Source organism: Vitis riparia, chromosome 8 (assembly GCF_004353265.1).
Source record: "Vitis riparia cultivar Riparia Gloire de Montpellier isolate 1030 chromosome 8, EGFV_Vit.rip_1.0, whole genome shotgun sequence".
NCBI lineage: Eukaryota > Viridiplantae > Streptophyta > Magnoliopsida > Vitales > Vitaceae > Vitis > Vitis riparia.
Window position 1 is genome coordinate 13,642,205 of NC_048438.1, and position 122,840 is coordinate 13,765,044.

The 122,840-nt window shown below is 35.1% G+C and overlaps 9 protein-coding genes and 2 long non-coding RNA genes across 25 annotated transcripts; 7 read left to right on the forward strand and 4 right to left on the reverse strand.

Annotated features, from left to right (window-relative positions):
• Positions 1 to 457: 457 nt before the first annotated feature.
• Positions 458 to 9,238, forward strand: LOC117921144 (diaminopimelate epimerase, chloroplastic). Its single transcript, XM_034838946.1, has 9 exons — positions 458 to 822; positions 1,032 to 1,199; positions 1,438 to 1,508; positions 6,356 to 6,413; positions 6,831 to 7,010; positions 7,670 to 7,754; positions 8,434 to 8,493; positions 8,633 to 8,706; positions 8,966 to 9,238. Exons 1-9 carry the CDS (start codon positions 523 to 525, stop codon positions 9,080 to 9,082), a joined length of 1,113 nt encoding a protein of 370 aa, XP_034694837.1. The 5' UTR covers positions 458 to 522; the 3' UTR covers positions 9,083 to 9,238.
• Positions 9,239 to 11,642: 2,404 nt separating this feature from the next.
• Positions 11,643 to 13,488, forward strand: LOC117919714. Its single transcript, XR_004652126.1, has 3 exons — positions 11,643 to 11,752; positions 12,098 to 12,259; positions 12,359 to 13,488. It is a non-coding gene; the product is annotated as an uncharacterized LOC117919714 (long non-coding RNA).
• An 18,562-nt stretch (positions 13,489 to 32,050) lies between these two features.
• LOC117919715 lies at positions 32,051 to 45,100 on the forward strand. 2 transcript variants are annotated; one of them, XR_004652128.1, is made up of 5 exons: positions 32,051 to 32,304; positions 32,445 to 32,529; positions 32,611 to 32,675; positions 44,534 to 44,652; positions 44,841 to 45,100. It is a non-coding gene; the product is annotated as an uncharacterized LOC117919715 (long non-coding RNA). The 2 variants fall into 2 exon arrangements; XR_004652127.1 differs by having other exon boundaries at positions 32,051 to 32,529.
• A 2,343-nt stretch (positions 45,101 to 47,443) lies between these two features.
• LOC117921330 (kinesin-like protein KIN-5B) lies at positions 47,444 to 58,011 on the forward strand. 3 transcript variants are annotated; one of them, XM_034839198.1, is made up of 25 exons: positions 47,444 to 47,655; positions 47,936 to 48,131; positions 48,895 to 49,027; positions 49,119 to 49,274; positions 49,373 to 49,710; positions 49,790 to 49,928; positions 51,461 to 51,558; positions 51,669 to 51,825; positions 51,914 to 51,983; positions 52,063 to 52,139; positions 52,514 to 52,567; positions 52,631 to 52,711; positions 52,786 to 52,897; positions 52,983 to 53,069; positions 53,803 to 53,978; positions 54,140 to 54,301; positions 54,393 to 54,500; positions 54,658 to 54,816; positions 54,907 to 54,990; positions 55,080 to 55,285; positions 55,719 to 55,820; positions 55,917 to 56,026; positions 56,115 to 56,266; positions 57,058 to 57,712; positions 57,830 to 58,011. In XM_034839198.1, exons 2-24 carry the CDS (start codon positions 47,953 to 47,955, stop codon positions 57,265 to 57,267), a joined length of 3,150 nt encoding a protein of 1,049 aa, XP_034695089.1. In that variant the 5' UTR covers positions 47,444 to 47,655; positions 47,936 to 47,952; the 3' UTR covers positions 57,268 to 57,712; positions 57,830 to 58,011. The 3 variants fall into 3 exon arrangements, with proteins under 3 accessions (XP_034695089.1, XP_034695090.1, XP_034695091.1); XM_034839199.1 differs by having other exon boundaries at positions 47,444 to 47,654; positions 47,934 to 48,131; positions 57,058 to 57,699; XM_034839200.1 differs by having other exon boundaries at positions 47,444 to 47,590; positions 57,058 to 57,699.
• A 1,706-nt stretch (positions 58,012 to 59,717) lies between these two features.
• Positions 59,718 to 61,860, reverse strand: LOC117920017 (F-box protein At2g39490-like). Of its 2 annotated transcripts, XM_034837360.1 has the most exons (4): positions 61,386 to 61,860; positions 60,905 to 61,193; positions 60,655 to 60,813; positions 59,718 to 60,558 (listed from the first exon to the last, which is right to left on the reverse strand). In XM_034837360.1, exons 1-4 carry the CDS (start codon positions 61,772 to 61,774, stop codon positions 60,166 to 60,168), a joined length of 1,230 nt encoding a protein of 409 aa, XP_034693251.1. In that variant the 5' UTR covers positions 61,775 to 61,860; the 3' UTR covers positions 59,718 to 60,165. The 2 variants fall into 2 exon arrangements, with proteins under 2 accessions (XP_034693251.1, XP_034693249.1); XM_034837358.1 differs by having other exon boundaries at positions 60,905 to 61,860.
• A 3,581-nt stretch (positions 61,861 to 65,441) lies between these two features.
• On the reverse strand, positions 65,442 to 67,621 carry LOC117920047 (F-box protein At2g39490-like). Of its 2 annotated transcripts, none has more exons than XR_004652182.1 (4): positions 67,236 to 67,621; positions 66,307 to 67,101; positions 66,001 to 66,166; positions 65,442 to 65,924 (listed from the first exon to the last, which is right to left on the reverse strand). XR_004652182.1 is itself a non-coding variant. In XM_034837398.1 (4 exons), the coding sequence occupies exons 1-3, from the start codon at positions 67,280 to 67,282 to the stop codon at positions 66,002 to 66,004; spliced, it is 1,047 nt and encodes a 348-aa protein (XP_034693289.1). In that variant the 5' UTR covers positions 67,283 to 67,621; the 3' UTR covers positions 65,442 to 65,924; position 66,001. The 2 variants fall into 2 exon arrangements, 1 of the variants encoding a protein (XP_034693289.1); XM_034837398.1 differs by having other exon boundaries at positions 66,267 to 67,101.
• A 3,859-nt stretch (positions 67,622 to 71,480) lies between these two features.
• LOC117919930 (pentatricopeptide repeat-containing protein At5g42450, mitochondrial) lies at positions 71,481 to 76,258 on the forward strand. 3 transcript variants are annotated; one of them, XM_034837241.1, is made up of 3 exons: positions 71,481 to 72,125; positions 73,103 to 73,339; positions 73,509 to 76,258. In XM_034837241.1, the coding sequence occupies exon 3, from the start codon at positions 74,541 to 74,543 to the stop codon at positions 76,209 to 76,211; it is 1,671 nt and encodes a 556-aa protein (XP_034693132.1). In that variant the 5' UTR covers positions 71,481 to 72,125; positions 73,103 to 73,339; positions 73,509 to 74,540; the 3' UTR covers positions 76,212 to 76,258. The 3 variants fall into 3 exon arrangements, with proteins under 3 accessions (XP_034693132.1, XP_034693130.1, XP_034693131.1); XM_034837239.1 differs by having other exon boundaries at positions 71,481 to 71,874; positions 71,971 to 72,125; positions 73,103 to 76,258; XM_034837240.1 differs by lacking the exon at positions 71,481 to 72,125 and adding an exon at positions 72,569 to 72,992 and having other exon boundaries at positions 73,103 to 76,258.
• Positions 76,259 to 77,222: 964 nt separating this feature from the next.
• On the reverse strand, positions 77,223 to 80,380 carry LOC117919631 (60S ribosomal protein L23a-like). The gene is made up of 4 exons (XM_034836838.1): positions 80,335 to 80,380; positions 80,178 to 80,230; positions 78,220 to 78,586; positions 77,223 to 77,453 (listed from the first exon to the last, which is right to left on the reverse strand). The coding sequence occupies exons 2-4, from the start codon at positions 80,191 to 80,193 to the stop codon at positions 77,369 to 77,371; spliced, it is 468 nt and encodes a 155-aa protein (XP_034692729.1). The 5' UTR covers positions 80,194 to 80,230; positions 80,335 to 80,380; the 3' UTR covers positions 77,223 to 77,368.
• A 3,356-nt stretch (positions 80,381 to 83,736) lies between these two features.
• On the forward strand, positions 83,737 to 90,348 carry LOC117920431 (serine/threonine-protein kinase AFC1). Of its 8 annotated transcripts, XR_004652245.1 has the most exons (14): positions 83,737 to 84,046; positions 84,192 to 84,393; positions 84,966 to 84,992; positions 85,108 to 85,261; positions 85,348 to 85,396; positions 85,513 to 85,627; positions 85,853 to 85,944; positions 86,229 to 86,385; positions 86,471 to 86,535; positions 86,839 to 86,936; positions 87,031 to 87,136; positions 89,527 to 89,731; positions 89,959 to 90,096; positions 90,186 to 90,348. XR_004652245.1 is itself a non-coding variant. In XM_034837954.1 (13 exons), exons 1-12 carry the CDS (start codon positions 83,939 to 83,941, stop codon positions 89,683 to 89,685), a joined length of 1,332 nt encoding a protein of 443 aa, XP_034693845.1. In that variant the 5' UTR covers positions 83,737 to 83,938; the 3' UTR covers positions 89,686 to 89,731; positions 89,959 to 90,348. The 8 variants fall into 8 exon arrangements, 7 of the variants coding, with proteins under 7 accessions (XP_034693845.1, XP_034693848.1, XP_034693844.1 ...); XM_034837954.1 differs by having other exon boundaries at positions 89,959 to 90,348; XM_034837957.1 differs by lacking the exons at positions 89,959 to 90,096; positions 90,186 to 90,348 and adding an exon at positions 89,118 to 89,225 and having other exon boundaries at positions 89,527 to 89,616.
• A 19,590-nt stretch (positions 90,349 to 109,938) lies between these two features.
• On the forward strand, positions 109,939 to 111,046 carry LOC117920035. Its single transcript, XM_034837381.1, has 3 exons — positions 109,939 to 110,171; positions 110,276 to 110,381; positions 110,485 to 111,046. Exons 1-3 carry the CDS (start codon positions 110,139 to 110,141, stop codon positions 110,628 to 110,630), a joined length of 285 nt encoding a protein of 94 aa, XP_034693272.1. The 5' UTR covers positions 109,939 to 110,138; the 3' UTR covers positions 110,631 to 111,046.
• Positions 111,047 to 115,399: 4,353 nt separating this feature from the next.
• On the reverse strand, positions 115,400 to 115,915 carry LOC117921021 (low temperature-induced protein lt101.2). The gene is made up of 2 exons (XM_034838764.1): positions 115,723 to 115,915; positions 115,400 to 115,651 (listed from the first exon to the last, which is right to left on the reverse strand). The coding sequence occupies exons 1-2, from the start codon at positions 115,801 to 115,803 to the stop codon at positions 115,565 to 115,567; spliced, it is 168 nt and encodes a 55-aa protein (XP_034694655.1). The 5' UTR covers positions 115,804 to 115,915; the 3' UTR covers positions 115,400 to 115,564.
• Positions 115,916 to 122,840: the final 6,925 nt, after the last annotated feature.

The following is a 122,840-nucleotide window of genomic DNA, read 5'->3' on the forward strand; positions in this document are numbered from 1 at the left end:
CCTTTTCGCTCATATTCAAATATTTTTGCATGACAATGCTTACAAATACAATACTTTTGCTAATGCATTAGGCCCAATACTTATATTTTCTAAATTATATTTTATTCCTTTTAATTTTCCATAATAAGTATATGAAATATATGAAAGTTAAATAAGAAATTCAAGCATATATATTTTTTTTATGATTTGTTTTAGCATATGTTTCTTTTATTTTCTCGGCATATTTCTTTATTTTCTTCTTCATATAACATTCAATACCAACTTTAATCTTCTTCTACTTTGTATTTCTTTCTTTCTTTGAATAATTTGGATTCATATTCGTTGATAATAAACAAATCATAAAATAATATAATAACCAAAATAAACATCATCAAACTATTTTATTATAAAAAAATAATTAATTGTGCCTTGGACCAAGGTCCAGCCCAACCCATTACTCTGCTTTGGTATGAACCTTTTTCACCCACCACCATTGTCGCTTTGACTAGGCAGAGGTAGACGCAGAGAGAGAAGCGCAGAGCCATGGCCATAGCAGCCACCATTTCCCTCCGTCTCACTTCCCCCACACGCCACTCCGTCACTCGCCGCTCTCTCACCTCTCTCAACGTCTCCCCCTCTTCTTCTTCGTCTTCTTCTTCTGTTCAACCAAGTTTTCTCACATTAAAGACCGTCGCTTTTCGAAACCCTAAATTTCGCGTTTCCGCTACTTCCATGAGTATCGAAGCCCTTGAGAAGGGCTCTCAGACTTCTTTTCTGGACCGCAAAGAAAGTGGATTTCTGCATTTCGTCAAGTACCATGGCCTCGGCAATGACTTCATCTTGGTAATTCTTTATTATCTTCATTTGTTTGGTTGCTCGGGAAAATGCAGTAAAAGAATCATAATTTGAGACCTAGGAAGATATTTGGTTTTTGGTGATTTTCACTCTTCCAAAAATGACAACTATATGGTTTTAGGGCTTTTTTTTTTTTTTGTTCTGAGCCTAAATTAGTTTGAAATAGATGTTTGTTTTTGTGACTTGAATTTAAATAGGTAGATAATAGGGATTCTTCTGAGCCTAAATTAACTCCGGAGCAAGCAGTGAAGCTATGTGATCGGAACTTTGGGATTGGTGCTGACGGTGTGATCTTCGCCATGCCGGGGATCAATGGCACTGATTATACAATGAGGATTTTCAATTCTGATGGCAGTGAACCTGAGGTAATTAACAATTTCCACGTACATGTTTTCTATTGAGTGGATCTTCAGTCTGTTTATTGAGTAGCCCTGAAAATTTGAGCTAAAAACGTGGAAAGTAATTCTGTAAGTCTCATAGATTCCAATGTTGTTTTGCTTTCCATTTTGATTAATTTCCACTCACCCGGAGGGAGCTTTTGTACCATGCATAAATTGGGCGTGTGGTTTTATTTTTTGTTTCAATTTTATTTTCTATGTGTAGATGTGTGGTAATGGAGTACGATGCTTTGCCAGATTCATCGCAGAGCTTGAAAATTTGCATGGGAAGCAAAGGTATTGTTTTTATATAATTCCATGTTATTAATTGCTTTTGCTAACAGTTCTTGTTTGAAAACCACCTGCAGGATATTGAGTTATACCTTTATATGTTCTGCTTATGCCATCTTTATTCTTTGTCAATGCCTAAAAATTTGCTTTGAAGTCCAAGTTTTCTATCTCGTTGCGTTTTGGGTTCTTAATTCTTGTGGCTGATGGAATTTTAAGTTAAATTTTTTCCCAAAATTGCTTTTGCCAATTTGGGCTTCTTTTAAGTTATTTAATTGTTCAAACCAGTCTTTTCAATCCCTGTGTGTGTTATATAGGAATTCTTTTTGTGTTAATATCTAGTTTCTTGTAGGGAGGGGTTGAGTGTTGATTCTCAATGTCAGTGGATTCTCCTGGTGGTAAATGCTGGTTCAGTGTTGATTCAAAAACCTTTGAGATTTCAATTGAGAAGGTCAAAGAGAAGGTGCTTGGGAAAATTTGTGAGAGGGCTCCAAACTTTTCTTCGTGGATTAGGTTTGGTGGAAAGGGCCTGGCTTTGCTGGTGGAAGGGGTTGAGACTTGTTGCGTTATCAAGGATGGGGAACCCTTCAGAAAGGTTTGGGTGGAAGGGGGTAGACATTATTTGTTAGAGTTATGCAGCAATAGAGCAGGCTGGTTTTTGTTTTGCTCGGTGTGGTCTGTGGAAGAAAAACGGTTTTCTTTGGCGTTTCATGAAGGAGGAGGTTTTCTGAGGGGATGGAAGATTTTGTTCAGCAAGCTGAGAAGTCTTGGTGTTTCCTCAACCCTACGGAGAGAAGAGGACCCTTTTGCTTATTCCAGGAAGGTATTGGCCCCAAGTGAAGATGACGAAAGGAAAAAAGGTTTGGTAGCAGAGGCAAGGTCATGTAGTTTTGCTGAGCATTGTAATGTCGTTTGGATTGAAGTGGAATAGGAGGTGCTAGACAAAAATGAGGAATTTCTTAAAAGAAGCCTTGTAGGAGGATGGAGAGGGCCGTCTGATCAGCCCCTGGACCTTTGTGTCTTGAGAAATTGGGCACAGTCTAGTTGAAGTTGACAGGTAAGCTCCATTTGGCTTTGTTGGGAGGGCCCATCATCCTTTTTGAGTTTGAAGGTGTTGGTGAAGTTGAGAGGGTGATTCACTCGGGTATGAAATGGTTCAATGGTAAAGTTTGTTCTTGGAGTGGTGGAACCCTTCGGTTAGGTGTCACAAGGAGGGTTGGGATGAAAGTGAAGCTTTGGTGAGAATCATGGGTCTCCCCTTGTATCTTTGGGGAAAAGCATTTTTTTAAAAGACTAGGAGAAGTTTGTGCGAGTTTTGTGGCTGTTGATGAAGACACAACAAAATGAAGAAACCTGCAATGGGCCAGAGTTCTAGTTGGGATTAGAGGGTGGAAGATTCCAAGTTCATTGCAGATGGTGGTGGGTACCTCTGTTTTGCGATTCAGTTGTGGTGGGAGATTTCTCCAAGGTGGAGCCTTCTTTGAGTTATAGTGGATGGGGGATTGGAGAAGAATGTGAAGTTGGGTCATGTGCCATAGAGAGAGTAGGAGGAAGGTCCTTTGAAAAGGCAACTTTCGAGGAGTCATTGGAAGACTTGAGGAACCTTGCAGAGGGTGGGAAAGTTTATGCAGTTAAAAGGATGGAGGCTGACATCTCTGTAGCGTCCCTTCCCAAGGTTGATAGGATGGGTACTGTGGTAGGTACTGGGCCTAATGGGGAGACCGTTGAGGCTATGGCCCTTTCAAATGGGCCGCGTCTTATTTTGGGCCCTTTGTAGGAAAGGGGGACTAGAAGGCTAGCTTTTGTTGGTGTGGTCCATGGGTCCTCTTCAGGTAGGACCAAAGCCCCTATTTTATTGTCTAAAGGAAGCCAGGTTAGGCCTTTTAAGTTTGGGCTATTAGTGCCCTAGCCCCTTGTCTTTAAATTCCCTATGCCTAAGGAGTTTAAGGCCAAAATAATACTTTGAATGAAAAAAATAGTGAGAATAATGCCCCTCCCAAAATATTTACCAAAATAGTCTTTTTTAACCACGTAATCATCCATGTGGGTTAATAATTTTTTTTTTTTGAGTGTATAAAACCATTGTTGGTGACTGTGGTTTTAAAATCCTAATAACCATAAAACCATAGTTAGTAATTGTGGTTTCAAAAATATCCTTAAAATCACAGTCATGGACTGTGGTTTTAAAAATATTTTCACAATTTTCTTTAAAACTACAATTAGTAACTATGATTTCAAAAATATCTTTTAAATCACATCCTGTTACAATTTTCAATAGTTGGTATTATAATTTAAAAATTATTTTTAAAATCTTTTTTAGCACCACGGTTAGTAACTATGGTTTTAATATATATATATATATATATATATATATATATATATATATATCCTATCAATATATATATATATATATATATATTTTAAATTTAAAACCACAATTTGTAATTGTGGTTTCAAAAATATCCTTAAAATCGTAGTTACTGACTTTTCTTTAAAACCACAGTTAGTAACTCTAGTTTCTTTTATGACCTAAATGAAAGAAATTTTAACTAAACAAATGGTTACAACCATAACCAATTTTTCTTTTATATAATTAAAAAATTATACATTTTAACCAAGATATAAGTTCAAATCACACTTAATAAGGAAAAACCTAAAATCATAATCATTGATTTTAATTTTCATATGAAAATATAAAATTTTAAAATAATATAAACAATAAAATAATATGAAAAAATAGTTTGCTTTAATTCATATGTGATAAAATTCATAAAATAAATAAATATTTTATTTACCATATATATATATATATATATAAAATTTTATGGGAATGCATGTAGATAAAATTATTTTCTCAAAATTTCAAGGAAAATTTGAAAAAAAAAATAAAAAGAATAATTTTGAAATAGTAGTCATTGTAAAGAAAAATTTTGTTAAGGATAATTTTAAAACCACAGTTAGTAACTATGGTTTTAAAAAAAAATTTAAAAATAAAAAAATACAAATGTAACCATTTGTAACCATAAAAGAAAAGTTGGTGACTGTGGTTTTAAGGATATTTTTGAAGCCATAGTTACTACCTGTGGTTTTAAAGTAAAATTTGAAAATATTTTTAAATTACAATACCAACCATGGATATTTTTGAAACCACAGTTACTAATTGTGGTTTTAAAGGAAATTTTGAAAAATATTTTTAAAACCATAGTTACTAACTGTGGTTCTAAAGAAGATTTTAAAAATAATTTTAAAATCACAATACCAACTCTGGAAAATTGTAACAGGTGTGGTTTAAGGATATTTTTGAAACCACAGTTATTAACTGTGGTTTTATGGTTATTAGGATTTTAAAACCACAGTCACCAACGGTGGTTTTTATACTTAAAAAAAAAAAAAAATAACTCACGTGGATGATCATGTGGTTAGGAAAGACTACTTTGACAAATATTTTGGGGGGACACTATTCTCACTATTTTTTTCTTCCAAAGTATTATTTTTGCCTTAAACTTGTGTCTAAGTGCATGGGAAAGGAGGCAGAGGAGCCCTAGGGCTACTGCTACCTCTTTGGAGCTTTTCGATGACCCTCTCCTAAAGACAGAGGTTCAGGATCCAGTGGAGTGGATCTTAGGGGTGAATGAAGCCATTTTAAACAAAGCGACTGGCTTTCAAGGTAATTACTCCTCTGGGCTCTCTTCTTCTCCAATTGGGCTTTCAATTCTAGGTGATGGGGCGGTTGGACTGACAAGGGCGGATTGTCCCTTGTGGTCTCCTTCGGGTTTTCGGCTGCTGCAATTTTTGCTCCAAGATGGAAGGTTGCTAGATCTCATGGGGAATGATGAGATGGGGTCTTTGGGGAAGCAAGTGGTGGGTAGAGTTGAGGAGATGGAGTGGGAGGAGGTAAATAAGGCTTTGGAGGAAATCACTGCTCTGTTGAAGAAAATGAAGGTGAGAAAAGGTCATGGAGTTAAGGTTTTAAGGGGTAGTAGGAAATCTGGAAGCTTGAATGCTCTGTGCATCACAATGGCACCCCTATCACAGCTAGGGGAAAGGGGGGAGGGGGAGTAGTGGGGGTCCAGTTTGCTCACTCTGAGGGCGCGGTCTTGTTTTAGTTGTTGGTCTATGGCTTCAGATGGGCTTTCGGGGGACTTATTGTCTTGCTTAGGGTTGTGCTAGTTTGTTAGGGGTTTGGGTTTGTTTGTTGTATGGGTGGTTTGTATTTTCTTTTCCCCTTCCTTCTCTTACTAGCCTTTAGGCCTTTTTTGTATACTCCGTGTGTACTTGGCTGCGCCTTTTGCTAGCGCTCTTTAATCTATTCTCTTATTTACCTATCAAAAAAAAAAAATTGTCTAGTTTCTTGTAGCCTATTAGTTGATTGGGTAGTCTATACTTTATAAATCCACAAGATCAAGGACCCAAGAATGGGCGCTGAATAAGGATCAAGGAACAACTGCTAAATTTGACACATGAAAAAGAATATCGTTTTTATAAATAAAATCCCAGATTGCATGAAGTATTAAGCAAACTCTGGTGTGGAATTTTTAGCTATACTGAACTGGGAATTTGAATATTCTGGAATTATCTTCCACATATAGGAACTTTGTTTTGATGGACGTGAAGTTTTTGAATGCAGAAACGATAATGTTTGTTAAGTTTTATTGTTTTACTTCGTGGGGAATAGACAGGCACCAGAAATGTGCCAATATTAATAATAAACTAGGAAAGTGTAGTCATATAGAGGATTAAAACTCCTAGAACTTGTTCACTCTGAACATATTTTTGTTAGTTTTTTTAAACTCTAGACAACCTCCTTAAATTCTGTGACAATAATATTTTTTCTTATTTTTTTCCCCTAATTTCAGTTTTACTCTGCACACTGGTGCTGGTCTAATTGTTCCTGAAATCCAAGATGATGGGAAGGTAATTCTTAACTCATGAATAATTCAGATGTTACATTGTTATACATCAAAATATTTGAGTAATTGCATTCGTTTTTTTTTTCCCTTTTTTTCTCTTTAATTTATAAGTGTGAATTTAAAATTATAGTTTTCCAGAACAGGTGATAATCATTCATGAATTTACTTATAAGTTTCATAAGGTCACTATTATCTGCCATGCAGTTTACTTATCGATTAATGCTTGCTGAGGGTTTTCTCTTAGGTCTTTTTTACTTTGTGTGCTTTCATTTATGATGCTTCTGCTGCTGTTTTTGCACCTCAAACCTTTTGTACAATCATGTTTTACACAAAGGTTTCCATGTAAAATTAATAATGATCTATTTTTATGGTATTAGGGACTTTTTATAACCTGATGGTGCATTGCTTACTGCAATTTCAGGTTAAAGTTGACATGGGCGAACCCATACTTAAAGCATTGGATGTACCTACAAAATTACCTGCAAACAAGGATCAATCTGTTGTTAAATCAGAACTAAATGTAGATGGTGTATCCTGGAATGTGACTTGTGTTAGTATGGGAAATCCTCACTGTGTAACTTTTGGAACAAAAGGAGGCCAGGTATGAATTTTGGACATGATGGAACAATTAGTGATTGTTGTATTCATGTAGATCCATTCTGTTGTACTTTGTTTAAAGTATATGTTTTTATCCATTTGACTCTTGATCTAGTCATAGGTAACACACACCCCACTCACGCATTCTCCAGAAGAAAAGACATTTTTCTATAACCTTTTTTTGTCAATGTGTCAATACTGAGCATCAAGCGGATCACATGCATTTTTACAACTAGATAATATACCATAGCCAACTGTTCCAGAAACTTCTCAGTTTCAAATATGCATGTTGCTTTAATGCTAGAACAAACTAAACGTCTAGGTTTTGCAGCCTCCTGATGAAGCAGGGAAAAAAAAAATTGGAACTGTTTAGGGATCTCAATTTACTTGTATGTGTTGTAATTTGGTGATATATTTGAAGCTTGTTTGATTGTTGTTGTCCATTGAATCATGTCCTTATCATGCTCTGCCTTTTGGCTGTTTCTTGCATGATATAGGGTTTATTCTTTAACTATTGAGATAAAAGTTTGCAGTATCACATGCAAACATGAATAATTGTCTAAAAACATGGATTATTCTATTATATGTACATAATATATTATTTTTCTTGTTCATCTGACTGTCACTGATTTTTTCTCTATTCCTTTATGTGCAATTGATCAGAATTTGCAGGTTGATGAATTAAATTTAGCTGACATTGGTCCAAAATTTGAGCATCATGCTATGTTTCCTGCTCGAACTAATACAGGTTTGTTTTTACCTCTCTGTGGAGATGATTTTGCGTTTGACATTAGTTCCAGATGATAATTTTTTTAGTCAGCTCAAATTCTTCACTAAAAAGAATTGATACTCTTGGAGAGAATGTTCAGTTTTTCCCTTTTACAATAGTAGAAGTTTCTAATACAAATTAATATGACCTCTACAACTTCGGATATCCAATATCTTTGACTTTTAGTGAACAATTCAAAATTTAGTTCCTTTTTAGTTCTTAATTTCAGCATTTTATGATGGTCTCCCACCATATAAATAATTCTAATATGTTTCCATGTTTGCATGATTGTGAGTTCTATAATTTGAATTTTTTAAAAATTAGCATTATTCAAGCTATATGCATCATCGTCCTTTTATTCAGTTGGCAAGGGTAGAACCAAAATGCCACATTTGAAATCAAGTAGCACAGAGTGAATTGAGAGTTTAATTATATTTCACAAGATAATTGTGTTGTTAAAATTGGCAACCAGTTTGCTGACAGCTTATTTCTAATGTGGTTCTCTTGCTTGGTTAGCAGGCAAGTAGCCTGAAGTTTTATGATCACACTGAAGACACCTGTGTTATTTTAATGGCAATAAAACATACTGTGGTTGATCCCCTATTGCCCTAATGCATTCACTTGTGAATCATGAATCTATTTCATTTTGATTTTGCAGAATTTGTGCAAGTCATCTCTCGTTCACACCTGAAAATGCGTGTTTGGGAGCGTGGAGCAGGTTAGTTCTTACTACCTGAAAATTGTGCAGTCACTGTAATTTATATTGCCTATGTAAATCGTGCAGTCACTGTAATAGGAGCAATGGGCCCGTTTTGGTTGTTTATTTCGGAAGCTTAATCCTATCATTCTGAGTGCAGGAGCAACTCTAGCCTGTGGAACTGGAGCTTGTGCAGTGGTTGTTGCAGCAGTTCTTGAGGGTCATGCTGGGAGGGTAAGTTTCCCGATGTTTAAAAATATTGAGGAATTCACTTGGTTCTTTAGTTATCACTGAGGACAGAAAACAGAGCAGATTTTTTAGATATCAAATGATTGGCGATAGCTCTGTTTCTCATTAGCAGCTTTCATAATCATTGAAGATTAAAGTCATCTAAACTAAAATCAATACGGAATGTTGTGATTTCCTTCTTGTTTCATGGTCCTGATACTTGTTTTTGAATGTTTCTTCCTCGTACTTTTTGCCTGTGAAATAGAGTTGCACCGTGGATCTGCCTGGAGGGCCACTGGATATTGAGTGGAGGGAGGAAGACAATCATGTGTATATGACTGGCCCAGCTGAGATCGTGTTTTACGGTTCAGTGCCCCTCTGAGACGTGCATGCTAAATTATTTACATTAGAAGGATTGATTATCTGACCTCACTTGAATTTTTGTAGAAGTGTATGTTAAAAGATTAACCTGAAGTTTGAGAATTGTATGCTGCCTTTTTTATTTGTAAAATTTAACTCTTCTTCTTTACTGTTCTTACCACAGTTAGAATCATATGTCAAGGTTCCATTTGGATCTCAAAAATTGAGAATTAGGAAAAAGAAATTTAAAACCTTCCCGAGCGTGGACAATCAAATTTTCTAAACTTCCCCGTTTTCTTTGGAGCTTGGACTATAGAATTTGGATTGATTTCTTAAAGCAAAGATGAGATTTTGAAAGAAAGTATAGTAATTTAAAAAAAATATTTAAAATATGATAATTCAAAAAATACTTTTAAATCTACCATTGTGATAGGAATGAAAGTTATTCTTTGAATAAATAATTTTAATTTAATCTTGTCATAATTTAATAAATACTTAAGAAAACGATCGGGATCTGAAAGAAATATTGCCACCGTTGAGGTTACCTTTCATCTGTGCATGGTAAGAGCATTTGGACTCGACGTTTATTTTCTGTGCGCTTAAGACAAGTTTGGGTTGAAACCACCCTTATGGCTATTAAAATATACGTTATAGGACATTTTTTAAATAAATGTTCAAAATCACTTGTTCTCTTAGCACCTTTGTACCATGTAACTAGTCTTTTAATTTTTCTTAAAAAGGAATTTATTATAAATTGCATCTTAAAATTGTGATTTTAGTTCAAATTTTGAAATTTCATTTTAAAATCGCAGCTTTGTTACATATTTATAAACCATGTTTTGAATGTGATATTTATGGACTTTGAGACAGTGTATCCCCTTGAGTGATCTTAATGACGTGTAATCATAAAATCTATGAGCCTATAATAACTCATTTAATGGAATTTGATATATGTTCTTAGTGAGTTAAAATATGTCATTTGATTACATAATAGGAAAATCTGTAACTTAATGATAGTGGAGGTAGTCTTGAAAGACTAATAACTTTCATCTTGTTAAACTATAAATGACTAATTTATAAGGAGATTATATACAATGGATGGTAGGTAAAAACCTGAGCACTTGGTGTTTCGTTGTAATATACATACGGTACTAGAGTGCAGTTAACTCTTTGTAGTGAGATGTTGAGTCAACTTCAAAATTAAATTTTAAGAGAGACAGTATTGTTTTATGAAGCCCTCGTTCAAGCTCATATTCCTTAATGACATAGTTTATGAGGGGCGGATGAGTTTGTAGTTCATTTATGCATATATAGACGTTTTGGTATTTACGCAAGGTTGCACAATGGTAAGTGAGTCATATTTCTAGACTTGACTAATTGATTAATTGGATCCTTGTTAGGTTAATTAATCAATTAGCAACCTTTTTATACTAGATTAAGTGACATAAATTCATGGTAAACTCAAGTCACTTAAACTCGATAAGAAGCTTATAAATACCTTTTTTTTTTTTAATAATTAGGTTTTCTAGTTTGGTCTTGTCATTCTTTCTTTAAAATCTAGAGAAAAAACCCTAACCTCCGACCCTAAGATCTCCATCATCTTAGTACCTAAACTTAAGGAGGAGTCATCGAGTAGAAGATCCCTTATATATACTAGATTTGCTATGACTTTGGAGTATTCTACAATGACAGGATTTGATTCGGGACATTCGAATCCTAGGTATGACACTAATCTCTAAATCAATGATATGTTTTTGGTTTTGAAAGTTATATTTTTCCATTGCAATAGTTCTAGAAAAGCTTAGGATATGATTTCATGCACCCTAATGATTCAGGGCTTGAGAACGGAGCAATTTCCCAATATACTGATCCTAAGGAAAACTTTTAGACATATTTAATTTTCTTTCCTACTTTTATAATAAAATAAAAATAAAAAGTAGAAAGAAGAAAAGTAGAAAAAAAAAAAAGTTAATAAATAATTTTTATATATTATTTCAAAACCACCTTCATTATTCTAAATATTATATATAAAAATTAAATAATTTGAAAATACATGAATTTATAATTAATTTTAATTATATTTAATTTTTCTTTTATGTTTTTTCTAATAAAATCAAATATAAAAAAATTATTTTTCTTAATATTTTTCAGAATCAAACATATTCAAATTATGAAATTAAAAAAAAATCAACAGGATTTTATTTTCATTTATTCACTTTTTAAATAAATAATAGGAAGTTTTAAGAAATATAAATTTCTAAATATTTTGTGCTTCTTTTCATTATATATATATATATATATATATATATATATATATATATATATATATATTATATCACAATCAGACAATTTCTTCATAGGTTTTAATATATAATAAATACTTTGATGATTGAAAAATAAATAAATAAATAAATAAAATTGTGGAGTAGGCTTAACGCGCTTTCATTTGAATTTTCAAGAAGGGCCCACTCTTTCGTAAGGGGAAACCAAACGGCTATTTTCTATATCTGCTTCAAAAGGTGCCGTTAGAGACTTCGAAAATTGAAACACATTTTCAGTAATATTTCTAAAAAAAGAGGTCCAGAAAGAGAAAGAAAACTCCGATCGAAAGCTCTCCTCCTTTGCCTTTTCTCCAAGCTATTTCTTTCAATCTAGGGTTTCATCATACTCTTCTTCTCCACCAAGAATTCAGGTAAATTCAAGTACCTCTCTGTTTATTAGCTGAGAGAATTGAGGGAAAAAAGAGGAAAAAAAACAGATGATTCTAAAAAGTTTTTATGCTTTCTGTCACTGTTTTGGTTTCTAAAGGATTTGAGACTCTGATCAACCGATAGTCCTAAGGCAAGTTAAACGAGTTTACTTGTTCTTCGGTTCACCTACGATGATTAATCCAAAATTCATAGCTTCAGTTTTTTTTTTTTTTTGCCTTCATCTATATTTTCTCGGAACCAAACGAGGAAATAGGGTTTCTAGGGAATTCCTTTTCTTGAAAGATCTAGTAATTTTGTGGTTCTGATCCATGTTTGTGTTCATGTAGGTTTTGGAAAATTGAAAATGATGTCCCTCACCCCAGATCATTTCAGAAAAGCTGGATTGGGGGTTATGGCACCTCTGATTTTCTTTAATATTTTTCTTAAACAAACATTTTCTATTGGAGTCATTCCAAGATCGTATGTTGGAGGGCGGAATGAGAACTAAGGTATGGCAGAATGACCATGAAATTTATTCTCACTTTTTCAATAACAGTAATCACATATTTCTAGAGTCAATGTAATGATCGTATTTTGTTTCTTATAAGGCGGTCAATTGCCCGCCGAGGCTGGAGTCATTCCAAGAGCAGTTCGCCAAATCTTTGATTCATTGCAGAGCTCGAAAATTTGCATGGGAAGCGAAGGTATTGTTTTTATTTAATTCCACCTTATTAATTGCTTTTGCTAACAGTTCTTATTTGAAAACCACCTGCAGGAGATTGAGTTATACCTTTATATGATCTGCTCATGCCATCTTTTATTATTTGTCAATGCCTAAAAATTTTCCTTAGAAGTCCAAGTTTTTTATCTCGTTGCCTCCTGGGTTCTTAATTCTTGTGGCTGATGGAATTGTAAGTTAAATTTTTTCCCAAAAATACTTTTGCCAATTAGGGCTTCTTTTGAGTTGTTTAATTGTTCAAACCAGCTTTTTGTATCCCTGTGTGTGTTGTGTGGGAATTCTTTTTGTGTTAATGTTTAGTTTCTTGTAGCCTAGTAGTTGATTGGGTAGTCTATAAAAGTATAGACTACCCAAGGACCCAAGAATGGGCGCTGAATAAAAATCAAGGAATAACTGCTAAATTTGACTCATGAAAAAGAATATCGTTTTTATCAATAAAATCCCAGATTGCATGAAGTATTAAGCGAACTCTGGTGTGGAATTTTTAGCTATACTGAACTGGGAATTTGAATATTCTGGAATTATCTTCCACATAAGGGAATTTTGTTTTGATGGACGTGAAGTTTTTGAATATAGAAACGATAATGTTTGTTAAGTTTTATTGTTTTACTTCAGGGGGAATAGACAGGCACCAGAAATGTGCCAATATCAATAAACTAGGAGAATGTGGTCATATAGAGGATTAAAACTCCTAGAACTACATGTTTTTGTTAGTTTTTTTAAACTCTAGACAACCTCCTTAAATTCTATGTGACAATAATATTTTTTCTTTTCATTTTTCCCTAATTTCAATTTTACTGTGCACACTGGTGCTTGTAATGACCGGGTATTTTATGACACGTTAGCATTTTTAGTTGTGTTTGGAGAACACGTGTCAATTTCAGATTGGTGAATTTCATTTTATTGTGTCGGTCAATTAGATGAGTTGAAATTTTATGTTATGTCAGCCTTAGGGTAGAAAATTTCTTAAGATTTTAGAAATTGAAAACTTCAGGAAACGAAAAACGAAAACGAAAAAAAAAAAATAATTAGAATTAATTAAGAAAAAATTAAATTAAATTGATGAATAATAAAATTGAGAAAATTTGTTTTGGATTGGTGTTAATAAATAAATTTGTGTGTTAAAAAAAGAAAAAAGAATTGGAAATCAAATAAAACAAATAGAATAAATAAAAGAAAAGTAAAATAAAAGAAAAGAAATGAAAATATTCAATGAGCTATTAAACTTGGGCCATGTAAAGGTAGTATGAATTGTTAAAATGAAATAAAATGAAATTGGGCCTTTGGTTTTGGGCTTAAGTGGCTGGTGAAATTTTAGTAAAAAAAAAAAAAAAGGGAAACGGGGAGAATTAGAAATTGGCAGCACGCGGGGAGAGAGAGAAGGACACTGTGCAGAAATTTGGTCACTCGCCGGATCTTTGACCGACCGTTTGGACGGCCAAACAACCTCCGCTTCAGCCCAAATTCAGAGGAAGTGCTCTATTTGACTAGAGGAACAAGTCTACGGTGGCTGATTTCATTTTTAACGGTCAACTTCTCAAATTTGTGGTAGGGGAAAACTAACCCTAAAACTCAAATTTAATGTATTTTTCATTGGAAAAAAATTTATAAATCTGATAATTATGAGTTAAGTAGATAATTTTGATATTGTATGAATTTTCTGGAATGATTTGGGATTTTCTGGATTTTTTTTGTAATTTTCAGAATTCTTTGTAATTGATAATTAATTGATAATTCTTTGTAATTTATAATCAATTACAAAGAATTCCGGAAATTACAAAAAATCTAGAAAATCCCAAATCATTCCAGAAAATTCACACAACATCAAAATTATCTACTTAACTCATAATTATCAGATTTATAAATTTTTTTCCAATGAAAAATACATTAAATTTGAGTTTTAGGGTTAGTTTTCCCCCTACCACAAATCTGAGAAGTTGACCGTTAAAAATGAAATCAGCCACTGTAGACTTGTTCCTCTAGTCGAATAGAGCACTTTTTCTGAATTTGGGCTGAAGCGGAGGTCGTTTGGCCGTCCAAACGGCCGGTCAAAGATTCGACGAGTGACCAAATTTCTGCACAGTGCCCTTCTCTCTCTCTCCCCGCGTGCTGCCAGTTTCTAATTCTCCCCATTTTCCTTTTTTTTTTTTTACTAAAATTTCTCACTAGCCACTTAAGCCCAAAACCAAAGGCCCAATTCCATTTCATTTCATTTTAACAATCCATACTACCTTTACATGACCTAAGTTTAATAGTCCATTGAATATTTTCATTTCATTTCTTTTATTTTACTTTTCTTTTGTTTATTCTATTTGTTTTATTTGATTTTCAATTCTTTTTTTTTAACACACAAATTTATTTATTTTAATCAATCCAAAACTAATTTTCTCAATTTTATTATTCATCAATTTAATTTAATTTTTTCTTAATTAATTCTAATTAATTCTTTTTTCTTTTTTTTTTTCCTTTTCGTTTTTCGTTTCCGGAAGTTTTCAATTTATAAAATCTTAAGAAATTTTCTACCCTAAGGCTGATATGGCATAAAATTTCAACTCGTTTAATTGACCGACACAATAAAATGAAATTCACCAATCTGAAATTGAAATGTGTTCTCCAAACACTTTTCTTTTTGACTTTTCAACCATCATACAAAATAAGACTTTTCAAACTAAAAATGCTAACGTGTCATAAAATACCCGGTCATTACATCCTACCCCCCTAAAAGAAATTTTGTCCCGAAATTTAAACTAGCTTACCTTAAAATTTGTAGAAGAGTTGCGGATAGTGTCGTCTCATTTCTTCCTCAGGTTCCCAAGTGGCTTCTTCTATCCCATGGTGTTGCCACCACACTTTGACTGCAGGAATCACCTTGTTCCTGAACCTATGCTCTCCAACTTCCAGAATTCGTAAAGGTTCCTCCACATAAGAAGTATCTTCACTAATCTGAACATCTTGCAAGTCCACTACCCAAGTTGGATCTAGAGTACACTTCCTTAGCATCGACACATGGAAAACATCATGCACAAGGGAACCCAAGTTGGATCTAGAGTACACTTCCTTAGCATCGACACATGGAAAACATCATGCACAAGGGACAGCTGCTGAGGCAAAATTAACTTGTATGCCACTGGGCCAACGCTCTTATCAATCTGAAATGGGCCCACAAACCTAGGGATTAACTTCCCCTTCTTCCCAAATCGAAATATGCCTCTTCGAGGGGACACTTTTACAAACACCCAAACCCCTTCCTCAAACTCCAAGGGCCTTCTCCTTTTGTCTGCATAACTTTTCTGTCTATCTTGGGCAGTCTTAAGTTTTTCCTTGATGAGTTGTATCTTCTCTATAGTCTCTTGGACAATCTCAGGTCCCAACAAATGACTCTCACCCATCTCTATCCAACACAAGGGCGATCTACAAGGTCTCCCATAGAGTGCTTCATAAGGTGCCATGCCAATGCTAGATTGGTAACTGTTGTTATAAGCAAACTCTGCCAAAGGTAAGTAATCTGCCCAATTTCCTCCAAAATCCAAAACACAAGCCCTTAACATGTCTTCTAAGATTTGGATCACTATCTTTGATTGACCATCTGTCTGAGGGTGAAAAACGGTGCTAAAATTCAGTTGGGTGCCCAAAGCCCTTTGTAAACTCTGCCAAAACTGAGAAGTAAACTTAGGGTCCCTGTCAGACACTATAGAAACAGGTATCCCATGTAATCTCACAATCTCCTGTATATACAACTTAGCCAAAGAGTTCATGGAATCAGTAGTTTTCATGGCTAGAAAATGAGCTGACTTAGTAAGACGATCCACAATCACCCAAACTCCATTTTTCTTGCTTCTAGTTCTTGGCAACCCTATCACAAAGTCCATAGTGATATTATCCCACTTCCACTCAGGTATAGGTAAAGGTTGCAACAACCCTGTAGGCCTCTGGTGTTCAACCTTCACTTGCTGACAAATCTGACAATTGGCTACAAACTGAGCAATATCTCTCTTCATCCCACTCCACCAAAACTGTCTCTTTAAGTCTTGATACATTTTGGTATTCCCAGGGTGGATGGTATACTTTGCCCTATGAGCATCTGCTAGAAGTTCATTTCTCAACTTCACATCTTTTGGCACACACAATCTCCCTTTGAACCTCACACTCCCATCTTCATACATAGACCAATTTTCATCTATTTCACCTGCTACCAACTGGGCTTTAACCTTTTCTAAAAGCTCATCATGAACTTGGGCCTCCACTATTCTCTGGATAACCATTGGTCTAGCTGATATACTGTACAAGCATGGACCATGCCCTTCCAAACCAAGACATAATTCAAAATCCTCAATAACTCCATGCATCTCAAACTCTCTCAACTCCAAGCTAGACAATTGGCCAAAACTCTTCCTACTCAAGGCATCTACTACAACATTCGCCTTTCCTAGATGATAATGAAGAGCAAAATCGTAATATTCCAATGTCTCCATCCATCTCCTTTGCCTAGAGTTCAGATCCTTTTGAGTGAAAATGTATTTCAAACTCTTGTGATCAGAGTACACCTCAAACTTCTCTCTATACAAATAGTGTCTCCAAGTCTTAAGGGCAAACACCACTGCTGCAAGCTCCAAATCATGTGTTGGATAATTCCGCTCATGCTGCTTTAACTGTCTTGAGACATAAGCTACCACCTTGCCTTGTTGCATTAGCACACACTCTAGCCCCACTGTGGAAGCATCACAATAAATTGTAAACAACTCTCCACTAATAGGAGCAGTTAACAGTGGAGCAGTGGTCAATTTTTGCTTCGACTCTTGGAAAGCATTCTCACACTCCTCATTCCAATCAAACTTCACCCATTTTCTAGTCAATCGAGTCATTGGTGCTGCAATTCTAGAGAAGTTTTCTACAAACCTCCTATAATATCCAGCCAACCCCAAGAAACTTCTAACCTCAAATACATTAGTAGGCCTTTGCCACTCCTGTACAGCTTCCACCTTGGAATGGTCTACTGCTATTCCTGCCTCAGAAACCACATGGCCTAAGAAATTCACTTCAGTAAGCCAAAACTCACTTTTGTCCAACTTCCCATACAACTGATGCCTTCTCAAAGTTTTAAGGGTGGTCACCAAATGCTGCTTATGCTCCTCCAAACTCCTGGAGTAGATCAAGATGTCATCCACAAACACAATCACAAACTGATCCAAGTAAGCATGAAATACTCTGTTCATTAAATCCATGAAAGCAATGGGGACATTAGTTAACCCAAAAGGCATGACTAAGAACTCATAATGCCCATATCTCGTTCTAAAAGCGGTTTTAGGAACATCTTCTTCCTTAGCCCTCAATTGATGATACCCAGTTCTCAAGTCAATCTTACTAAAGTACTTTGTACCCTTCAATTGATCAAACAAGTCATCTATCCTTGGAAGAGGATACTTGTTCTTCATAGTAACTCTATTCAACTTCCTATAGTCAATACATAACCTTAGTGTGCCATCCTTCTTCTTCACAAACAACACCGGGGCTCCCCATGGCGACGTACTTGGACGAATAAAACCCTTACCCAACAATTCATCTAACTAAATTTTCAATTCCTTCAACTCAAGAGGGGCCATCCTATAAGGGGATACTGAAATAGGATCAGTTCCTGGGTATACTTCAATAGAGAAATCAAACTCTCTATGTGGTGGTGATTACTACCGAAAATTGCTATTTTGTAGACCTAATTATAAGGGTTTTAAGCACCTTTGAGTAGTAATCATATTCATTTAACCTAATTAATTCATTAAGCTCCTTAGTAATTAGTTCTAACCATTTTTAGTGGCAAGTTTACATGTTTTTCATCAGCTTATGAACCAATTCAAGCATGCCAATTGATGGAGGAGCTACTTGGGCGAGTTAAGCAAGGATTTTGGGCGTTTATAGGCTTGAATTTCAAGTGGAAACGCGAGCACAAGCAATGGGAACACCATTTCGCAAGGGGAGGCAATTCACTTGCCAAATTTCGCAAGGGGATTTTCCTCATGGTGTGAAATTCACCTTGCGAAATTGGTCATTTGGCAAGGGAATTGCCTCCCCTTGCGAAATGGTGTTCCCATTGCTTGTGCTCACATTTCCACTTGAAATTCAAGCTTGTAAACGCCCAAAATCCTTGCTTAACTCGCCCAAGTAGCTCCTCCATCAATTGGCATGCTTGAATTGGTTCATAAGCTGATGAAAAACATGTAAACTTGCCACTACTCAAAGGTGCTTAAAACCCTTATAATTAGGTCTACAAAATAGCACTTTTCGGTAGTAATCACACTCCCCTACCGACTCATTGCTAGTCCCTTAGCAATGGAGGAGATAAAAACTAAGCAAACATAATAATATACATAAAAGAGGTCATGCAAATCACTCCAAAAAATAATTGAGTGGCATGACTGATATCAAAACACATCTCACATGGTGAACTAAAGATATGAAGATTCAAAATGCAATAAGAGTTGTCAAATCTAAAACTTAAACAAAAATTCAAAGAGTGGAGATTAGGCAATTAAGTATCAAAATAATCTCTACTCTCAAGGTTCCGGATCAAACTCTTCCATAATGAGCTAAGTGTTAATGAGATTAGCTTCCGAATATAGTATGTACAACTATCCTCTCCCCCCAACCTAAGCTTTTCTCGAACTTTGGCAAAATTAACCAACTCTTAATAGGTTAGGAACACACCTTCTCATTCACAATTCTTTTTACTCACTAAACTTAACCAATTCACCTATGTAGCAAGCAGAGGATCAATGACTCCCAACCAATCAAGGTTTAGGGCATCGGGTTTTAAAGGCTTTCGCCACCCCTTCGGATCATGCTTAGGTTTCAAGGAAAGAATAGAAGCTTATTTTTATTTTTTATTTTTTATTTTTTATTTTTATTTTTATTTTTTTTAAGACTCATCGGTCTTTTTGAGGTGTCCCAACACTATTAAAAAGAGGTTAAGTAATGAACCAAGTCAAAATTTTCCTAAGTTTAGAGGGTGAGAAAGTGAGAAAGTTTTACATCATATATCCGGGATCTAATGTGCACGGTGTGTGTAAAGCTTGAAATGGAAGAAATAAGTTCGAAATCAAAGAGGGCTTCAATAGATTATCAACTTTGAAAGCATAAAACAAACTCTAAGACTTAAGTAATTAAGTTAAAACTCGACTTATCTTATTTTATTTTGAGAAATTATCTTTAACAACCATAGAGAATGAAACAAAATTTTTTGAAAAAGGTCAAAAACTACTAAATCAACAAAATAACTAACTAAAATAGGAAATACTTACTTCCTCAACTCTCCCCCCAACCGAGATGAACATTGTCCCCAATGTTTATATCGAAAAAGACAAGGAAGGAATGATATACCTTATGGTGATGTGGTATTCAAGGCGTGTGAGTGCATTCACATGATTCAAAAACCATAAGAAACGTGAGAGAGGAAATAAGATACAAAAAATGATGCTTATATAAACTGAGAGAGTTGAGTACAAGATATAAGCATGAGGTACATACAATCTCATAATATAAAACATGTACAAAATGGAGATAGAAATATCCAATCATGGATGTGGCTCTTGAGGTGGAGGAGGTGATATGCCCAGGTGATGGTGGATCTGAGAGAGCATGGCGGAGTGCTGGTCTAGGATAGCTGTATGCTGAGCCTGATGTGTCTGTATGGTATCCATCTGTCGTCTGATGGCCTGCATCTCACGGACTAAGGTGGCCTGAGAGGCGCTCAATGAGTGAAAGGACGACATGAGAGCTCTGAACTCTGTAGCGGAGACAGTGATGGATGGCCCGGCTGAAGACTCAGCATAGGCTGGAGCAGGAGTGACTGGTGGTGCGGGAGTATCAATAGTGCAAGTCACTGGAGCAGGTACTGAAGAAGAAGGCTCTGTGGTATGTGGGTCCTGCTTTGGTGATGTCTGTACTGTAGGTGCTGAGGCTACTGGAGAATCTGGAGGCGCGAGAGCTAATGGTCTAGGGATACCCTGGTCCATGGGTGAGCGGTCTAAGAAATGGGTCCAAGTCTCACTGGTAAAGAGCTCTCGACAATGATGACGACGCTCTAGGTGGGGTTGAGAAGGGTATCCCATATCCTCTAAGACCTGAGAGATCAACCTCGAAAATAAGAGTGGAATAGTACTAGCTTTGCGTAGGCGCTTCCTATGCACCTTCTCCTCAAAATAGGTAAGAGCAGCCATGACTAGATGGTGGGGTCCAAAGTAGAATCCCTCAGAGATGCGGTAAAGTGCATCTAGGATAACACCTCTCCTCTGGACGACATGCTGGAGTGGAAAAAGATTGGTGCGGAGCACCAAATCTATAAGTAACATCCATGGAGGAAGCTCCCTCCTCAAAATGGTCCTACCAGTGACTCTACCTCCTGATAAGGTAGACACCATGTCGGGCTTTGAATACTGAGACCAATGCCGGAAGGAACCAAGGTCCTCAGGGATAGGCGGAAAATGCATAGGGGGCGGCTATATCTTGGGCCTCTAAAATACCATGCTGGCCATCAATAAAAAAATGAATGGCTATGAGGTCCTGGACGCCTCTAGTAGTCATAATCTGGTAGAAATCTAAGATTACCCTAGGGTAATAGAAGGACCTAGGAGTCATAAATGGCTCGATGTGGTACCTCTGCAGAAGGCGGTATGACTCCTCTAGCTCTAGTAATAGGCGGAGAGTCTCATGCTCCATACAGATCTCATCGTGAAATGGCCTATCTCTAATATCTGTGTTGCCTGGGAGGGGTGGCCCTGCTATCATAGGCCGCTTGAGGACCTCTACTAGGTGTGAAGAGTCTGGGATAGTAGATGCTGGAGGTGATGGAGGGGCTTTGGAGGACTCGCCTGGTCCTGAAATCCTAGTCCTCTTAGGTGGAGGACTGCTCACAGGGGGTGGCACTGGTGCCCTGGAAGACCCAGATGATCGTCTGGTCCCGTACCCGTGCTGAGTAGAGGGAACTGGGGTCTGGGCAGGCTGAGATGGTGTAGAACGACCACCTCTCTGTGAGTGGGCCCCACGCTGACTAGCTGAAGAGGATGCCCCCCGTGTCTGTGCCATGGTATAAATATTGAAATAAGACTGAAAAACACGAAAAATAGAGCATCCCAGGGGTAAAGTGTCAAAAAGACAGTTGAAATGGTAACCAGTGCAAAATTTGCAAGGCATTTTTCACCTTGCGAAATTGTTTTCAAAGCAAATATCAAAATGCAACCTCTCGGGATTGGTTTTTAAGGGGAGTAGCCAGTGCGAAAATTTGGCAAGGTGAATTTTCACCTTGCGAAATTTTTTCTTCATGCTTACCAAGGATTTGATTCTTTTTAAATTCATTTTCAAACTTCAATTTTGTAGTTTTATCACTCCTCAGTTCATCCCCGTACTTAGACAAAATTTCAAAATTTTTTTTTCATGGCCAAAAACCCTTTTTAAACCCTTCTCAACTTCATTTTTCATGCATAAAACACTATTCCCCTTGCATTTCCTCTCTAGGCCGCGTGCTTCATTGTTCCAAGGTGAGTAATTTTTCATTTTTCTCCATTTTTGGCTCCTTAAATTGCTTGTTTATGTCATTTCTATGTTTTAGGAACCATAAACATGCATTTTCATCCATTAAAACCATTTCAAAAATCCATTTTTTTTCAAATCAAAGACCCACATGGCCGGCCACCATTTTTGCAAAAATCTCTATCTTGCAATGTGTTTTAGGCTCCCAAACTTACTCCATTGCATTTAGAATCATGTTTCCATTAAAACCATACCTTTTTTCTGAATTTTAAACCGTTAAAAATGAAAACTCAAATTCAAAGTAAGCATTGGAGAAGAAGATGAATAGTGCTACGTGAATAGTGGTATAGTGGTTGCTAAATTTGGCAACGGGCACTATTCACGCAGCATTATTCATCTTCTTCTCCAATGCTTACTTTGAATTTGAGTTTTCATTTTTAACGATTTAAAATTCAGAAAAAGGGTATGGTTTTAATGGAAACATGATTCTAAATGCAATGGAGTAAGTTTGGGAACTTAAAACACATTGCAAAATAGAGATTTTTGCAAAAATGGTGGCCGGCCATGTGGGTCTTTGATTTGAAAAAAAAAATGGATTTTTGAAATGGTTTTAATGGATGAAAATGCATGTTTATGGTTCCTAAAACATAGAAATGACATAAACAAGCAATTTAAGGAGCCAAAAATGGAGAAAAATGAAAAATTACTCACCTTGGAACAATGAAGCACGCGGCCTAGAGAGGAAATGCAAGGGGAATAGTGTTTTTATGCATGAAAAATGAAGGTTAGAAGGCTTTAAAAAGGGTTTTTGGCCATGAATTTTTTTTTTTGAAAATTTGTCTAAGTACGGGGATGAATTGAAGAGTGTTAAAACTACAAAATTGAAGTTTAAAAATGAATTTAAAAAGAATCAAATCCTTGGTAAGCATGAAGAAAAAATTTCGCAAGGTGAAAAATTCACCTTGCCAAATTTTCACACTGGCTACTCCCCTTAAAAACCAATCCCGAGAGGTTGCATTTTGATATTTGCTTTGAAAACAATTTCGCAAGGTGAAAAATGACTTGCGAAAATTTTCGCACTGGTTACTCCTTGCGAAAGTGCAATCCCGAGAGGTTGTAAATTGCATCTTGCCAAAATGTGCATTTCGCAAGGTGAAATTCACCTTGCCAAATCCCGAGAGGTTGTAAATTTCATCTTTCTCTCCACATTTGTGAGCTTGTGAGCTTTCGTACCTGCTATTGGACATCAAAGCTCCATTAAAAACATAAAAAATAAAAATCAAAACTAAGAAACCTAAACAAAATATGTGTAAAAGTATTAAAAATGCAAAGTAAACAAGAATGTAATACTAAAATTAAAACAAAAAGAGATGAGCACTTAGCTTTTCATGCTAAGCTCATCAACTTACCACACTTTCTCAAGGATGTGATGGGTCATGGAGGATGAGTACCTCCTTATCACGGGAAAATGGCTCGATGTAGGGCTTGAGTCTTTGCCCATTTACCTTGAAGGTCTTTGCACTTTTTGAGTTGAGTAACTCAATTACTCCATGTGAGTGTACTTGGTGGATGACAAAAGGCCCTACCCACCTTGATTTGAGCTTTCACGGAAATAGGTGAAGCTTAGAGTCATATAGCAAGACTCTTTGTCCCTTGAAAAATTCTTTCTTGGTCACCAACTGATCATGCCATCTCTTTAGCTTTTCCTTAGCTATTTTTGAGTTGAGATAGACATCATTTCTCAATTCCTCAAGCTCATTCAAATCCAAACTCCTCTTTAGCCCAGCCTTAGTTAAATCCATGTTGAGCTTTTTAATGGCCCACCATGCCTTGAACTCAATCTCAACGGGAAGATGGCAAGCTTTGCCATAAACAAGACGGTACGGTGACATCCCAAGGATAGTCTTATAAGCCGTCCTATACGCCCATAGGGAATCAAGGAGCTTAACATACCAATCTTTCCTATTGGTGTTCACCACCTTCATCAAGATGTTCTTAATTTCCCGGTTGGCTAGCTCTACTTGGCCACTCGTCTGAGGATGATAAGGTGTAGCTACCTTATGCTTAATTCCGTACTTGGCCAAAAGAGCTTCAAAGGGCTTGTTGCAAAAGTGAGTGCCTCCATCACTGATGATTGCTTTAGGCACTCCAAACCTTGAGAAGATGTTTTCTTTTAGGAACTTGAGAACCACTTTGTGATCATTGGTTCTACAGGGTATAACTTCAACCCACTTTGAAACATAATCAACTCCTACCAAGATGTAGGAGTGGCCAAAAGACAGGTGGTAAACCTGGTAACTCATCTGGGAATACATCCTGAAACTTCTTCACTACTGGAATTTCTGTAATGTCCTTCTGGGCTTTCTCCTTACCACGAAGGCAAGCTAGGAAATTTATTGATCCATTCCTCAACACATACTGATAACACGGATCGGACTACGAAAAAGGCAAACTAACACATTTCCCTCCAACAAAGCAAACCTCAAATCCCTCTGGCAGACAAAATATTATCCTACAGCGATGACAATCAATAACCGTTCTATACACTGTCAACCAATCCATTCTCAAGATAACATCATACCCAGTCATATCTAAAATCCTCAAATCCACATTTAGTGCTCTATCTGCCAAGGTAATAACACACCCCTTGCATATTCTATCAACTCTAGAATTCGTACCCATAGGGGACTCAATAAGTAACAAATTTTCTACCATTTCTGTTTTCAACCCCAATGCATTAGCACAAGATGCAGAAATGAAAGAATGAGTTGCACCAGTATCAAACAAAACACGCACCCAAGTACTATATACCAAAATCATACCTTCCACCAAAAGGGCGTCCTCCTCTGGCTCTGTTGGGGTCAAGACAAAAACTCTTCCTGCTGTCTGCCTTCCCCTACCTCTAGCATTTGACCCTTGAGAAGAACGGGTCTGATTACTCATAGTAGTTGTCCTGGTTCCCTGCGCTGCTGGGGGTAATTGTGGCATCTGGTAGTAAGGCAATTGAAACTGAGGGGGCTGGAAAGACACTACTGGCTGTTGCTGAGAACTTCCCTGAGACTGAGGTCGAGCCTACTGTACACCCCGCAATGGGCAAGCCCTCCATAAGTGGTCTCCCGCTCCACAACCATAACATACTCTATTAGCAGCCACCCTCTGAGCACTCTGTTCACCTCCTGCATAGAATGAGGAATGGCTCTTAGACTGCTGAGTCCTCTGTCTTTGCTGCGGCCCCTAAGATCTCCCTTAGGAACTTTCCCCAATTCTTTGTTTCCCTTTTCCATCACCCCTTTACTCCTGAATTTGGTTGGTCTCCTCAATATCCTGCTCCACCAACAAAGCCTTATTAACCAATTCAGAATAATCCCTTATTGCCAGTGGGACTAATCTATTCCTAATAGCAGGCCTCAACCCCTGTTGGAACCTCCTAGCCTTTTTTCCTTCCTCACTGATCATCCCCAAAGCAAAATGAGACAACTATGAGAAACGTGACTCATACTCCAGCACCGACATGGTTCCTTGGATGAGGTGCTCAAACTCCATCCTCTTGGCATGCTTAGCTACCTCCCCAAAATACTTGCCTAGGAAGATTCTCTCAAATTCCTCCCAGGTCATAACCTCAGTGTCATACACCCTTTTCATTGATTCCCACCAGAAATTAGCTTTATCAACAAACATATATGTTGCCAGACCTACCCTTCTTTCCTTAGGTATGTCCAGTCCCACCAGAATTCTTCTCATCCTCCTCAACCAATGCCCAGCTGCTTCAGCACTGGGTTCTCCATTAAAAGATGGAGGCTGCATCACCATGAACCTTTTCATTGCTTCCATTTGGCTCATTGCTGGCCTTTCAGTGCGGCTCCTCCAATGTGAGTGGCCTAAATCCTCATGGCCCTGGGTACCTCCTGATCTCCTAGAGTCCTGACCTCTCATCGATTGAACAGTCTCTCTCAACTCCCTTCTTACTTCTCGGAGTAGTTCTTCTCTTAGTGACTCCAACTCCTCATTTCTCTCAGATCTTCCTCTTCTGGTCATTCCCGCCATTTCAAATTTAACAATCCCTAATTCAACCACATTACCAAGGTGAGCAAAATAAATTCACATGTACCCATTTAACAACCTCAACAACTATCAAAACTTTCACTTTCCTACAATCACAATACATAACTCAACATAATTAACATCATCATGTTCTTATTATCATCTACAAGAACCATCACAAGGCTTTTCAAACATCAATAATCAACAATTAACTAATTTATTTAATAATAAACTCATTAAGTAACACATACAGAAAATCATAACATTACATAACATTACAATACACACAACACCCACAAACATTGACCCCAAAGTATTATTGCAACCTTGGCTCTGATACCACGCTGTCACGACCCAAATTTTGGGTCGCCCGGAATTTGGGTCGTGACAGTGCTGGTCTAATTGTTCCTGAAATCCAAGATGATGGGAAGGTAATTCTTAACTTACCTATAATTCAGATGTTACATTGTTATACATCAAAATAAGTGTGAATTTAAACTTATAGTTTTCCAGGACAAGTGATAATCATTCATGAATTTACTTACAAGTTTCATAAGGTCACTATTATCTGCCATGCAGTTTTACTTACTAATTAATGCTTGCTGAGGGTTTTCTCTTAGGTCTTATTTACTTCATGTGCTTTCTTTTATGATGCTTTTGCTGCTGTTTTTGCACCTCAAACCTTTTGTACAATCATGTTTTACACAAAGGTTTCCATGTAAAATTAATAATGATCTATTTTTATGGTATTAGGGACTTGTTATAACCTTGTGGTGTGGTTGCTTATTGCAATTTCAAGTTAAAGTTGACATGGGCAAACCCATACTTAAAGCATTGGATGTACCTACAAAATTACCTACAAACAAAGATCAATCCGTTGTTGATTACTACCAAAAAGTGCTATTTTGTAGACCTAATTATAATGGTTTTAAGCACCTTTGTTTAGTAATCATATTCATTTAACCCAATTAATTCATTAAGGTCCTTAGTAATTGGTTTTAACCATTTTGTGGCAAGTTTACATGTTTATATCAGCTTAAGAATCAATTCAAGCATGCCAAATGATGGAGGAGCTACTTAGACAAGCCAACCAAAGAAGAAAAGCAAAGAAAAGCAAAGAAAAGCAAAGAGAAGCAAAGAAAAGCAAAAGAGAAGCAAAGAGAAGCAAGGAGGAAATCTGAGGTCAGCAGCTGCAGTGTTCTTTGGCACTTTTGGAGCACTTCCCGAAGTCCATTTTTTACATGCTATATATCATTTTAAAGCTTAAGAAGTCAAAAATCCAACGCTTCAAACCGTGCACGATTTGGAGCTGAAACGAGGAAGTTATGACCTTCGGAAGAAAACTGCTCCAGGTATGCGAAAATTTCTCACACCTTCTGAATGGTGTGCGAATTTCGCACACCTGTGCGAAATCTCCTCTGAATGGTGTGCGAATTTCGCACACCCCTGTGCGAATTTCGCACCCCTGTGCGAAACCTCCCCTGTTTTGCCGACTCCACACGAGATCTTTTCTTTTTAGATATTTTTGTATAAATTTCCATTCTTCTCCTTGTAATCCACCAATCATAAGATTTCTTAGCTAGGAAGGATGGAAAAGCTTCTCTATATAAACTCCTTTGCATCCGTTGAAACATATGGAGAAATATATGTAATATACCCATATATATTGAAATATACCACAGAGCCTTGCTCTGTTTTTCCTTCTCTTTTCTTTCTTATTTTCTTAGTAGCCAAACATCCTTGGTGGATGAAATCCCCAAGGATGAGAGGTTAACCTTTTAAGTTTCTCAAAGTATGGATGTTATGTGATGGCTTGGATGCATTCCCATGGAAATTTCTTGCACCCGGAAGGTAAGGTAGTCGTTTTTCATTAATAGTTCATTAATGCAAAGTTTAGTTTTTATTTCCATTGGACAACTTCCAACGGCCAATACTTGATAAGCTTTTGGATTTCTATCCATTAGTTATCTCCTACGAGCTATTGGAAGGTGAGGTTTTCAATTCCAAGTTTTGCATTAATCCATTAGAACCAATTTCAATGGCCATTGAAAGGTGAGTTTATCACCCGGAATGACTTTGAGTTGCCAATATTTGGTAAGCTTTTGGCTTTAGACCATTAGTTATCTCTTACGAGCCATTCAAAGGAAGTCTAAGGTGACTAACCATTGATGAAATTCACTACCATCTGTTTTGCCATTTTAAAGGATTAAAACTTGATTTGCTAAATCCATACCGGTTCGGGAAGCAAGCATCACCATAGTTGCAACCCCAACGCGAGGAGCCTATCCTGAGATTTCCAATTTGCATAAGAGCCAGAGCATATCTCTCCTATCTTTGAGAAACTTGTTTTTACACCCTTTCATTTTAGCCTTTAATGTTAGCTTAAATTAGTTTAAATCTTTCTAAAACATTTACATCTTCTTTTAAAGCTAACATCCATAAGAAAATCACCTATTTTCCTAATTTGAATATCACTTGTGTTTGCGAAAACCCTTCCCAGTGAACGATCCTAGAACCACTATGCTATAGTAGCTTGGCTACTTTAGTAATAGTATCTAAGGTATAAATTTTGTTGATACGCCTTTAAAGCTAAGCTACCATGAGTCGAATCAGTTGTTAAATTAGAACTAAATGTAGATGGTGTATCTTGGAATGTGACTTGTGTTAGTATGGGAAATCCTCACTCTATAACTTTTGAAACAAAAGAAGGCCAGATATGAATTTTGGACATGATGGAACAATTAGTGATTGTTGTATTCGTCTAGATCCATTATGTTGTACCTTATTTTAAAGCATATGTTTTTTTTTTTTTAATACTATATCTTTTTTCCATTTGACCCTTGATTTGGTCATAGGTAACACACACCTGATGGGATCCCGAGTTCGTTTGGCAACCCCTATCCTGTCCAGGTATTGAACGAACCAAGTGTCATCTAGGTAATGACCACATTCATTTCAGGAATGATAAATATACTGAACGGTTATGACAATAGAAATCATGAACATAAATGCGTAACTTTAAGCATAAAAGCCGTTATTTGCAAAGGCCAATTATTAACATAAAGTATTAAAGAGACACATAAAATGTTACAACTCTATTAGAATAAAAGGCCATCAGACATCAAATTCAAATATGAAAAACAATTCCTTAGAAAAACTATTATCTGTTTCTTCCAAAAACTGACTTAGGATTCGGAAAAGTGTGTTAAGAAAAATCATTTAGACACACCTTGTTGTAGGTAGGTACACTCATTGTCTACTAAGAGGAAGGTAGCGAGAAAGGAAGATTGTTGTCCATGCACCAACAATTGGTGTCATCTGTGGGAATTAAACTAAAAACCTTAAGAGTAGATGACTAACTTGCTTCCTAGAAATGCATCCTTATTTGATAGATATGGGCGATTAATTCCGTGCATGGCAAGCCAAAATGGGGAGAAGATAGGGAGAATATGAGCGAGCAGCTGAAATAGGAAAAAGAAGAGTTATGGGCACAAATGGTCTAGAGACATCATGCGAGCCAGAGGAAGCCACCACACACCTAGTCGAATGATCTCGAGGCCAACTCGAAGCTAGACAGCGAAAACTCCTCCGCTTGATAGAGAATCATCACTACAAGCTGACGATGAGTTATTTGCTAGTAGTTCACCAACCTTACCAAAGCCAAGGAGTTCCAAAATGGTGTGTAGTTGAGAAAAATTGGGCGGATGAAACCACTAGTTCGGTGAAGCGCAAGAGGGGCTCAGAATAGGGACCACGAGTGTTGGATGCCTTGAAAACCCGATTTAGGCGTCCTCAAGAAGAAGCTTCACTAAGACGTTTGCCGCAATGCATAAATCCCGAACATCAACCACAAGAAGTTTTATTAAAAGCCCCATCCCCCCTAGGCACGGTAAGTAGATGATTGGATGACATGTCGTCCATCGTTTGACTTTTATATTATCATTATGAGTTGCCCAAAGAATTCGTGGTACTAAAGTTTACCATGTACGTCAGTCAAGCGATTTTTTTGACCATTTGATGCATTTCCAGCAAATGATGATGCTGGATATAGGTAATGATTTGCCATTATGCAAGGTTTATTTTGTCAGTCTTCATGGTTTGACTTTGTTGTGGTTTCACCAACTCCTCTAAAAATTTGGTAAACTTATTCAGAGACATATTAGAGGCATTTGTGGCACATTACCTAAAGCTCTGCCCAATAAAAATAGAATATAAGCACCTTGTTGAACATCAAGATGTTGGAAAACAAGTCAATGAGAGATTTTATGAATTGGTTCAAACAAGTGGTGTTTATAAGTAGAGTCGTACAACAAGAATTCGTGCTTTCTGCTATAAATTTTCGAAAATAGTACAAGTCTAAGCACTTATTTCTTCAAGTATTTTACCAAAAAGCTGTTGGCTACCATGGATGATTTATTCCAAAGGGTAGCCAAGTACATGACAAGATGATGTACAAGCAACCTCTCGGCAGATCCTTGTCACAACCTAGACGTTAAAAAAAAAAAAAAAAATCCAAGTTGTCAAACAACTGGTCTAGACATGGTAACTGAAAATATTCCCAGTAAAGGCAGTAGAGACGACAACAACCTTGGTTCATATTTTTTACTGTCTCATATGAATGTATTATGCCACTTATCCAAGAACTACCTGAATTCAAATGACTGGAACCTATCGAGATAGATTAAGCTAGAAAGGATTGGAGATGACAATGCTCTTACCATAAGGAACATGGGCATATCATGGAAGAGTGCCAACAATTGTACTACATGGTAGAAAAGCTAGTAAAGACTAGAAACTTGAAACAGTATGTTCAAACAGTTGTCGGATTGAACTCTCACTTATCCTATAACACAACGTGGTAGCAATAAATTATATACACAGGGGACCGAAAAATAATAAATACTATTCAAGGTATCAAATGAGGAGAATGATTAGGACAACCACCGTGAGAGAACATGTAAACATGGTCTAATGTTGTTTCACTTTAGAAAGCGCTCGACCAATTGACAGACTAGTCACTTTCTTACCGGTTAACCCTAATCGAGTCATAGTGCCTCATGAGGATGCGCCAATGCTAACACTTAGACTTAGTGGCTTTAATGTACAAAGGATTTTGGTTAATCACAAAGGATTTTGGTTAATCCATAGAGCTCTGCTGACCTGTTACAGATGATCAGTTATTTTGTTCACTTACCTTCAGATGATCAGTTACTTAATGGAGAAAGACACTTTACCTACATGGGAACTAATTAGCTTTCTGGTAGTGCCATCAAGTAATAATGGAAGCAGGCCAAAGTACCTTCCCTGTAGACGAGCCTAAGTCATTTGAGGAATGTGCCAAATAGGAATTGCAAAGTCGGACACAAGAGAAAATGGAAGATCGAGACCCTTTGGGTGTAGACTCGCTTGAACGACTAAGTCTTTCTGAATGCGAAGATCAGATAACTTATAATGCCATACTGGGTCGGGCGTAGTTGCACAAAATGAAAGCTATTTTGTCCACTTACCATCAGACGATCAATCACTTAATGGAGAAAATCAAAGTGCACCTACACAGGAACTAATTAGCTTCCTGGCAGTGCTATCAAGTAACAATGGAAGCAGACCAAAGTACTTCCCCTACAGACGAGCCTAAGTCATTTGAGGAATGTGCCAAATAGGAATTGCAAAGCCAGACACGAGAGAAAATGGAAGATCGAGACCCTTTGGTTGTAGACTTGCTTGAACGACTAAGTCTTTCTGAAAGTGAAGATCAGATAACTTATGTCAACACTTTGTTGACTACAAAAAGTACAGTAGTTTAGGGCAAATGCTAAAAAAAAGCAAAGATGTATTCACATGAAAACAGTCAGACATGCTTGTTGGCGCACGACCAACAATATCCTTTTCGACTAGCTTCTTCTGAGCGAACAACGAGCTTTCTTGCAACAACGTGTGTTCGGATGGTTTTTTCGGGCACTTCCCTTCGAACAATAACTTTTTAGGGAACTTATTTCATACATGAATTTGATGTTTGATGACCCTTTATTCTGACAGAGTTGCAACATTTCACGTATCTCTTTAATACTTTAAATGCTGGTAATTGACCATGCGAATAACAACTTTTGGGCTTAAAGTCAGACATTTATGTTCATGATTTCTCTTGTTGTAACAATTCAGAATATTTATTACTTTTTGCACAATGAATATGGATGTTGCCCAGATAACCCTTTGTTTGTTTGATACTTGGACGAGAAATGAAAGATTGGACGGATGCAGGTCCTACAACACCCCCAAATTCCCTCAACTAGATCCATTTAGAAACTAGATGGACGGTTGGAGATAATTTACTATTAACTTACTTGTTGGAAAAGTTTTCAAAATTTTGTTTTGGAGCTAAAGTGGCACATGTTCGATAGGTGATGCATGATTATGGTGGTTGATAGACAACAAGTCTCTTCAAAATGCCTCGATCATTGCGCCAATTTTTCTCTTATTTAAATGGTATTTTGGCCATTTTGACTTTAGTATCTTGTTTTTGGATTGGGCTTCTTCTCAATATTGCACTTGGGGACATTGTTGCAGGTTCGCCATCGGTTCCATTTCAACCTCATCATTGGTGTCAGAATACCTTTACTTTATTATACCAGGTTAGGTTTCTTCATCTTTCGTTGAATGTTTCATTCTTTTATCAGCATTGTGTTAGGGTTTTTGCATATTATGCTACTACATAGTTTTGCCTGAGTTGTGATTTGTGAGGGTGTTTTGCTTGATTTGTAAGGGTTTTTCAAAGCCAAAACATGAATTTTAACCAACCAATAATTTTATAAGTGGTTTTGAGTCATCGATACTTTGTAGAAAACTTTAAGCCATCCAAGGGGTCAAACTTAGTAGCATTAGGATATCGGGTTGATGTATTTTGTGTCTCGATCTAAGAGACATTTGGTTAATTCTTTTACGCTATTTTGGTTTTGCTTTTAATCGATGAAACCAGGGCTCATGTTGTTCGGTTTCGTTACTTCGTTTTCAACGGTTTAGTTAAGTGCTTGTAAGCACTTAGCCATCTTTGACTTTATTCTTCCACTTTTAATGGTTTAGTTAGGTGTTTGTAAGCACGTAGTTGTTGGCTTCATTCTTTCATTTTTAGCGGTTTAGTTAAGTGCTTGTAAGCACATAGTCATCAACTTCATTTTTTGCTTTTAGCGGTTTAGTTAAGTGTTTGTAAGCATGCAGTCAGCTTCGACTTTGTTATTCCACTTTAGCAGTTTAGGTGCTTGTAAGTGCGTAGCCGAATTTGACTTTATTTTTTCGCTTTTAGCAATTTAGGTGCTTGTAAGCACATAGCCAAATTTGACTTTGTTATTTAGTTTTAGCGGTTTAGGTGCTTATAAGCACATAGCCAAATTCGACTTTGTTATTCCATTTTTAACGATTTAGGTGCTTGTACAACATATAGTCGGATTCGTCTTTGTTCTTCTGCTTTTAGTGGTTTAGGTACTTGTAATCATGTAGTCAGATTTGTCTTTGTTCTTCTACTTTTAGCAATTTAGGTGCTTGTCAACACATAGTCGATCGACTTTGTTCTTCCACTTCTAGCGGTTTAGGTGCTTGTAAGCACGTAGTCACATTCGATTTTGTTCTTTTGTTTTTAGCGATTTAGTTAGGTGTTTGTAAGCATGTAGTCATATTTAGCTTTGTTTTTCCACTTTAGTGGTTTAGGTGCTTGTAAGCATGTAGCCGAATTAGGCTTTGTTCTTCCACTTTTAGCAGTTTTGGTGCTTGTTTTTTGTAGTTGAATTTGGCTTTGTTCTTCCGTTTTTAATGATTTAGGTGTTTGTTAGCACATAGTTGGATTCGACTTTATTATTTCATTTTTAGTGATTTAGGTGCTTGTAAGCACATAACTGAATTTGGTTTTGTTCTTCTGATTTTAATGGTTTAGTTAGGTGCTTGTTATCATATAGTCGTATTTGGATTTGTTATTTATTTATTTATTCATTTAGCGGTTTAAGTGCTTGTAAGCACGTAGCCAAATTCAGTTTTGTTTTTCCGTTTTTAGCAATTTAATTAGGTGCTTGCAAGCACATAGCCATATTTAACTTTCTTTTTCTATTTGAGTGGTTTAGGTGCTTATAATCACATAGCTGAATTCGACTTTGTTTAGTTCATTTTTAGTGATTTAGTTAGGTGATTTGCAAGCACATAGCTGGATTCGGGTTTGTTCTTCTACTTTTAGCGATTTAGTTAGCTGCTTGTAAGCACGTGGCCGTATTCGACTTTGTTCTTCCACTTTAGTGGTTTAAGTGCTTGTAAGCACATAGCCAAATTTGACTTTATTCTTTCGCTTTTAGTGGTTTAGTTAGGTGCTTGTGAGCACGTAGCCATATTTGGCTTTGTTCTTCCACTTTAGTAGTTTAGGTGCTTGTAAGCACGTAGCCAGCTTCGTGTTGGCTTGGAGGTCATTAAGGCTGGGTGTGAGGTGGCTTCTTCAGCTTGCACAATGTCTTGAGGTCATCTAAGCCCGTAACTCTTCGTTTTCCTATTTCTTTGTAACTTTATTTAATGGTCCAAATTAATAATAAAACTATTTTTTTTAGAGTATGAATATCTCGAAATGAAGGATGGTTAATGGACATGTTGTCAACAATTTGACCAAGTACAACAACATCATTATGGTTGCTCAATTCCAATTCGATTATATAGGGTTTCATATTGGGCCAGTACAAACATGGAGGGTTGTAGCACTAATAGGTGATATTTCTATGCTCAACCTATCGGGTATTATCATATTTATTAGAGACTTAAGGCAGAGGCATCAACCCAAAAAAGGAAAAATCTAAATTAGAAGACAGTACACTGATTGAAGCTATGACAAGGAGCCCACTTGCATTGTGATTGCAGGACTAGTCTCATGTGCTATTGTTGTAATGACCGGGTATTTTATGCCATGTTAGCATTTTTATTTTGAAAAGTTTTATTTTGAGTGATGGTTGAAAAGTAAAAAAGAAAAGTGTCTGAAGAACACGTGTTAGTTTTGGATTGGTGAAATTCGGTTTATTGTGTTGGTCAATTAGGCGAGTTGAAAATTTTATGTCATGTCAGCCTTAGGGTAGAAATTTCTTAGGATTTTAGTAATTGAGAATTTTCGGAAAAGAAAAACAAAAACGAAAATGAAAAGTTAATTAATTAAAATTAATTAGAATTAATAAAAAAAATGAAATGAAATTGAAAATGGAAAATAACCAAATGAAAATAAAGAGAAAAAAAAAAGAAAAGGAATTAATTTGGGCTTGGATGAAATGGGGTTTTAAAAGAAAAATGTGAATTAGTTATTGGGTTTTTGAACTTTGGATTGGGCTTGAGTGGACTGGTGGTAAGTGGATTAAAACAAGGAAATGAAATGGGCTTTGTAAAAAGAAAGGAAAACATGGGAATTAGTTATTGGGTTTTTGAACTTTGGGCTGGGCTTGAGTGGACTTGTGGTAAGTGGATTACAAAAAGGAAAAGAAATGGGCTTTGTAAAAAGAAAGGGAAACAGTAGCAGAACGGTGAGAAAAGGAGGCGGCGACACCGCCACTGTGGGAAATTTCATCTCGTCGGAACTTTGACCGGCCGTTTGGGTGGCCAAACGACTTCCGTTTTGGCTCAGATTTTGAGGGGGTGCTCTACTTGACGAGAGGAACAATCCTACGGTGGTCAATCGTGTTTTTAACGGTTAAATTCTTAGATCCGTGGTAGGGGAACCTAACCCTAAAACTTAAATTTAATGTGTTTTTCCTTTGAAAAAAATTGTAAATCTTGTCATTATGAGTTAAGTAGGAAATATAGGTGTTGTATGAATTTTTCTGGATTATTTGGAATTTGTTCGGAATTTTTGTAATTGCGGGAAATTGATTTTGGTTGATAATTAATTGTTTTGAATTATTAAAAATTATTAGAAGGGTTGAAAAATTCCGAAATTAGAGTTTAATTTCAAATATAGTGATTTGTGAATTTTTGGGCATTGGTTAGAATATTTTTGAAAATTTTATGGTGGAAAGTTAGTTAATTTCGAATATTAAAAATTATTAGAAGGGTTGAAAAATTCCGAAATTAGGGTTTAATTTCAAAAATAGTGATTTGTGAATTTTTGGGCATTAGTTAGAATATTTTCGGAATTTTTATGGTGGAAAGTTAGTTAATTTCGAATATTAGAAATTATTAGAATGGTTGAAAAATTCCGTAAGTGTGGTATAATTTCAAGTTTATTGATATGCAAATTTTTGAATATTTATTTGGGATATTTTCAGAAATTTTAATGTGGAAAATTATTTTATTGGATTATTGGGGAATGTTGAGATTGTTGAAATTATTGAGGAACTTTGGAATTGTGGCATTCATTTGCATTATGGTTATGTGAAAAAAATTATGAAAATTGTGAAAAGTGTATGAAATGGAAAAAAAATGAAATAGTGATGAAAAATGAAAGCTGGTGTGAGGCGAATTAAGAAGGGAGAGAGATCCCTAGTGTGAAAGACCCAAAAGTTACCCCGGGAAGACTCTGAATGGGGAGTGTATTTGGGTGCAGACGTGTATCATTCGGTGAAAGCCTGAGAACAATAGTGCATTGTATGACTATGTGTCACACATTCATGTACATTCATTTAATTGCTGAATGTTGTGAAATTGTGTATAATATTAGATATTAAACTATGTGGTTTGATTGATACTGTTGAATTGTTCCTGTTGTGTTGAAGTGTTCTTTTCGTATTCTTTGGAACTTAGTAATCCCTTTAACCCCTTGGGTCTTAGGCATCCTATTGAGCAATGTGGAAATGCTCACCCCTTCCTTTTTACACCTTTTTAGATGCAGATATTACTCCTGAAGATCCACAGGTGGGGCAGGGAGGACTTCACCCCTTCCTTTTTACACTTTTTTAGATGCAGATATCACTCCTGAGGATCCACAGGTGGGGCAGGGAGGACTTCAGGATGCTCCTGGAACGACCTAGTAGAGTGTGGCATTTTTTTTTTTTTTTACACATACATCCCACTAGAATTCTCATAAACTACAATATCCCAAAACTACTCAAAACAACAAGGTTAAATAAATATTCATTATAGTCCAAAAATAAAAGTTCACAATTAAATAACTTAATCAAAATAAGGCTTCATAACAAATCCATAAGTCATAATTACTAAAACAAATCCCAAAATCCAAAAAAACACAATAAAAGAAAATACCACGCTCCACTAGGCCGCTTCAGGAGCATCCTGAAGTCCTCCCTGCCCCACCTGTGGATCCTCAGGAGTGATATCTGCATCTAAAAAGGTATAAAAATGAAGGGGTGAGCATTTCCACATTGCTTAGTAGGATGTCTAACACCCAAGGGGTTAAGGGGATTACTAAGTTCCAAAGAATACGAAAAGAACACTTCAACACAACAAGAACAATTCAACAGTATCAATCAAACTACATAGTTTAATATATAATATTATACACAATTTCACAACATTCAACAATTAAATGAATGTACATGAACGTGTGACACATAGTCATACAATGCACTATTGTTCTCGGGCTTTCACCGAAGGATACACGTTCGCACCCAAATACACTCCCCATTCGGAGTCTTCCCGGGGTAACTTTTGGGTCTTTCACCCTAGGTATCTCTCTCCCTTCTTAATTCGCCTCACACGGGCTTTCATTTTTCATCACTATTTCAATTTTTTCCATTTCATACACTTTTCACAGTTTTCATAATTTTTTTCACATAACCATAATGCAAATGAATGCCACAATTCCAAAGTTCCTCAATAATTTCAACAATCTCAACATTCCCCAATAATCCAATAAAATAATTTTCCACATTAAAATTTCTGAAAATATCCCAAATAAATATTCAAAATTTGCATATCAATAAATTTGAAATTATACCACACTTACGGAAATTTTCAACCATTCTAATAATTTCTAATATTCGAAATTAACTAACTTTCCACCATAAAAATTCCGAAAATATTCTAACTAATGCCCAAAAATTCACAAATTACTATTTTTGAAATTAAACCCTAATTTCGGAATTTTTTAACCCTTCTAATAATTTTTAATATTCAAAATTAACTAACTTTCCACCATAAAAATTCCGAAAATATTCTAACCAATGCCCAAAAATTCACAAATCACTATATTTGAAATTAAACTCTAATTTTAGAATTTTTCAACCCTTTTAATAATTTTTAATAATTCAAAACAATTAATTATCAACCAAAATCAATTTCCCGCAATTACAAAAATTCCGAACAAATTCCAAATAATCCAGAAAAATTCATACAACACCCATATTTCCTACTTAACTCATAATGACAAGATTCACAATTTTTTTCAAAGGAAAAACACATTAAATTTAAGTTTTCGGGTTAGGTTCCCCTACCACAGATCTAAGAATTTAACTGTTAAAAACACGATTGGCCACCGTAGGATTGTTCCTCTTGTCAAGTAGAGCACCCCCTCAAAATCTGAGCCAAAACGGAAGTCGTTTGGCCACCCAAACGGTCGGTCAAAGTTCCGACGAGATGAAATTTCCCACAGTGCCGCCACCTCCTTTTCTTACCTGTTCTGCTACTGTTTCCATTTCTTTTCCTTGTTTTAATCCACTTACCACCAGTCCACTCAAGCGCAGCCCAAAGTTCAAAAACCCAATAACTAATTCCCATGTTTTCCTTTCTTTTTACAAAGCCCATTTCATTTCCTTGTTTTAATCCACTTGCCACCAGTCCACTCAAACCCAACCCAAAGTTCAAAAACCCAATAACTAATTCCCATTTTTCTTTTAAAACCCCATTTCATCAAAGCCCAAATTAATTCCTTTTCATTTTTGTTTTTTTTTTCTCTTTATTTTCATTTCCAATTTCATTTCATTTTTTTTTATTAATTCTAATTAATTTTAATTAATTAACTTTTCATTTTCGTTTTCGTTTTTCTTTTCCGAAAATTCTCAATTACTAAAATCCTAAGAAATTTCTACCCTAAGGCTGACATACAATTTTCAACTCGCCTAATTGACCAACATAATAAACCGAATTTCACCAATCCAAAACTAACACGTGTTCTTCAGACACTTTTCTTTTTTACTTTTCAACCATCACTCAAAATAAGACTTTTCAAAATAGAAATGCTAACGTGGCATAAAATACCCGGTCATTACATTCTACCCCCCTAAAAGAAATTTCGTCCCGAAATTTAAACGAGATTACCTTAAAAATCATAGAAAAGTTGCAGATAGTGTCGTCTAATTTCTTCTTCAGGTTCCCAAGTGGCTTCTTCTATCCCATGGTGTTGCCACCACACTTTGACTGTAGGAATCACCTTGTTTCTGAACCTATGTTCTCCAACCTCCAGAATTCGTAAAGGTTCCTTCACATAAGAAGTATCTTCACTAATTTGGACATCTTGCAAGTCCACTACCCAAGTTGGATCTGGAGTACACTTTCTTAGCATCGATACATGGAAAACATCATGCACAAGGGACAACTGTTGAGGCAAAATTAACTTGTATGCCACTGACCCAACTCTCTTCTCAATTTGAAATGGTCCCACAAATCTAGGGGCTAACTTCCCATTTTTCCCAAATCGAAATATGCCTCTTCGAGGGGACACTTTTACAAACACCCAATCCCCTTCCTCAAACTCCAAGGGCTTTCTCCTTTGGTCTGCATAGCTTTTCCTTGATGAGGTGTATCTTTTCTGTAGTCTCTTGAACAATCTCAGGTCCTAACAAACGTCTCTCACCCACCTCTATCCAACATAAGGATGATCTACAAGGTTTCCTATAGAGTGCTTCATAAGGTGCCATGCCAATACTAGATTGGTAACTATTGTTATAAGCAAACTTTGCCAAAGGTAAGTAATTTGCCCAATTTCCTCCAAAATCCAAAACACAACCCCTTAACATGTCTTCTAAGATATGGATCACTCTTTCTGATTGACCATCTATTTGAGGGTGAAAGACGGTGCTAAACTTCAATTCGGTGCCCAAAGCCCTTTGTAAACTCTACCAAAACTGAGAAGTAAACTTAGGGTCCCTGTCAGACACTATAGATAAAGGTATTCCATGCAATCTCACAACCTCTTGTATATACAACTTAGCTAAAGAGTTCATGGGATCAGTAGTTTTCATGGCTAGAAAATGAGCTGACTTAGTAAGACGGTCCACAATCACCCAAACTCCATTTTTCTTGCTACTAGTTCTTGGCAACCCTATCACAAAGTCCATAGTGATATGATCCCACTTCCACTCAGGTATAGGTAAAGGTTGCAACAACCCTGCGGGCCTCTGGTGTTCAGCCTTCACTTGCTGACAAATATGACAGTTGGCTACAAACTGAGCAATATCTCTCTTCATCCCACGCCACCAAAACTGTCTCTTTAAGTCTTGATACATCTTGGTATTCCCAGGGTGGATGGTATACTTTGTCCTATGAGCATCTACTAGAAGTTCATTTCTCAACTCCACATCTTTTGGCACACACAATCTCCCTTTAAACCTCACACTCCCATTTTCATACATAGACCAATTTTCATCTACCTCACTTGCTACCAACTGGGCTTTAACATTTTCTAAAAACTCATCATGAACTTGGGCTTCCACTATTCTTTGGATAACCATTGGTCTAGCCGATATACTGTACAAGCATGGACCATGTCCTTCCCGACTAAGACATAACTCAAAATTCTCAATAACTGCATACATCTCAAACTTTCTCAACCCCAAGCTAGACAACTAGCCATAACTCTTCCTACTCAAGGCATCTACTACAACATTCGCCTTCCCAGGATGGTAATGAAAGGCAAAATCATAATCTTCCAATGTCTCCATCCATCTTCTCTGCCTAGAGTTCAGATCATTTTAGTGAAAATGTATTTTAAACTCTTGTGATTAGAGTACACCTCAAACTTCTCTCCATACAAATAGTGTCTCCAAGTCTTTAGGGCAAACACCACTACTACAAGCTCCAAATCATGTGTTGGATAATTCCGCTCACGCTGCTTTAATTGTCTTGAGGCATAAGCTACAGTCTTGCCTTGCTGCATTAGCACACACCCTAGCCCCACTGTAGAAGCATCACAATAAATCGTAAACAACTCTCCACTAATAAGAGTAGTTAACACTAGAGCAGTGGTCAATTTCCACTTCAACTCTTGGAAATCATTCTCATACTCCTCATTCCATTCAAACTTCACCCATTTTCTAGTCAACTGAGTCATTGGTGCTACAATCCTAGAGAAGTCTCCCACAAACCTCCTATAATATCCAGCCAACCCCAAGAAACTTCTAATCTCAAATACATTAGTAGGTTTTTGCCACTCCTGTACGGCTTCCACCTTGGAATGGTCTATTGTTATTCCTGCCTCAGAAACCACATGACCTAAGAAATTCACTTCAGTAAGCCAAAACTCACTTTTGTCCAACTTCCCATACAACTGATGCCTTTTTAAAGTTTTAAGATTGGTCACCAAATGTTGTTTATGCTTCTCCAAACTCCTGGAGTAAATCAAAATGTCATCCACAAAGACAATCACAAACTGATCCAAGTAAGCACGAAATACAATGTTCATTAAATCCATGAAAGCAGCGGGGACATTAGTTAACCCAAAAGGCATGACTAGAAATTCATAATGCCCATATCTCGTTCTAAAAGCGGTTTTAGGAACATCTTCTTTCCTAACTCTCAATTGATGATACCCAGTTCTCAAGTCAATCTTACTAAAATACTTTGCACCCTTTAACTGATCAAACAAGTCATTTATTCTTGGAAGATGATACTTGTTCTTCACAGTAACTCTATTCAACTTCCTATAGTCAATAGACAACCTTAGTGTGCCATCATTCTTTTTCACAAACAACACTGGGGCTCCCCATGGCGATGTACTCAGACGAATAAAACCCTTACCCAACAATTCATCCAACTGAGTTTTCAATTCCTTCAACTCAAGAGGGGCCATCCTATAAGGGGATACTGAAATAGGATCAGTTCCTGGGTATACTTCAATAGAGAAATCAAATTCTCTATGAGGTGCTAAACCTGGTAACTCATCTAGGAATACATCTTGAAACTTTCTCACTACTGGAATTTCTGTAATGCCCTTCTGGGCTTTCTTCTTACCACGAAGGCAAGCTAGGAAATTTATTGATCCTTTCCTCAACACATACTGATAGCACGGATCAGACTGCGAAAAAGGTAAACTAACACACTTCCTTCCAACAAAGCAAACCTCAAAACCATCTGACAGACAAAATATTATCCTACGACGATGACAATCGATAAGCGCTCTATACACTGTCAACAATCCATTCCCAAGATAACATCATACCCAGTCATATCTAAAATCCTCAAATCCACATTAAGTGTTATATCCACCAAGGTAATAACGCACCCTTGCATATTCTATTAACTCTAGAATTTGTACCCATAGGGGATTTGATAAGTAACAAATTCTCTACCATTTCCGTTTTCAACCCCAATGCATTAGCATAAGATGCAGAAATGAAAGAATGAGTTGCACCAGTATCAAACAAAACACGCACCCAAGTACTATATACCAAAATCATACCTTCCACCAATAGGACGTTCTCTTCTGGCTCTATTGGGGTCAAGACAAAAACTCTCCCAGCTGTCTGCCTTCCCCTACCTCTAGCATTCGACCCCTAAGAAGAATGGGTTTGACTACTCGTGGTAGCTATCCTGGTTCTTTGCACTGCTGGGAGTAATTGTGGTATCTGGTAGTAAGGCAACTGAAACTGAGGGGGCTGGAAAGGCATTATTGACTGCTGCTGAGAACTTCCCTGAGACTGAGGTCGAGCCTGCTGTGCGCCCCGTAATGGGCAAGCCCTTCATAAGTGGTCTCCTGCTCCACAACCATAACATACTCTATTAGTAGCTGCCCTCTGAGCACTCTGCACACCTCCTGCATAGAACGAGGGATGTCTCTCAGACTACTGAGTCCTCTGCCTCTGCTGCAGCCCTTGGGAACTTTCCCCCATTCTTTGTTTCCCTTTTCTGTTCCCATTTTGTTCTCGAATTTGGTTGGTTTCGTCAATGTCCTGCTCCACCAACAAAGCCCTCTTAACCAACTCAGAATAGTCTCTTATTGCCAATAGGACTAATCTATTCCTAATAGCAGGCCTCAACTCCTGTTGGAACCTTCTAGCTTTTTTTTCCTTCCTAATCTAGACAACTCCGAAAAGCGTGACTCATACTCCAGCACCGACATGGTTCCCTGGATGAGGTGCTCAAACTCCATCCTCTTGGCGTGCTTAGCCACCTCTCCAAAATACTTGCCTAGAAAGATCCCCTCAAATTCATCCTAGGTCATAACCTCAGTGTCATACACTCTTTTCATCGATTCCCACCAAAAATCAGTTTTATCCACAAGCATGTATGCTGCCAGACTTACCCTCTTTTCCTCAGGTATGTCCAACCCCACCAGAATTCTTCTCATCCTCCTCAACCAATGCTCAGTTGCTTCTGTACTGGGCTCTCTATTAAAAGATGGAGGCTGCATCACCATGAATCTCTTCATCGCTTCCATTTGGCTCATTACTGGCCTCTCAGTGCGGTTCCTCCTATGTGAGTGGTCTGAATCCTCACGGCCCTGGGTACCTCCTGATCTCCTAGAGTCCTGACCTCTCATCGACTGAACAGCCTCTTTCAACTTCCTTCTTACTTCTTGGAGTAGTTCTTCTCTTACCGACTCCAACTCCTCATTTATCTCAGTTCCTCCTCTTCTGGTCCTTCTTGCCATTTCAAATTTAACAATCCCTAATTCAACCACATTACCAAGGTGAGAAAAATAAATTCACATGTACCCATTTAACAACTTCAACAATTATCAAAACTTTCACTTTCCTACAATCACAATACATAATTCAACATAATTTACATCATCATGTTTCTTATTATCATCAATAAGAACCATCACAAGGCTTTTCAAACATCAAGAATCAACAATTAACTAATTTATTTAATAATACACTCATTAACTAACACATACAGAAAATCATAACATTACATAACATTACAATACACACAACACCCACAAACATTAACCCCAAGGTATTATTGCAACCTTGGCTCTGATACCACACTGATTTTGGGATTTGTTTTAGTAATTATAACTTATGGATTTGTTATGAAGCCTTATTTTGATTAAGTTGTTTAATTGTGAACTTTTATTTTTGGACTATAATGAATATTTATTAAACCTTGTTGTTTTGAGTAGTTTTGGGATATTGTAGTTTATGAGAATTCTAGTGGGATGTATGTGTAAAAAAAAAAAAAAATTCAGAGTGTTTTGGTTGACTGCCAGCGTGGAATAAGAGGAACCCTTAGGGTCAAACCTTTGACCTAGGGCCACGGGCCAAATTTTGGGTCGCCCGGAATTTGGGTCATGACAATTGTGCTTTTGGGTCTCTGTCTCATTGTAGAATCAATAGATGGTTGACAAGAATTTTTATAATAATGATAGTGAGCGTGCTTAACATAAATACGGGCAAAAAGGACACAAAAAAGAATTTGAAGCTGCACTGTAGGGACTTGGTGACAATGACTTAGAAGATTCAAAATTATGGATTTGTTTCAAAGAAGGTACTTGCGTTCAGTTATTATAGTTGTTATTCTCTTTCTAAACTCGACTTACAATTAGATTCATCTTCTTTTGGTTTTTCTTTGATTTCATTAAATAAATAAAAATTGTTCACTTCATATACTCTTGGTCTTTACATCTTTTCCTTATTTTAATGTCTGATTTTTTTTCCTTATTTGGTGATCAACAGGGTGAAAAAAACCTTATAGAAGGATACCCTAACCAAAAAGTGATGCAAACGACCTTTGTATCACTATAGCCTACGCCATTCTTCAGGTTTTGCACATTAGGTAGAACTTACCCTTGAAAACCAGCTGTCAAGGGAACCTTAATTTCACGATGTGGGATGTAATTGACCGGTGATAGTTCTGTTTCTAATTAGTAACTTTCATCACCATTGAAGATTATATTCTAGTATGACTAAACCAAAAGCAAAACAGAATGTTTTCATTTCCTTCTTGTTTCATCTTCCCGGTATTTGTTTCTGCATGTTTCTTCCTTTGTGGATCTGCCCGGAGGAAGGAAGATAATCATGTGTACATAACTGGCCCAATTGACTTTTATGGTTCAGTGCCTCCTTGATAGATCCACGCTAAATTATTCACATGAGAAGAATCAATGTTTTCAAAACTGAATCGGTTATTGAATTGGAAAAGTTATCGGTTCACGGTTCACTGATCGAATCGGTGTCGTTATAAATATATAATTTATAAATTATTAAAATTTAAAATAATTATAAAAAAAATTATATATTATTTTTAAATTAAAATTTTATTTAAAATCAGAAAATTAGTTTAAAATTTAAAATTAATTTTTCAATAAAAAAACTTATTTTAAAATCAGAAATTTATTTAAAATTGTAATGTTTTTATTAATTTAAATTAAAATCATAAGTTTTAAACATGAAGTAAAAAAATAATAAATATAGAAGAAAATAAATAATAAGTGAGATAAGGTAAAAAATAATTTTAAAAAAAAATATGGAAGAAAGGAGAGAGTCGGGCAAAAAGGGGAACAATTTTTCCAATGTGGGGGGTTTCAGTGGGGTTGTTGGGGGAGGGGGTGTTGGCTTTTCTAGCACGAGGTGTGGGCGAGGGGGTTATGGGGGCAGGGTTTCTAGTGCGGGGTGGGGGGGTTCCAATGGTGGGACAAGTGTGGGAGTTCCAACAGGGGATGACGAAAGTGGAGAAAAAAAAAGAAGTTGTTGGACGATTTGGAGAGAATCGTCCGGTTCATTCAGTTTATCGGTTGGACCACTGGTTTAACCTGTCCAATTGACCATATTGGATCGGAACCGTGATCGGTTGGCTGTCCGACCGGTCTAGTCCGATTTTTAAAACCATGAGAAGAATGACTTCCTAGGCCCACTTGAATATTTGTAGAAATTTATGTAAAATATTAAACTAAGTGGGTGTTTTGGTAAACTAACTTAACAACTTAAAATGACTTAATAACTTAATTTAAGTCGTTAAGTAAATTAAATATATTTGGTAAAATAATTAAAATAATTTAATGATATAACTTAAAATTTAAAAAATATATAATAATAAGAAAAAGCAAACAACCTCTACGATCTCATTTGCTACTTCACCACCTCTATAGTTATTTCACCTTATTTGCCTTAATTATAATTTATGAAGATAAATATATTATTTTGAAAATTTAGAATAAGTTTTTAAGTTAATTTTATCTAATAATTAAAATAAGAATTAAGTAATAAATTTTAAGTCAACAACCTAAATATAATTTAACTTAAATCATTAAATAATAAATATTAAGTTTTACCAAATACCCATAAGAATTGCATATGAGGTTTTTAATCAAATGAATAACTTTCTTCTTATTTGAACTCTCTTTGGATCTCAAAATGTGAGAATCATGCAAAAGAAATTTAAAACCTTTTGCTTCTTGTTAATCAACAACTTTTGAAAAAAAAAATCCAAATCTGATAACTTTTCCAAATCTAAAATGATCATTTTGTGAGTCGAGAGTAACACCTGTAGACGAACATTGCGATGACTCCCTCAATGATCAAATTGCCCATACTTAGGAATTTAAAATAAATAGAGCCCACGTTTGAGCATGGTAAAAAGCAGGGTAAAACCGTAAAAACACTTCTTAATGTTTGTTAGCTGCACACTAAAATAAGTATATTGATATTTGAGGACTTTGTGGCTTTACATTTCCAAATTGGAGCTCATATTTCTAATATATTTTTTAGGGAAAAATGTAAGAAAAAAAAAAGAAATATAAAATAAAAAATAGATTTATAATAAAAAAATGTTGAAAATGTATAAATTTCTAATTAATTTTAGATATATTTAATTTTTATTTTTAATAATAAAATCAAAGATGAAAAATCATTTTCTTTATCATGCTCGGTTCCTAGAAATTTTGAAAATGTGACCTAGTAGAAATATAAAGAAAAAAATGAAAAAAAAATGAAAATTAATAAATTATTTTTATATTTTATTTCAAAATCATCTCATTTATTTTAAATATTATATATAAAAATTAAATAATTTGAAAATATATAAATTTGTAATTAATTTTAAATGTATTTGATTTTTTTATTTTTTATTTTTATTTTTCTGAATCGGACAATTTCTTTAGAGGTTTTAATATATAATAAATACTTTGATGATTGCAAGAAAAAAAATACAAAATTGTGGAGTAGGCTTAACGCGCTTTCATTTGAATTTTCAAGAAGGGCCCACTCTTTCGAAATGGGAAACCAAACGGCTATTTTCTACATATGCTTCAAAAGGTGCCGTTGGAGAGTTTGAAAATTGAAACACATTTTCAGTAATATTTCTACCAAAAGAGACTCAGAAAGAGAAAGAAAACTCCGATCGAAAGCTCTTCTCCTTTGCCTTTTCTCCAAGCTATTTCTTTCGATCTAGGGTTTCATCATACTCTTCTTCTCCACCAAGAATTCAGGTGAATTCAAGTACCACACTCTGTTTAGTAGCTGAGAGAATTGAAGGAAACAGGAAAAAAAAAAGGTGATTTTAAGAAGTTTTTTTCGCTTTCTGTCACTGTTTTGGTTTCTAAAGGATTTGAGACTGATCAAATTCCACCGATAGTCCTGTAAGGCAAGTTAAATGGATTTACTTGTTCTCTCAGTTGACAGACGATGATTAATCCAAAATTCATAGCTTCAGGTTTTTTTGCCCTTATCTATGTTTTCTTGGAACCAAACGAGGAAATAGGGCTTCTAGGGAATTCCTGTTCTTGAAAGATCTAGTAATTTTGTGGTTCTGATATATGTTTCTGTTCATGTAGATTTTGGAAAGTTGAAAATGATGTCCCTCACCCCAGATCATTTCAGAAAATCTGGATTGGGGGTTATGGCATCTCCAACGCCTTTCCTCACACCAAGACCTGAAAGGCGTCGCATGGATCCCAGGGCGATTGAATGGAGCTCAAATAGACAAGACAGAGACCGGGAGGTTCATGTGCAAGTTGTTCTTAGATGCAGGTTCTCCACTTTATGCCCATTTTTTTTTTTTTTTTATGGTTGAAGTTCTGATTATTAGGGTTTATTACCAGTTTGGAGTCTCAATTCTTTTGCAACTGTTTGGATAATAATAGTAGCTGTTAACAAGAGTATTTGGGTGACAAATAGTTTGACCACATCACCTCTGATTTTCTTTAATATTCTTCTTAAACAAACATTTTCTGTTGGTTGAAATTTGCAATGGAATTTTGAGGGTTAGATGAGAAGCATATGTCAAATTAATAATAATGTCAAATTATTATCGGTTGTGGTCCTACTATCGATTTTTTTTTTCCCATACAAGATTGTCTTTTGTATTTTGTATGGATACTACATGTAATCTTTGTTTTGAAAGCTCTGACAGCATATTGAGCAATGGGCTATTTCCTAACAAGTCAAGCCCAGTAGATATTTGAGTTTCAATTGCTTGTTTTAAATTTTTTTTCATTTAGCTGCTATATTGTACAATGGGATAAAATTTGATTGGCCTAAGTACGTAATGTGATCATGCAATATCATAAGAGGTAGCTGAGTTTTTCTGTCTTCCTTTTTCACTGAAAGTCATGAATAGCTAATAAAATCTTTTAACATATACATTGACATAAAGAAGGATGGATCTCCAAACAGGTGGGGTTCTAATAATATTGGCAAATTTAGCCTCAATTTTTTCTATGGAAGTCTTGTTAGTTTATGAGAAAGCAGTGCCTAAATTCGATCAAAATTTGAAAAATCATTCCAATGTCAGGCCACTAAGTGATGACGAGCAAAAGGTAAACGTGTCAAGGGCGGTTTCATGTAATGAGCATAAAAGGGAAGTCACTGTTCTGCAAAGTCTGGCTAATAACAAGCAAGTAGATAGAGTTTTCACCTTTGACAAGGTATGGTTTTTATTCTATTATAACTATATCATATGAAGTTTTTGAATGTGTAGCATCTAAGTTGTCTTCATCTTGTTTCAAAATTTTCAAGGTATTTGGGCCCAAATCACAGCAAAGGTCAATATATGATCAAGCTATTTCTCCGATTGTTAATGAAGTTCTTGAGGGTTTCAACTGCACTGTCTTTGCATATGGGCAGACAGGCACTGGTAAAACATACACAATGGAGGGCGGAATGAGAACTAAGGTATGGCAGTATAACCATCAAATTTATTCTCACTTTTTCAATAATAGTAATCACATATTTATACAGTCAATGCAATGATCGTATTTTGTTTCTTATAGGGCGGTGAATTGCCCGCTGAGGCTGGTGTCATTCCAAGAGCAGTTCGCCAAATTTTTGATACATTGGAGGCACAAAATGCAGACTATAACATGAAAGTGACATTTTTGGAGCTTTACAATGAAGAAATAACTGATTTGTTAGCTCCTGAAGATAATTCAAGAACTTTGGAAGACAGGCCAAAAAGACCCGTTTCATTGATGGAGGATGGCAAAGGTTGTGTTATTGTAAGAGGCCTTGAAGAAGAAGCTGTATACAGTGCAAATGAAATTTATAACCTCTTGGAACGAGGGGCGGCCAAAAGACGCACAGCAGATACCCTGTTAAACAAGCGCAGCAGGTAGAATTATCCATTGCTAGCGATATTCAGTTTTAGATGAAACTACATATGACTAAATTTGTTTTCTTTTCTGATGCAGTCGTTCTCATTCTGTCTTTTCTGTAACTGTATACATAAAAGAAGCTACCATGGGAGAGGAGGAGCTCATTAAATGCGGAAAGCTTAATCTTGTTGATTTAGCAGGATCAGAGAATATTTCTCGTTCAGGTGCACGTGAGGTAATGAAATATTTTTATCTACATAAGATTCTATTCTTCTTGGTAACCTTTTGATTTACTAACTAAGCAAATGCAAAAAGTTCAGTATCTACCTAAAATTGGCTTCCAGATATATATTTTTGTTCTAATGATGAATACTAGGCTTTGACTGGCGTGTATGGCCAAGATTTTTATTTTTTTACTACAAAAAAAAAAAAAAAAAAAAAAAAAAACCAAGAAGAAAACAGAGAAACTTGATGTTTAACAGAAAATCTGATGAAGGTAGAACTTTTCGTCTAATATTCCCCAACATAAATTGAATAATGCTAACTATCATGTGGAAACTGTTGGGATTGAGCCTTATGGGCCCACTATGGTTGACGCTTAACACTTCCAAAGGGAAGGCCAAAGGCCCAGAACTGTGGCCCCTCATCATACCAATTGTTTATTTGTTCCAATAAAGGAGGCGTCCCCGGGAAACACTTCCAAAGGGAAGGCCAAAGGCCCAGAACTGTGGCCCCTCATCATACCAATTGTTTATTTGTTCCAATAAAGGAGGCGTCCCCGGGAATTGACATTTTTGTGGACTTTAAGGGTTTGGTCCTAGGTTTATAGGTCCACCATGGTTGGCGCTTAGGCCAGAGGCCTAGAACCGTGGCCCCTCAATCACACCAATTGTTTATTTGTTCCAATAAAGGAGGTGTCCCCAGGAATTGAACTTAGGACCAAACCCTTAAGGTCCACCTATATGTCAATCCTGGTACTTTATTGGAACAAATAAACAATTGGTATGATTGAGGGGCCACGGTTCTAAGCCTCTGGTCTAAGCGCCAACCATGGTGGGCCTATAAACCTAGGACCAAACCCTTAAGGTTCACCTAAATGTCAATTCCTGGGGACGCCTCCTTTATTGGAACAAATAAACAATTGGTATGATTGAGGGGTCATGCATGGTTCTGGGCCTCTGGCCTTCCTTTCGGAAGTGCTAAGCGCCAACCATGGGTGGGCCCATAAGGCTCAATCCCAACAGTTTCCACATGATAGTTAACATTATTCAATTTATGTTGGGGAATATTAGACGAAAAAGTTCTACCTTCATTAGATTTTCTGTTAAACATCGGGTTTCTTAGGTACCATGTTCAATTCCTGGGGATGCCTCCTTTATTGGAACAAATAAACAATTGGTGTGATTGAGGGGCCACAGTTCTGGGCTTCTGGCCTTCCCTTCAAAAGTGCTAAGTGCCCACCATGGTTGGCCCATAGGGCTCAATCCCAACAGAAACTTCTGAATCAACCGTGGTTTATCAAATGAGCACTAAAAGGAACATGTAAATTTCAGATTATTACAATTTCTAGCTCTTGATCATTTTAACAAATTAGCCAGCAATTTCAGTTGTTGAATACAAATATTTACCATGTGTTTTAGTTAAGACAAGTTCAGAACTGTTTTATTTTCTGATAGTTCTATTGATCTCAAAAAATGTCAAAAAACTAATCATTCATGAATTTTACCTTGGATTTATCTATTTGAATTGGTTGTGATGAAAATGCAGGGTCGTGCAAGGGAAGCTGGGGAAATAAACAAGAGCTTACTCACCCTTGGCCGTGTCATAAATGCACTTGTGGAACATTCTGTTCATATTCCTTACAGGTTTTTGCCAATAGCATCTCTTCCAATGCTTGAATTTTGTGGAGTATGATTTAAGTGTTCTTTTTCCCTTTTTTCATTAAAAAAAAAAAAAAATTGTCCAATGTATGCAGGGATAGTAAGCTGACAAGGCTGTTAAGAGACTCACTAGGGGGAAAGACAAAAACTTGCATCATTGCAACAATTTCTCCATCTGCTCATTGTCTGGAAGAAACTTTAAGCACACTTGATTATGCTCACCGTGCTAAAAACATCAAAAACAAGCCAGAGGTTTGTTTGGCTATTTCTTTTGCCCTGTTCAAATCTTTCCTCCCATGTAATATATCCTTTGTCTTGATGATGAAGCTTATTCTTGCAGGCAAATCAAAAAATGTCTAAGGCTGTGCTGCTCAAGGATTTGTATGCTGAAATTGAGAGAATGAAACAAGGTTTGACATTCTCTGATTCTTTCTATGCAAAAGTTTTAACTAAATTTATTGGTTCTTACGTCTAATAAAATCAAAGCAGATGTTCGAGCAGCAAGGGAGAAGAATGGTGTTTACATTCCACATGAAAGATTTGCCCTAGATGAAGCTGAAAAGAAGGTGGACTATTGCATTAAAATCCCACTTTCCATTGTTGCTTCTTGTAGAAATATCGTATTGCAAATCACCAAATCAACCAAGATTTTTAATTATAGGATTATGTCGTCTTCATTGTTCATATGGGTTGATGGACATTCAAAATTATCCATTTCTTCGATTCTTTTTTTTCATATCACCTAGATATAAGGGATGGTTATGATTGTTTGATCAGACCAATCTTCAAAATAAGTTATCATATAATCTAAAAAGTCTAAAGTCCACATATGGACCAATGGACAATAATAACTACTTGACTAACAAGGGATTAACTGTTCAAATATTTTTCTATATCTTGATTTATGAGTTTAAAATAAGTTCATTATAATATCCTGTAGGCAAGGAATGAGAAGATTGAGCAATTGGAGAGCGATCTCAATCTCAGTGAGAAGGTACAACTTGCTTGCTCTTGATTTGCCCTTTCTACAGTCATGTGATAACCTCTTCTCTTGCAGCAAGTTGATAAATTTCGTGAATTATATGTCACTGAGCAAGAACAGAAGCTAGTTACAGAGAGTGAGCTCAAGGATTGCAAGGTATAAGACTTAACATTTTGTTTACTGCTTAGTTGGGGAAAACCATCTGATTCAACCAACAATTGTTCTTTCAGGTAAACCTGGAAAACAGTAACAGGGCCTTGCTTGAGCTTCAGGAGAATCACAGAGTAGCTATCTCAACCCTCAAGGAAAAGGAGTTCATAATCTCCAAACTACTACACTCAGGCAAGTGGGAACTGATAATCATTTATTGAACCCTGTATCTCTTATTATATACTGAAGATCCCGTGAAATTTCTACTCATAAACAGAAAATTCTTTGATTGGACGTGCAAAGGAGTTGCGCAATGATTTGCAAAATGCATCGGAGGACATAACTTTGCTGTTTGAAAAGATAGGTACAGATCTCTTTTGCTTCTAATTATTCGTGCATAACGTTGAAATGATTGTAATGATTTGAATTTAAAGAGACCGGGTTACATAAGATTCCTTAAAAAATGTTTGAAGTTTGAATTTAAAGATTGCTTTCTTCAAGAGACCGGGTGGTAGGAGACGGAAAAGGAAAAAAAAATGAAATGAAAAATAGCATGTCTCAATCAGAATACGGGAGAACCTTTTTCTTGGTTCTTTTCCTAATGCCTTGTAAGATGCATGCCCATACCAATTAACTTTTGAAGAACTTATATTTCTACTTTTATAATTTTTTAAGGAATATTTCCTGGGACCCTTGTCATGAATTCGGGTAATTTTTGGAAGTTGTCTAATCATTTTTCAGTATAAGGCTTATAATAAATAAATTGCTTCCAAATGCCAAATGGGATGAAATTATTTTCTATTTCATGTATATTTGAGTTAGCTTAAGTTATTTTAGGAATTTCATGATTTTTATTACTTTTGGTAATCTTCAGGCTTCATCATATAAGATTTTACGAGCTCTTCTTTCTTCTATTAAGATTTCAAAGACCTTTCTGTTCTAACTCCCTGTGTGAATTCAAGGATTCCTTGTTGATTTGAGGAGCCCTAGGGAACTCTAGGATCTGTGGTTGATTCAAGGGAAATCCTACTGACTATTTGGATGGTGATCTTCCTTCCTTTTTACGATACTCAATGTCACTTTCTAATTTTTTACAGATCAGAAAAACAGGGTGGAAACAGAAAACCGCGACCTGGTATTAGCATTTGGTTATCAGCTTGATCAGAGCTTAAAAGACCTGCATGAGACCATTCTGGGTTCTGTTTCTCAACAACAGCAACAGTTAAAAAGCATGGAAGAGCATGCCTGCTCATTTCTTGCTAGTAAATGTGATGTAAGAAAATAAAATTTGCCATGTTTAGTATTTTATCAGTCTGATTTAACACTTCTGTCACTATCTCTAGGCAACACAGGGCAATTTATCTTGTTTACCTTTTTATGGTTTCTGGTTCTCTAGTTTTATATAACTGATTTAACTTCTGTCACTATCTCTAGGCAACACAGGGTTTGGAATCAAGGATTAACAAAATGAAAGAGACATATACATCAGGAGTAGCAGTATTGAAGGAGTTTGCTGGTACACTGCAAAGGAAAGCTTCCACTGACCTGGAGCAGATGACTTCTACAATCTCATCTCAAGCAATGGCTGTTGACAATGTAAGAAAAGGGGAAAATCATTTTTGTTTAGAATGGCTGGTGAAAGAAGTGGCTTAAAATGACTAAGCATGATGTCATGTTGTCCTTACAGTTTCTTATTGCTGCGGTTTTGGAGGCCAAGGAAGTTATTTGTGATATCCAGAGTTCTCTCAGTGAACAAAAAGAGATGTTGGCTTTCTCTGCTCAACAACAAGAGGAGGTAGGGACTATTTCTCCTTCCTGAATGAATGTTTGTTTGTTTTCTTCTATCAATGATGTTCAATTATAACGTTTATTTTCTTTTATCAATGATGTTGAATTATATTTTGTGATTGGAACATATCAAACTATTTTTAAATCCTTGTGATAAAATGTAGGGATTACAACGGACTCTTGTGTCTTCACAAGTTATCTCAAAGGCATCGGTGGATTTTTTCAATGACCTCCATCATCGAGCATCTAAACTCATGACAACTCTTGAAGGAAGCCAAAAACAAAAATTCCACCAAGTGGAAACTTTTGAAAAGATGTTTAAGGTATGTTACCATCAAAGACATATTATATGTATTTGACCTGTACTGAAGGGGGATCGAAGGCTGATGTAGATTTCTATTGCTATGAAACAGGAAGAGTCTGCTAGAGAGGAGAAACTAGCTATGGAAAAAATTGCAGTAATATTAGCAAATTTGACATCTAAAAAAACAGCTATGGTTAGAGATCAATTAATTCTTCTTGTTTTATTGTCTTTGTAAAGCAGTTATTGGAATTATGTAATTGATATTCTTTAATTCTTTGTTAGGTCTCAGAGACATCAAGGTATATTCAGGACTCCTGTATGGAAGAGAATAAGAGATTGCAGCAAGAGATTTCCAATATGCAGCAAGTTGCAGTTCATGCCAAGAAGGAAGTGGGTGAATACCTGGGAAAAGTAGAGAAACATTTCTTAGAAGACACATTTTCAGCAGCTGAAAATATGGCAGTCATGGAAAATTACCTCCAGGAGTGGTATGTTTTTCATTCAATTGAATTTTCTTCACAACTAAATTTAATTTGAGCATCAAAATATCCTAGGATGCATATTCTTATTTATATATGATGATTACCTAAAGAACTTTAGACCAAAAATGCAATAACCTTATAACAATGAGAACACATGTGGAGAAAAGTGTGTATTATAACATTTGAGGATGCAATGTCATGTCATCACTTCCACTAGAAAAAGGAGAGCAGAAACCTGTTAATTACTAGAGGGTTCAGCAGGACATACAAGGGAGCACCGTGTGTGTGTTTGTGGGGGGTGGGGGGTGGTGATGGAGTTGCACTTGTGTTTGTGACCTAACCCCTCCTTGGATGATTGTGGTCAAGATGGGTAGAACAAGTCTGCAGTATAAAGAAAATCAACTTTAAGCAACTTCTTGTATCTCTTCTTAATATGCAGTTCAATGAGGGTTGACTATTCTAGTCACCAGTGGGAACATGTTCAGTCATCCATAAACCATCTTAATAACAGCAGCAACACAGAGATAGAATCGACTGTAAAGTAAGTTTGTTTCACAAATTTTTATTTATTTATTTTAATTTTATTATCCTCTTTTTTTCTTGTATATCATGAGTATCAAACTCTTTCCTTTAACAGGGCAAGCATACGCGCAAATCATACTGCATATGAAGATTTTGTCTCCATGGCCTCCTCTTTGGATGCAGAATTTGATGCTGGAGCATGTGATATGCTGGTGGCTGTTAATGGTAATGTCGAATGCTTATGCATCAAAACTTTAGTATCTTTCTATTAAATTGTGAACTCGTCATGTGTAACAATATGATGAAACTGCAGATTCACTAATGCGGGACCATGAAACTAAGAAAGGAATAGATTCCATGTCTATGTTATGCTTGGAGCATCTCAAATCAGTGCAAGAGAAACATGATGAAAGCGTATCAAAAATCCTAAACAGTGCAGAGAAGTGCCTTACAGAAGATTATTTGGTAGGTTGGCTTATTTGAAATATCTAATGTTCATTCACACACATGCACAATGGTGGAGAGACATGATCTAAAAGATAAAACGAGAACAAAAAAATTGGGAAAAAAATGCCTTTCTTCTGGATTTAGACCACATATAACAAGCCACTAAAGAAAGAGATAACTATAATAATGCTAGAATCAAGTTATTTAATCAGTTTCAATGCAACTTTAGCTCACTGGAATCACTTATAGCTGGACAAGTATGCACAATTCGGTTATTAAATCAATTATAACTGAAGTACTAGCTAAATTAGCTCAATGGAATCTCTGATAGATGGGACAAATATGCAGTATTTAGTTAAAAACATATGGAAAATATATTTCCTTTGTCAAATGATCCTTAGTTTGCCATCATATTTGGTGGTAAGAAAATTGTGATGAGCCCTGTCTATGCAAACTGATCATAAGAAGTGGTGATTTAACATACGGCATAAAAAAGTTTGGTTCCTGAATGTTTAGGTTTTGAACTTCTCTATTTGTTCATTCCCCCTTAATTGAACCCACATGCCAGAAGATGTTGCACATAAGGCGGACTTGATATCCATTTCTGGCTCATTTCCTAGCCGTTTGTTTAACATGGTTTGGAAGTTCTATTTTTAAGAATTTATGAGTTTGAAACCTCCCATCTCTTCCCTGTTTGTTTCCTTGTGGTTCGTTGTCTGCTTCATTATGTTTGGGTTGGGACACAATCTCAGAAAAATTTTCCATGTAAAAAATGGCTAATTTCCCGAATGCTGTAAATATATGAACAGGTCGATGAGAATTCAACGCCCAAGAAACGAGCAATAGCAATACCTAGCTTGGCATCAATTGAGGAGATGAGAACACCTGCTTTTAATGATCTTACAGAAAATATGATCACAGATAACACATCAAAATGGGCACCGACTGACGGCAAGATTCAGCAACAGCAGCATGTAGCAGCATCACCAAATAGAACTCCTTTTGGAAGTGTGAATTGATTATGGCGGACTGTTGATAAAAAACACGTTGACGAAAAGGAAAGCAGAAGCTGATACACTCGTTTTCTGTTGATTGCCAAGTCTTAAATCCCACTTAAAAAATGCACTCATCAACTGATGAGTACTAGGTTCAAAAGAATGGGATGATCCAGAAGAAAGTTAGATGGTATTTTGTTGAGACCAAATGTAAATTAAATAATCCTAAGAACAGACAGAATATTTGTTAGACACTGCATTATTATCAGAAGTATAACAGTAGTATGCCCCCATTCATGGTTATGTATTGGATATGGTGATGTTTTGTACAGGTTTCTGCATGCCAAGTTTCATAGTGTGGTTCAGTGTTTAGGTATTCAAAACATCAAGCAAAGTTTGTGCTCAAGCTGGTGAAACTCATGCAGACATCTTAATAACTCTGAGGATCAATTGCAGGTGAGATAGCCAGGTATTTCTTGGGAATGCGAGGACCTGAAAATTCACCTTATTGACAGTAATCAAATACCTGAGCTGGTATGCTTACCGTTTTTTATTTTTAACAAATAGGTAGTGATTTGTTGTGCAGGGACAGGTTTGTTATCCAGGGGATCTAATGGCTGGGTATAGTTGAAGGCTTACCGGACTCTCCTTGCTTTTCAAAGACGAGCATGGAGCATCAACAGTGTATTCTGCAATGGCTTTCTTTGTTCAAAATGAATCATGGGCTCTCAAACTGTGCATGATCAAAGCACAGCACTAAGCTTAGTGGTGCATGTACATTGCTCTGTTTCCTGAAGCCTCTCAATCTCCTCTCATTTCATGTAATAAACTATTGTTGTTTTCAATGTATTATTCACACAAATATTTTAAAATTATTTTATTTTTCTGAGGAAATTTTAACTATTTAATTAATTTTTTTAGTTTCTCAAAGCGATTAATATGAAAAAAAAAATTCATACGAATACTTAGGTTATGTTTGGTTCCCTGAAAATACCAAGGAAAGAAAAAAAATGTAAAGGAAAATGATTTTTTTATATTTGGTTGTCATATTAAAAATATAAAAGAAAATCAAATATAATTAAAACTAATTAAAAACTTATATATTTTTAAATTATTTAATCTTTATATTAATGAGTTAAAATAAATAAATGAGTTTGAAGTAACAAAAAAGAAATTATTCCTTTTTAATCTTTTTTTTTTTTTCACTTTTTCTTTTCTTTTAATTTTTCTTTATATTTTCTTTCCTTGTATTTTCCCTCAAATTTTTTTGAACAAAATGCAACTGAAATTTTGCACTGCCTTCTCCATGTTTGGTGCGGCTGACTCTTGGGAATCTTTACCACCCGCCAACACTAATTCTCCCTCGACTTTACAATCATCCTTTGGAGAACAACTGCCTTCTCGAACAGAAGATCCATTAATATCACCTCATCTAATTTTCTTGGGAACCCTGCAATGGATACTATACTAAGGTGCTTGAGCGGTGTAGCATTAAACTTAACAGTTGCGTAGTCCATCCAGAGATGAGGCTCATGCCAGTACCGGTGAAAAATTGGAGTCGAAATTGACTGGAGCTGCGGTTCAATCTGCATATATTATAAATATAGTTTAAATTAATAAATATTCATGTCAACTACAAGATGAGTCTACAGTACATCGTTGCAGACTGGAACTTACATCTATGAATAAAAGATGGACTGATGTTTAGGAAGCAAGACATGGAATCCCTCGTCTCACTGTCCATGGAAGGGCCCTTCCACCATAGTTCCTTTAACTTGTTGAATTGAAAGTCAAGCAAGAGGCTTCTGAAATCTTGTGGTCTAGACCTCAACCAATTGGCTGTATAGTTGACTACATGCAAGTTGCAGCTCATAAAATCAAGGTTATATTTTTTATTTGTTATTTTTAGAAGTAATTTTTTTTTTTTTTTTGTATAAAATATAAGACTCTTATGCGGATAGTATAAATTTACTTTGTGTTTTTGAGACATACTTTCTTAAACTTTAAAAATATTTTTAAATATACAACATTTTTTTTTTATTAAAAAAGTTTTCTAAAAATGAACTCTAATTTTATAGTATCAATTGCATTCTATTAGTCTTTTTTTTTTCTAATTAATTTGGTGATGCGTTTTAAAGAACAAATACAACCACACGAAGCCATAGAGCTTTTGGCACTAAATTTTTGAGGCAATACAACCTTTTCTTGTATTTCAATATTTCTTACAACTACGTCAAGCCATAAGGGCTTTTTGCACCAAATTTATGCAGCCAATGGAACTTTTCCATAAGTTTCATTATTTCTTAGATTTTATATTGGTCGTGGCCTGTTTTTCCCAGCTTCCAAACAGATTCTTTTTCCTTTTAGAGCTTGCATAGTTTTGAACTGGGCTTTTATAATATGCTGGAGCTCAGTGTATTATGACAACTACTTGCTATCAAAAACATTTCCAACTCAAATTAAGAAACTTCATCTCCAGGAATCCACCTTTATTTCATTCTCAGAGAAAGTATAGCAGAGCTACCAAATTGGTATGCAGTTGAAGAAATCAAGCTGATCTATCAATCCACAAGAAGTTTTATATTTTATATACATGGCATTAAGATTTTTTCCTTTGGACACTGAAGAGAAGCCTCAAATTTTTACATACAACCTTAACGTGAGCAACTGTTATCTTATCCCGCAAATCTAAAAAGGTACTTGTTTGAAGCTGAAACCACCATTTGCTTTGGGAAGCTTCTGGACGTCTGCTTTAGCTGGCTCAGAGGGACCTTTGCAACACTCCATGAATGATTCTCAGGTGATATTATAGTCATGGACACTAGTCGTTGCAAGAACACCATCACCTTGGGGGCGTGTCTGTAATTTAGTGTTATATCCCAAACTGACTCTGTTTCCATACGGTATGAACACCAACACAGCCTACTTACACATCTCGCCATGTTTTGGAGATGGGTGACTGCAATCGTCTTCTATAAACCCATATAAATACTTATTTTCTTGAGATGCAACTGAAAATTTCCACTGCCTTCTCCATGCTTGGTGCATCTGAATCTTGGGAATCTTTACCACCCGCCAACAGTTATTCTCCCTCGAGTTTACAATCATCCTCTGGAGAATAACTGCCTTCTCGAACAGAAGATCCAATAATATCACCTCATCTAATTTTCTTGTGAACCCTGAAATGGATACCATGCTAAGGTGCTTGAGTGGTGAAGCATTAGACTTAACAGTTGCGTAGTCCATCCAGAGATGAGGCTCATGCCAGTACTGGTGAAAAATTAGAGTAGGAATTGACCGGAGCTGCGGGTCAATCTGCATATATATATATATATATATAGTTTAAATTAATAAATATTCATGCCAACTACAGGCTGAGTCTACAATATATCTTTGCAGACAGGAACTTACATCTATGAATAGCCTCTCTAAAGATGGAGTGATGTTTAAGAAGCAAGACATGGAATCCCTCTTCTCTCTGTCCATGGAAGAGCCCTTCCACCATAGTTCCTTTAACTTGTTGAATTGGAAGTCAAGCTTATTGAATATAACTCCTGCCAAGCACAAGAACTTTGGGGTGGAAGGACAAAGAGAAGCAAAAAAGTGAATCGTCAGTATGTATATATGAAGGACTATTAAATTTATCATAAGATTGGAGTACCTGGAGAAGCCAGCCACTGAGAGTAAGAATCTCAACCTCCTTAAGATCTGCAAGAAGAGAGATAAGTTGCTCCGTGTCGAACTCATAATTGGCTGGGCTTTGTATGAAATCAAGGATAGAATCCACCAAGTTGGAACCCTTATTTATTTGAATGGAGGGAAGAATCCCACCGTACCGGAATGATTTGAGATTAGGTGCAGAAAGAGTGATGCTGGCCACGTTTGGACAATCCACCATTTCAAAACTATGGAAAGAAGAAGCCGCTTCAACATCTATGCTCCGCAGATCCCTGCATTTCACAAACCTCAAGCTCTCAAGAAGCAGGCAATTAGAGAACAAAGCCGGAACTATGTCCTCGGCCAGAAACGAAACGGATTCAAAATGGAGATTCTTGAGAGACGCAAAGCAAGAGGCTTCTGAAATCTTGTGGACTAGACATGGACGACCCACATCCAACTTCAAACGGAAATCTCTTACCCACGTGGTATGTCCCCCAGAGAAGTTGAGGTCCACCTTTGTAGCCAAAATAACCCATCCATCCTCCATTATCAAGCAATCTCCTCTGCCTTTGAGAAAGCCCACACAAAGCCTCAACGACCCATTCTGGGAAGATAAGAATCTACCCAAAGCTCGAATGACATTTTCGCTAGCTTCATGACTGGTGACTCGATCAAAATCAAAATCAAAATTGACATGGGTAGGCGCCCAAAGGCTTCTCCATAGACTGGAAAGAACGCTAGTTCTAGCTGCATCTTTCAATGGGAGGAGTGAAACAATGCAACGGATAATTTCTTGGGGCAAACTGCTAATAAGGTCAGTTGGCTCTTCCTTCTCCATGTTCACTAATGATTTATCAGCCCCAGACTGCATCTTTATATCGAAAAGTGAGATACCTCAACCATTTGAATTTCCAACTAGCTGTATTCAACTTTTGTAATACCGAAAGCCGACTTGGATCAGATTAGTGCTGAGGTGACTGAATACATGCGAGTTGCAGCTCATGAAATTAAAATTGTATGGACAGCTTGGAAAAAAAAAAAGGAAGTGATGTATTTTTTATGCCCACTTGGATTACGTTAGTGCTGACTGTTGAGGCGGCTGACTACATCAAGTTGCAGCTCATGAAATTAAAATTGTAGGGACAACTTGGTAAAAAAATAAAATAGGAAAGCCGACTTGCAATTTTTTATTTTGTTATAAAAATAATGAATGTCATCGTATTAATTATAATAAATGTTAATTACATATTATTTATGAATTCTATTAATATTTATTATTGAAAATCATTAATGTTATTTATGAATTCCATTAATATTTATCAATGAGAATATTAATAAAAGTCATTTGGAGAGCCTATAAAAAAACTTCTCATCTCTAATATGCATCCTAAGCAAAAGAGAAATTTTTACTTTTTCCAATTTTTTCAACTTTCTCAATTCTCTTTTGTGATTTCTTCTTCTCTATTATATATTATTATTCATAATTCCATAAAATTGAATTTATACTAAAGATATTTCTTTAAAAGACATTTTTCCATAATTTTTTATTAGTTATACACGTTAAAAAAAATTAAATTTATACTAAAAAAATATTTTTTCCACAATACCATAAAATCGAATTTATACTAAAGGTGTCTTTTAAAGAGACATTTTCGATAATTTTCATATCACTTACATAATGAAAAAAAAAATTGAATTTACATTGAAGGTGTCTCTACAATTCCACGAAATTGAATTTATACTAAATGTGTCTTTTAAAGAAACACTTTCCATAATTTTTATATTAGTCACCCATCGAAAAAAATTAAATTTATACTAAAAGTGTCTCTTAAAAGAAAACCTTTCAATATAAATTTAATTTTATGAAATTGTAAAAGGTGTTTTTTGAAAATATTTATTTAGTATAAATTCAATTATTTCAATTGATGATTGATATAAGAATTGTTGAAGATGTTTCTTCAAGAGACACCTTCAATATAAATTTAATTTTGTGAAATTGTAGAAAGGGTTTTAAGAAGATATCTTTAGTATAAATTCAATTTTTTTACTATGCAAATGATATAGAAATTGTGAAAAATGTTTCTTTAAAAGATACTTTTAATATAAATTCGATTTTATAAAATTGTAAAAGATGTCTTTTGAAGAGACACTTTTAATGTAAATTCAAAATTTTTAAACATGTATTATTGATATAAAAATTATGGAAGATGTCTCCTCAAAAGACACTTTCAATGTAAATTAAATTTATTTGAACATATATTATTAATATAAAAATGATGGAAGATGTTTTTTCAAAAGACATCTTTTAAAGTGGTAAAAAGTGTCAGATTTAAAAATATTTTTTATTTTGCTGTATTTTAAAAACTTAATTTTAAATTCACCGTACAATTATAAAAAAAAATCCACGCATTTCCTTTTCTTTGAATGCATCATTTTCTATCGTTCTTTAGACAAAAAAAAAAAAATGATTTGGTTGATTTCTAAATCTTTCCAACAATCCAAAACTCATAAAGTAATGCAACTACCAAAGACATTGAATTGGGCTTTGATTACATTAGCATTGAGGCCTGCACCCTCTAGGCTCTCATTTTATCAAAAGCCAAAAAGCCTAAAAATGAGAGGTACAGAGAAAGCAAGTCATGATAAGATTCTAAAAATAAAAAAATTCCTGCTTGAAATCGCATTGGATCCTCTGTCCACCTTAATTTAAATTGGCAAATCATGCGAATCGGTCAACTTGAATGGATGAGTGACTAAAATATGGAACATATGTCACGCACCCCAAGGTTTAGAGCAAGTGAAATAAAAATATAGCCGATGTTTTTTAAAATAAAAAGTAAAAAACTTAAAATATATATACGCAGCTGACTAGGAATCTAAGCTACCCAAAAGCCGATGTTTTTCATTTTTATTTCTATACATTTTAATCTCCAACATCCTCGTATTAAATATCTGAAATCTTTATCCTATTGCTGCCATTCCAAAACCTTATACTTCTACACTATTCAATTTCAATTTTTCTTATTTTTTTTTCATATTTAAATTTCTTATCTTCTCTTTACCATCAATCAATCAAATTTAATTCATAAAAAATTATAATAGTTTAATTATTTATAAGAATATATTTATTTTAATGTAATTAAAAAATTTTAAAATAATTTTTAAAAAATTTAAAATGTCATACTTATACTATTTCATTTAATTTTTTAAATGTAACGAAAATAAGAATTATTTTGAACGTGGTTGGAATGGGCCATCTGTCCCAAATCACCCAAACCTACCCTACTGGCACCCCTTATGTAGTAAACATGCAAGATGACGTGAGTATATTAAATATGAAAGAAATGAAGCCTCTCTCACACTCCTGTTTTTTATTATTTCCATCAAGGCCGGTGGAAATAAAGGTCTAGCTTGCCTTTTTTAAGTGAACTCAAGCCTGTCTCGCCCCCGTAACAACTTGTAGGTCAATCATTTATAAACACTAATCTTCTCCGGTTGTCTATAATTAATACTAAGTTTTAAAGTTATTATATTTTACTCATGCTATGATGGTTTAATTAATTGGGTTCTATTAGTATTTTTTTTTTTTTTTTTTGTCTATATGGAAAAGGTACTGACAATCAAGTAGAGCCTCACATTGTAATTGAGGTTCGTTGTTTTATAATTGTTATGTATCTTGATTTCGATGATGCATTTTGGAGAACAAATATTACTATGTAAATCCTAAGAGTTTTTGGCACTAAATATCAACCAAAATTACATATAAATATGATCAAAAAATAAAAAAAAAATATAAAATTTTTAATATGATTCAGTGATCAATGTGATCCCTACATTTACGAAGTGTACAAAAGCTTAATAATCCATTAATAAAAAATAAAGAGTTACAATGATGAAACTCTAAAAAAAATTGCTTTTAATTATGGTCATACTAACATGATATGATTAAATATATAATTAGGACAAACTCGTTGTTGATCATATAAAAATTTTTTGTAGAAAACATCGTAAATAAAATACAATAAAACTAATTCAGACTTTACAATCTAATACACTTAATGCAACCATTTTTTATATTTCAATATTTCAACTAAGTCATGGGTCGACTTTTATTACCAAATTCATGTATCCAATGCAACTTTTCCCTCTGTTTCACTATTTATTTGATTTTTTTTTATTACCAAATTCAAGGATGCAATGCAACTTTTACCTATGTTTCACTATTTATTTGATTTTATATTAGTGATTCCCTATTTTTGGATTCTTTTGCCTTCTAGAAGTTGCATAGATTTGAACCAAGCCTTTATAATAACCACTTGCTCATAAAACCATTTCCAACTCATACTAATAAACTTCCTTTCTATGAATCTATTTATTTAATAATTAAGAATCCATTATTTGGTAATGATTTTAGGGAATATTTTTAACATTTTTAATACTTAAAATTTTTAAAATTTTAAATTTTAAAAATATAATAAACATTCTTTAAAATCATTATCACACTCCAAATGTCTTATAAAATATGATTGGGAAGTATAGGACCACCGAATTGGTATGCAATTGAACAAACATTGAAGAAAGTTTTATGTACATAGCATTAATTTCTTCCCTCAGGAGGGAAGGAAAGCCTCAAATTTTTAGATACAACCCTCACATGAGCAACTGTTATCTTCTCCCGTAAATCTAAAACAGTATTCCTTGTTTGAAGCCGAAACCACCATTTGCTTTACGCAGCTTCTGGACGTCTGCTTTAGCTGACTCAGAGGGACCTTTGCAACACTCCATGAATTATTCTCGGGTGATGTTACAGTCATGGACTTGAGGGTGACTGCCTTCTTCAGCAAAAGATCCATCAATAGTAATTCATCCTCTTCGTTTGTGAAGCCCACCAACCTCACCGATTTTAGGACTCCAAGCTGTGATGCATTGCATTTCACGGTTTTATAATCCATCCAGAGGTGAGGCTCATGCCAGTAATGGTGAAAAAAGGGATGGGGGATGGAACTGAGACTTTGATCAATCTGCATATTTGTTTATATTGAAAGAAGTAAGCGCACAAATTAAGTGAAACCAATAGCAAAGAAGGAAAATAGTTACCTCAATGTACAACTTTTCCAAGGAAGGAGTGCTCCTTCCTGTTTAGGAAACAAGCCAGTGAATCCCTCTTGGTTCTGTTCATCAAAGAATCAATCCACCGTAATTCCTTTAATTTGTTGAATCTGAATTGAAGCTGCCCGAAAATCACTCCTGCTGAGCACATCCACTTTGGAAGCAACAAGACAAATATCAGGAGAAGAGCCCAAAGACAATTTGATTTAAAGGAACTCTTGTTAGGATTAGATAGACAAATTAAAGGCGTATACCTCAAGAAGCCAGCCACTTATGGTGAGAATCTCAACTTCCTTGAGAGAGGCTAGGAGATATAGGAGTTCCTCGCAGTCGAACTCGGTGTAGCCTAGACCATCCCTTAAATTGAGCACCACGTCAATCAAGTTTGAAGTGTTCTTCAGCTGAATCAAAGGAAGAACTCCTTGACACTTGAAAGATTTGAGAGTGGGTGCAGAAACTTTAATGTTACCCATATCGTGACAATTCGTCACCGTGAAGCTCTCTAGATAGTTCCCCGCTTCAATATTGATGCTTTGCAATCCACTGCAATTTTCAAGCTTCAGGTTTTCGAGAAGCAGACAATTGGAGAACAAAGTGGAGACCAAGTTTTCAGCAAAGTGAGTAACTGATCTAAGATGGAGAGACTTGAGAGAAGAAAGACCGGATGTCTTTGTAGGCAGCCCCAGTGTCAATTGGAAAACATTGGGCACTTGTTCTCCATCACAGAAGTTAAGGTGGAGCTCCTTATCTACCCCCATGGTAGCCAAGACAAGCAGTTGTTGGACCGTTTTGGAGGGCTCTTGCTTGTTTTTCGGAAGGCCTAGGCGGAATTTCCATTGCTGTGGTCTCTGACAAGACCGCAAGAAAGTAGCCATAACTTGTGCTGCCTCTTTGCTAGCTTCCTGACCAGTCATTTGATCTGAAGCAAAGCACAAATCCACTTGGAGTGGTGCCCAGAGGCTCCTCCGTGGAGTTGAAAGAGAGCTAGTTCTCACCGCCTGTTTCAATGGAAGAAACGACACTATGCGGCCCAGGATCTCAGGAGGCAGCTTGCTGATCAAATCGAGTCTTTCCTCCTCCATGTCTCTTCTGCTCAAGGACCAGAGTCCACAACCAAAAAGGAAATTAATATTATCCTACGCCTAATTGACTATCATCAAGAAGTAACAAATACTTAAAACCCAGGAAAACAATAGAAGCAACAAGCAAGAAAGTTGAATTACTTGGCATCCACGGACATCCCCTGCTGCTCCACGTGTTCTCCTGACATGACAAGACTCAGAAAAGAGGACCCGGTTGGATGGCCATGAAGCCTCCGATTCACATCTTCACATATCAAAATTGAACGATCCTAGAAGGCTAGAACTAATCTTATGGATAAATCAAAACTATGTATTGGACTCCGCCAAGAACATTCAAAGGGTCGCAGTGTTGAATCCACAATTAATTGAGACTGGAGAATTGTCTAGATTAATCTGAAGAAGGGAAGATACGGTGTATTATATTATGCTAGAGAAAAGCAAAGGGTGGAAGGCTGGTCTCTTCGGCAGTTGTACGTGTTGCCCCAAAATCCCATATTTTGGGGCTTAAGACATGATACAAAGCACATGCCAACAGACTTGGGTTCGACAAGGCTCGTCCTATGTCACAGCCGAGGTTTAGGGGATTAATTCAAATAGGGCCTCTGTCAGCCATAAATACAGCCCACTAACCCATAAATAAGGCACTAAAAATCATGGAAAATTTCGGAGGTGCTGAACTTACATTCACATACAATCACATCAGAATAAAAAATTATTTACTTAAAAATATATAGAAACAAATTGAATTAATGGTGCTTTCATTTATGCATATGAAATCATTTTAACCAGTCAACTCATGCCAATGGGTATTTATTTTAGTACATCGCTCATTTCATAACATAAAATTTCATGTATACTATTGTTGGCCTTAACAAATTGAATTGTTGTCATTCGAATGTCCATGGGATAACTCTTATCCTTATTAAAACGTGAATTCAAAAATGTTTCATTGTCAATTTGATATCAGAGTCAATGCCTCGATAAACCGAGAAATTGTGAACAAACTTGCAACCAAGACTTGCCAAAAAATTTCAATGACTACAGTGATTTTATAAGGATTGCAATATGATGATTCACATTCAGTATAGATAAGATTAGGATAATGTCTTGTCTAATTTTATCTGAAGACATTAATGATCCAGTGAAATTCAAACTTCTGAGACAGGTACTTGACAGAAAATTCAATCCCATTCTCACGAAAACCTACATCTAGAATGGAATTTTGGGATGAACATTTGTCATCCAGACAAGTGTCCTTGTTTTTGAGTCTTTGATAGCAAATCTGGAGTCTTTCACCAGACGATTGTCACCATCAAAACAAAGGGAGAGGAAGGAAAACCAAGGGATGCCGTCGGTGACTCGGTGTGATTAATTGACTCGTTACCTAAAGCCTCTTGGTTGGAGAAAAATGGGGTGGGCTAAGGTCCCACTGCCAAAGACGGTGTAAATATGGTTCGGATGGCTCACGCGGTGGTGGATGATGCCAGTGTCTAATATGGGAAGAAAAGACATCAATCTTCATCAATTGAACCTAGAAATTCAGCTGCATCTAGTTGTAAGAATGGTCCTCCTGTCGCCTAATTCATCACTTTTCTTTGTCTTACAAATTGCATGCTTCTCGATCCCATATTAATATTAATTTGTAATTTTTTAAGCTAAGCTCTATAAGATAGACGTGGATGAATGGATACGGAGGCACTTGGTGGCCCTAGTGGTGGTGGGAATGTAATGCCACTCAAGGCACCCGCAAATGATGGGTCGATGCCTGTCAACGTGTCCAGCGTGCGAGGTTAGGCTGGGAATTTCCTCATTGGAATGCTTCCCAATTTCCCGTCCAAACAAAACCGCATGTTTTTCTTGATTCCTATGAAGATAGGTTTGAGGGTTTGGTACCCACCATTTATTTTCGGTTACCCAACCACATTTGACCTACTTATAAAATGTCTACGCGGATATGTAATTAAAAAATTAAAAAGAACTTATCAAATCTATAAAGGTGACGTACTAATAATCACATGCATATATATATATATATATATATATATATATATATATATATTATAATTTTTATAATTTATTATTAAATATAAAATATAATTTATTATTTAATGAAATACCTACCATTTATTTAAGAAAACCTACCAACTACCCTTATTTATTGTTTTAAAACCAAATTGATAACAAGTATGACTAAATGATATAATTTTCTAACTACTCTTTCTTTTATATTTCAATTCCTTCACGGATATGATGGACGAAAGCAAAGGAAAGGAATCCATTATCAATTTGAATGATGAAAAATTTGATTACCAATATGATAACAATATGAAAACCAAGTCTGATGAGTCAGAGAAGATTGTGAATGGTTTAAGAAGATGTATGAAAAATGGAGTTAAGCTTAATAGAGAGTGAAAGAATTTTATAATTTATATGCAAAAGTTACTGGATTCAATGTTAAAAAGGATTATGTGAAACGAAATAAATCAAAATATAATATCTTGTAAGTGGGTTCGCTCAAAAGAAGGATATCGACAATGAGTATGTTTGGAGAATGAAAATCCAAAATGAGAACTGAAGGCAATAACTAGAGTTAATTGTGAGGCAACATTTCATATTGTGTTTAATAAACAATTAAACAAGTGGATTGTGAAAGAGTTTATGGCCAATCAAAATCATCCTTTGGTGGAACAAAAGAATACCCAATTCCTTCAATCCCACATGGTTATGAAGAATGCAAATAAGGCTCAATTGAGTGCAATGTGTGATGTTGACCTGAGAACTAGCCAAATTATGGATTACATGGTGCAACAATTAGGTGGATATAGTAATGTTGACTTTACAAAAAAAATATCTATATAACCATATTGATTCTGATCATAGAGTTCAAATGAGAGATGGTGATACAAAAAGTGTTATGGCTTACTTGTGTGGAAAGACTTAAATGAATCAATCATTTTATTACAAGTAGAATGTTGGTGAAGACAACGATCTAACAAACCTGTTTTGGGCAGATTCTATAAGTAGATTGGATTACACTTGTATTGGAGATGTTTTAGCATTTGATACTACTTATTGAACTAATGCTTATTGAAAACCATTGGTCATACTAGTTGACATTAACCATCACCATCAAACTATATTGTTTGGATGTGCATTATTAGTAAATGAGACTGTTAGTAGTTATACATGGGTTTTGGAGACATTTTTGGATGTAATGAATAATAAGAAGCCCCTTTTTGTTATTATTAATGGGGACAAAACAATGTGTAAAGCCATTGAGAGGATATTTTCAAACTCTTATCTTCGAATATGTGTTTAGCATATTCAGCACAATGCATTCACTAATGTCGATATCAAATACATCGTTGAAGAATTTGAATGTACATAGAGTGATATATTGGAAATGTTTAATTTTCATGGATAGTATAATGGATCATCCAATGGTATCATAATGGATGGTCAGGATTTATTCTTTATCATCCAATGGTATCATGATTAAGAAAATACTTATTTGGTCTCTTGTTTAATAGGAAGGCATTAAGATAAAATATTTTTAATATCCATATAAATCCTCATATCCTACTTTTAGAACATCTGGGTTATCCAAACAAAAGTTTCTTAAAAAAAAAAATATAGAATAAAAAACATTCCTTCTCAGTGGTTTGAGCCTTGCCTATTCTGGGTTATTGGGCTGACACTGATGAAATGCCCCAATATCTTAATGTAATTTACTAAAGCCCAGATCTAATGGGTTATTATTGGGCCCATTCTCTAAGCAACCAACACTGCAACAAGCATAGGGTTGGGTCTCACGTGGCTCAGCCCATCACAATCAAAGTTCCAATCCCAGCCAATTTTAAGCTTGTTAATTAGGAACATATCATAATCAACTTCCATTTTTATATCATCTCAAAATGTGAACCTGCAGATGGCCCAAGTCAATAATAGGACCATTTGAACGGTGGTTAACAGCCTAAACTAAGTGCATTCCAACCGTTAAACACCACTTCTCATTCGCTTCAGCTGCGGCTCTACCAACACGTGGCGTCTCTGAGGGAGAGGTCCAACATCAAGCTTACAGAGCAATGCGGTCGTAATATGGGCAGGTGTCACGCGTCCATTCATGGATGGGTATGGCGATGACTTTTACCACCATCTGCATGTGCTTTTCGATTGAAAATGAAGCCAACTATAGATTTATTATGTACTTTACATGAAAGCCAAAACATGGGGCGAGGGTTTGGATTATGAAAGGACAGAAAAGATCTAATGATGAAAGAAAGCGCGTGTTTGGGTTGATGGATAAGCCATACATATTGTTCTGTCATCATCATTTTTCTCATTTTTCCTTTCTCCTTTTCTCCAAATGAAACGGCCCGTTTGTGCTGGCCAAAGTTGCGTCAAGGGTGGAAGTCCTTGAAAAGATATGTGCACATAAGGCCCCGACATGGTAGGGTGTGAAAATTTTTTTATCATTTCCATTAAGATTCAATCTTACTTTCTGAAACTTTTGAATCCAAACCATAGTACAAAAGATTTCAATCATCATATCCTGGGTCACCTTCCATTGAGTAAAAAAAACGGAAAACAGGGCGAAGTCAAACAGAAAACGAGAAGTAGTTGGGAAAAACATTCTCCCTGCGCAGTTTACTCCATGGTTCGTTTTCATGGAAATGTAACTGGATTGACAACAAGGGAAATGACAACTGTACTGACAATGAGCTGAAGACACAATCCCGAGAAGTACGGAGGGTTTTTCATGGGTTTTAATATCTTACAAGTAAGAAATGGCAGAGTCAGGCAATACTCTGCTTTTCTTTCTGCTTTCAAATAATTATTTTTGGAAGGGTTTGACATTCCTTATTTTCTTCGAAAGTGGGGTTCTATTAATGTTATTTCTCTAGAAAATCCTCGCTTTCTTTTATAGAATCTTTGCCTCTGTGAACGGCTCAAAACTCTTCAGTTTTTCTCCCACCATCATCATTCTTTGTGAAGGGAGAGAGAATGGCTTCCCTTTGGGCTTCTCAAGAGGTGAGTTAACTTTTTCTTTCCATCATCTATGCTTTCCAGTTGGGTTTCTTGGCCATTTGGTTTTGGCAATTTTAATCATTTTTCTTTGTCTTTAATTTGATGTGCTCTGCTGTATGTGTCATGCATGGAAGGTGGATTCTGATTGGGTTTCTCGGTAATAATAAGATAGTCCAATTCCTCTATGATTCTTTCAGAATTCGCTGTCCAGTTAACGAGGAATTGAGTCGCTCTTTTGCCGGAATTTTTACGTTTCTTTTGCCCCTTGAATGGGTTTTAAAGATTTCTTCAATCCTGATAGACCTTCATATTGTAGATTTTTTGTGTTTAGGAGAAAAGGTGTTGTCCATTTGGAAATTACTTTTTCAACTATTAAGAGAATGTTAAAATATTCTTTCTTTTGAAACATATCTTCATATTTTATTGAGATTGCGGATATACTTTTCTTTCTTTAATAGGAAAATGAAGAAAAATGGTTCCAAAAGGCCAAAAAATCGAATATAGAATCATAGAATCACAGATTCACAATTTGTACAGGAGTCATGACTAGGGTGTATGCTTGTTTCTCCCTGTTCAAAACCAGTGGGCTTTGTGATGGTGGTTTTGCGGAATTTGCAGCTCACATGTTCACCAATTTGTCTAAGATGCAAAATAATTAAAAAAAAAAAAAAAAAAAGACTAATAGTTATTCCTCCTCTCTTTTAGCCCAATTGACCTGAATACTTAATCTCTTTTATGTGATGAATAAATCTGGGAGGGGTGAACTGGGAAATCATTACTCACCAAAATAGCTTCTTGTTGAGCACAGAATAGAAGGTGTCATTGTTGATGGAGGCCTGTGATCTATTGCTTTATCATAAAACTAATTCGGTATTTGACTGCTTAGAGCAATATATCTGATTCAAGATATTTGATTGCATTCTAGAAATCACGTACCATTGTGTTTGCATGAGATGTCTTATAATCTGCGTTTATGACAGGGTATACTTGACCTGAAGCACAAGCTTCTCTGCACCACCTTTGAGCTAGAATCGGCGAGAACAGAAGCAAAAGAGGAGATGATGAGAAGTGAGGAGAATATAAAGCAGCTACTGCAGCTCTTAAAGATAGCTTACCTAGAAAGAGATCAAGCAAGAGGTCAATTGCAGAGTCTACTGAACATCGGCTTGCCGTCTGGGCCAGTTAAAATCCACCCAACACCTCCACATGCCCAACCTGTAAGCCTTCTTCCTCCAGAAATCGCAAAAGCAAACTCATGCTTCAAGAAATCTGATAATTTGTCAGGGGCATACGATTGCCATTCCTATCGTCCATACCCACTAGATTGCCTTTTAGACGCAATCCTCCCCACTCAAGACTTGTCTAATACAGACATGGCTGATTCAGGTACTTTGGGAGCATCCAAACAAGCTTTTGATTATGGGGGGTCTATGTCGGTGGGTATTGTCTCTTCTGAAGCAGGCATGATTGATCGAGCTTCCATGGTAATTGACAATCTGGTCAAGAGAAAGCCACTGCCTCAGAAGGGAGGACTCCTAAAGGCTGTCATAGAAGCAGGTCCATTGCTTCAGACTCTACTTCTGGCTGGACCTCTTCCTAGATGGCAAAATCCTCCCCCAATGCAAAATTGGCAAATTCCAACCATTCCCATTCCAATTGAAGAAGGTGCTGCTGGTTTAGTTGACCAGAAATCTATTGTCAGTTTGAACTGCACATCGAGTACTTCATACTTGGAGATCTCTCATGGATACTTTCAAAACTCTTCTTCATCAATGTCCTCCTCTGCACATGGTTCTGGCTCATTCCTGAACAGAGGATGCCCATCATCTGATGGTACTGATGGTACTGATAGTGATTTCATGCAAAATCATATCCCAGCTGGAAAGCGAAGAAGGCTCTAAGGATAGTATAACATCTGGTTTTTCTCCTTGTTTATAAATATGGATATTAATTGATGATGGTGTAACTAGTAATTGGGATAGTTAGGTCCTGATTGGATATTTATTTTTTGTATATCCATTGCTGGTTTTCTTGTTATGTAAACTAGCGTGATTAATGTTACAAAGCAAAACTCTCATAGCATAGGATGCACCATGTCAAAAATCTTTATACAGTTATTAGCTCCATATTCTTCTGTCTCCCTTGGCCTCCTCGTATCTCTAAATTTGTGAGTTGGGCTGTTTTTCATGCGGCCACATCCTCCTGGGCTGCCATTTCTTGTATAACCTGCTAACTAAAAGTAATTGTTTTTTCCTCATTTGATTTCTGAGAGAGGACGAAAGCCTATTTAATTTGTTGAGTCCGTGCCACTGTGATCTCATGTGCCCAAATAAAACGGCTTTAGTATTTTAAGTTTCAACAAGGCCATCCCAACACCCACCTTTAGGTTTAGGATCTGATCTACTGCATTGATTTTCCATGAAATCTCCATGTTTTTCTAGGACTCGTAACCATTTTTACTGTGATAGCATCATGCACTCCATAGCTTACAAGACTTTGCACTCTCTAGCTAAATTCAAGCCACAAAGAGAAACCCACGCCTTAGCTTGCAACCAATTCAAAGAAAGCCAGAGAGCTCATGGCCGTGCCATCAAACTAGGAACCACTATCCTTGAACCAGACATCGTTTGCTCATACTCTGCATCAAAGGCATTATGGGATGCTTGTAAATTGTTCGATGAAGTGCCTAACTGGGACGTGGTGTCGGCCACAGCCACAATTGGCTGCTTTGCTCGATATCATCATCATGAAGAGGCCATCTATTTCTTCTCAAGGATGTTAGCGTTGAATATCAAGCCTAACCAGTTCAGCTTTGGTACCGTAATTCCCTCATCGACTGCTCTGCAAGACCTTAATTCAGGCAGGCAACTCCATGCTTGTGCAATTAAGATGGGCCTTGAATCGAATGTGTTTGTGGGTAGTGCAGTTGTCGATTTTTATGCCAAGTTGACCAGTATAAATGAAGCCCAGAAAGCTTTTGAAGATACCCATGAGCCCAATGTCGTTTCTTACACAACTTTAATACGTGGGTACCTGAAGAAAGAGAGGTTTGATGATGCTCTTGCACTTTTCCGGAGGATGCCTGAGAGAAATGTAGTTTCATGGAATGCAATGATTAGTGGGTACAGCCAAATGGGCTACAACGAAGAGGCTGTGAATCTTTTTATTGTGATGCTGAGAGAAGGCATGCTGCCTAATGAGCGTACTTTTCCTTGTGCTATTAGCGCAGTTGCCAATATAGCAGCTCTTGGCATGGGCAGAAGCTTTCATGGTTCTGCGGTTAAGTTCTTGGGTAAGTTTGATGTGTTTATTGGGAATTCTTTAGTTAGCTTCTACGCAAAATGTGGAAGCATGGAAGAGAGTCTCTTGGTCTTTAATACACTTCCCAAGAAAAATATAGTCTCTTGGAATGCTTTGATATGTGGCTACGCCAACCATGGAAGAGGAATGGAAGCCATAGATTTCTTCGAGAAAATGCAGGACACAGGACTAAGGCCTAACAGTGTTACTCTTCTCGGCCTATTATTGGCTTGCAACCATTCCGGTCTTGTTGACAAGGGCTATTCATATTTCAACAAAGCAAGGGTAGAGGAGCCCGGCCTGCTAACGCCTGAGCACCATGCGTGTATGGTTGATTTACTCTCACGCTCTGGGCGTTTCAAGGAAGCAGAGAAGTTTCTTCATGAACTGCCTTTTGTTCCAGGAATTGGGTTTTGGAAAGCCTTGCTTGGCGGCTGCCGGATCCATTCAAATATGGAATTGGGGGAGCTCGCAGCCAGAAAGATACTGGCTTTGGACCCTGAAGATGTGTCATCATATGTGATGCTGTCCAACGCACATTCTGCAGCTGGTAGGTGGCAGAGCGCGTCAATGATAAGGAAGGAGATGCGGGAGAAGAGGATGAAGGGAGTTCCAGGTTCCAGTTGGATTGAAATCAGAAGCAAAGTTCATATCTTTGTTACAGGGGATAGAAACCATGACCAACACGATGAGATTTATCAGGTATTGGGATTTTGTATTCAACATTTAAGGGAGACTTATTCTTTGGGCCATCCTGAGGTGGAGGATATAAAACTTTATTATCAGTAAGAGGTTCTTCATCAAAAAATAAAAAATTGAAAACATCTTTTTATTTTTTTTTTGTCTTTTCTTTTTTTCTTTATTATTATTTCTCTTTCTTTCACTATTATTATCATTATTATCCGAATTTTTAATACTTTTTAGTATAATAATTAGATATGTACTATATAAAATAATATTTTTAATATTATTTATTTTTGTTATTTAATATTAGTATGATTGTAAGTCTTTATTTAACAGAACAAAAAAAAAATACTACCTTATTGATCTTTTTCTACAAAAGAGCCTACTCTCTTTAAATCTAATTTTGAAAAAAAAAACAAAAAATCATTTTTCCAATGGTAAGAACATTTTGAACAATATGGAGGAATCAAATGACCTTGAGAACAATATATTTGGCTGAGCTAGATTTGTTGCTTGAATTCCTATAATTTCCTATAATTTGATAGTCTTCCTTCACCCTAATTCTTCCCATGTTTAAAGGGGAGTGAGTCGGACTTCCTATTTGCCCGATCAGGCAAACGAGCAAGGACAAGGACCATCCTCATGCTGAAAAGATACCCAGAAGAAGTGGCGGGCAAACACCGCACACAATTGGTAAAGGCCTGAGGTCAGAATGCTCAACAATAATAAGTTCCTAAAATTGGGTCACCAGAAGAATCCATCCACACGAATGGCTGATCACAATCCACTAGCTATACATTCTCATAAGGTAGTCTGGCTCAAACCATGATTCAACTTGGAAGTCTGGCTCAAACCATGATTCAACTTGGAAGCACTGCAGAAACAAACCTGGTCCCAAATAATCAACTCTTTTGAAAGCTTTTGTAGGATGGGTTCCATAGTTGGATATTTCTCCACAGTTCAGGTTAAGTACCCCATTAATACAAATTGCATTACCATCCACTAGGGAAGGTGGATAGATGTCTCTTCCAGAATGACAAGATTTGAGCAGGCACCTCATCAAAGAAGTGTGGATGCAAACAAAAGAAAAAATGGGGCAATGGTTCAGCTTAGACATCCAGCTAAAATGCAACTCAATCAAAACCCATTTATGTAATTATAGCCTCATCTCTCCGATCAAGGTTCTCAACCAACATTGTAATTAAAATATAAAATACTTCAAGCAAAGACATAATTTGAATCTAGAAAGGTTGGTTACTATTTTAAATAATACCAATCTTGTTTGCCACATCCAAAGCATCATAATCTGGCGTCAACCTAACATATGCTTTCTTTGTCCCATCAGGCCTGAAATAAAAGACAAAAGGATATATAGAACAAAATTTAGGAAAGGTATAAAACTGGAAAAAGAAAACACCACCAACTCGATATATATATATATATATATATAAGAAAGCTAGACTGCTGCATCTAAAGCAAGAAGAAAAATTACAGAACAAAATTAGAAATATGCATCACTATGATCTAAAGAGCTGTGTAGATTCAGTTCCGGGGATGTATATGGATTTCAAAAGAATTAAACCCTTCCATTTTCTTTTGCAGATCATCTGAAGGCACAAAGTATTCTTGGAATAGAGTCCTTTCCCACGATGAATACAGCAAAACAAGAGATCATGATAAACTATTTTCATACAGTGTCTTCAAATGCAGTCGTTTGCTGTGCAACTAACTACTTGTCCTAAACATGATGTATGTATGATTTTTAAAAATAACAAAAGAGCTGAAATTTTTCTCAAATGAAAATTTTGATATTGTCCACAAATCACAAAATATGAGGAAAGGCGAAAACAGTTACTCATCAAATGAATCCAGATTTGATACTTCAAACACATCAAATCAAACAAGGAAAAAGAAAACAGAGAAGAAAAAAATTCCTCAGAAGAATTTGGATTTAGAGTTAAAAGCACATCAACCAGGATGCATCAAATAATATAGGAAGAAGTAAAAAGAATATGCCAACAAAAAATGATAATCATATAAATTGTTGCAACTGAAAAAAAAAAGCCAATAATATCAATTGAACTGCTGAGAAGATTCAAAATGAAGTCTTTACCTGATCAAGGTATTCACTTTCTTGGTCTGAATGTCATACATTTTCTTCATTGCATCCTTTATCTTCTTTTTGTCAGCACGGATGTCAACAATGAAGACAAGAGTGTTGTTGTCTTCAATTTTCTTCATTGCAGACTCAGTTGTGAGGGGATATTTGAGGATCTGGTACTGGTCAAGCTTGTTCCTGGGAGGGGCACTAATGCGAGGGTACTTGGGACTTCTTTCCTTCTTCAGTGTCCTTGGCCGGTGAAATGTAACTGATGTTCGTATTTTCTTGGCTTTCTTCTTAAAAGTCCCTCCACCTGATTTCACTGTCTTGGCAGCCTTTTGGGCCTGGGCTTTTGGGTCAGTCTTTTTTGTGGATTCAACTGCATTGAGAAAAAATCACCCTAAGCCTAGTAACAAAGTCCAACAACATTTTTTGATGGATGTAACAAAGTCCAACAACATCAATACCAGGTATTTTCTAGGCAAAGTAAAGAGGTGCTAAGAAAATGAGTTAACTCCAGAGAAGAAAGAGATTGCATGGCATTGGCTTACAACTGAGTAAACAAATGGATCAGACCATCATTATTTACCAAAAAACATGGACACTAAAGTTATATAATAGCGAGTAGACCAATGATATGCAGGTCATGCAATCAGACACTCATTATAGTTATTTCAAACGACTATTTAATAATCATAATACCAACTAAAGTTTGCTTTCCATGCTGTAACTAACCACACTACACAGGTTAAGATCTATAGCAGGCCTTTAAATAGAATTCAGACCCAGATGCTAGAAAAAGACCTAATGGGTCTTGAGGAATTACCAAGAAATTCTTTGATTTGTTAAGGAAATATCTGTCTTTCACATTTCCATGAATAATGACATTGAGTAATATCAAGAAAGCTTTTCAAGGAAAAATTGTGACTGATCAAGTGATTTTCTCAAAAACTAAGTGTCATTCCTTCCTTCCTTCCTTCCTTCCCATTCACCTTTCTCAATAGCAGAACAGTTTAATAAACCCTGAACCTCTCATTCTCTATGTTGCTCTGCAAAAGGTAACCTGTGACTTCTATTAAAGTTCGAAACTGCTCCTCTCCCATAGAATGGTAGCAGCCGAAATCTGCAGTTTGATTTTATTTCCTTCACACTCCAACTCAACTCAACAAAACAAAGCCTTAAACCACAACTGCACAGGCTTAGCGACACTCCACAGTCCACGCTTATTTTCTCTGTCTTGGATCATATATTCCATTAAATCATTAGGACCTTTAACTTAATTCAAGTCCCATGTTCCAATTTTGAAATCAAAACTAATCTTCCCATGTTCCAATTTTGAAATCAAAACCAATCTTACTTGCTGCTGTGCACAGCACACATTATGATATAAATCATTTGCAAAATTGAGAACCGATACTTTCTTTGTGGACAAGGGAGTTGCCAGAGAAGCTTAGATAGATAATCAGTTCCTTGATCATGCCTGAAGATTTCTAATAAATGCATAAGTTTTTTTTATAAAAAAAATAAAAAAATCTTTCTTTTCCATTAAGGCTATCTTAAATCTTTTTTTGAAAATTTTAATTTAAATAATGGTATTGAACCTTATTCCTCACTAACTAAACAATGAAAATGTAATGGAAATGTGATGAGCTGATACATCATTCATATACCCTCAACTAAAATTTGCGACGAAGCATTTTCCAAGGAAGACCCAAACAACATGCAAAGCGCTTCTGCTAAAAATTACATGATACTCCCAATTTTTTATGAAATTGGCTCTCCTCTGTTATAAAATAAAAATAAACCCTTGTTTTTCACTCATTATTTCCGAGAACCAGTCAAGGTTTCCCCCCCCCCCCCAAAAAAAAAAACAACAACTCGAAATCAAGAAAATCGCATCACGAACACAAAAATGGTAATAATCTGATACACACACGCATTCCACAGGATGAGAATGGCTACATACATACCTTTCGAAGGAGCCATTGGCCACCAAATGTTACCTAAAAGGCTAAAACTCTACCTGTAAAAACAATTCACAATACACATCAGATATAAAATTAGTTGTAAACGTAAAATCAGATGTCGGAGAGAGACCGAGAGAGAAAGAGAGAGCAGCAGCAGCACCTGTTTACAACTGACGAACTAGGGTTTCCCGAGACGGTGAAGACGATAACTGGAGTTTTATATGATTAATTTTTTATGTCCCATAAGCTTGTCTATTTTTTATGCCCAAAATACCCTCACTTAATATATCCATATTAAATAATAATAAAAAATGTCTTTTTTTAATGGAACAATTTATGATTAATTTTTGTTACTTTTTCTAGATTTAATAGTTGTAAGATTAATTTTTTATTTTATTTAAAGTAAAAACTTTTTTCTTTTTTACATGAGATTATAAAATTATATTTTCTTGAAATGAGTTAAAACTTTTCTCTACATCTTTATATTTATATCTTATTTTCAAAATATTTTTATTTTCATTTTGATTCATGACCGATTCATATTCTTTTTCTTACACCTAATTTTTTTTCTTTTTCTTTTTAAGGATTTGAGTCAAACTTGAGATTTTATTGTACTAAGACTTCCAAATCAAGTCTTTAAGTTTTATATTAACTACTTTATAGTTATAAATTTTCTTAAAAGATGTCTCGCTTTTGAACTCCCCACCTGATACCTTATACTTAGCAACTTTCAATTGATACCCCCACACTTGTATCCACTTCACTAAACCTATAATAAAAAATTTGATAAAAATAAAAATTTTTGTTTATAATTTGACATAATGAAATACAAATAAAATTAAGATTGAATGGTACACATAAATGAAATATAAGTGCATTTTTAGAACACTTCCCAGTACTTAATAACATTCAATAATGATTTAGAGCTCTTTTCCCATTAATACAAGAAGTTGAAGTCTTTAAATAAGAATTGAAAACTCATAATTGTTAAACACAATCTAGGTTCAATCGGTCAATTGACTACTAGTTGTTAGGGTTATCATTACCCAACCACCTTAATTAGTTCTCTTCTACTCAATCCGTCACATTATAAAGTGCATATAATACCTTAGTTCGAGGCTTAGAATCTCTAATAACTTGTATTCGATTTTGAAAACTCTTAAAAACAAATTTATGAATTATTAGATTCACGATTTTAATAAAAACATGAATTCATCCAATTCATAAAAAAATAAAAATAAAAATAAAGAGTAAAATAATTTAATACTTTGATGATCTTAGGTGCATAAGTAAAAATAAAATGCATATTCCTAATGCATTAATAACCTTACAAAAAAAATTTGACGAAAGGTCTTTATTGATATTTTCTTTGAGATGTTCTCATTCTTCTTGATTGGATTTTTCTTTGGTTTAATTTATCTTTAGCTTAATTTATCTTTATGATTTTCATTTTAGAAGATTTCTTGCCTAAATATTTATATACTGTGAAAAAAGAAAGGATTAAAAAGACTCGTAAAAAAAAAAGATATATGGTATAAAAACTTATTAATATCCTAAAGGATCACTAAAACTTAATGTCCTACTAAATCATCAAATGTTTAAAGTAGGAGATAAGATGTTTAAGTACATAGGAGAATCATTACAATAGTTTTAGACTATTAAACTTCAAATCTTTACAATTTCATATCTTGTTCCTTCATGGCGTCTCATTTGAAAGGAGTCTAAGTACAAAAGGGAACATACCTATTATAGTAAACGGGATTTGCAACAATGGGTTCAACAAAAGTTCCATGTGTCCATTAGCCAATCAACCATATCAAACACTCTTAAAAAATCTTGTGAGGTGAGATGAAAAATAGCAATGTTAAGCAGAAAAACCAACAAAATACCCAAAGTTATAATAGACATTCTATGAGTGGTTTCTTCGATATCAAGAGAAAGTGAAAAGGGCTAAAGAAATAATCCAAACCAAAGCAAAAGAGTTTTTGCCTAAATGATTCAAAATTTAGCTTCTCTTGTGACTAACTAGATCATTTCATATTGAGACATAAAATAAAGTGTTAACAACGATTAAGTGAAACTGGATAAGTTGTTATATAGAACATTGACAATGTTTTATTGAAAATACAAACTAAACTATACCAATTTCATTTGAAGGATATTTACAATATAGATTAAACATGGATATTTTATTGATTAGAAAAATATTTGTTTGCTACAAAGCAATTGCAAGGATGCAAGAAGGTAACGAGAGAATTATTATTGTTGTTTGTTGCAATGGAAATTATTTCCACAAAGCACCCCTTTAGTTTATTGGTCAGTATGGTAATCCTAAATGCTTTAGATGTGAACATGTGCAATCTTAGTTGCCACTATAGAGCAAACAAGAGAGTGTGGGTGATAGAGATGTTTTCTTAAAGTAAACAATCTTTGTTGCCACTATAGAGCAATCTTAGTTTACTTTTTCAAGCATTTGTTGGTTGATTTGACAAGAAAATGAATGATAGAGATGTTTTCTTGAAGTAAACAATCGCTCAACCCATCCAAAAGATTATTGCGGCTTGAGAAGAGTAGAATTATTTTTCTCGCCTCTTAATACAACACCAAAGATTCAACCATGTGAAGTTGTGTTATTTGAGCACTCAAAATTCATTATCAATTTTGTTTTTATTCTAACATCTTGGAGGTCTATGAGTTAGGAGTGGAGTAATAAATCTTGAAAAGATTAACATATTCAATGTTATCAACTTCGCTAATATGACTTGGGACTTTGATGTGAAGACAATAACTACAAACTATTTTCAATATTACAAGATTTGATTAGATAAAGATATGATTTATAAACCATCGGTTAGCAAAGACGAACACATTCTTGGATCGTGTGAAACCATTGTTAGTTTACAATATAGGAATGTTATAGATGTTGAGCATCTTTTAAATTATCGTATTGGGAATTATATAGCAATGAAATCTTGTAATGATGAAAAGATTATTGAAGGGGTAATGAATAGGATTATTGATGATCCTCATGATCCAGATAGTTGTATTTACTAATTGTTTCTTCAAAAGAGGTATTTCAACTAGTAGTAACCTTAAATGAATACTTGTTACAATATGAAAAAAAAAACACTAGATGCAATGTATGCATCGCAAAAAATTAAGGACAACATTGAGTTTAATATAAGTACAAAGAAAAAACAAACTTATAGAAGTTATAAAAAAATATTTAATCATTATGAATTTTTGTTTTTTATTTTGTTCTAAAGTAATTCATTAATTTTTTATTAAATATTTATTTATCAAGGTTTTCTTATAGGAGACTACAACTCATGGATGGGCCGGAGAGCCAGAAATTGGAATTCAAGTTGGACCTGAAATCCTCGATTTCGACAAGCTCAACCCAAATTCAAAACGGAAACACTAAGCCAGGGCCCAAGCACTAGATCATGAATGTGGACACGCAGCTGTCTTCTATGAGAGCAAGTGGGGCCCACCTCTTTCACGTTGTTGAATCCACGATTAAATTCAAGGCCCCGCCTTCTAACCACGGTTGCAATAACCACACATTGGGTTCTCCTCACCTGACTCTGGTTATCTCCTTCCCAGATTATCATCAGATCTGCTTCGGATTAGGGTTTCAGGATCCCTATGTTTCCATCAATTTCTTCCGAATTCCCCATTCCACTTTCAATTCTCACCTCCAAATCTTCTCCAACTCGTAATATTTCCTCTTTGCAAATGCGTTTTCTTCGAATCTGAGAAAAATGGAGACACAGAGGATCACAGAATTTCCACACAAGAACATGGACAAACGCCCGAGGAAACGTCCTCGCTTGACCTGGGACATGCCTCCTCCCCTTCCCCCTCCCAAGGTTTGTTCTGATTTGAGATTCGATGTTCTATTTTTGGTTGGATTTCGAGATTTTCTTTATTTTCACAAAGAATCGTATGTGAAATTTGTACTTTTGAGATTTTTTTCCTAATTTTTAGAAAATGTATTTGATTGACGAGAATCAGGTTGTTTCTTTGCCTTTGCTTGTGAATCTTCATGTTGTGCAGGTTGTTCCGGGGATGTATTGCAGTCAGGAGTTTGTGTCTAACTACCCCTACTCGTCTCTTTTCTACAAGGGAGTCACTCGCAATGGATCACCGCCTTGGAGGCCTGATGATAAGGACGGCCATTATATTTTTGCCATTGGAGAAAATTTAACTCCGAGATGTAATCTCTAACTACTACTTTAGTTTGAATTTTTGTTTTGAATTTTGGGTTTTGCAATGAAGCCTGTACTTTTAGTTTCATCTGCCGATTACATTGGGTTTGGTTGTATATGGGTGGTAGGTTACAAGTTTCTTGGTGCATAAAAATTGGCTTAGTTGATGAACCCTCTTTGTTCCACCAAAATCGTTGGTAAACAAAAGAGAGTGTTTGAGATTTTGTTTGCTTTTGATCTGTTGATCCATGAGTGAAGCCATTGAGCGCCTCATAATTCAGCGGAAAATTGTTTATCTTTATAGAGTAGCTTTTTTTGGTGGGAGGATGGGGGGAGGACCCTAACAAGGATTGTTAAAAGGAGTTTGGATTGGCAACCATTGAACCATTTGTGTTCACACTGTTCTATTTGATCTTACATCTATAAGCAAGCAAGATTTGAGTGATGATAATTTATATAAATCATTTATTTGCAGATGGCTTCATTCTTTCAACGACCTGCTATCTTCTGTTCTTGTTTGACCTAATATTCATTCATAACTTGGTGTGACTGATACCAATGTTTACCTTTATGATTGCAGACAGGATTATCAGCAAGATGGGTGAAGGTTGGTTTTCTTGTGATCTTTTTAATGCTCCCCTTTTTATTTGTTGTCATCTTCTTCTTCCTTGTATACATGATCTTTATGTTTTAACATACCAATTAGATCTGACTTCTTGTAGGGACATTTGGGCAAGTGCTGGAATGCTTTGACAATGACAAGAAAGAAGTTGTGGCAATTAAAATTGTTCGTTCAATACATAAGTACCGTGAAGCTGCAATGATTGAAATTGATGTGCTACAGAAGCTTGCCAGGCATGATGTTGGAGGCACTCGGTACGGACTCTCTGTCTCTTTGTGTTCTGTTCTTGGTTGTAGAAGTTTGAAGTGTTTTTTGGTATAAGTCGTTTCATTCTTTGCAGTTGTGTGCAAATACGGAATTGGTTTGACTATCGTAATCATATTTGTATTGTAAGTATTTATTGGTACTTGTGATTTGATTCATTTGAAGGGGCAATCCATGTTGTTTTGTGCCTAAATATTCTGTGAGTTAAAAACTTGCGGATGGATTTAAATGGTTTGAGCAGGTCTTTGAGAAGCTTGGACCAAGCTTATACGATTTTCTCCGCAAAAACAGCTACCGTTCTTTTCCTATTGATCTTGTTCGGGAGCTTGGCAGACAACTTTTGGAGTCTGTAGCATGTGTGTGGACAATTCTTGCACCATTCTATCTATATTGCAGTCCCTTGATGCTTAAATGATTTTTAAATGATACCAAGAATCTGGGCATTGATGTTTACTAAATTTCATGTCTTCTTTCAACATTTGTTTAAAACATGAAACACTATTGTTTGAACTAGCATGGTGAATTTAATAGTAAACCCCACATCTGATCCACTGATTCACATCACTTTGTTATCCTTGCAGTTATGCATGATTTACGCCTTATCCACACTGATCTGAAGCCAGAAAATATTCTTCTTGTTTCTTCAGATTACATCAAAGTGCCAGATTATAAGTTTGTATTGCGACATTAAAAAAAAATGCTATTGTTTATATCCATAGTTTCATTGATGATTTTGTGTATGTTCACATGTGTGACTATTGAACAACTTTAGGTTGGAAAAAAAAGACAGTAACCTTTCCTTTCATCTTTATATTGAGTTGGATGTTTTCTTAAACCATGTTAAATGTTTTTGATCCCAATAACCAGTAAATTTCTCAAGGTTCTGATTTTTATTACTGTTTTTAATTTTATTTTATTTACCATTTATTTATTTGAACTCTTTCCTCTGCAATTTAGTTTCTATCGCGGACTATTAAAGATGGTTCCTATTTCAAGAATCTGCCTAAGTCAAGCGCCATTAAGCTCATTGATTTTGGGAGTACAACATTTGAACACCAGGATCACAACTATGTGGTGTCAACAAGACATTACCGTGCACCAGAGGTTATTTTGGGTAATTGTTAACTCCCCATTAGACTCGGTAGTTGGTATTTTGATATTAATAGTTTAGATGATGAATATTGTTCTGTTTACTGCAGGCCTTGGATGGAACTACCCTTGTGATCTATGGAGTGTAGGATGCATACTTATTGAACTTTGCTCAGTAAGTAATTCTGAGTTCTACCTGCCATCCCTGTACTTCCAGATCAAAATCATCGATGGGGAGTTAATTATAATCTGGACTTCTAGATCAATTATGTTTACATTAGATCAGATTAACTATTTTGGTAATGCCAATCTTTGCTAATTAAAACTATTCTTAGGTGCTGTTGCTTCGATCATAAGATTTCAAACCTTAAACCAGGGAATATGACTATGAGTCTGAATATTGATTGTTGGATGTTTCTATTCTTGATTGTGATGTTTGGATTTGAGGTTATATTTCTTCTCTTTTACTCACTGACAGGGGGAGGCCCTTTTCCAAACACATGAGAACTTGGAACATCTTGCAATGATGGAGAGGGTGTTGGGACCTCTGCCCCAACATATGGTGCTGAGAGCTGAGTAAGATAGAGTTTGTCGGTTGTTCCTTTTTTGTGCATTCTTTCACTGCTTCTACATTGGCAATTTTCTTACACCTTTTCTGATCCCTATGCAGCCGCCGTGCTGAGAAATATTTCAGGAGAGGTGCACGATTAGATTGGCCCGAGGGTGCAACCTCTAGAGAAAGCATGAGAGCAGTTTGGAAATTGCCCCGTCTTCAGGTAATTGTTTTGTGTAAATTATATCTCATCATATTATTTGTTGAATCAAATGTTTAAAATTTCACCCAAGTTATCCTTTAATCGTTTTTAGATAAAATGACATGTTGCAGATTTGCTTGCTGTGTGATTGCTTCTTCTCCTTGGGTTTTTTTAGTACCCATATTATTTTGTGATAATTCATATATTTTTCTTGCATTCTTTCTTAGTACATGCTATTTTGCAGAAATTTTTTCTGTTGAAGCAACATGGACATTAATTTGTATTATGCTGGAACCAGAATAGCATGAAAGTACATTGTGTATGATGCTTGTACTGCTTCTGTGATCATTTCTTTACTCTTGTCTATTTATTGCTCTAGTTCTCTGATAAGTTTTTCAACCCAGTAACTAAGAGGGTCTGGATGCAATTTGGGATCTGCTGTGTCTGGTGGTTGCTTCTACCCAAGTTTGAATCTAAGAGATTGAACTTGGCTCAATTCTTGAACTGTTCCAAAATTTTTCTATACCTTGGGTAAAAGTTGATATCTAACACTGTTCGACACATAGTTTTAAAAGGCTCGAGGCGCACCAAGACGCAAAGTTCTTTTGGAGCCTAAGGCGCAAGACTCAACTAAGGCGCGGGCTTTAATGAAATGAGGTGCATTTTAGTTTACATATATAATTTTATATAGTACATCTGGAAAGGTACGCAGCTGCTTCTTCTTCTTCTCTTCTTCCTCTACTCAGTGGCTTCTTCCTCTTCTTCTTCGTCGTCTTCTTCTGTACGCATGAGACGGGAGCCCTAATCTGGGTTGGGCCTTTTTTTTTTTTCAAATTTTTGTTGGGTCAAAACTGGTTGGGCCCCTTTTTTTAAGCCTTAATCTGGGCTGGACCTTTTTTTAAAAAAAAATTGTTGGGTCAAAACCATTCTGGGCTGGGCCCTTTCCTTTTTTTTTGTTGGGCCAAAATGCAGCATTTTGGGCTGCAGATGTTTTAAAGAGGAAGGGGCCAAAATGTTGTGGCCTTTTTTTTTCTTTAAAATAAGCTGCAGCTCAAAATGCTGCGTTTTGAGCCAATTAAAAAAAAAAGGGCCCAGATTAGGATTCTCTGCGCCGCCTCTGCAACTCGTTCGAGGTCAGTGGATGAAGAAGAACAGAAGAAGAAGAAGAAGAAGAAGAGAGAAGGGAGAAGAAAAAGAGTGCCTTTTTGGGGCTTTGCACCTGGCGGAATGCGAGCGCCTTGCGCACCTAAGCTGCGCTTCCTTCAACAGGCCTCACCTGGAGTAAGGTGAGGCGCTGATGGTTCGTGTCTGGCCACCTTGAGCCTAGGCGTGCCTGAAACACGCCTTTCACAACTATGGTTCAACATGGGGACTTCTTGATTTTAAATGTCTGTTAATGTCACAGGAAACTAATATTGGGTTCAGGTGTGTATGTGAACCAATACCAATTGTAAAATGCTATGGCTTATTTTGCTTCAAGATAGAAAAAGAGTATATGAGGAAAAAAAATTTAAAAAGCTAAGAAAAACAATTAATCGATACAAATAGATATATAATAGATCGAGCTGCTTCTTACTGATTTATAGAATTGTTACCATTGAAATTTAGAGAAACTAATAGCACTTATATTCTTTCTATGTATGATGTAATGTAATATGTATTTTTATTTTGCCATGTTTCTCTCTTACTTTTCTGGATCTTTCTAACATTGGCTTATCCATGTAGTATTTATAGAAATGCACTGTGTCAGTGCCATGCAACATTTGCCTATAGCCATTCCCACATGGAGTTGTCTGATGAGGGTAGTTCAGATTGGTTCAAGTGTTAATACATCATAGGCAGTTCTTGCAGAATATTGGGAAATTAAGCATCGAATTACTTACCAATTTAACTAGTTGGCATGCCCCTTAAGATTTGTGTCATTGTTGAGGTTGTTTGATGGCTTAAAACTCACTGTTGCAAAAGAGCCTTTTTTTTTTTTCTATAACCAATTGTTTCACAGATAGGGAATGGTGCTTCTGCTGCTTCTTCATTGCTTCCATTGTGGTCATTGTTGATCCATGCTTTGCTGACTTGGGCGATATAATGTTGAAACGATGGTTCAAATTGGGTGAACCCCTTATCTCTTAAACACCTGCACATGTGAGCATGCATGATCATGTGCATGGGTCCATGCTGAATATATACCAGTATAATCTTTTGCATCCCCAACATATGTGCTTAATTTCCATCAGGAAAGATGGATATTGATCTGTTTGTAGACATTTTGAAATGTATACTGGGGGCTGTTGCTTCTGAGCCATATCATTTTTATTTTCTATTTTCTATTTTCTATTTTCTAACTGTTTGATTTGTATGTAAGATGCAAGGGATATTTTGGGCCTCATTATAATTTGAATTGTTGCATGCAGAACCTTGTAATGCAGCATGTGGATCACTCTGCTGGTGATCTGATTGATCTCTTGCAAGGGCTGCTAAGATATGACCCAGCGGAGCGGCTTAAAGCAAGGGAAGCTCTCAGACATCCTTTTTTCACAAGGGATGTGAGAAGATGTGGCTACCCCTTGTAATTGAAAGCCATCGACCACAATTAGCATAAAGCCACTGCATAAAGAGGTGAAAAAAGTAAAAAGAAAGTGATGGGGGCAGAGATATTGACTGACATTATTACTGACTCTAAGCTGTACTAATTGTATGATTATTACTGTATAGTGGAGTGGACTCTTTCCAATTTCCTATCACGGTTTTCATTTATCTTTGTGATCATCAGATCTACTGTGATTATATTTGAACCCCGAGTTTCTACTAAAATTTCTAGCTTCTTGTGTGCGCCTGGTGAACAGATTGATTCATGTGTTCTCCCAGTCTGATCCCACCTCTTTCCTCTCTATCAAAGGTTGGTCGCCCGTGAGTTACCCTGTAAGCCCTCTCTTTATCCCTGGTCTCCATGTCAAAGGAAGTTGGGTGTTTCAAGTCCAAAGGTAAGCATTTTTCCGGATGATTATGATTATTTAATTGGGAAGTGGTTATTTAATTGGGAATCATTCACTCAAGCTGCCTTTCAACGCAGGTGGGCAATACTAATAGGAGTATTTTACTTTTGACACTGTTCTGTGCAATAACTAGTTTAAGGTTGACACTGTTTTGGCATAAATTTATGGAATGGTCCTGGTTGAATATAAAAAGCGTTAGATATTCAATGCAATAATAGAATAAGGTTTGAATTCCTCGAATATGAAAATGTTCGATATTCATGGAGCAAGGTTTAAATTGATGGTGGGGTCCGCATATGACCTGCGCCTTGAAAAAAAAAGGAGGATATTTCTCTAACAGGCGCGTAATTACTCGTCGGAGTGGATTTTTAGAGAAAGCCAAAGGCGAGACGGGACAAACTTGTACAGGTTAGTGACAATCAAGAGATAATTTAAATGTTTTTATTAATGGTTTCTTCATAAAGATTAACGTCTTAATGTCAATTCTGAAAAGGAACATGAAGTTAATTAAATAACAAATTCTTACGGTACTTTCTTTCTTAGATAGACGGATATTTTTATTTTTCCAACATTCCAACAAGTTTTACTGAAATGTCGCGAGTTCTCGAAGTCTGTAAAATTGTTTAAGATATCACCAAAGACTTTGAATAAAAAAAATTGTGTAAATTTGTTTGAAAAATCATCATGAATTCTTCCTTTTTCTTTTTAATATATAAATTATAATGATTTTTTAGAAATTGGAATGGAAAGAGATTCCGATGGAAGAAGGATAAGGTTCTGATTTAGCTCAAAAATAGGTCGTTCCTTATAACTCTTTTTAACTTTTTCTCTCTTTTGTTAAAGGTCTTTTATGATTTGAATTCTGCAGCACTTTGGTTTTTGGAAAAGAAAAATCGGCTGAGGTTTTGTTTATTGCATGGAAAAAGCTCAAATATGATTATTTCTACAGAAAATTACATAGGGAAAAGCCCTCATGTGCTTGATTTTTGGAGAATAAGTTGATTTTGTGTAAATATATTTTCACATTCGCGGGAACAACCAAGAGGGCTTGATTTTTGCACTCTTGTATGCCACATGTAACCCTTTAGTTATTTAGTTAATTAGCATTTGATCTACTGAGTAGAGTTAGTGCAAAATGCCAAATGTCCAATCATTTTGATGTTATTTTCTGTCAATTACTATTTTTATATCTTGATTATTTTCCATGAAAAGTGAAAAAAGAATAAGGGAGAATTATGCAGTCATACAAGCCTAAAAGAAAATAACTTTTAAGAACTTTGCTTTTTGCTTTTTAGATTCGATGAATCTTGGGGCAAAAAAAATCATCATTCATGCACTATGATAGTAAATTGGACAAACTTTCAAAAATACCCTTAACACTTCCATTTGTATCACCAATTTGGAAATGACACGTGAGCAAGCTTTAAGTAAGCTCTCCATCTAAGATAATGACATGGGTCATAGTATGTCACCATCCAACAAATTCCACATGGATTGGATTTAAAGAAAAAAAATCAAGACAACAAATTTCACATGGATTGGATTTTAAAAAAAAAAAATCAAGAGAAAAATTAGACACCCTAACATTTACCCTAAACAAGTATGTTTTTTTTTTTTCCCTTTTGGAAGAGACAAATTTTGAAAGCAAACCCTAACTCTAATAATCAACCTTTTTTTCTTTCTCCTTCCTTTGTTATCACAAATCGTCACCATAGTTTTAAAATACTTAATGCGCACCAAGGCGCAAAATCCTCTTGGAGCGCTTAAGGCACCTATTTTACATATATAATTTTATATAATATAATTAAATTTAATAACTGTTCATTTGTCTAAGCGCATATATCATCAAATATTATCCAAAATTTCAATCTAATTAACCAAAAACATAAAACAAATCTAAGCTTAAAAACTAAGCATTATGATTGTTTCATTTATCATAATAAATAGATAAATAAATAAAATAAAAACATTAAATAATGTATTCATTTCATAACCATAATATATAGATAAATCATTATCATAAATAAATAGATAATTCATTATAATAAATAAATAGATAATTCATCATAAATAAATAGATAAATAAGTAGTTTCTATCTTTCATAATTTCATTATCATAACAAATAAATAATAGATAAATTAATTAATTAAATAAATATATAAAAATACATAAAAAAAAGAAAAAGAAAATAACAATTAGATAAATAAGTAGTTTCGTATTTCACAATTTCATTATCATAATAAATAAATAATAGATAAATTAATTAATTAAATAAAAATATAAAAATACATTAAAAATATAACAATTAGATAAAAAATAGTTCTTTTTGACAATTTCATTATCATAATAATTAAATAATAGATAAATAAATTAATTAAATAAAAATATTAGAATACAAATTTAAATGCCCAAAAGAGACTTAGTGGGCGCCAACGCCAACCACGAGGTATGCGCCTCTCTTCTTCTTCTTTGGTTCTTTTTTTCTGTCATTTTTTAAATATCTACTCTCTATTGAGCCTTAATTTTGGGTCTTTTGTGTTTTTTAAAAGCTCAACTATTAAAAAAACACTTCTTCTTCTTTTTCTCTTCATGATCTCACGACCCACTTCTAGCCTTGATTTGGGCATTTTCGTTTGTTTTTATTTCACCAGCAAAATGCAACGTTTTGAATTGGTTTATTTTAAAAGAAAAAACATCGTGCAAAACAACATGGTTTTGGGACATGTTTTTTCTTTAAAAATAAACTAGTCCAAAATTCTGCGTTTTGTTGGTGAAACAAAAACAAAAAAAATGTCTAGATTAGGGCTAGAAGTCAATTGACCAAGGAAAAGAAGAAGAAGGAAGAAGAAGAAATATAGAACTGCGCCTTTTTGGATCTTTATGCTTGGCCAAAGGGGCGCACGCCTTCCACACCTAGGCAACGCCTAGAGTAAGACGAGACGTTGGAGCTTTGCGTTGTGCCACCTTATGCCTAGACACGCCTTTTAAAACTATGCCTATCACAACCCATCAAAAATCTATTATCCTTTTATTCCACCAAAACCCATCAACATCCAAACATGAACTCTTATTTTCTTTCTCTTATCTTCACCTTGAGGATGACAATTTTCTCAATTCCCCTACCAACCATTAGCCCCAAACAAACGTCCAAATATCAACCCCAAATAAACCTTAGCTCCACAAAGAACCCATTTTCTTATCCTCCATTCACTACCAGCAAAGTCGTTTCTTTCATTCATTTACTTTTCCTTTTTAATTTTCCTTTCAAGAGAAAGAAAGAGACAAATCAAGACAAAGAGTGAACGAAGCATAGAAATATTATAGTTACATTTCACTTTCAAAGCTAAGGTTTTTTAGGTGATATATGTATTTTATCAAATTTTATTATATTTTTTAATTTTTATTCTTTAAGATTTGAAAACTGTCATTTATGTGATTTGTGTATTTTTGTGAATTAAACTTGATTACATCGCATATCTCTATGTTCTTAATGTTCATTAATAATTTATCTTTTTTATCTTTTAATTTATTTAGGGTTTATTTGTAATGAATTATAGTTTCAATTTTCAATAATAATAGAAAAATGAGATCTTCATGACCTTTATCAATTTTCTTTTCTTTTTTTAATTATTGTGAATGATATAAAAGAGATAATGGAGGGTAGTTTGGTTTTATGATTTATCTATTTTTTATATATATGCATGTTATTCTATCACAATTACTCTAGGTGGGTTTTTGGTTGAGTTAGGATGAGTCTTTCTATACTTAGCTGGGGTAAATAGGAACAAATTCATGCTTAGGACCTATTAAATATGCTAAAGGCTCTAGGACAGATGAAACACCTCAAATAAAGCCTAGGTAAAAAATGTGTGGTTAGGTTGTGTAGATCTTTGTTTTGAGCATTGATTGTTTTCTAAATTGTATGTATATATATATATATATATATATATATATATATATATATATATATATATATATATATATATATATATATATATATATATATATATATATATATATATATATATAACATCTGGTTGATAGAAGCATTAATATTACATCTCCTTCAGTAAAATGACATGCCCATTAAGGCATGTGAGATATCATAAATGTAATAAGCTTATATTGTCATTTGTCATGGACCTTTTCTTGCCTCCTTTACATCCATGAACAACATGTATTGTAAATATATATATAGTGTGAAAAGTTGTGAAATGAAACATATGGTTGACAAAAGCATTAATATTACATCCTCTTCACTAAAATGTTATAATATGAGATATCATAAATATAATAGACTTATGTTGTCATTTGCCATGCACCTTTTCTTGCCTCCTTGGCATCCATGAATAATATGTATTGTAATTTAACTAATAAACAATGTCTTCAACTCTAACTTTATTCAACTATTTAGGTGTTGTCTTACTTTTGTGTTGATTTTCAACCATTTAGGTTGTATTTGTATGCTTATTTAACGGGTTGACGTCACTAATTTAAACAAGGTCGTTAAGCAATTTTTATAATTGTTAATTGGTGAATGTGCATGGGAAAATAGTTCATGTTTATTCATGAGTAGATGAATATAAATTTAAAATAGAATTATTGTGAGTTTTATTAGAAGTATACTTTGAATCATTTTATTCATAAAAATTTTCAATTTCTAATGAATGAGGGTTGAATTGAAGAAGAAAATAAAATATTTGTAATAAAGCAGACTTGAATTGATGTGGGCATTAGGTAAAATAGTAGTCAACCCTTAGTTGTAGAGGTTGACCCTCAAACATGAATATTGTTTTGTTTATATGTAGCTAGTAGTCATAATAGGGGTCAACCCTTGGATCAAGAAATAGTAGTCGACCCTTAGTTGTAGAGGTTAACCCTCAAACATGAATATTGTTTTGTTTATATGTAGCTAGTAGTCATAATAAGGGTCAACCCTTGGATCATGAATATTCCTTTGATCTATCATCCTCATTCACCTCTTTCCCTTTTTCTTGTTCTTTCACATTTTCCTTTTGTTCCCCTCTTTTATTCTCTTTTGGTTTTGGCATAGGTTGATCAACTTGCTTACCACCTCTTAAGGTAATGACTGCTTTGACTTCATCCTTCTCAATAGAACTTTTACTTGTCTCTCCAATTTCATGGACTCCACTTGGATTTTGTTGGGGTTGTGAAGAGAATTTTCCTTTTTCTTGCACCGTATGCATGCTTGTGAGTTTAGAAATAACAAGCTGCATATTATCAATCTTTTGTGTGAGATTGGTTTGCAAGCTATCAAATTTCTGATTGAAAGATGTCTCCACATGATCTATCCTTTGGTTTACTTGAGTATTAATATTCTTTTGATCACCAATAAAATCTCCCAAAATTTTACTCAAGTTTACAATAGCTTGCTCAACCAAAGAAACTTGTTGTGGAGAGTCTTCCATGAATTGTTGGCTTTGTGAGTATTGCCTTGAAGAAAATTGCTCTTGTCCACAATTCCATGACATGTTTGGATGATTCTCAACAAGTCTTTCCCCCATGGCTGATATTGTAGGACAATCACTCACTTCATGTTCTATAGATTGATAACTAGAACATTGCTCCATGTAAATTGGATTGTCTATATTGCATTCACCTCATGAAATCCCTTAGCTTCAAGTTCCTCAAGCCTTTTTGTCAAAGCTATCATTTTAGCTTGTAGATTAACATCTTCATTCAACATATACATTCCTCCTTTTGAATTGCTTTGAGACTTGGACTTGTGTAAATCCCTTTCATGTGGCTCATCCCATGACCTTGATATTTCAGCCACATAATTCAAAAATTCAAAGGCTTCATCGGGACTTTTGCTCATAAAGTCACCTCCACACATGGTTTCTAGCAATTGCTTCATAGTTGGTGACATGCCCTCATAGAAGTAACTCACCAACATCCATGTGTCAAAACCATGATGAGGACAAGCATTGATTACTTCCATATATCTTTCCCAACAAGCATAAAATTTTTCATTGTCCAATGCCACAAAGTTGGTAATTTGCCTCTTCAAGCCACTTGTGCGATGTATGGGGAAAAAATTTCTTCAATAAGGTTGTTTGTAGTTCCAACCATGACCTTATGCTTTGGGGCCTCAATGAGTTGAACCACAACTTAGCCTTATCCTTCAATGTGAATGGAAAAAGCTTCAATCTCATAAGCTCTATGGATGCAGTCCCTTCTTGAAAAGTATGACAAACTTCTTCAAAATCCTTGATGTGAGTATAAGGATTCTCATTCTCCATTCCATGAAATTGAGGTAGAAGGGGTACCAAGTGAGTTTTTATCACAATAGACTCATTAGGAAGAACTATACATGATCCCATGCCTATCCTTTGAGGATGCATATATTCTCTCATTGATCTAGACATGTGAGAATTGCCATTGTTTGGTCCTTGTTGAGTTTGTTGATTTTCCCCTTGATTTTTCATTTCCTCAACAATTGGATCACAAACCAAAAATGATTAGCAATATAAGTCCTTTTCAATCTCTCCCTTGAGTTTTATTCTCAATGTAGCATGCAATGGAGAGCCTACAAAACAAGCTAAGAAAAACTAAAACAAAACAAAAAGAACAAAAGAGAAAAATAAAAGATAAAAAATGGAATAAAAAATGGAGAATCAGTAAAGAGAACTTCACCAATCTTGTGATGTGGATCACAAGGGCTAATCCTCACCAAAAAATTTGCCTCAATCACCTTGGCACCATCCCCGGCAACGACGCCATTTTTGATCGCTCAGATTTTTGTCGTTTATTGGATCAAAACAAAATTTATAACCTAATTCACTATTCTATAGCAATTTATACCCGATCAAAAAGTGGTTTTAGTACAAACTACTGTAGTATAGTGGTTTTTAGGTATCGTCCACAAGGATGGATTATTCTTGGTAACTAAGGCTTGAATGAGATGATAAGAAATGATTGTGATAAAGTGAAATTGACTTGAAATTGCATGATAAAATTCCAAAATAACAATGTATTCAAATTGAGAGGAAAATGAAGTATAAGAGAAGAAAATTAATAAGATGTGAGATTCTCGGAGTTAGGATTTTCTAGAAAGCGATTTCCATGGTGAATAGGTGTTAAGATCTAATTTTCATCAAGTTAGATTGAAAACCTAAATTTTCATCTAAACCGATTTTTGATTTAGCTTTAGGTCTAGATCTAATTTCTCTTCAAATTAGGTATTCTAATCCAAGAGATCAATTCAATTCATATATTCAATTCATCTTAAATTATCTTCCAATGATTCACACTATGCAACTATTCAATCTCATCAAATCTAGTATTAAGAATTTGATGAATCTACCTAGCTTGCATTATAGTAATCATCCAAGACAATTTGAAGAGAAAAATCCCCAAATTTCAATTAATCAATCAATTGGATCAAATTACCTTTGCAATTCAAGCTCAATTCTCTAATTCACCATAGATCTTGCCTCTAGATCCTCCCTCCTCCAAGAAAAACGAGATTTAGCCACTCATGCTTGGAGATTTGATCTCACAAGACATGTTTGGCTACCGAGAAAATAAGAGAAAATGAAGGAAAGTAGAGAATTATATAGAGAGAAGAAGTATGAAAAGTTCTACAATTAGAAAATGTATCAAAAGTCCTTAAATGAGTCAATCACGTTTCTATTTATAGGCTAAGGTCAAGTGGACACTTGGCATCATCTAAGAGGTCTTCCGGAGGCTTCTTCATCAAGGAATCTAGAGAAAATGCATTTTCGCACGAGCCCCTAGCAATTTCGCATGATGGTGCGAAGTGGAAAGTCCATTAGCTGCATTTTCGTTTTGCTGGAGCGTTTCGCATGACTGTGTGAAAATTTCGCATGGTCATGCGAAATCACTTTTCACATTTCCCTTATGTGCTGCAGCCAAGCCTATTCTGTTTCATTTCACATGATTATGCGAAATTGAAAAACATGCTTTTGTGACTCCTCCTTGCAATTTCTCCCATTTCTTCATTTTTAATCCATCTCCACCACCTTCAATTAATCTCCAAATCCCAATCCAAACCGATTGCATTGCTTCTTTCATTATGCATTTGGATCATCATCAACTTTATTTGTTTTCTTCAATTTGATTCATCTCTTTTGTCACCAATTTATCAAAATCATACCTTGAAATGACTCCAAAACTTCATAAAACTTGTTAGTAACTCTTGCAAGGGCAACAACATGCTAATTGAGTGTTTTAGGCATAATTACTACTCAAAAGACGTAAAACTCATGAGAATTATTATCTAAAATATGCTCTTTTTGAGTAGTAATCAGCTAGCCCACAGACAGTGATAGTATCACATTTTTACATGAATATTGGGCAAATATAGTATTCATCCCATGAATTGAGAGGTTGACCTTCAACTCATATAACATAGCAAATTAGTACCAAATAAATTAGAATAATCGCATTGCTTAATGTTATGTATATACTATGTGTCTATATTTATAACATTACTTTTAGACCATAAAATACTAATGAAGTTCACTTGTATTGTTTCAAAGCTAAACAAGGCATTAATATATGATGCTCATAGGTGTGAGCATGACAATTATTATAAGTAATTTAATTTTGGTAGAGTTAATTTTAAAAATTAGTTATTTGTTTCACCTTTGTTAAAGGTTTACCCATCTTGTGAAACCAAAGTTTGATTAATCTCGATTTTGATAATAACAAAACAAGGTTTAGAACTAATGATTATATTTCAAGTGTGATTAGACAAAATAATTTCCAAAATGGAAATCACAATGACAAATCAAGCCAAAGAAAAATCAGTAAGAAGAGAAGACCTCAAAGAGAAGTGTTTTTCAAGATTCAAGCTTTATAATATCACTTTGTAAGGTTGTTGGTGCACTAGGATTTTCATGCATTACATTATTTACTTATGCACCAAAATCATCTAAGAGTTATTTTGTTTTAAATATTTTAAAATTGGATGATTTCATGTTTTCAATTAAAACCTTGTGTCAAATGTTTTCCAAACTTGTTTAAAAGGTTTTAAGTTGAAAAAGTTGGTTGTTGAGCCAAAAATGACTCAACCGGTTGAACTAGATGAGGAGTTGGTCGACCTCCAACTCAATCGGTCGAGGGGTGCAAAAAAAACTCTCTTTCTTCCAAAATGGTTGTTCAATTGGTCAAGGTTGAATCTCAACCGATCGAGGTTCGATCAAGGTTGAACCTCAACCGTTCGAGGTCCGGTCAAGGGGCGGTCGAGGTCTAACAGTTACCTGTCAAGCATTAAATGTTAACGGTTAGTTAGCCGATCGACCCCCAACTCGATCGGTCGAACCCCCAACGCCTAGTTTGACTTTTTTTTTCCTCTATAAAAAGGCTCCAATCTTCATTATTTCATGAGCTTAATATTCCTAAACATTTTTTGAATATATTTGAGCCCTGTGAGAGTGTTTTGAGTGCACCATTGTTCTAAAACTTGCATATTATTAGTACATCATTCAATCCTAATTTTCTTGTATCATTTGAGTCTAAAGCTTTGTACTAGGATTTTGTGAAATTATTTGTATATCTTTGAGAGGAAGAATCTAAGTGTGAGGTATCATTTAGGGATTCTCAAGTGTAAGATATCACTTGAGGGGTTATTCAAGAGTGAGGTATCTCTTGAGGTTTGTAAATGGCATTTTGAGCCAAAAGTTCAAGATGGTGGATTGGAACCATAATCCAATTGTATTGCTTGAAGGCTTGGTTTGGAAATCTTGAATTAGTGGAACCTCAAGTTTGGGATTGAAGTTAGAGGAGAGTAAATGTAGGTCGGGTTGAGCCGAACCACTATAAAATCTTGTGTTTGTATTTTCTCTTCCCTATTCTTTTACTTTATATGCAATTGTCTTTATATTATTTTATTATATACTTGCATATAATTGTCTCTTATATTCATACCTTTTAAATTTGCAAAAAGAGACCATCACCATTTTCACCCCCCCTCTAGGGTGATTACCTTAGGTTGGATTAACCTAATTTTTCTAATACATCTAAACAGGGGTTGCACAAGATCTAGCAGTGTTTAAGTAGATTCATGTAATACAATTTATTGTTTTCTCCACCTATGAGGGAAGCTAGTAAAGGACAAACATGGCAATGTGGAATATATGGGTGAAAGATGAGATGGTATATGTTTAGATCGATCAATGACATATAATGATTTTGTTTTAAGGGTATGTGGGAAAATGAGCATTGATGTGGTTGGACTAACATTTTCATACACTTTCCCATTTGACCTATATGCATTTCAACCACTAAAAAAATGATAAAAACCTGACAAAGTCTTTAGTCTCATCTGTGTCAATTGGTTCGCTAATTGGAAGACTTTCATTTCCTTATATTTCTTACTCTACTAATGTGTTAATCAACTTTGCAAAACATGTTAATTGTCATTCCAGTGATCCAATTGAAATGGTCATTAACTATCTTAACATAACTAACAACCAATTAGACCTCAACTTAACCAAATCTTTTTATCATTTCCAACTCCAACTTTACTCATTGCTTCAACAACAAATCAGTCCATGCAACACAACGTGGTGTAGTAAGTTCCACAAACATAATTGAAAAATGGGATATTGAAAGGTAACATCTACCACTTTATATAAAACATAAATAACATTAATATCATGACCAACATAGTCTACTTGCATTATTAAATGTCAAATACTTCATCATATAATTATTTAAAAGATGAATAGTTACCTATAGAAACATCAAATACCCTTTAACATTTATACTTTCCTTCATCCTATATTCATGTATAGATTGAATATGAAAGTAGAAACATCAAACACCCTTTAACGTATGTACTTTCCTTTATCCTATGTTCATGTATAGATTGAATAAAAAAATTGTAATTCAAATTCTCTTTAATTTATATTCCCAATTAACTATTCTCGCGGTGTATACCACAATATATGACTACCTTCCAAATGAGAAATGAGATCCAATAAGTTTACACATGAAAATTCCAAGAAGAGTTGCTTAAATTCATTAATATCATCAACGACAACCATCATTACCTTTACATCCTTTAATTTTGATATTGGACTAGGTTTAACATATGCCTCTTCAAGAATCAATTTCGTTTCGATATATGGAATTCTCATCATGATCCTTTCATCATGAGATGTCAATGCGATTGTCTTTCCCCCAAATAACTCAAATTGGGAATAAGCAATGTTCGTGTTGATCAACAATCAAGAACATAAACATAAATTCAAGTCTTTGTAACCTATTTACAATAACCCCCCCAAAACCAAGTTTTCTTATGACATTCTTCTTTACATCAGAAAGCAATTGTATTCCTATAAGAAATCTAAGCCTAGAACAACGAGAATGTATCACCATAATATCATTGCATTAAATAACCAAAATTCATTACTAAAGGAATCAAATGTTAGAGATATGACTATTCACTCATACAATTAATGTCAATGTGAATAGAATGTTCCAATATACAATCACCATAATTATGAAACAACAATGACATACATTAACAAGGAAATGATAAAAACTTTGTCACATCATTGAAAAGAAAATCATTGAGATAGGTTAGGGCTAGCCTCTCAATTATATGATTGGCATGAGGGTCGACTTGTTAATTATAGAGTTGGCCACTATTATGCCCACTACCCACATAAAAGTACACAATATGCATTTCAAATGGCTAACCTCTAAACCACATGGTCAACCTTTATTCTATGTACCACTCGAATCAAATTAAATCAATGTTTACATCCATTGGTCTTGGTCAGCCTCTGAAATAATGAGTTAACATTTATTATGTTTACTGCCCACATAATTCAACCTTAAGCCCCAACCTCATTTACTACAACTATTTTATTTTCCTTTTAATGTAATCTTGAAATTTTTTATACTTTAATTAGGAAAAATCTTCAAATGAATAATCATAAGAACACTAATATTTCATTTCCCAATCTTTTAAAACTTAACACTCATATATTCTTAATACCCAAATTGGAAATCATATATTACATTTCAAGACCAAAATTTGATTTTCAAAATTTTCCCACATTCTTGAAAATGTCCCACATTTTTTATTTCCTTTAATTTTCACAAGAAATCCAACAAAGCTAAACAACAAAACATTTCAAATCCCAAAGAAACAAGATTAAACAAAATAGAATGCTGAACAATGTTTCCTTAAAATTAGATTCCCTTCTCATTCAATTTTTCAAAATTTCCTTCCATTTTTTGCATTTTCCCAAGAACCAAACAAAAACAAACTTGTCGATTAAGAAAAGAAAAGAAAATCAATAAAAATCACCAAGATCTCATTTTCATGAATCACTCTTGACAATTGAAACTATAATTCATATAAAATAGACCTCAGACAAATTATTTCAGACGAAAAGAAGAAAAAACAATATGACAAAAAAGATCAAATTTTTTATTTGATATTAGATAGATTGGCTTCCGACATTCTCAAATCTCAAAGAATAGAAATTAAATAAACAAAGATAACAAAATTTATGATAAAATTTAATAGAAAAAAAAAATCTAACCTAGACAAACTCTAGCTTCGAAAGTGAAATGCAATTCACTTCGTGTTTCTTTGTCTTGAAATGAAAAAGTAAAAGAAAAGAAAAGAAAATGTAAAATCAATTTCGACAATAGTGAATGGAATACTAGAAAAGGGTTCTTTCTAGATCTAAGGTTTGTTTGGGATTGATATTTGGAGGTTTGATTGTGGTTGATGGCTTATGACGAGATAAGGAAATTGCTGACAGTGAAGGAAGAAGAAAGAAAATAGCTTGATTTTTGTGGATGTTTAGAGGTTTGTTTGAAGTTGATGAGTTTGTGTCGAAATAAGCAAATAACATATTTTTTATGGGTTGTGACGGGTTGGTAGATTATGGCAGTGAAGAAAGTATAAAGGGGTTGATTTTTGGAGTTAGAGTTTGTCTTCCTAATTTTTCTTTTCCGAAAAGGAAAGAAGACTGACTAGTTTGGGGTAAATGCTAGTTGTCTAATTTTTCTCTTGGTTTTTTTTTTTAAATCCAATATTCCATATGGAATTTGTTGGATGGTGACACGTACCATAAGCCATGTCATGAGTTTAAGTGGAGAGTAAATTTGTTTGGGGTAAATGTTAACCGACTTGGAGCTTGCTTACGTGGTATTTCCAAGTTGGTGATCCAAGTGAAAGTGTTGAGGGCATTTTTAGAAGTTTGTCTAAATCACTAGTACAACCAAAATCACTATTACAACCCATGAAATGATGATTTTTTTCGAGAAAGTTGTGTTTATAGGCTGTTATATGGAAAATATATGGTTTTGGAAACCCATATAACTGAAATATGAGATTTTTCTGGTAATGAAAAAAATATTATATGTTTCATGCACTATTTACTGTTCATATTTACATTTTCGAAATTACCCTTTAGGTCTTCCTATCAGCAAGCAAAAAAAAAAAAAAGCAATTTTTTTTGTTTTCTTTAGGGGTTTTGCATGGATTTTCTCCGAAATCAAACGATGGTGAATTTTCCCGGAAATCGAATGGGGGCAGAGGCGGAAACAAAAAAAATCCCCGTTTGATCCCCAAGAAAATCCATTCCCCATTCGATTTTCGGGAAAATTCATCCTCGTTTGATTTCTGAGAAAATCCATGCAAAACCCCCAAGAAAAACAAAAAAAAATGTTTTTTTTTTTTGCTCTATGTGTTTTCTGGATCTGTTCTTGCCGTCATCGCCCTAATTCGATTTCCGGGAACCTTGTTTGATTTTCGAGAAAATCCATGCAAAACCCCCAAGGAAAACAAAAAAAAAATGCTTTTTTTTTTTACTCCCTGTGTTTTCAGGATCTGTTCTCACCGCCACCGCCGCCATTCAATTTCCGGGAAAATTCATCCTCGTTTGATTTCTGAGAAAATCCATGCAAACCCCCAAGGAAAACAAAAAAAAAATGCTTTTTTTTTCTCCTTGTGTTTTCTGGATCTGTTCTCGCCGATTTCCGGGAAAATTCATCATCGTTTGATTTCCGAGAAAATCCATGCAAAACCCCTAATGAAAACCAAAAAAATTGATTTTTTTTTTTTTTTTTTGCTCCCTATGTTTTCTTGATCTGTTCTCGCTGTCACTACCCCCATTCGATTTCCAGGAAAATTCATCCTCATTTGATTTCCGAGAAAATCCATGCAAAACCCCTAAGGAAAACAAAAAAAAAATTGTTTTTTTGTTTTTTTTTGTTCCTGTGTTTTCTGGATCTGTTCTAGGGGTATCTATCCCCATTCGATTTGTGGGAAAATTCATCCTCATTTGATTGCCAAGAAAATTCACGCAAAACCTCCAAAGAAAACCAAAAAAATTATTTTTTTTTACTTGCTGATGGGGAGACCTAAAGGGTAATTTTGGAAATGTAAATATGAACAGTAAATAATGCATGAAACATATAATATTTTCCTCATTATTAGACAGATCTCATATTTCAATTATATGAGTTTCCAAAATCATATATTTTTCATATAATAGCTTATAACACAATTTTCCCATTTTTTTTCCCCAAGTTACACTGAACCAAGTAAAAAGTAAATCTCAAAAGTTATTTTTTTGGGGCTTGATGCATGGTTGTATAATTGTCCCAAAAAGTCAAGAGCCCGATGTACTTGGGACTGTGGAAGTAGTTAACTCCTGTAGAATAGACACGGCTGGGACTTCATCTGCAAGGGGTCAAAACTATTACGAAGGACAATGGTGATTGTTGTGTACGACGCAAGGCCCTCAACCCAAACTCAGATAAATCTACTTTTCTTGTTTCTTTTGGGTTTACTGTATATTGCTTATCTTTGAAATGCCTGTTTCCCTTTATTTCCAATCTATACGAAAACAAAGGTGAGGGAAAGTCAAGGTACATGGTTTGATTATTCTTTGATGAATCAAAATCTCGATGACATCATTGAATAAGAAATAACATCAATTAGGTTGAAGGACCTACAGAGGAGAGAATGGAAGTCATATTTAGAGAAGAAAAATGGTTTGATGGGGCAAAGGTTGGTTGAGAGTCCTGTTCATCTTTTGATTTTTCAACATGGGTGCATCATTACAATTATAAAATGGTCATATGATACATAGAATTAGGTGCTTTAAATTATTTGGTTTAATATATTGCAAAATGTCTTCAGCATCGGTTCTCTGGTACATTGCACCTCTAGGCTCCAGCTAATATATCATTTGTAATGCTTTAAGCTAAAATAATATTTTTAAGATGACCATTCAACTTTCAGGGCCAGACCTAATAATGTTGGTTATTGATTAAGGTAGAGTCACCATCCATTTAAATAGTGAAGGGAGAAGATCCTTTTTCTCTTTCCCCCTTTCCCATCCTAACCTTAATCTGCAGGATGCCACAGTATTTGCATAATGGAAGTTTGGCCAAATAAATATGGATTTCGTGATTTAGCAAACATACTTGGTTGGCCAATTGAAGCTTGCTTTTGTCTTGAGACTCCATTGAACTTTCACCTGTGACATCCTTAGAGACACAGGGCCCGAGTCTATTAGTAGGCATGGCTTTTCTAGGCTTCCAGTTGGCAGATAAGCTGATTTCTTGTGTTTTATGAAATGCATCTGATACACAGAAATGGGCTTCCTGTGCTTTTTCCGAAGCATCAGTGGTGGAATCACTAAACTCATTTTACATGTTTCTATATGAAAGGGATGCTGACTGAACTGGATCATTATAAGATGGTGTATAGTGAATCTAGTCGTATCTGACTGCTAATCAAAAGAAAGAAGGTAAAAACGTGTGGAGGCTTGTGAGGAATGAAAGCATAATTCTGCATTGAATGTGGCTGGACAAATACAGAACTTTGATCCGACCTTTCTTGTGGGTGGACTCAAGAACAGTTTCATTTCGTAGTGGTTAAAACCCAGGCAATAATAAGCACAAGAGGTGAAAGCCGTAGGCATGTGGGAGTGGAAAAGTAGACAAGATGGTGCTGGGACAAAATATATATAGAGCTGGATGAATTGGCCATAAAAATTGCCTTATTAGCAGAGACAACTAAAGAGCTTTAAAGTAAAACAACTGAGAATAAGGCTCGCAGTTCCAAACAAAATGCAGACAAAAACAGATGGGTCATGTTTGAAAACAACCCTTGCTTAACAACATCCAAAAAGAGAGCAGCACCAGAACAAATCGCCAACTAAGTGACCCCAAAAGATTCCATTTATGCTTGTCTGCAAGCCAAATGAAGATCTACCATTCACTGGTCATCCCTCACTTCACAGCACTGGTTTTTATGTTACCTTTCTCCTTATCCTTGGGGGGCATGTTCTATATTGCAAAGCAGAATGAAAAATGATCGAGTATACCCAACTGGATATTTCAATTCTAATATCAATCGAAAATAAGTATACCCAATTTTGTTTTTGCTAACAAGCTGGGATGCTTTTGAAGTTAGTACATTCCTGTGGTAATTTCCTCATCGTTGGCAAGGCAAGTACAAACATTCAAGACTTGTGGGACTCACTATTTTGGACAGTCCACATGAGTTCTGGAATCGTATACAAGTGGCTTTGAGTATAGCTGGTGGATAGTGTGTAGAGGTTGGCCAGCAGTTTAACTTTTTCCCCTTTCCGTGGCCCTGTCTACTTTACTCTTGCTTGTTGCGTTTTTCTTCCACCTTTGTCCCATTTGATTTTTCATATGATCTGTAAGAAAAACAAGTTTGAAACTTTGTGTGTGAGAAGGACAGAGATGTAGAAATGGAAACAAAACAAAGGATCGAGCAGATGCCATTGGATTCTTGTAGCAGCAGAAAATAATTGCACCTTTGAAGGAATCTGGGGGCGGCTGGGGGATTCTTTTCGCATCTAGAGTGTCCCAACTAACAGTCATTCAGTGATTCAGTATTGGCACTGTTGCATGTAGCAGTTGGTTGTGGTACACACCCGAATAAGGTCTCCATTTGCTGTCAATGTCATAAGATCTATGGACTTTTTGGCTCAAAATGACTTATTTATTAAAAAATATATAACATCTAACCACTTTTTGAAACTTATGTTTAAATTATTCTCTTTGATACCATGTAATCGTCGTATCATTAAAAAAAATATATTTTTTTATTTTATTTAAAACCTCAGTTGACAACTGAGACTTTATTTTTGAACTAAAGTCGTAGTTGACAACTGAAACTTTATTTTTAATTACAGTCTCAATTGACAACTGAGACTTCATTTTATGACTAAAGTCGCAGTTGCCAAATGAGGTTTTAGTTAATTTTTTTTAATTTAAAATTATAAAATTACAATTTATGATTGAAAATTTTAAAATATACTTAAATAATAAATTATTTATATTTAAACTTAAGAATATAGTATTACTTCAACAAACATAAATTGATAAATAGAAGATATTATAATGAATATTTTATTTATTAATAAATTAATAATCTTAAAATAATAAATTTATATAACATATAAATAATATATAAAATTGGATAATTTATTAATTTAAGATATTTAATTTGTTGTTTTTTAAAATATTAATTTTTTTGTATTATGACAAATTTATCTTTATCGAAATAATAGTATACTTTTAAGTCGTCATTGAGATTTCAATTATAATTTTTTTTTTACTTTCAAATTTAATTAAAAACTATTAAATTATAATTTATTATTGAAATTAAAAATATTTACTTTAATAATAAATTATTTATATTTAAACTTAAGAATCTCGTATTACTTCAACAAATATAAATTGATAAATAGAAGATATTATAAATGAATATTTTATTTATTAATAAATTAATAATCTTAAAATAATAAACTTATATAACATATAAATAATATATAAAATTGTATAATTTATTAATTTAATATATTTAATTTGTTGTTTTTTAAAATATTAATTTATTTGTATTATGACAAATTTATCTTTATCGAAATACTAATATACTTTTAAGTCGTAATTGCTAACTGAGATTTCAATTATAATTTTTTTTACTTTCAAATTTAATTAAAAATTATTAAATTACAATTTATTATTGAAATTAAAAATATTTACTTTAATAATAAATTATTTATATTTAAACTTAAGAATATAGTATTACTTCAACAAACATAAATTGATAAATAGAAAATATTATAAATGAATATTTATTTATTAATAAATTAATAATCTTAAAATAATACATTTATATAACATATAAATAATATATAAAATTATATAATTTATTAATTTAAGATATTTAAGTTGTTGTTTTTTAAGATATTAATTTATTTGTATGATTTAATAATTTTTAATTAAATTTAAATTTTTTAAAAAATTAACTAAAACCTTAATTGGCAACTGTAATTTTAGTTTGAAAATGAAGCTTCAGTTGTCAACTGCGGATTTAGTTTAAAAATGAAACCTCAATTGACTTTAATTAAAATGATGAAAAAAATATATTTTTAATGATACGGCTATGTGGCATGAAATAGACCAATTTGAACATAAATTTTAAAAGGTGATTAGATGTTATATTTTTTTTTAATAAACGGGTCATTTTGACCCGATCCTCCTGCATCTCTCTAACTTGTAAGCAAGTATAATGCTTCGAGTTAATATGCTATGCGGTCTAGTTTTGCGTTGTGAATTGATTGCCTCCCAGACCTCGGTAGTTGAAGTGAAGGGGGAGGAGTGGGAGCCACAAACTTCAAGAAATTTAACCCTGACCCTGAGCCTCCGATTGAAGTCGACTCCAAAGATGTAGCGGTGGGAGTCTTAAATAAGTAGAGTCATGAAAAGGAGAAAGGGCATGCATGTGGGTGTATAGTAAGATTTCAGCTTTAGCACTCTCTTTGGTTATTCTGCAAACATTTTAGCAATCCCATTCTGTTGAATTTGCATTGTGGCTGCCACTTGAAAAACATGGATGGCTGACTTCTCTCTTGCTTCATTTTTTTTTCCTTTTTTTGGTCCGATTCTTTGGTCCCACACCACATGTTTCAACCTTCTAGCCAAGAACGTTTGTAATGTGCTGATCAACTTACTGCATATCAGTGACCATGCGAAAAAGGGCACCAGGATTGTAGCTTTTCTCAGTCATTTTTCGATCCGCCATAGGATTCCTTCCAAAAGTGCCCCTGACACGGCTCCTTTCTTCTATTTCCCTTACATGCGCTATCGTCCCCTGGCTTTTCCTTACACAATTGAGTCCTTCTACTATTACCATTGATTAAAATGATATCTGAAATAATCAGTTTCCATTTCCCAAAACCAAAATAAGGGGCCCGGAGAAAAGCAAATAGAAAACAGAAGTTGCCAAAACAAATCCATGTACAGTCAAAAGAGAAGAGCATGATTGGAGCAAAGCTTCCAACCTTGCCACCCTCTGATTTCCATACTTTTTGCGTGAGGACATGGTATCCATCCAAGAGCAACGCACGTGATTTGATGTGGACTTTCTTTTTGATCGGATGATAGAAGCGGCAGCAGTGAGTAAAGCATCTACGTCAATTTAACGGGCCGCAACTCATAGTGGGCCGAAGAAGGTAGGCCTGTTATTGGGCAGTCCGCAGTCCAGAGCAGGACTTTCGCGCCACTGTTTTTTTGCCCCTAAATGTAATTGGACCCTACAAGTCACGTGGCCCATGTATCTGACAAAAAAACGCTGCTTATAAAATCTTCTCTAATCTCCTACCCACCAATCATATGCGTCTGCCCACGTGGGACTTCTGACCCCACCGCACTGTGACATGGTTTCATCATCATCTTCCCCACCATCTTTATTTTAATAAAATAATACTCTAATCCACCAATCTTCGAGTGCTCTTAATATTTATATTCAACCCCGTTTTGGCTTTCTTGATCTACCTGCTCTTTCCTATACTCCATTTCATTTTTCCTTATTTTTCTACCCTTTTTTCCTTCTCACTTTCCCCCTTTCCTTTCCTGGACAGTTTGCTCTCCTTCCTCCCCCACCTCTCTCTATATCTCTATACATATTAGATTGTAGCATACATAGCTAAGTAGTATTAGATCATCATCGTCATCACCGGTCATGGGTGAATCTTCCGCTTCATATATCCACATGGTGAGCATACCTCTCTCTTATTCCAGATCTTTTCATATAACTGGCCTGGGTTTTGAATGTAGTCGATGCGATGAAGATTATGAATACACATGATTTGTAAGCAGGTGCAACGCCTGATAGAGGAGTGCATCATCTTCAATATGAGCAGAGAAGAATGCATGGAAGCCCTCTCCAAACATGCTGACATCAAACCAGTCATCACTTCCACAGGTCAGCGATCACCTTCTCAAACTCCATAACTATATATGTTTATATACATATGCTTGTCCTCTGCATAACATGTATATGCATATATATCTTGATGATACTGCAGTGTGGAAGGAATTGGAGAAAGAGAACAAGGAGTTCTTCGAGTCCTACGCAAAGAGCAGAGAGGCAAGAGGTCATGAGATGGAGACAAGGGAAAATTTCCAGAACATACTCTCTGATTCTTCCGAGAGAGATACCAGCGAAAGCTAGGTAGCTAGGTAGCTAGGTAGCTAGATACCAGGGCTGGGTGTGATATTTTATGACGCTCAAGGTTTTTTAGGTAGTACTTGTAGCCTGTAGGTGTATCAGTCTCACTCAAGCACCCCCATGGGACTCTGGTTGGGGGGGAGGGATAAGGAGAGGAGAGAAACAAGGGAATGAGTGATTTGAATGTGGGAATGAAACGACGTCGTATTATTGTTGGAAGTTATTTTCATGTAACTCATGAGTCAGCTATAGTTGGGAAGCGTGAGGGTTGGGGTGAACAGTGTGGCTGGGGAAGTACGTACACGTGGCCACTCTCCCAGTAGGTACCCTTTGCCTGCCGTCTTAGTCTTGGAGAGGTATTGTAAAAATTCAATAATCCACTCTCTCTATGATTTATTTATGTTTGTTGTTTTTGTTTTCGTTTTTGAGCATGAAAATGATAAAAGAGAGGGAATGACGTGAAAAAAAGGGAAAAAAAAGAAAGGAAAAAAAAAGTTGGCAACAGCAGCTTTGGAAGGGGTTGTCACCATCTCTGGCTTTTTTTTTGGATTTTGTTACCACATATTGGGTACGATAACCAAACTCCATCTCCAGTCATTTCAGGTTGGAGGCCCTTACCCAACCAGAAGCCATCTTTCTGCTTTCCTTAATTAATGTCAGATGACAGCTTTAACCCACTCTTTCCATATTTAGTGTCCCTTTCTTCCATTTCTTTCCTTCATTTTTAAATCATTTTCCTCTGAAAAAAAGGTATTGTACAATGTATTATTTTTCTTAATGATAAGTACAACTCCCGGTCTAAACCACCCTTTGTCTTGACATTTTTTTCTTTTCTTTTCAACTTTTTCGGTTCATGCATCGAATAACACAAAGCCTCCATGAATGAATGCAGTCTGCATCGGACTTTCTGCATCGGGCTCATTTGATGCCCCCATACCGTAATAATTTACCAAATGGACAGACCAAAAATAGCACAGTAAATAAGCCCATCTTGTTTTGGCCCACTGATGCCTCCTGGAACCGAAGCCCAAAGTCCAACATGGCCCACCGAACGTGTTCTCGGTGGGGCGCTGTCATTGTAGGTACGGTTTTGGAAATTTTGGCAGGCTGGATGAAAAAGGTATCGTTACAATTTCGCGTTTAAATAATACCGGAAATGGTTTGACGGCATTGGCATTGGATTCCGCCCTTGAGCTGCACCATAGTCGAGACTCGAGAGATTGCCATCACACTTTCTGCCTCATGCCATACTCTTGGCGGGATATGACCACTACCATTTATCACCATCACCACTATTGAGAAAGCTTACCATCTAAAGGGTAAAAAGCATTTAAAACCATTTTTAATGTATCAGGAAGCATAATAAGTATTTCTACATGTATAATACATTTTTTAAAATTAAAGATAAAAAAAATCCACTTGAAACCCCCCTCCAAGAAAATCACGATCCTATAAAATCTCATGTTTCTTTTGTTTTTAAATTAAATCATTTATATGATATCAATTGTGTTACACATGTACACATATCACTCTCAATTCACCATCAAACTCATGTCTCGTGGTCATAACCACAACCTTTTATACTTTCTTAGTCTCATAATTCTTGTCGCTTATCACTTTGTCTTATACATAACATGTTGCCCTCTATATCATCCATGTCATACATACTTGTTAGGTTAAAGACATTGATTAAACTATAAAATAATTTTATGGTGCCAATTGTATCAAACGTGTACACACTTGCGTGTTACATGTTACTACTCTCAATTCACCATCAAACCCATGTCTTACGCTCATAGTCTCAATCCTTTTGGAGAGACATGTTTTTCATTCTCATAATTCTGGTCACTTGTCACTTATCACTTTGTCTTATGCATAACATATTGCTCTTCATATCATCCATGTCATACACACTCATAGGTTAAAGACATCGACCAAGCTAGAAAATAGGTTTAGAAAGAGATAATATATGAAACTTATTTTAGGGGACCAAATAACATCAAAATACTTGCACAGTTTGATGGTAGGTCACCAATTCCTCCTTAACTAAAGGATAGTACTTAGCCAATAATTGCCAACCATTTTTAGTAAGGTCCTTTCTAGCATATTATCTATTTAAATTTTCTATTTTCCTTCTCCACCATGATTTGATAGTATTAATAATTTTAAATAAGGAATGAAAAAATATATATAAACACAATTTTGGTTCTAAATTGAATTAATCAAACCAAAACAAATTAAGCTACCATTAAATGGGATTAGTGAAGAAATTGGTTTTAATCATCCTTTTTTTTAATTAAAATCAATCTAATTGAATGAATTTAATAAGTACATAAACATCCAAGTCAAAATTCGTCTCCAACAAGAAAGAATTGTAGACACAAAACTGAATCAATTTTTAACTTTTTTAAATTTACATTTAAAGACCAAGTGAATTTCCTTAAAAATTATTTTTGGCTATTGATCCATCCCAAGTATATGATATATCACTTTAAAAATATATTATCAACATTTTGTCTAATTAGCTATAGGGATGACAATAGGACAAATGGTTGTCATCCCGACCTTGTCTCACTTAATTAAAATAATTCTCATCCTCTCACTAATGGGTGGGGTAGGTATTTAGATTTCCTAAACCCACACCACCATTTGTCCTATTGTCATAATAATAATAATAATAATTTTATACATAAGGTAATATTTATTTGAACCCATCTCGGATTTGTAAAAAGATCTCAAACTCATTCTTAATTCCTTTATTTTAATTCCAAACTCATCCCATTATAATCGGGATGGTTACCTAAAAAAACCCTTCCCCATTCCCACCCCTGCCTCGAATCGCTTTAATTGTACAAACCAACCAGAAAGCATAGCTTAGAAATTGGGATGTTCGTGTTGGGCCGGCCCAAATCCAAGTTTACCAGAGGAGGTTGGAGTAATGTTTTGCCCAAGAAGTTGATTTTATCTTAGGCCCAAATTTCGCTGCATTGTAAAGATTTGGGCTTCTGGCCCATGCCGGGGGCATTTTCAGTCCTGAAGCTGAGAAGTCAGAGACAAATTTAGCTTCATATCAAGGTCTAAGAAAATGTTAATTAAAAAAAAAAAAAAGATAAAAAGTAAAAAAAAGAACACAAATCATTAAAAGTGTGTTTGATAGTGATTATAGAAAATGTTTTTAACATTTTTAATACTTAAAGAATAAAATTTTCCAAATTTTATAAATATTGAAAGCATTTTTTAGAATTACTAGTCTGGCTTTTATGGAATTTGCGATCCAGTTCCTCCACCACCGCGAACCCCAGTTAGATTCAGGCATGATACACTTTTTAGTTATTGGGAGAACCCAAGTACTCTCTTTCGGATCCATGAAACAGCTCTCAGAGATCTTTTTTCCTTTTGGAAGATACAGGAGTGAAACAATCAACCTCTTAATATTGGAAGACCCAAAAGATTCTTCCAATGTATCATTTCTGGGTCCAATGGAATTCATAGGTATAGGAAGAAGCCCTGTCAAATAGAGATTTTTTCTTTCGACCATATTTCAATTGTTAATACGATATATAAGGACCGCTACTACAAATAGTACTACACCCTTAATCGTGAAATATCGATTGTTTGTTGAACCTTGTGAATTGCGTGAAAGTAGGATACTCCAAATTCGGGGGTCAAAGAGTTTTATAAAATGTTTTTAGTGGAAAAAAAAATGTGAATGAAAGATCCCACTGAAGTGAATTGGGTCTATGAATCTAAGAAATAGTGAGAATTCTTGATCTCTCTCAATATCTCTCTCAATTCAAAAATCCAAGATTTGAATTGATGTCCTTTCATTGATTCCTCCTAAATTACATTGATTTATCCTAAAGATTTCATTTCAATTGGAATTTGGTTATTCACCATGTACGAGGATCCCCGCTAAGCATCCATGGCTGAATGGTTAAAGCGCCCAACTCATAATTGGCGAATTCGTAAGTTCAATTCCTACTGAATGCACGCCAATGAGACCCTCCAATAAGTCTATTGGAATTGGCTCTGTATCAATGAAATCTCATCATCCACACATAACGAATTGGTGTGGTATATTCATATCATAACATATGAACAGTAAGAACTAGCATTCTTATTGAGACTAAAACTCATAGGGAAGAAAATAGATTTATGGATGGAATCAAATATGTAGTATTTACAGACAAAAGTATTCGGTTATTGGGGAAAAATCAATATACTTCTAATGTCGAATCAAGATCAACTAGGACAGAAATAAAACTTGGGTCGAACTCTTCTTTGGTGTCAAGATAATAGCTATGAATAGTCATCGACTCCCGGGAAAGGGTAGAAGAATGGGACCTATTATGGGACATACAATGCATTACAGACGTATGATCATTACGCTTCAATTGAGTTATTCTATTCCACCTCTAAGAAAGAAAAGAACTTAAATCAAAATACTTAATAGCATTGCGATACATTTATACAAAACTTCTATTATTAAATGCACTCTAATACTTTAAATGAAAAATAATATACATCAATAACACGGTCGTACCAGTTATTTTTTTCAAATTTATAAAAATATTAAAATAAACTGATCATCATTTTTTAAAAATATTAATTAATCTCCTTATATTAAATAAAATAAATGTTAATAATTATTAATTAAAAAATAAAATTTTAATCTAAAAATTTCAAATATTTTTATTATAATCTCAAATTTTAAAAATATTTTTATTTTTATTATAATCTCAATTAAAAAAAATTATTGTTACTCGTCTGAATATTTAACTACTCCACGCATTCAACAAGAGCAGAGGCTGATACAATTCCTAAAACATACGTACATACATACATACATTATTACATCATAATTAAGCAACCGACATTTTAACGAAGTAGAAGAAGATATACAGCCCATTCTGGTATCAGACGTACAACTCATGAGTCTATAAACTAACCAGCACATAGAGCGCATATAGGATTCCTGGAATGTAGCCCAGAATGGTTAGCAGCAAGTCTATCCAGAACTCCACCTGCAATTTCATCCATAGTATTATTTTTTGGCAGAGGGAGAGAAAGAGAGAGTACCGAGTTAGTGAGTTACCCCACAGCCATAGCGGAGGAAGACGCCGACAGGGGGAAGGAGAATGGCCAGCAAGACTTCCAGGAAGGTTGCTGTGCCCATTGCTCTGCCTAATCTTCACCTTGTGAAGTCCTTTGAGATGGCGGTGGCCTTTTGATGGGGGGTTGCAGGGCAGGTGTTAAGCCTGAGGATGACACGTAGTGGGGGTCGTGAGGCACGTGTCGTGCTGTCAACAACACCTATCCTTCTCGTTTTCCTGGAGGACACACATCTGGAGTTCAGGTCAGGCATGGACCACCGCCCAAAATCAGTCAGAGATACCGTCATCACAAGAGAAATGTTTTTGTGACTTGGATAATAGTCACGTGCCCGTTGATATTTTTGAAGTAAAAAGATTGCCTTCAGAAAATGCATTTACAAATTTTATTGTTGACGTTAATTACAATATCAGTATAGTATTGGAGCAATTACAAATTAAACAAAAGAAAATAAAAAAACTAGAGGAAAAGGAAATCTTCATCTACTTCTACATCGGCATCATTGCCATCAAAGTCCCCCTCAGCAGCCTCTTGCATCAAAGAAGCCGTCAATAATGTTCGGTGAACTCGAGAAACACGATGTACTCTTTTAACTCTCTAGCTATACCTAAGCATGTCTCTGCTTCTTTCTAACGTGAAAGGTCAATCGATACCACCTCTCAAATAATAACAATAATAATTACCTCTCAACGTAATAACAACCTAATAAAAGTGAATAAGAACATTCAATAAAAACCCATTACATGAAGCTAAAAAACCAATTTTTTTTTTTGGCTTTAATAAAATGGAGATATAAAATAATCAAGTACTCATTAGTTTCTTTGAAAACTTATGTAAGTATATTTCAATATTTGAGGTAATCCCATAAAATGAAGAAAAAAAAAGATTAGGAATAAATTATAACACAAGATTTCTCAAAAAAAAAAAAAATTGATGAGACAACCAATAACTTTATCCTTCAACTCTAAAACAATATCAAAAAACACAATCATTACTTTCTTTTCTTTTTTTCATCACTTTATTTTTTATTTTATTTAATATATCAAAGCTTAATGCTATTTTTATTTGGGCTTACAAAATATCCAAATATAAAATAATATAATACATGAGTTCATTGGTCGGGCAAACTTATCCCAACAAAAATTTGATTATAGATATGATGATTATGACTTAAAATTTGGAAATTTTGAGAGAAGAATTAGTTTGATGGTTGGGTAAGTCTAAGGAAAATGATAAAAAAAAAAGATGAATTGAGGGTGATGACGCTTCGAAATGAAATGGTCACTTATAGTATGAATTCCTTGTTCGAAATTTTAGCATAAACCAATTTTGACAAATATCTATAATAGGTTTGCTTCGAAATGTGATGGCAATGGAATATATGTTAGAAGTTTTCATGCAATATAATCAATCCAAGCATACGAAACTTCTACCATTAAAATCATTTCAGAAAAATGAAAGTGAATTTAGGATCATATTTACCTCCAACCATTGTTTAACTTTCTGTAATCGGTGCAAGTGTTGATTTCCAAACTCTGAACTCTCCTTCTAGATGGTGTATATCTAAAAATAAAAACAATAGAGACGAGTTCGGGACCATTTCAAATCTATATAACTGTGGCTTCCATCATACCACGTTGCTCTAATTTGCCACCATGTTGAGCAGTTTGTGGAACGTGCTCCTTAACCGCAGTGGAAGTGAGAGATGGTGGAGGACGTGGTCAAAGTGCTGGACCACATTAGAAATGATGGAACGTGTATCAGCTAACATTCTCCCACTTGGTCCACACTTTAACCTAATGTCCTATCTCAGTCCATCAATTATCCCCATTAAGTAACAAATACATGAATCATGACAATAAGTCCTCTATTTAACGAGTATTACCTTCCATGTATTACAGTGTACCCATTTCTTAACATTATACTTTATGTGACAATATTACTTAATGAATAAACCCTATATTCATTCTTGGTCCAATGAAGTTGAATTTTCTCAAAATTAAATAAAAGTGCACATCAATATGAGAAAACATCATAATAAGAGTTTGTACAATATAAACTACATAAGGGAACTAAGTCCCATGTTCACTATGTGATCCTTGAATTTCAACGGTGGCATGCCTTAGTCAAAGGATCAGCGATCATCAATTCAATGCTAATGTGCTCAATAACCACTTTCTTTTTTTTAACACGTTCTCTTATGGCTAGATACTTAATGTCGGTGTGCTTGATTCGACTTCCATTTTTGTTGTTCTTCGCCATAAAGACTGCAGCTGAATTGTCGCAATATATACTTAATGACCTACATATTGAATCCATAACTCTAAGCTTGGAAATGAAACTCTTAAGTCATACACCATGTGAAGTAGCCTCAAAACAAGATATGAACTCAGCTTTCATAGTAGAAGTAGCAGTCAAGGTCTGCTTAACGCTCCTCCAAGATATAGCTCCACCGACCAATATAAAAATGTATCCAAATGTTGATTTATGTGAATCAACACAGCCAACAAAGTCTGAATCTTGAGTAGCCAACAACCTCTAAATTGCTTGTCCATCTATACATAAGCTTGTAATATTTGGTTCCTTGAAAATACCTCATCACTTTCTTTGCAGCTTTCCAGTGGTCCAAACTTGGGTTACTCTGATATCGTCCTAACATTCCAACAACAAATGCAATGTCAAGCCTTGTGCAAACCTGAGCATACATCAGACTTCCGATTGCAGAAGCATATGGAATGTTCTTCATTTGTTCCCTCTCAAGATCGTTTTTCGAGCATTGGTCCAGATTGAACCTATCACCCTTCACTATAGGAGAAACACTAGGTGAACAATTCTTCATCCGAAATCTCTCTAAAACTTTATTGATATAGGTTTCTTGAGACAAACCTAAGATACCTTGAAATCTGTCTCTATGGATCTTAATGTCAATGACATAAGATGTCTCACCCATATCATTCATGTCAAAATTTTTAGAGAGAAATTGTTTCACCTCATGAAGTAAACTCTTATCATTGGTTGCAAGTAAGATGTCATCCACGTATAAAACAAAAAAACAAACTTTACTCCACCGACCTTAAGGTATATGCATTGATCCATAACATTTTCTACAAAACCAAATGAAGAAATAATGTTATGGAATTTTAAATACCATTGGCATGATGCTTGTTTTAAACCATATATGGATTTCTTAAGCTTGCAAACCAATTGCTCACCATCACTAGAGGGGAATCCTTCAGGTTGTTTCATGTAAACCTCCTCCTCTAGCTCTCCATTAAGAAATGTTGTTTTCACATTCATTTGTTGCAATTCCAAATCAAAGTGGGCTACTAATGTCAATATAATGCACAAGGAATCTTTCTTAGATACAGGAGAAAAGGTTTCCGTGTAATCGATTTCTTCTTTCTAAGTGAACCCCTTTGCAACAAGTGTGGCCTTGTATCTCTCAATGTTGCCTAATGAGTCTTTCTTTGTCTTAAAAACCCATTTACAACCAATGGCTTTTGCACCATTAGGCAACTCAATAAGGTCCTAAACATCATTGCACTTCATGGAACTCATGTCATCCTTCATGGCATTGTACCATAATTTTGATTCTTTATAACTCATGGCTTGTGAAAAAGATTCGAGATCATTTTCAGCTCCTATATTGTAGTCAGATTCTTATAAATATACTACATAATCACTAGGAATTGCTGCCTCTTAGTTCGAGTAGACCTTCTTAAGGTTGCACCAATATCTTTTGAGGAAGTATGAGGTTCAACTTGTTGTTCAGAAGTGTCAAGCAACTCCTGATCAACTTAATCTACTAAAATGTTGTCAACAACTTATGGAACTTCAATGAATGGTTGAACTTCAACGATTGTTCATTTACACCCATTTGTACTTGAGGGGTGTTATGAACAATAAACAATCTATACTTGAAGTGGAAGATTGAGACTCTGTATGATCAATATCAGAAACTATGTTTTTGAATTGATCACTCCCACTGACCAAGTCATATTAAAGAAATTTAGCATTTCTCGATTCCACAATCCTAGTGCTGTGAGATGGACAGTAAAATCTGTACCCCTTAGACTTCTCAGCATATCCTATGAGATACCCACTAATAGTCCTTGGGTCCGGTTTCTTCTCTTGTGGATTATAAATTCTCACTTTAGACGAGCATCCCCAAACGCGCATATGTCGCAAACTCGGTTTCCAACCTTTCAATAACTCAAATGGCGTCTTTGGGACAGCCTTGGTTGGAACTCGGTTTAATATATACACAGCTGTCTTAAGTGTTTTATTCCACAAGAATTTAAGAAGTTTTAAGTTGCTAAGTATACTCCTCACCATGTCCAATAAAGTTCGATTTCTTCTTTCTGCTACACCATTTTGGTCTGGAGAACTAGACATGGTGTATTAGGCAACAATCCCATACTCTTGAAGAAACTTCGCAAATGGCCCAAGTACTTGTCCATCTTCCAAGTATCTACCAAAATATTCTCTACCTCTATCTGATCTCACGATCTTAATTTGTTTACCACATTGTTACTCTACTTCTGCCTTGAAAACTTTAAAGGCATCTAAAGCTTCATTTTTGTTATGAAGTATGTAGAGATACATGTATCGTGAGAAATCATCTATTAAAGAGATGAAGTATTTTTTACCATGAGAGTTCATGTCAAGACTACATATATCAGTATGTATGATCTCTAGTATGACGGAACTCTTAGTAGCACATTTCTTTGACTTGTTGGTTTGTTTTCCCTTAATGCAGTCCACATAAGTCTCAAAGTCAGTAAAATCTAGAGTACTAAGTACCCCATCATTCACCAACCTTCTAATTCTATCTATGGAGATATGACTTAATCTCCGGTGTCACAATGTAGAGGAATCCTCATTAACAGCACATCTCTTAATGCTAGTTTGAACATGTAATGAATTATGAGTGGTATCATTTTGTAAGAATATGCAATAAAGACCATTAGACAAAATACCATTCCCAACACAATCAGATTTATAAATCAAACTGAAAGATGTTTTCTGAAAAATGAAAGGAATATCCAAACGGTACAAGTCTAGAAACTGAAATCAAGTTTCGTGAGAAACTTGGTACATAAAAGGTCCTTTGCAATTCCAAAACAAAACCACCATTTAAAGTTAAATAACATGTCCTTATTGTTTCCACATGCGAGCCCATCTTGTTTCCGGATAAGATGAATTGCTCACTTGTCACTGGCTTCCTTAGGTTTTGCATACCCTACAAGGAATTTGAAATGTGGATTGTAGATCCAGAATCAATTCACCATGTGTTGGTATTTACATTAACCATATTAGATTCATAACAAACAAATGAGGTAGGGTTACCTTTCTTCTCAAGCCATTTCTGAAATTTCAGACATTTCTTCTTTACGTGTCATTTCTTTTTACAGAAAAAACACTTTTCGTCTTTCTTAATGTCAGATTTGGGAAGAATTTGCTGCTTCCCTTTCTGACTGGCTTGAGATTTTCCTTTATTTCCTTTCTTTTGCGTCACCAGCATGGCACTTTCTCCTTGTTCCATCAATAACATTTCTTCCTCTTGAACACACATAGTCATCAATTCATTGATAGACCACTTATCCTTATGTGTGTTGTAAGAGATTTTGAAAAGTCCATACTGAGGCGGAAGAGTGTTAAGGGTAAAGTGCACCAAAAAGGATTCAGACATTTCTACCTCGAGCTTCTTCAATTGAGTCACTATGTCTCTCATCTCCATGATGTGTTCGCGTACACCTCTTATACCGGTGAGTTTCAGGGATGTGAACTTCATAATTAGGGTGCTTGCCAAAGCTTTATCTGAAGTGACGAATTGCTCGTCAATAGTCTTTAGCAATTCGCGGACATTCTCATGTTGTTCGATCGAACCACATATACCAGTACTAATTTTTGTCTTAATGTACATCACGCTGAGATGATTAGATTTCTCCCAGTGTTCGTACAATAGTATTTCATCAGGTGTGCTGGTATCAGTGATCTTATGTGGTTCATCTTTCCTTATGACATAATCTATGTCCATGCACCCTAATTGAAGAAGAATTCTCTCCTTCCATATCTTAAAGTTATCTCCCCTAAGTTCGGGAACCTCACAACGAATATCAGATATGCTAGGTAAAACTACACAAAAAAATTACAAGCTTATTAAAATTTTGAGGCTTTAAGATAAATTCATGTTTTACCAATGTAGAACATGCTTAAAATTTGAATCTAATTTTATTAAAAATTGCATGTGGGGTAAATCTTCAATTCAATCAGATTCATTATTTTTATGATAGACTTTATCAAACTATTTTACTGAATTTATGAAATTTATTATGAATATAATTTGATATATTTTCTATCTATAAGCTTTATGATAAACCTATTAAATTAATTCTTTCTAACTCTTGTGGGTAAATTATGAAAAACTAATTTTAATATTTTATCCTAATTAATTATATAAACATAATGAAATCCATGTGGGGTAAAATCGTCATATTTATATGATTAATTACAATTAATGTCCATAATGTGATCCTTATTTACTTAATATATAATTTTATATAATTAAGGATATTGTGGCTATTCCTTAATTATTTAAAAATATATGGTTCACTAGACATTAAAACTATATGATATAAATTTAATATATTTAACACAAATTTAAGCTACATTTTTACACATACAAACATATAAATTAAAATAAATAATTTAATTTACATGTATAAAAATCACATATAATTTAGAACTAATTTGAAAGGATTTTTGATTATAATTGGGTGCCTAAAACATGTAAAACACAATCAATTCCAAGCCTAATAAAAAATAATTCAAATCGGGCCAAAAAATGGCCTAAACTGACCCAATTTTAACAATCATCCAATGAAGCAACACTTAAAGCCCCTTAATTTAGTAAAATGGGCCACTGCCATGCATTGAGCTTAATGAGCCCAATATTCTCTTATACCAAGGCCCAAATTTCACATTTAACTCATGGCCCAACACTTAATAGAACTCACTCTCTCTCTAAGTTTATTTATTTATTTTTATTTTAATATCACTTGCAACGAAAACCCACCATCCTTATTTATCGCCACCCCG

What these genes read in the sequence shown, in the direction of transcription:
- LOC117921144 (XM_034838946.1), top strand. Translation starts at nt 523, where the DNA reads ATGGCCATAGCAGCCACCATTTCCCTCCGTCTCACTTCCCCCACACGC. An exon ending in AATTTGCATGGGAAGCAAAG is followed by an intron (nt 1,509 to 6,355) that starts GTATTGTTTTTA and finishes CCCTAATTTCAG; the next exon opens with TTTTACTCTGCACACTGGTG. An exon ending in AAATCCAAGATGATGGGAAG is followed by an intron (nt 6,414 to 6,830) that starts GTAATTCTTAAC and finishes CTGCAATTTCAG; the next exon opens with GTTAAAGTTGACATGGGCGA.
- LOC117921330 (XM_034839198.1), top strand. Translation starts at nt 47,953, where the DNA reads ATGATGTCCCTCACCCCAGATCATTTCAGAAAATCTGGATTGGGGGTT. An exon ending in CAAGTTGTTCTTAGATGCAG is followed by an intron (nt 48,132 to 48,894) that starts GTTCTCCACTTT and finishes TTCCAATGTCAG; the next exon opens with GCCACTAAGTGATGACGAGC. An exon ending in CTCCAAACTACTACACTCAG is followed by an intron (nt 52,898 to 52,982) that starts GCAAGTGGGAAC and finishes ACTCATAAACAG; the next exon opens with AAAATTCTTTGATTGGACGT.
- LOC117920017 (XM_034837358.1), bottom strand. Translation starts at nt 61,774, where the DNA reads ATGCAGTCTGGGGCTGATAAATCATTAGTGAACATGGAGAAGGAAGAG. An exon ending in TCAGTGGCTGGCTTCTCCAG is followed by an intron (nt 60,814 to 60,904) that starts GTACTCCAATCT and finishes TCCACCCCAAAG; the next exon opens with TTCTTGTGCTTGGCAGGAGT. An exon ending in TAGAGAGGCTATTCATAGAT is followed by an intron (nt 60,559 to 60,654) that starts GTAAGTTCCTGT and finishes ATATATATGCAG; the next exon opens with ATTGACCCGCAGCTCCGGTC.
- LOC117920047 (XM_034837398.1), bottom strand. Translation starts at nt 67,282, where the DNA reads ATGTCAGGAGAACACGTGGAGCAGCAGGGGATGTCCGTGGATGCCAA. An exon ending in GGGATGTCCGTGGATGCCAA is followed by an intron (nt 67,102 to 67,235) that starts GTAATTCAACTT and finishes GTCCTTGAGCAG; the next exon opens with AAGAGACATGGAGGAGGAAA. An exon ending in TAAGTGGCTGGCTTCTTGAG is followed by an intron (nt 66,167 to 66,266) that starts GTATACGCCTTT and finishes TTGCTTCCAAAG; the next exon opens with TGGATGTGCTCAGCAGGAGT.
- LOC117919930 (XM_034837241.1), top strand. Translation starts at nt 74,541, where the DNA reads ATGAAATCTCCATGTTTTTCTAGGACTCGTAACCATTTTTACTGTGAT.
- LOC117919631 (XM_034836838.1), bottom strand. An exon ending in AAAGTGAATACCTTGATCAG is followed by an intron (nt 77,454 to 78,219) that starts GTAAAGACTTCA and finishes CTTTTATTTCAG; the next exon opens with GCCTGATGGGACAAAGAAAG.
- LOC117920431 (XM_034837954.1), top strand. Translation starts at nt 83,939, where the DNA reads ATGGAGACACAGAGGATCACAGAATTTCCACACAAGAACATGGACAAA. An exon ending in AGAAAATTTAACTCCGAGAT is followed by an intron (nt 84,394 to 84,965) that starts GTAATCTCTAAC and finishes TTATGATTGCAG; the next exon opens with ACAGGATTATCAGCAAGATG. An exon ending in GGAAATTGCCCCGTCTTCAG is followed by an intron (nt 87,137 to 89,526) that starts GTAATTGTTTTG and finishes TGTTGCATGCAG; the next exon opens with AACCTTGTAATGCAGCATGT.
- LOC117920035 (XM_034837381.1), top strand. Translation starts at nt 110,139, where the DNA reads ATGGGTGAATCTTCCGCTTCATATATCCACATG. An exon ending in CCGCTTCATATATCCACATG is followed by an intron (nt 110,172 to 110,275) that starts GTGAGCATACCT and finishes ATTTGTAAGCAG; the next exon opens with GTGCAACGCCTGATAGAGGA. An exon ending in ACCAGTCATCACTTCCACAG is followed by an intron (nt 110,382 to 110,484) that starts GTCAGCGATCAC and finishes ATGATACTGCAG; the next exon opens with TGTGGAAGGAATTGGAGAAA.
- LOC117921021 (XM_034838764.1), bottom strand. Translation starts at nt 115,803, where the DNA reads ATGGGCACAGCAACCTTCCTGGAAGTCTTGCTGGCCATTCTCCTTCCC. An exon ending in TCCTCCGCTATGGCTGTGGG is followed by an intron (nt 115,652 to 115,722) that starts GTAACTCACTAA and finishes ATGAAATTGCAG; the next exon opens with GTGGAGTTCTGGATAGACTT.